Below are 144,179 nucleotides of genomic sequence, written 5' to 3' on the forward strand. Positions count from 1 at the left end.
GCATTTAAATCGTGCTCTGTTCACTTCTCAACTCGCTCATTTTCTGCACATATATTCCTCGACTGTAAATTGCCAAAGGTGAATTTCTGATCGTGGTTGAATTTGCATTTTAGACAAATTAGACATTAGCACAACCCAAATTCTCTGTGTTTCAGTTTTATTTTGCTAAAGAAATGCTTGTTAAGATGCTACTATTTCTTTGTCTTCCCGAAAAAAAAACAATATTTTTACAAATAAAAGAATGAGGTTATTTATTGGTAAATTTACTGCAAAAAAAGCTATTAAGTGTTTTTTCTTAAATAGTAAAACTTAGCTGGTTTGATCTGATTTATTTTATTTATTATTCTATGATTTTTCCTCAATGCAAAAAGTTCTTCGGCAAAAAGTCACGTGTTGCATTGACGGTTACAATTCAAAAATTGCGCTTAAAACTTATCGAATACCACATCTTCCACATTCATCGATTGCAATGAATAAAACTCACGAATGCATGGAACACATATGAAAATTTCATGAAATGTTTCAAAACAGATTTTTGTGATTCTTCCCCATAGCAAAATTCCGCAAAAATTCCAATGGAAAACTTGCGTCCAAATGGCTAAATTCGCTGGAATTTGACGCTAAAATTCCACTAAGTTTTCCTATGGAATTTAAAGCCGGAAATTCCATGGAAATCATAGTGCTCCATGGAATTTACTAGTACGACATGCTGGAATTCCAGCGTTAAATTCCGCGGTATTCCGCGGAAGATTTATATGGAAACTCACACGTGAAACGTCCGCGGGATAAGCTGGAAAAAACATATGGAAATTTCCACTATCTTTCCATAGTGTTTTATATGGATTTTTCCACTAGTTTTCTGAAATGTCAAACAAATAAAATGGTGTTGCGACAACTTTTAGAATTTGTTTCCAAACCTTCCGCAAACATTTCTAGTGATTCATGTGGCAATTATAATATAATTAATTATGCGATGCTGCGTTTCGTGTAGATAATAATGAAGTGATTACATTAAATAGGTCGCCAACCTAAAATAATGCTGTTTTTATGTTAATTAATATATATTTTAGGAAAAAAAATTTTTTTTAATAAAATATTTTTTTATTGCTCAAAGTGTCAATTCGTTATTGCTGGTTTATAAAAACATATTATAATCCTCGTAATCTTTGCCGTTTCTATAAAATTCGGAAGTAAAATCATGAGGTGCATGTGACAGCTTCATTTTTTCTCCATTTTATTTTGGTGGAAAAATCCACATAAATTCCACGAGCATTTCCATGGATGTATTCTATAGAAAAAATCCAGCATAAATCCATTAAATTTTCCTTGGAACCTATTATGGAAAATTCCTATGGAATTTTTTAAGGAAAAATAGTGGAAAATTCCAAGGAATTTTTCGCTTGTTATTCCTATTCCGCTTTCTTTTGCAATGGGGTTCTTCTTCACAGTCAAGCTACTCAAATATGAACAATATTTTCAAAAACGTAACAAAATACAGAATTCTTTCCCCACTTTCCCTAAATTAAGAAAAATGACTTTAAAGATTTTATCATCATATTTTAATGATAAATAAAAAAGACTTGTTGAGGAAGTTAATATAATACGATAATATTGAGGAAACACCAGAGAAAATGGTATAATTGCAGATCCCACAAGGATTTTCTTCACCTCAAATTTTACATTTAGAATTCAACCGTCAGTCGTTTATATTTAAAAAAAAACTTAACTATATTTAATTACAAAATAGAATAACTAAATAACAAAAATACAACTTCTGTTTTCATTACTCCCTTTTTATATACTATATTTATTTTATATTTTATATATTATATATTTTTTTCATATAATATTCTAGCTAGAACTTCATAAAACTTTTTAATTAGCTGTGGTGCTGTGGTATCGGATTGAAATTTTAGTATTGTAGCCATGCTCTTGCCCTGAAAGATTCCTTAGGGAGACCAAGGCTTATCGCGTCCAATTACCCGGCAGCGACCCAGTTTTGTGCCCCCATTCGTACTCTTCCAGGCCATGTTACCGACTGACTGACAGTGTCGCCTGATAGCCAATCCCCCACACAGCGGGCAACAGAGCTATACCGCCAGTAAAAGGCCTTGCTTGGAGCGAGAGGCGGGAAATATGAATTTCCCGCGAATAGAGAAAGGAATCCACCAGCCGGGCTCTATTTCTCTATCAAGTGGAAAATCTCGACTACAGTATGTTAGGTATCTGTACTTTATACCTATTAAAAAAGAAACCTTAAGTCTTTCAGCAGATACCCTTGTCTTGAGCTGTAAAAGGTTAAAGTTCGGAAGTAGACCGGCCTATATCTCTGGTCCTAATTAAAATTTGAGCTATTTTGTTTAATAGTCCATCCCCCGTGGATGCTAACCAAATGCTAAACGATTTCAATTCGGCTGAAAATATTTGTATTTTCAGCTTAATTCTGCTAACCCTAAACGAAAATTCGCGAGGCGCAGTGCTATTTCCATATATTTGGTTAGCACTTTTCATTCAGCGACTGCTGACCAGTCAATAATACATTTTTACTGATGGATTCAGGAAAAATATGCTGAACGGGCACCTTTTATCAGCTAACTTGCTCGCTGTGTCTAGATAAGCACTTTCAGATGGAAGTTCAAAAATTCACGGTGTGCTACGATAGCGTAAAAATATCTCTAAATTGCCATATTTCTGCAAGTTGATCCAATGTTAGAGTATTGTAGTCTTGGCTACGAAGTTTCCAAGAGGGTTCTCTGTGTTTTCATTAGAACCGGAGATATTGGAGGTACAGTAGACTCTCGCAAATTCGGCTCTTTTAAGATCGGGCTACTTTTTAATTCGAGCAGCGGTTACATTTGAAAAAAGTTTGTTGTCATTTTTCAAGTTTGATTATGATTATCAAATGAATCAAATATGCTCAAATTTGGCATGGTAGTTTTGATGTGATTTTGCATTATTGAGGGATTTTCATGCAATTTGCGTTATATATGAGTGTGTAAACTCAATATCTATATGCACATGAATAAAAAATTGTTGCATTTCAAAAAGTTTGTCGCCCGAATTTCTGTCTAATTCGGCTGACATTTCGGTCCCATATGCCCGAATTTGAGAGAGTCTACTGTACAATAAAAGTTCACGAAATTCAAACCGCCATTTGTCTGGCTTTATTCGTCCAGAGTTGACATCAGACAGATAGATAGATAAATTGGTTTATTTAGTGAATCGACACTGAGGCCATTTCCACCACAACAGTAGCACACATTTCAGTTACAATAAAGATTAGATCAGGTGCATTTTTCCAGAACTTAATATTAAACTAAAATGATTTTGTCTTTAAAGGAAAATATACTATATAAAAAAAAGGTGAAGGGAATGTTACAATCGTTACAACATTAAGACCTAAGAGAGTTGACAACAACAATTACAACAATAGCCGATAAAGAAATGAAATTTTTCAATGAAATATTGAGACTTTCATATGCTTAACCTGTGTTTTCTCCGCAAGAGGTCACTGCAGTGTTGTTCGTCTCGACAATCTTGTCTACTTCGGTGGTTGTTCTTTTGTGCAAAAAAGCGTAAAATTCCATTAAAATAATCACCAATTTTTCTACCACATCATCTAATATCAACTGGTAAGATATTGGTAAATCAAAGTGTGACTGAAAATGTGGGTTTTAACTGAAAAATAGCTAAAATGTGAACTAGTTCTTTGTGATTGACAGAGAAAATGGCGATGTTTTGTGTGTCATTTATTTGCGTATTACGATTTTCCAAACACCATCCGATTATGTCGCGATTTCCCCCAAATAAAAAACACGCCTCAAGGCAATATCCAGCTGAGTGACTCGTGCTCCACAATTACTCATTGTTTACGGGATTTTTCGCTGAGGGAAATGATAAAGATTTTTTTGGCATAAGAGTGTGAGCATAGAAAATGATTATTTCCATTGTGCTCATTTAATTCAATTAATGATTCATGGTTTTGAGTGCAGCAAACTCTTCGAAAGTCTCAATTGCATTTCAAATATTCTAATGAGCTTCAATAAGAATATTTCCATTCAATCCTGCTATCACAAAATTGAAATGTGACGGAATATTGTGGGAGCAAGTGTGTCAGTGGTGCTGAAAAATATCGTCATCTTGTTACGTCACTCCCATGGTCAGATTTTTTCAGGAAGGAAAAACAAAGAATCCATTCCTCGAGTCAAAAGTTTTCTGAGATTGTCTGCCAACATGGAGAGTTTAACAAAAGGAAATACTCAGAGAGATAATATGAGAGTTTCAGTGATAAGCACTTGAAGGCTTATGGGAAATGAGAATCTATTGTAGACCATGCCCATAAATCTTAATATTTCATCATCATCAAGGTGAATTTTTGAATTTGATTGATAGAATTACAATCAAGAATTACAATTTTCATGGTTTTTTTCTCTAAAACTTGGTTAAAAAGTTGCCTCTTTTATGAATAAAAATAACTTTAGGTCACACGTCACATCCCTTTTATAAACAACGTATTCTTTTTTAATAATACTTCAAACAAATTATTTCAATGATATCTTGTCCAGCAAAATAGACTGTATGCCCCTCCAAGATTTTCTGGCAAAAAATTCTAAACTTTGCGAAAAAGGATTTTATAAAAAAAAGAAAGACACGTCATAACGGTCACTTATTTTTTATTACAAAATTATATCAAACACCATTTATTTATAAAATGTACCTAAGAGAAAAAAAGAAAATTATTTTATTAAAGTGAAAACAACAACTAAACTTCTGCTTCTATCAAGTTATTTATTTTAATGGCATCTACATACACACTAACGAAATTTATGTCCATATTGAAGAATTTTTCCTACACAAGCGTATGGAAATTGCTTCAATATGGACTTAAATTACCTTATGTCCTCTACACACTAGAGAAATTTCTGTCCATATTGTAACAAATTGCTTACGTTTGTGTTTGAAAAACTGTCCAACATGGACATGAATTTCTCTAGTGTGTAGAGGCCATTAATGTTTAGAGGACATTACACAAGTGTAGGAAATTTGCTTCAATATGGAGATTTCAACATTTTTCTAGTGAGTAGAGGCCACAAAGCAGTCTTCAGACTAGAGTTTTAACCCAGTTCCCGTATGTCTCGAAATCCTAATAGCGTGCAATTTAATTGCTTTTTGAGAGCATAATAGGTTATTTATTTTTAATAATCCAATCCTAAGTTAAATTTTCCCAAAAAAAAAACATAATTGATAAGAAATTAGAGCAGTTAAGCCATTTGGATAAGGCTTAGGTCTGAAGACCGTATAAGTCATTGACAAATTAAAGTAACTAATCCTTCCTTTCCCGGCGATTATACAAAATCGTCTAGCTGCATACTGGATCATAGTTAGAATTAATTTACAAAGCCCGAGAATATTTAACCCGACATTTTGCGAAAAAGGATTAGCTCTAACTATAATACACTCAGAGTTTAGGATCAGAGATTAGAAGTTCTTTGCGTAATTTTCCTTTACAGGGTAAATATTCTCGACAATACGTATGAACATATTTAGATCTTTACATTCTTTTACAATTACCCACAGAATTATTTGACTTGTAACAACAATAGAGACATTAAGATAAGATTTTGAAAATTAATGCCCTAAACCTTCCATTAAAATATTGTTTTTTCAATAGCTTAAAATTACTAGATATAATTTGAGATAGAATCATAGGACAATTTTTTGTTACTTCATAAGTGCGAATACTTAATAAATTTGAATAAACAAAAACTAATTTCTCAATGCTCAGATCAAAGGGTTCAGTATTAATGGGTTATAGGGTAATGATGCAAATGTATCGGGTTTCAATCTCCTTTAGATCACTAGGAATATTTCTAGCGCATAAGATATTTTGATTGCATTCAATAAGTTTCACTGCACTTGATTCCACGGGGCATGGAACTGACAATCCGATCCCAGTGAATGAAAAAATGGATATCCCGAAAATCTCGCTTACACGGGAAGGCCTAGTTCCTCTATGGAACATTGTGCCACCATTGTTATTATCATTTTAATTATCGTAAGATAAATTCTGTTCCGGACAAACTTATTTGAAAAGTTTGAACTTTATTTATCTTTATTGTGGTGGTGTTTGAAGTAAGTAAGTAAGTAGTAAGTTGTTTGAATAGGAAGAGGGCACAGTAGTACAAGGGGCGTTTGCTCAAAAATATTACTCTTGTAAGAGATGTACTGTAGAATATAGGTCAGGATCATGTGATTGTCCGAATATAGTTTATGCCATCGGGCCTTTTTGTGTTAAAGATGCTACAACCTTTACCTCCCACTTAGAGGGCTGACCCATAGGGACAAGGCCGCATTCTATACCCAATTTAGGAATCCATAATGGCATGGATTTAGCCGCAAAACCAATTCATTGTACAATTTAATTGTTTCCGATCTTTTAAATTGGTTTGTCCAGAATTCCGCTTTATAAGGAAATTTTACTCTAACCAAAGATTTGAGCTCGAGAGACGTAAATGATACTTTTGTTGTTATGTTACGCTAACACCATTATTTGAAATTAATTTATATTTGTCTAAAAAGAGACATTTTTGTACCTACATTGTGTTTTTCAAGTTTTGGTGATAATTATAGCATTGTTATGACAAAACTGTAACTATTCATCATTATAACTAGGGTAAGAACTCATGATTTTGACCAGTCTGCTTATAAGCATCGATGTTCCAAGTTTGAAGTGCGATATTTTCGATACTAATTGACTTTTTTCTTATACTCTTTTTTCCGAAGGGTTGTTTAGGAACTTGGCTAGCTATTTGTCGTCTTTTGTTTTACTAAAATAAGTTTTAATACGTTTAAAAATGAATTGATATGTAGTGGTGAATTTGACTCTTATTTTGGACAACTTGGCTGTAAATTTAGACAGCTAATCCGCCTCAACAGGATGCCCATTGTTCTTCATTTCATGAACCAATCTTATCAAGTCCTCTTTCTGTTCATCTAAGGGAAACATAGAATGTCACAAGAAGCCCGGAAACTTTCTATATGATTCATTAAAGTGAGTTGACTTCGGTACTCCAATTACGTGCGGATTTGCTCATTCCCTGGCCTTTCTGGGAGCATTTCAAGGCATTACTCGCTACATCTCTTTCGTAGAGATGATGCTCCTCTGTTTCTCCAGGCATTTGTCCAACCTAGTCATCACAAAAGCTAAAACTTCACGAAATTTCGTGAGAAAAACACTTGTCCAAAATAAGGAATATCACCTCACTGGTGAATGTCTTAGAAAACTTCCCATGTTTCACACGAAAAATCTAATTCCCAAGGCAAATCTCACTTCAGATCAAATGTACAAATCACCACTAACGTGAATCAACACAATATTCAATGAATATTCAATAATATTACTCAGAAAAAGCAAAGAAACATTGTTAGTTACTTCATCACAGCTAAATAAGACTGAAGTAAACACGAAGTTTTGTCATATTTCTCGTAAGAAAGCTCACACTGAATTTTCAACAAAGCAATTTTAACTCAAATCATATTCAAAATTTAACGTATATAGTGTTAAAGTCTTCCAAAAAGAACAAATATTTAGATAGAATTCATTATCCATCAAATATTGGTATAAAAATCCATCATTTTAATCAATTCATTTTTAATATACAATTTTATCCTCAAAGTGTCCAAAATAAGAAACTGGACAAAATTATGAGCCTTTCCCCTATTAAATTACAATATTGAAAATTTACTGTATTTTCAATTTCATGTTAAAAAAAAATATCAGACTTGCATCGCACTACTTTAAGAATTTGAAAAAGCCTTCGAATCCGGGTTTAATCTAATCTTAAAAAATGTTTCTTTCGTTTTTTCATATTAAATAACGATTTAGAAAAAAATCTGACTATAAAATAAAAAAAAAATATATGGCAGAATATTAATTTATAAGTCTGCTCTTAAAGCTCGATTTATGCCTTGATTTATCTGAGAATTTATGGTTGTATTTAACTAAAATTATACTGCCTTACAAAGTTAGCCTGTTTAGAAGAAATAGAGTTTACATTTGTTAATGAAAGATTTATAAATCCAGTTAAAAAAATGTATTAAGAAGTTTGACAAAAATTAATCTTTCATCGTCAAATAGTAAATTGTGTTATAATCATGCCTTGGATCAAATGCATTAGCTGTGATTTTTCTTTTAATTGTAAAAGAAAAGGAGAAAACAAAACAAATTAGTTCAATATTTCTTCCGAAATTGAACGCCAAGGAATGGGCAAAGCGCAGTGTGAAGAAAATCAGTGCCCATATAATGTAATTAGTTGGTAGTTATGCAGTGTTAAAAGGAAATTGTGTGATTGTGTGAGTGTGGCGTGATAGCACGATTCCAAAGAATCCCTCTGATAAAAGCTGTATGACACAGAAATGTGTGCTGACGTTTGAGATTATAGATCATGAGCAAGAATGTAATTCAATAGACGCCCCTTTGTACTATAGAATTCTTTGTTTTTTTTTGTCTGCAGATTGTGATCTCGCAAGAAGATGGCCACGAGGAAGAAAGTGCTCCTGAAAGTCATCATTTTGGGTGACACGAGCGTGGGAAAGACATCCCTCATGAATCAATATGTGAATAAACGCTTCTCGAATCAGTATAAAGCCACAATTGGGGCGGATTTTCTCACAAAGGAGGTAGTTGTGGATGATCGCATGGTGACTATGCAGATCTGGGATACAGCTGGTCAGGAAAGATTTCAGTCTCTTGGTGTTGCCTTCTATCGTGGCGCCGATTGCTGTGTGCTCGTTTTTGATGTCACAGCACCCAACACCTTCAAGAACCTCGACTCCTGGCGAGACGAGTTCCTCATTCAGGCTAGCCCCAGGGATCCCGAACACTTCCCATTCGTTGTGCTGGCCAATAAAATCGACTTAGAAAATCGAGCTGTAAGTTGATTACCAATTTATTCCATTCGCATGGATACTTAATATTATTCTCTTTTGCCTCTGCCCGTTGATATAACATATTAGCAAACAATTACCAAAGATGAGACACAACATGAGAATTTGCTGGCAAAACAAATATTGCAATACACTTACTCAGAATTTTTCATCGTAAAATTATGAATCATTGCCTCGGTCACTTTAAAATATTATTTTTATTTAAAAATTACAGTTTTCCAAATAATTTCTTTATTTAACAAATAACTATAACAGTAAAAATTGCTTAGCTTTTATAAGAAGTAAGCCTATATTGATTGTTTAAGGCTCACAAAGAACCTAATGAAATGAACACATTAGCAGAAAAACGTTTTTAATTCTATTATAAAAAGGATTATTTTTTCATTGAATTTAACCCTTTAACGACGAGATACTTTCGACGGACCGAAAATCGGCAATAAAAATTAAATCGATAAACAAAATCAATGAAACGTCTTACATCTGACATTGGAAAATCCAAAAGATTCTGATTCGATGCATTTTTACCTCTACGAGCAATAGGGACAAAAATAACCCAAAAATTTAAATAATTTTTCTGACAATACCAATGAATAATAATTTTCAGGTCAATGAAAAATATTACGTATAAGTATTGTAGTTTCTAATCCCAAAACAGTTTGGCTTGAAAAAAATTAGAAGTACAAAAATAATTAAAATCATTTTTCAATATGGGGATTTAAAAATTCGTCATTTTTAAGGTTAAATGTTTACTATATTAGCAAATAGTTGGAAACTTGCAAAACATATCCCAGATTCCTTCAACCTTCTACTTCGCAATTACGTACAAACATAAGAAAAAAATAAGTTCAGGTAGTCAGGAAAAAATATTTTCTTTATGGGACACCGGTGTTCCAATCGTCCTTAAAGAGTTAAGGACGATTGGAACACCGGTGTCCCATAAAGAAAATAATTTTTCCTGACTATCTAGAGTTATTTTTTCCTTATGTTTGTAGGGTAACAAACATAGTTGCGGCATAGTTGCGTGCAAGCGCCAAAGTCTCAAGTTTGAAATGCAATATTATTAATACAAATTCATTTTTTTATTCCTTCTTCTTAAGGCGTGAATCTTATAGGCAGTTTATCGTCTTCATTTCACTCAAATCATTCTTATTCCTTTTTACCATAAATAAAAAATGTAGACACAGCTTTGGTGGCCTATATCGGCCACCTTCATTCTTATAGTTTCTTGCCTTCCCAGAATTTTTCCTGTGTCTTTTTCACATTATCTCATTTGTCGAAGCGACATTTTTTGTTATTCTTTTGCATTGTATGATCTCTAGAGTATGCAAAAACTAAAAATTCATCGAAATTCGAGGAAGAAAAAAAAAGTGGCCGGAATTTGGCACACTTACCCTACGTAATTGCGAAATAGAAGGTTGAAGGAATCTAGAATATTTTTGTAAGTCTCCAGCTATTTGCTATATAGTAAATATTTAAGCTCAAAAATGGCGAACTTTTAAAATCTCAAATTCATAATAGATTTCATTTATTTTTTATACTTCCAATTTTTTTAAACAAAACCTTTTTGGCAATATATTGTAGTTTTTATTGCCAAAAGGGTTTTGCTTAAAAAAAATTGGAAGTATAAAAAATAAATAAAACCATACGTAATACTTTTTCATTAAAGTGAAAAATATTATTCATTGGTATTGTCAGAAAAATTACTTAAATTTTTAGGCTATTTTTGTCCCTATCGTATCCCTATAGAAACACAAAATACACCGAATCAGACTCTGTTGAATTTTCCAATGTTAGATGTAAGACTTATCATTGATTATGTTTCCCAGTTTAATTTTTATTGTTGATTTTCAGTCCGTAAAAAGTGTCTCGTCGTTAAAGGGTTAATGAAACTATTTAATATACTTTTATAAATCAAAATGTTGTTGTAAATTATTTCTTAAAGATTTTCCTACTAAAAGTGTTTACGGTTCTCAGATTTGAAGCAAGTATGGCAATTTTCAGAACTGGCCAATGGCTAAATATTCATTTTTAAGGAAAGTTCATTACATGGGCTTGAGTTGTGAGGTTTGGCCCAGTTTCTCGAAAGTTTCAAAATTCTAGATAAAAAGCAATTTTATTTGCTCTGAATTTAACCAATCCTAAGCCGCGATTTTCTTAAAAATTTTGGCTTCAAAAAAATTAGAGAAGTTTATAGTTAAAACAGCCTTCAGACTTCAAACTGAAGGTTTAGCCCAGTTTCTTATGGTCTTGTAAACTTTAGCAACCAATGTTATTGCCTTTTTTAAAATCTAATGAATTATTTACTATCAATATTCAATCTTAGTTCCAAATTTTCCTAATTCTTTTTTGTGGTAAAGGAATTAAAGAGGTAAATTCATTTGGCAAAAGAAACTCAAGGCAGTAAAGCTCAAAGACCAAATAGACTCAAGCTAATCATTGAGAATATTTATCCTGTAAAATTTGGTATACTGAGAGAAATCCGAAAAACTTAAAATAACATTCCGGAAATGTTAATTTTACCCTGCAGTATTTATCCGAAAACGGTGTAAATATTACCCTTTTTAGGTGTATTAGGGGTTAAAGTTACCCTTCTTTCATGTTGATTTTACCTTTAAAAGGTGTAAAATTAACATTGAAAAATGTTGATATATTTTTACAACCAAAAAGTGTTGAAGTAATGACGAAAAAAAGTTAATCGCAGCCTCTTTTTATTTTCAGTGTAGTAAAAGACCAATCCAAATTATCATGCATTCAGAATTCAAAACGAGGGAATAAAATATTCTTTGCATAAATTTACATCCTAATCCTAATACTTTACTGCCAAATTTTACGGTCTAAACAATTCTCGAGGATCCGCCTAAGTTTTAGATCTGTATGGCTAAACCTTAGGTCTGAAAACAATATTACACTCGAGTAAAAGTTACTCGAATCGATTTAACAACTCATTTTCTTTGCTAAATCCTATTAGGAGAGACCGGGGCAGAATTAGCCACGTATAGTATTAGATAGTGGTATCTTATAGATTGCCCACGAAGGAATATTGAGAAAATCACTCTTTATACTAAATATATACTTGCCTACCTTTTCATTGAAATATTTATCAGCCTCATATAAACATTTTTTGTACAAGTTTAACGTAATGAAAAATTTCATTTGGTGGCTAATCTACCCCGGTCTCCCCTTATTGTTTTTCAAAGTTAATGAACGAAAATGAGAATTATCAATCTTTTTCTTCACAACTAATATTTTTTAATCTTTTAAATGAACTACTAATAATAATTATAATAATGTATCAAAAATTGATAAAATTGTTAAAAACAAAGTTTAAGTGGTCACAAAAGGAAATGAATTGAATCAAGATCGTTTTTTAACAAGTTGTAACTTAAACTTTTTTCAATGACTAAAGTAATAAATAGGTAAGAGAAGCATATATCGACATTATTGCTCAGATCGTCAGGTTTTGCAGAAATATGCCTCATTCACATGATGAAAATGTGCATAAGAAAAATACATAAACCAAAATAGAGCAATCTGATTGGCTGAGGCTTACGCACTTTTGCATGGAAATTTTTCATAAAGGATTTAATTTCTCAATTTAATTCCCAACTGTTCCCAATTTCAAATGAAATGCGCGCGCGACAAAAATCAGCTGTCAAATTTTCACAGTTAACAAACAGTAATCGTAATTTCTTACTTGTTACAACTGGTGAGAGATCCTCCCTAAGGTTCTACGGCTCAGGTGCAACTTCTCTCCGGATGCGATGCTGGCACCACACAAGCTTCCTTCAAAATCAATTCCGGACACTTCAATTTTTGAGTTCTCGTGGAAAAACAGCACTTCTATTATTGGAATTATTCTTCCATGTTTTGCTGATGGTCCTGCCCTGATTCCTCCGTGTTGCTGGGTGATCTGTCGGGATAACATTGTGCTCCACATGACACATCTCAAACCTGAGTCTTTCTGCACAATGCACACACATTCCACCAAGATATCACACACGAGGGCAATGCTTGGAATCCTTGGAATACTCTCTGCCCAAATATTCTGTATTTTTTTTCTCCTCCGTGAATTTTTACTCACGAAAAGAAACAATTTGCTTCACGCGCACCGCACAATTGATTTGACAGCTGATTTTTGTCGTGCGCGCATTTGATTTGAAATTGGGAAAAGTTGGGAATTAAATTGAGAAATACAAAGTAAAATTTCTCATGCAACTTTTCATCATGAGAATCCAGCTTTAAAATAGATTTTTAAAAATTACTATTGGAAAACTCTTCAATTTTGTCATAGACTTTTTATGAAAATTATAACTAGTCATCTCATTTACTGAACTCCCATTCTTTATTATTTATTTAATTCGCTTCTAGGCGGTAGATCTGTTGCTTTTATTAACTTCTCTAAAAAAAAAGTCTTACAGGTTTAGATAAATGGAATACTAGGGTTCTAATAGGCATTGTCAGAAATTGGTTTAAAAATCCTGCACTTTATGCAAATTATGGAGTATTTTTCATAACCTGATGATCCTTTCAATGACCTTATAATGTAGGGGAGGGTGGGGCAGTTTAACGACGGGGCAGTTTCAATTTTTACATATTCTTCTTATCCCTTTGAAAGGAATGGGATAAAACCTTTATATTATTGAAGAGATAACTGAGACCCATGTTCATAAAAATAATTAATTTTGTGACCCTTCTCGTTTAAATTCTGTAATTGATTTTATAAAACTGCATCAAAATGAAACTTTTTGTAATGTTTTGTTTTCAACAATTTCTGAAATATTGCACTTATCTATCGAAGTAACATAATTGTATTAAATTACCAGTGGTTTTATGATTATTAGAAGGCAGCGTTGAATGAAATCTAAGACGGTTCTGAAAATTTTCATTTGAGTTCCGAAATTTCGTGAGGGGCAGTTCCATGCAAGCACACGGAGAAGTTTCCAGTGTCTAACAATTTACTTTTTTAATCAAAATCAACTTAAAATGATCATTGAAAAAGTTTTATAGCTGTTTTTGTCGATAAAGTTCGAAATTATGGAAAATAGTATTTCCCAAAAGTTCACAAAAAAATGATCTTTCAGTGTTTTTTAAGTGCTTATAAATTATGAATTTAATTCATTCATTCATTTTCAACCGCTTATCCCTATTGGGGTCGCGGGCCCATGACATCCAATCTAGCAGCCCACGATTGTCGATCCTCCGCCACTTCAGGGAGATGTTCGGGTTCGATCCCAAGGCGTTCCAAGGCAAGATTCTGAATTTGATTCAGCCACCTCGTCCTAGGTCTGCCTCGAGGTCGACGCCTTCTCACAATGGCTTGCATAGCTTTTCTGGGGAATCTTTTTCTATCCATGCGCTGAACATGTCCATACCATCGAAGTTGTGATCTCTCAACCCGAAGAAGCAGCTCCTCGACTCTTAGTTCCTCACGAACGGCTACATTCCTCACTCGATCTCGACGAGTGATTCCCTTAACCGCCCGAAGGTACCTCATCTCGGCAGCTTGTACTCGCGATCTTACCCTTTCGGTCATTACCCAAATCTCATGACCATAGGTGAGAATAGGAATGAACACAGCTTTGAAAACCGATAATTTAGCCGATCGACTAAGCTCGACCTTCCTCAACACGCTTCTGCCAAGCTCCCTCATTACTGCAGAAGCCTGACCGATTCGCGACGAGAGTTCTGCCTCCATCCTACCATCACTCGTGAATAACACCCCGAGATACTTGAACTTCTCCACCTGTGTCAATGAGTCTCCACTAACATGTAGAGTGCATTTCACAGATTGTCGGGAAATCACCATTACCTCCGACTTTTTGTCGTTCACCTTCATACCTGTTTCGGCACAAACATTTACAAATCGGTCAAGTGTGCGCTGAAGCTCTTCTTCGGAAGATCCAAAAAGAACCAAATCATCTGCATAGAGGAGATGGCTCACCCTGAAATCCCCAATACGAATCGCATTCCGCCCCCGACTGCGTTCCATAATCTTGTCCATGTATATTATGAACAACAATGGTGATAGAACACACCCTTGACGTTGACGCAGTCCAACACTCACTTGAAAACCTTCCGATTTGGATCCGTTTACACGAACACAGCTACTACAGTCTCTGTACAATGACTGAATGGCTCCTACCAATTCTTCATCCAGTCCGTACTCGTGCAGTACATCCCAAAGTTGTTCTCTCGGTATTATGAATTTAATTGTTATAATATATTTTAAAAATGTTTTCAGCAAGATATTGTAAAATTTTTTTAGTATTATGAAAATTGAAGATTTTAAAATACTATTATAAAATTGTTATACTAAAAAGGACATGTTCTAAGGCGTTATAATGATCCAATAATGTACAGAATTAGCTTAGCACTACAAAAGACATTTCTTTCGTATAAAAATTCAAAGAAAATTGCTCAATTAATGAGGAATAGTCTTGGGGAAATCTTTGGCGATATTTTATTTTCTCTGTATGATCAATTAGTGTTAAAATTCTGTTATAAAGTTCTTGTTCGATTATATTTTTAGGTTTTAGAGTCTTAGAAGACTTCAAAATAGTAATTTTAATCAATTCTGGTAACGCAAATTTCCTATAAACACGTTTTATCTTTCTCAAAAATTGCCTCATATTTATCTTGAAATTGCCTAGCAATGGGGTACTTTCACACATTCACCTTTCAAGTCTAATGAATTTCTCCACAACAGACTAATGAAATTAAAGGATTATTGTTTATTATTTTTATTAACCCTAAACCCAACTGTAATTCACAGAATATACAAAGTTTTATTTCTGATTATCATCTTTTTGCAAAATGGTCCCAAAATAAATTTTGCAATTTAGGGGTGAAACTGCCCCACCCTCCCCTAATTACTTTTTTAAAATAATCTTCAATTATTCAATTTAAGTTTAGAAAAAATACCTTTTGTTAAATATCCAAGTATTTTTAGTGACTATACAGAGGTTTTTGACTTCAGATTATGACGATAATTTTTTTCTCAATAGGTTTCAATAAAAGCAAATTAGCACTACTATCTTAATAAATTTAATATAATCAAGTTGAAGAGAGGATTACATAATACAGAATTTATTTTTTTAGATTCTTGACAATATATGAAGTTTTAGAACACAGTAGTATTGCAATTACAAAAAGATTTTCCTTCTAGTGATGTTTTTCCCTGTTTCCCACAAAGATAAGCAATCCTCAAGAAATCACAAAAACTAGTCTTAGTCGAGTGAGTAACTTTGAAATTGTCCAAAAAACCACCTTGTATAAAATAATTGTTAATAAAATGAAAGAATCCTTGTAGCCACTGAAGAAGGTCCATATCCGAACCGAAAGCTCTGGGCAAAAAATAAAATAGTATTTTTAGTCTTGAGGTGAAGCAATATCTCACTGGTGATCACCGGAATCTTTCAAATCAACTCATCACACCAGTTCCTTACCTATTCGTCTATTTTTTTTTTTTTTTGAAAAATATAAAAAGGCTTAAAACACCTCTTGTTAAATTTTATGTCCTTTAAAAAAAAAGTCAAAAATCATTCAATTTAGATTAAAAATGTACTGGTGATTTTCATTTCCTTTAAGGAAATGTTGTACAAAATCTATTGTTAAAAGCAAATCAAAATAGTTTTTTTTTGGAATACTTTGGAGAAGCTTTTGGTCATCTTTCTTTAAATAAATCTTCCAATGTCGTCTTTGAAGAGCTTTTATGCAATCTTTCAAGTTGTCAACATCTGCTCCCCGCAAAATAACCAAAATCAATTTAGCATTGAATTTTCATCCAATTTTTGATCAATTTTACGTTATTAAGAAAAAGTATTCTTGTTTTTGATAAACTTTCAGCTTATGAAATCTATCAGTTTAATCAAAATTAGGTTTAAATTTGGATTGAAATATACTAATAAAGGGAATCGATGAACGTCGGGGAAAGAAAAAAAGGGTAAATTTTTCCCAAAGCTTTCGGCTCAAATTCCAAGCCTTCCTTAGTGGCTATATGGCAGGAAAGGGCACTTTTTTATTTTTCAATTCATTTTACAATTTGTAAGCATCAACTCACTCAAATCTTGTCTTTATTTTAGTATTTTCTCAATTTTAATTTATATTTTTAATACAATTGCCACCCAAAGCTCAGTTGGATATGTTTTAGACTTAGAATCCAATAATTTCAGGTCATAAAAACTAATGTGGAAATGATTTAAAGGGGAATTTGAAATAAAAAGCTTTTAAAGAGTTCAGATTTTATATGACTAAATGGCCTTTCATAAATTTTTATTCCATTCCGAATTTCTCTCAAAAAAAATCAGTTTTTTTTTAATTAGAATGAAAAGAGTTATCATTTGGTATGAGGGCTACCAGAAGGAGGAATGAGAACAGAAACTTATATGCATACTTAACTCTTTCGCGTCACACTTTTATTCAGCAGATGAATTCATGTAAAATTGAGTTTTTTCTAATGCTTTATGATCAAATATAATAGTTCAGAGAGGAAAAAAATTTCCATTGCGTGAAAACTCGGAAAAATCCCGGGTCATATATGACCCTATTGTCCTCAAGGAAAGTGTACATACCATTTTCAAAATCTATATCACTGCACTGGCTTTTTAAGAGTTTTTTTTTTACTTGAAGTTATTAATTAGACCAAAACCATGGCAAACTGGATTGTCTTGACGAACACTGTACTCCTGGTGTTCAAGGAATCTTCCTGGTAATCCCTTGAACAGTCACTGTCACAATATTTTGAGTGGTATTTGGCAAAAATAAACTTATCCACATATTCATTCACACACAATACAACTGCACAATATGAGACGCTTGCAGAATACTCTAAAATATTGCAAAATGTGTTATAATTCATCAGATATAAGATGAAATGTCCAGGAGCAAGATGTCCCACCTGCATTTCACAAAGAAAAACAATGTCCCAACTACATTTCGCTATAGGTTTGGGACGAAAACACTGTTACCCTTGCCGACAATAGGGTCATATACGACCCGGAAAATTCTACACGCTTTTCTGGAAAATTGCGAGTAGTTTATTTTATCAAAATATGCAATATACAATCTGTGGATATTCTATTTTGTGTTTCTAAAGAACTTTTTGCTGTAAAAAATAAATGAATATAAAAAATTTTGAAAAATGAAAAGTCATTTCACAAAGTTTGAAATTAGTGATTTTTGATTTCAAATATTTTCTTTTCCTGAATATCTGGAGTCTTGAGAAAATTATCCAAGAATCTTACATCCTTCTATTATGATGTCGTGCACAAACCGATAGATTTCAATTAATGTAAATAGTCAAAAAAAATTGTTTTTTTCCCCGGGTCATATATGACCCTAATGACGCGAAAGAGTTACAGAAACTTTCTTAAGTTTTGTTCCCATGCAGACATCAGAAATTGTTTCGCTTTTTAGTTACTCTTTGCTCTTTTGTTACTTTTTACCCCAAGTGGCCATTTTTAATAATCTAAATTCCTTGTTCGAATTCTAAGAAACTTACGACATTGAAGAAGGTCTCTGGAGGCTATCTATATAAAAAAAATTGAGCCGCTAATCTTTTTTACCTTGGAAGATATTGAATTTTGAATTTTTCGATTTGTGACTTTTTGCCCCAGTCTCCCCTACTTAAAACCTTTTTTTACTCTGCTTGCTTTTTAGGTGTCGAGTAAGAGGGCGGATCAGTGGTGCAAGTCGAAAAATGACATCCCATATTTTGAAACGTCGGCCAAGGAGGGTATTAATGTGGATTTGGCGTTCCAAACTTGAACTTTGATATTTCCAGCAAAATTTTTTTCCCAAATAACATTTTTTTTCTCAAAAAAATTCAGGTGGAGCTTTACAATGAATTCCCCGATCCGATCAGCTTAACTAGTTCAAATAATCGTCCAAGGAATTCGGACAACTGTCCATGCTAATAAAGTGAACAGACTTTCGATAATGAAATCAAATAACATAATGTTAAAGCATTGTAAAAGAAGTAACATTACATTTTTTGATCAGTGTTACGAAATGGAAAGTCTGCTAAATTAATCGGTTCACTTCTCTCTGTGTTTCTTTTTTCTTCTTTTTTTTTTGTTTTGCAAATCATCAAGAAGTGGAAGTTATTTTCTTTTTTATAATGATTGCTTTTTTTTTTGGTAAATAGATAACCAAAATGTAACGTATAAAAAAATGTAACGCTGATCTTAAAAGAAACATTTCACAGTGAAAAGTATATTTTATAAAATTACAGTGAAAAAAAAATACCATTTTCAGAATGAAACAACGGTAGTTAAAGAATAAAAAAAATTATCCACTCAAAGTTGAATCAAAAAAAAACAAATCATGAGCGGAATTGCACGACTTTCCCCTTATAAAAGAAATAAATAAAAAAAAAAAATAAATTGATAGTGTTCTTTTAACGGTAGTTAAAGAATAAAAAAAATTATCCACTCAAAGTTGAATCAAAAAAAAACAAATCATGAGCGGAATTGCACGACTTTCCCCTTATAAAAGAAATAAATAAAAAAAAAAAATAAATTGATAGTGTTCTGGAGATGAGAGATCGAAGAGAGAGAGAGAGAGAGAGATTGGGACAAATATTGTGTGAAATCCGTAATTTTTGGGCAATTTCTTGAGCGACAGATAAATATTGCGATATTAAAATATTTATATTTTTTATGTTTGTTTATGCATTAACTGTGTACGAAAGCATGTTTTCTTTTTTTTTCATTTCAAAATGATCGAGTCTCCACTCGACCATTTTTAATTACTGTAAATGAGGAAGTAATGAAAAAAAATCAATTTATCAAAACTTTTGTCAAGGAGAAAAATTATCACAGAAAAAAAATGTTCGCTTGTCGGTTATCTTTGAAGAAAAAAGAAAAAGAAAAACAAATCATGATAATAGTTGCATCATGTTTTTCCTTGGAAATACAACAAGAATAAATAAAAAAGTTCTGTAAATAATAAAAAAGAAAAAAAAATAGGTAAAATGTTAGATAATTTTCTTGATTTTTTTTTAAATGCATAATTTTTATGTTTGTAATAACGTTTAAAATGCAAAAGTGGCTGGAGAACAAGGCAGTAAAAAATAAGAATGGTAAATTATGTTGCTAAATTGGGAGGAGTAAATTGGTTACAACAAAAAAAAAAATGAAATACACATTAATACATTCTACTTTATAAGAAATAAAATTAATTCCAATAAAATGGTTTGTTTTATCACAAAATAAGAGGATATTCAATAAGAAGACACTGGAAACCTCTTAATATGGTGGTTTGTGTCTAGAAGAATATTCCAGTGGTTTTTATGTTGAAATTATAGATGGCACAGTAGGCACTGGAAGTAATATATTTTTCTGGGTATACAAAAAGAATTATGATTTTGCATTTTTCTCAGTTTTTTGCATATATTATTGCTTAAAATTCCTTTCTAGTTTCAATCTTAGGGAATGCTTTATCACGATAATAAAGTAAATCTTTCAGTTTCTCATTTTCATACGACTCAATTAATAGGTTATGTTTAGAACCTGCCCAGCCTAGAGGACGAAATAAAATAATAAAAAATGTTTCTCCTGATCCTCATCACATGTATCAGCTTTATTCTAGCATTTGCCCACATATTGACCAAGCCAGTAAGTAAATTGCTACTGTTTATTTCTGCGAATTGTACAAGAGTGTCCTGTTCCAGGTGGTAAGCTGTATTAACACGGAGTCCAAAGAAGAACTCCAGCTCAAGGCCACAATAGCTAGTCACAGAAGAGAACTAAGGGGCATATCCATGAGGGATGACTACCCAAGCTATGTGAGAATTGAGCGAAAAATCGTGGTGGCCGAAAAGAGGCTCAATGAACTGGCTATTCTCAATAGCACCTCAAAAATGGCAATCAAATTTGGGATTCCGTATGGAACTCAGGCTCTCCTGTCCATTGTCCTTCTGGGCATCTCCATTTACTACCGCTACACCCCAGTGATAATCTTTGAGGAGAAATTCGATTTTATGCCATTTGGAGGAATTATGCGAGTACCAACTGGCATTCCTGGCGCAATCTCAGTTCCCTTCTGGATATTCGTGAGTAGCTTCATGGGCAGAACACTAGCGGGATACTTAAAGTCTTGATGTCAATAAAATTGTGTCTATTAAGAAAATGTTCTGTGTTTGAAGTCAACAGCATGTTCCACAAATTTAGCCACGGTCAGGAGAGAACTCTCAGACAGCCTCGGCCCGATGATTTGCAGAGATATTGGCAAATTATTCGATGAGAGGCAAATTGGAATTGAAATTGCTGGGATTCCAGCCATATTGACAGGCTGTGTACAGTAATCCTGCAGGGCACATTGATCCCTGTTTGAGTATCCGATGAATTCCTCATAGACTGGAGCTTCTGAGAGAGTTGTTGGCGTCAAGAGAACATGATATCCATCCTTGAAGACATTTTCGAAATCCTGAGCAATCAAGCGACGTACTTTCAAGGCCTGCTTGAAGTATTTTTCATAATTCCGTCGAAGCAGAAAGAAATTCCCGGACAAAATTCTCGTCTTTACTACACAATTGAATCCTTCGGCTCTTGATTCTGCATAGAGTTTTTCCGTGCTGGTGGCATCTGATGCTCTGTGACCAAATTCAATTCCATCGTAGCGAGCCATGTTACTGGCCACTTCGCAGGCATTGAGTACGGAATAGACAGCTATTGAGGAAGATGTGTGCGGCAGAGAAACTGTAGATACTGTAGCTCCAGCATTTTCCAGTAGACTTGCCACAATCTTCCACGTCTCCAAGACATTTGTTTCCAATTGGGGGTTGTGATATTCTCTCGGTATTCCCACTTTGATTCCACGCATGGAAATCTTTTCACCAGGAGGTAAAATCACAGGATTTGTGGCCTTCTTGAGGGTTGTTGAATCTCTAGGATCAGGTCCAGCAATTGCATTGAGTACTGCAGCACAATCATCGACTGTTTTAGACAGAATTCCAGGTACATCCAGAGAATTAACCAAAGGAATCAATCCGTGGCGCGATAGCAAGCCATATGTTGGTTTCAAACCGACAATTCCGCAGTAAGAAGCAGGATTTCTTGTAGATCCTCCGGTATCTGACCCCAAAGCAGCATAGCAACTTCCCGTAGCCACAGCGACGGCAGATCCCCCGGAACTTCCACCAGAAATGTGCCTGTCATTCCAGGGATTTCTGACAGGGCCAAAAATGGAATCTGTAGCTCCAGAACCCATTGCAAATTCATCCATATTGGTTTTTCCAATCAGTATTGCCCCTCTATTCAATAGCTTCTCATAAACTGTGGCATTGTACGTTGGTATAAAATCCCTCAGCATCCGGGAAGCGCATGTCGTACGGATATTTCTTGTGCAGAAATTATCTTTAACAGCTATTGGAACACCATCCAATTCTCCTAGGCCTTTGCCCACATTGTGCCTCTCCTGGGCATCAAGCCACTGCTTCTGGGATACTCCTTCTGTGAGTGTTATGAAAGCATTCAGGTGTTTGGTCTTTCGGACCGTGTTTGTGATCACTGAAGATATCTCATCACAACTCACTGATCTCTCACGGAGTTGCGATGCCAACTGCAAAAAAAAAATTCCACAGTTACTATTCTTTCAATTTCTGCACCATAAAAGTATTTTTATTACCAATTTTATGCTTTTTGGAAGGGTTTTCATCGCATAGATTTTTTCACATTGCCTTTTTTCGGCAGAATAAAATTATAAACATAACCTTACATTTTTTGGTCGAGTCCATTTTTCCCGTTTTTTTTTCTTCCGAATTTGACGGATCTGTGAAAATTTTTTCCAGTTTTGTGCAAAATCTCTCAAATTAGTGAATTAGTCGACACGGTGGCAGGATGGAGAGTCGAATAATAAAGCAAAATATCGAGGAACTTTCATCAGTGGCGGATAATAGGGCAATTTATAGGATTCTCACGAAAATCCGAACTGACGTGAAGACGCGTGAAAATATTGAGATTTTCCTCACAGAAGGGGGACTCAGCCCCCTCATTGAGCTCATAAAGAAGCCAAATGAGAAAATCATCGATGTCTCTCTCAGTATCCTTGGGAATTGTTGCACAGTGGAGAAATGTGCCAAAAAGGTATTTTTCATATGAACACAGGGTGATTCAAAAGTAGCCGTGGGAAAATGTTCTCTGGGCTCGTTGAGATTAATTCCAGATTTCTTTTTTTTTTTGTTAAATCTTGTTCAGGCGGGTGAATTGGGTGTTGTTGCTCCTCTGATCTTACTCCTGAGCACCATGACCAGTGACAGTATTCAATGCCGGGTTTGTCGCATTCTGGGCAATATTGCAGCTCTTGATGGTATCGCTGAGGCAATTTCTTCCCGTGGCGTCTCGAGTATTCTCTTGACAATTCTCGATGATACAAAGCCTATTGCTACCCTGGTTATGGCTGTGCGTCTTGTCAGTAAACTGTGGAAAATACAATCATTCCGAATGGAAACTTGTAAGAATGGAATGGCTAAAAGGATGATGATGATTCTCATCAAGCATTCACGCAATGTTGGAGTTCCAACTGCTGTGGTTGCCAAAGAGCCAGATGCTCTGGCTAAAATGCATCCCAAGAAGGAATTTCGTGAAAGTACCCGAAAAATGTTCAATTCGATGGTGAAGAATCTTGAGAATGCCCGGAGTGATGTATTTGACTATAGTGTCTTGGGGAAGGATCAGCCACAAGATATGAAGACTGAGGAATTTCTTGCACCAACGGAACCTGATAAATGTGATCTTTTCAATGGGATCCTGCGATGCCTGCAAATGATGGTGAAGGATGAGAAAGTGTTTATGGATCATCAGATAAATGCCGATGGGAATGGCTTCAAGTGTCTAATGGCACTGTGCAAGGGTCAATTCAGAGTTCTAGTCCTATCAATTCTGTCTGCATTGGCCTTTGAACAATTTACGCGATACGATATGGGATGTGCCCATGCTGTATCCATGGCCAGTGAATTGCTCCAGTGCTACAGTTCGGGTGATCCTGACAGTTTTCTAACGGACCTAGAAGTGAGATGCTGTGTCAATATCATATGCTTACTGGCCAGTGAAGCATGCAATAGAGCAAAAATTCGTCATAGCGATGCCCTTAAGATTCTTCTGCAGCGTTTCCGGGAGACTCAGTGTCGGCAGGAATTGGATATGATCATGTACGGTTTTACATTCTTCAAGTATGACCAGATGAGTATATGTTTGTTGGTGCGGGAAGGTTTAATTGGGGCTCTGATTAAGAGATTGACGGAGGAGTTGGTGGAAGCTAAGGTGGATCATGTACCCATTAAAAAGCCCATTGAAATCAAATTGGCCAAGAGGAAGAGGTTCAAGGCTTCAGATATTGACATAATCATGAAGCGTTTGAGGAGCAATAGTCCCATGTGCTCGAATTTCGCCGAACCGGGTTCGCCGAACAGCAGCAGCGGCATGAATGCCAATCATGGCAGTCCGAGTAGTTTCTGCAGCATCTCACCCAAGAGTGCTTCACCGCGGAGCACAGATTTGGAGTCTGACGATGAATCAGCCACATACTCGCCCGTGTGCAGTGACAGTGACGAAGACATGCCACTGAGGAGAGCCAAGGAAAAACGAGATTTGCCAGCTGTAGAGATTGCCGTGGTGGATGTCGATGAGAATACCACAGAGAGTCTCGATGTAGGCTTAATTGATATTGAGCCATCGACACATGAGAATGCCCTCCTGGAAGCCATGGTGGAGAAGGACACAAAAGAAATTGAATCAGAGATATCGACTATTCAGCGAATTCTTCTGCTACTGCGAGATATGCCACGGATGCTGCCTCATGCTCCCGAACTGGCCAAAATGGAGAGTTTGACAGCTCTCATAAAAACATGTCGTTTCATCTCTAATCCCCAAGCCTACTGCAACAACATTCTCTACTTCGTGGTTCAGGACACAAAGAATTTCGTTCCATTGCTGCAAAATGACTTTGTCATTGATGTTTACAAACTCAGGCATACAGGATACGATCATACAGACTGCCAATCGTGTCAGGAGATGATATCAATTAGCATCTCAGTTCTGAGTGCTCTGACGGGGATTGCAGAATCGGGATATGGACGTGGGGAATTGGCTCACTATCTGCTCACTGGGGAGCAAGAGATGAGAAAACATGTGGCAATCCTAACGACATTTATTATCCGGGAACCCAAATTCCTCTACACCTTCCTGGTGGATCACAGTGCTCTCTACACCATCATGGAGATTATCCTGACGGACGATAAGGAATTGGGCGAAAAGGCGTGCCTGGGCATTACTGCCCTGGCGAACAATCTTAATATCTGTGATAGCAATGACACGGATAATTCTGACCATCCCACGTACGACGAGGAAAACTACTCTACAGCTTGCGATGGGGATGCAATCTCATTTGTGGTGAAAGATAGTCAAAGGGTGGACTTTAGCGAAAACATCTTGAAGCACATTAGCGATGTTTTCTACTCAATGCTCACCAGTGACTTCAAGGAGTCCATCAACAGGGAAATTCACATTGCAGACATCAGTGTGGCTGGAATCAAGTACTTCCTCAATTTGATTATGCTCAGTCGATCAGATTCCTTGGAAAGTGTCCCTTTGGCATTTTCCATGACGCCCGCTCTCGAAGCCTACGAGCTCTCTATCCGGTACATGCTGTCGGACATTGAAACTGCCCTTTTGGGTGTCATCCGGAAAATTGTCAGTGAAATTAATGTTCTCAGTGTCTTTGAATGGGCAATGATGAACAACAATCGTCAATTGTTAGAAATTTCTGTTTATTACTACCTCAGTTCGGACATTTGTGGCAAGAAAAAGCTCTTGATGTACCGTGAAGCGGATCTATCAGAGTATGGGACTCAGTGGAATCAGCTCATTCTGGATACCATTGTGGACAAATGTGTGGCATCGATGGAAGTATCATAGGGATCTCAATGGAAGGGTTGTCCATTCTTCATGCGACCCACCTCAAATTCAATCATCATCTCACCATAACCACTCGTTGGTAGAGTATCGGCGATCCACTTGATGGTGAGATAGTGACTGGAGCCCTCATGATGGCCCACCTTGATGAATGTCTTGTACTCTGTCGGCTTCACAGGGCACCACTTTCCATTTCCACTGGCAGTCAATGCACGATGCTCGCACAGATCCTGCTGATTCATGGGCACGTATTTACCGGACTTCAACTTGAAGAACCGTTCGATCTCGAGACTTACCTATAAGTTACGGAATAAATAAATATTGATTGTATTGGATGAAATAAAATTTAATTGACTTTTGTAGTAAAACAATCATAATCTTTAATTTACTACAAATTCATCACATCCTTTTTCAAAAGAATTACCGTAATTACCTACCTGGTAGTCTCTTTCGGATCTGAAGGATTAATTTTAAAAAATTTAAAATAGCAAAGATTCTTGAACCAGCCAAGGGGGAGATATTAGGGTCGGAAGTGGTGTACTACAGGTAAAAATGAAGTGCTTGGAAGTCTTTGGAAGTGCGAGTGCTTAGATATAAAGTTTTTTTTTGTCTAATTACGTTTTATTCAGACTACGTTACTCTTAGTTCAGATTCTTAATTCGGGCGGCAAACTAAAAAGGCTTGTTGATATATTTAAGTTCGATTATGACAATTAAATGGAGCAAATATACACTCAAATTTATTAGAGCTTATTTGTACTGTAATTTTTCCGAGGTTTTTAAATAATAATTTTCCTTAATTTTACTGCTCGAACTCAAAGACTATAATCGACTTTTCTTCAACTTCTCACTGTTCTGGAGCATAAACGGTAAGAGATATCAACTTCCGGTGTTCGATGACCCCTCCTCAAATGACATTATCTCGTACCCATAACCTCTTTACTTTTCCCCCTTCCCTTTCGTACGTTCCCTATCCCTCAAAAATAGGTCAAAAATGAGGTTTTTCCATTTTTGCAAAAAATTGGCGCAAGATTTTTCAATGATTTTTGAATATGTTTTAGAGCTGGTCCTGGCGAACATTTCGCCCAAAAATACCTATGACCGGAAAATTCGCCATTTTGAATTATTGAAGGTCAAATTCAACCACTTTGGAAGGTTCATTTTTTTTTGGTTAAATTTGGATTTTTTTAGAAAAGTATTGCAAATTAGAACCCGGCTGCATCGGTCTTCATCGGTAATGAATCGGCTAAGTACCGATTTGTTGATTTTCAAATGCTTTTGTGATTTATGAATTAATTTGATCTCTAGTAGATCAGTGATTCCAAATGATTATACAAAAAGCTAATTCACGGTGAGCTCTATCTCGTGAGTTCGAGCATTCCGCAAAGCTGGGACGCTTTGCCATCTCTTTTTACAGGAATGTCAAATTCATGTAATGGCTCACAAATAATGACATAGCTATTGCAGTTGACTTTGAATAAATTTGATAAGTATAACTTTTTTTTTCTAATTAATCGTAAATATGTGTGAATAAGGATGATTGCTTAAATTCATGGGGCTTTTTCACGAATGTCGTTAGTTGTTGCACTCGTACTTTAAGACTCTTGCAGACTTTTCAGCACAGTTTCAATAATTACAAACGAAATTACGTTTTTTTTAGAAAATCTATTTTATTTTTTTTTGGAAACGTCCTAGACTGGACTACAACATACTAAAATTTGATTAACTTGCACAATGCCGTTTTAGAGAAAAATGATTTTGAATTTTGATGAATGACGCTATCGCAGCGCCACCTGTGGTGACTTTTTGAACTTCCATCTGAAACTGGCTCATCCCCGGCCGGAACAAAATCGGAGTTATAACATATTTACATGATACTAGTCTGACAAAAATCTGAGTCCGATTTGTATTATATTTTTCATTTAAAAATATATGATATTCGTACTCTGTAATTGTCCGAGATATGTTCCACTCATTCTACAGTGTCTCTGATATGTTCCACTGCCACAATAACATCGAAAATAAATGTGCAATTTTTTTACTATTTTGCAAAGATTTATACGAAAAGAGGCATAAAAGTAGCCAATGAAGCTTAAGAATTACGTTTCCTGTAAGAAAATTGCCTCATCAGATGATAAAATTAATAATTGTGATTCACACGTACACGACAGTCACACCAATACTAATGCTGGCAAAAAGTCTCTTCCACTAGTAAAACGACACAGTCTTTTATATGGAGGGTATGTCTACAATCGGCCTACTATCCCTACTATAGTAGGCCTACTCTACCTATTAGTATATAATATTTATCTAATATTGTATAACATTTGTTCCGGCCGGGTCGAGACGAAACCAAAAACCCAAAATTGAGCTCAAAATGTTAATTAGAACCGGAGATAGAGGCCGGTCAATATTCGAACTTTGACCCCTTATGGCTCGGGTCAGGGGTTATGGATCGACTTAAGTATTTTTTGTTTGTTTGATAGGTATAATCAGCGGCTACAACATACTAAAATTTGAGCCCGATCGATGCCATAGGGACGGAGCTATTGAGAAAACAAAAAAAGGGGTATTCAAAATGGCGGATTGGGGGGGTGGGGTGTGAGGGTGGGGGATCAATGCACCAAGTTGCAATTTTCATACGATATATAACCTTTGCCGAAAATCGTAAGTCGATATCTCTTTTAGTTTAGGAGCTATTAAGTTCCAAAGAGCGGCCGGCCGGCCGGCCGGGTACGTAATTTAGCCCCCCATATATTCGTGATCAGGAAGTGCTGAAACACATTTTGGCCAAGTTTGAGCTCGATCGGACGACATTAAATTTTGGTAGGATTATAGTAGGTGAGATTGTTAAGAATCTCATCTAATATACCAAATGAGATTAAAATCATTAAAATGATTCTTAGAAGACCCCTCCGTAATCGAAAATTACTCATTTTCAGCAGATTGTTCAAATTTCCCAAAAATTGTTGCTTATATTCGTAGAAATAGATCAAAAATTCGTTTTATAAAATAATGTTATTTTTGCTCACCGTCTCATTTTCGAAAATCCTCATGATTTCTGCTTTGCTGGAAAAGTGAAAGATATTGACTATAAAACCAGCATAGGGTCCAGCTTCAACCACTTGACACTTGTTGGGAAGCTTTCTCTTTGAAGCATCTCTGGAAAATCTCATGTGGAGGCAGTTGAAGAATTTACTGTGAATGCTGAAAGTTAATTCTACTGGCTTCGACACATCACTAAATTCTGGCGAGACATTAATCTTCTCCACGACGGACGCTAGCCATTGTCCAAATGCCACATGGTGATCCATCTCTTGAACATCATAATTGAGTTTGGCTCTCTGGAAAATTTTCTGCATTTTACGTTTTGCCTGGGATACTCTTGAGTAGGATTGATTCGGTTCCGGATGTTTCATTTTGAGCTCGATGGTTTGGAAATGGATTTGATCATTGGGTGGAACAATTGTGTCCAGAAGGCTGGTTGATGTGGGGGGATTGAGAGGATCTATGAGATCATCAGCACAGAGATCCAATTGATCAGTTAATTGGAAGTCATCCATGAGTTCAATCTGACAATCTTGGAGTTCCATGTTGTTAATCACAAAACTGTCCAGAGAATTCTGCCAATTTCCTCCATTCTCACTAATACAGTATTCATCTCTCGAAGGCTCCGAGATGAATTCAATCTCTGTGCCAAGATCTGCAATGTCTGTACCTTGGGAAGTACTGGGAACTTGGTAAGCTGTGGAGTAGATGTGCTTCATGAGATCCAGATGCGACTTATGGAGATTCTGTAGGCGAGAGTCGCTGTTCAAAGCAGCTGACAGAAGCATCATGTGCCTGCACACTTCCTTCTCCATCACGATTGTATTGTTGAGATCAAAGAGGATATTGATGACTTTGCAGCTGCAGGAGTAGAATGGCGAGCCCCCGTCATCTCTGGACAGTTCACAGTGAACATACCCAGTGGCTGTTCCTTCTGATCTGACCACAAAAATCTTCTTATTAATCCTCTGGACCACCGGACAGGCTGTAGACTTTGAAACTTCCTGCCACATTGTGTGCTTCTCAGCATCAGGAATCACAGTGATGGAGTACAGTGTCTCTCTCTTAATTGTTAGGCTAATCGCCTCCACTGCCGTTTCACTAGCTTCCTTTACGTGCTTACAGGTGACATCGTCATCCTTGGAGTCATACTTGCAAGTGTCTACAAAACAAATTGCATTCCGATGGATAATGGAGGCAGTCTCGTCAGATTCCACTACTTTATCCGTAATCTTTACAAAACTCCGAGTATCTACACTCTCTGGGCACCTTTCCTTGGTCTTGACACTGTACAACCGAGAATCCTCGGGCCCCAAAAGAGCAACTGCATCCAAAAAGAATGCATTTTGAGGTTTGTTTTTCAAATTCAGCGCACATTCGCGGTTTCGACATCCTTTCGCTCGAAGCCCATTATACTTGTTGCAAGACGGACACTTTTTCAGACCCCTCATATTACCACGCGCACATTTGAAGTCCATTTTTCACAAAATTCCTAATTTTTTGCTCGATTTACTTCCCAAAATAAAATTGTAAACATCACACACAAACGAAAGATTGATGTCTTTTGTACTAACAGCAACAGCTATTGCAATGAAGTAAAAGGTGATACGCGGAAAGGAACAGTAAAATAATTTTCCTTTTTTTAGAGAATAAATAAAAAAAATATATAATTGTTCTCTTAAATTATTATTTTCTGAATATCAAATAAATATATTATTTTCAATTCGTGTTGTTAACAAAACAAGGCATACTCGCATACTCATTGCAAATTGTTAACAAAGGAATCATAAAAGTCGCGATCGAAGAAGGCTTTACTTCAAATATGACCCAAATTGACGTTTGATTCTTGCTGTCACCTTTTTGGGTGCTTTTGGACTTCACCGTGACTCTAGAGGTGTTAGTAGTTTTTTGCATTCCAAGAAAATTTTCGTTGTTTCGGTGTAAAAAGTGTGATTCAAGGAAAAAATCTAGTGCAATTAATTGTCTAAAGTACAACCCCATATCAGTATTGTGAAATTAGAGTGCTTTTTGCCACAGAAAACAGTGAAAAGAGGAAAGATAAAGTGGGCAACATTGCCGCCTCTTGTAGCTCCCGGCTGGACATTACAACGATATATTCTTAAGAGTTTCTTAATTTTTGCTTCTCTGTAATATTTGTTTTTGCATCTTTTCTTTTTTACTATATTTTAATGCATTTTGTTTTTATGATCAAGTAATCCCTTGTGCGCATCTTTAGATCCAATTTGATTGTGCGTGACACTGTTAAACCCTTCAAATGTGCATTTAAAAGGTGTTTCTGGTGCATAATTTAAAAATCCAGTGTACTGCTGCCTCTCTCAAAATTCTTATAAGGGACACTAAATAAAAAGAAATGGAGCAGCACTGGGAAGAACACCGTGAATTTTTGAAGACTTTTGCAGCATCAATTAATCCAAACGATCCATTGCCAGTTCGTGTATCCAGCTATAATTTGACGGAGGATGAAATTGATGGTGAAATAATTCACTGGGCTCTGCAATACTTATCCAGCAGGTGAGAATTTTTTTTAGTAGCCATGTCTCTGTTAAAAAATGTTTAAATTCCTGAAGGTTTTTGCTCAAAATTTAAAGATAAAATAGATCCAACAACGGTATACCGCTTTTTTGCGATCAACCGAAATAAAAATAATAATAATCTTAAAATTAATTATCGAAATGACCTTCCAAGTGACAATTTGTTGTATTTATCATGAATAGAACAAACACAAGAGAGGGTCACACAATCATAAACACGGAGTGACTAATCAGTCACTCGTAGTTAAGCTAATTACGCTATCCCGCGATAACTGAAATTTCAAAACAAGCAGAGATATGTTTGCCAAAGTCTTTTATTGCCTCCTTTTTTATCATTTTTTTATCAGTCACAACATTATTTGCGAAGAGCCTATTAGACAGAAACCTTTCAACAGCAGTCCGGCTTTATCAGAGGTTTGCGCGCAAATAATTCAAATCTTGCAATTTTTAGCAAAAAAATTCAATAAAATATTTCTCCACCATCAATTTCACTGCTAATTATTCACAGTTTTTTTCACTAGCAGTACAATATCTCCGAACACTCTCTCTCCATTGACTGATTCTCTCTATATTAATTAATTATGTTAATAATTGCAGCTGGTTTTACGCTGCCCATTGCCCCGCTAAGTCAATTATTATTCAGAACACAGAATAATCTTGCTATCTTCTCGTCTCTCCAAACGATAAATTCCATTCTTCAGAGTAGACAGAAAAATTGTTTCTGGCTAATTGTAGGAAACTGGCTACAAGAGATATTCTAAACAAGAACTATATATTCTTCAACTTTAGAGAGTTGAACAGCAAAGATAAAAAAAAATCCAAAAGGGCGAAGTCAAAAAGAAGTTCATTTATGATTTGTTTAAAGGAAAGCATTTAAGATAATATTTTCTAGTATACAGACTCAAAAAAATATACACACCTCTGAAGCTATTTTTCTATACTAAAGCAGGAATTGAGATCTATATTTAAATATTTTTACTCCCAGGGGGAGTTTTACAACTGGAAAAAGTGTAATGTCTTGAAGGGGAAAAGATATTCAACACTGAAGTATTCATAAAACAGAAGGATGACACAGCGACCGCACCTTAAGCTTTTCTTATTCTTTTCTTTCAGATTTCTTGAATCATCAAAATACATTTCTCGAGAATCGCTAATTTTGAGTGAATGATTCTCTACATCAGAGTTAAATAAAATAATTGACGATAGATTAGAGATCTTTAAAAGTATCATAGAAAATCTAAAATCATGAAGAAATTGGACAATCCACATAAATACAAGATTTTTGTTTACTTTTATGGCCTCTCCACACTATAGAGAAATTTATGCCCATATGTGACAGTTTTTCTTAGTCGTAAGCAATTTGCTTCAATACGGTCCCTTACTGTGTTATCACACTTGCACATTAAAATTTTAATATGATTCACATTAATTGTCGCTGGTGAGAGTCCAAATGTGTAATTTGTGTGTTTGAATCATTTTATATTCAAAATTTGATCTATTTGTTGATAAAAAGGTAGACTTGGCCCGCAAAATTTGATATAAATTGATTTATAGTATTAATGCGAAAAATTAATGCGATTTTCTCTTTAATTTTTTAATGTGAAAAATATTTATGCTTTAGGTAAATTTAAACTTATTTTTGCAGGCCAAGTCCACTTCTTTATCAATAAATAGAAAAACCCCAAATATTAAGTGACTCAAACACACAAATAACATATTTGGACGCTCACAAGCGACAATTAATGTGAATCACATTAAAATTTTAATGTGCAAGTGTGATAACGCCGTTATGGCCTCTACATACTCGGGAAATTTATGTCCATATTGAATAGATGGTGTAGGAAAAACTCTTCGATATGGACATAAATTTATCTTTAAATTTATCTATATAAATTTATCCATTAGAGACAATTTATGTTGTTGTACTTAGCGATATGAGACTTATTCTTATCAAGACAAGGTAGGAGGGGAGACTGGGGCAAAGTCACAAATCGAAAAATTCAAAATTTAATATCTTCCAGGGTAAAAAAGATAGCGGCTCAATTTTTTTTCTATAGACAGCCTCCATAGACCTTCTTCAATGTCGTAAGTTTCTTAGAATTCGAACAAGGAATTTAGAAAATAAAAAATATCGAAATTTTTAGCCCTTCTTTTGAAATATTTTCCTTGCAGAAAATAATAATTATTACCTACTTATTTTCCAAAATTAATGAACTGGTGAATATTTTCCAAATAATTTGGATTCTTTGAATACGAATCCGCTATCTATTTTAGAATTTCACAAAAGTTCCTTTTTCCAGAAATCCTTTTATTAAAAATGGCCACTTGGGGTAAAAAGTAACAAAATGTATAGAGCAAAAAGTAACAAAAAAGCGAAGCAATTTCTGATGTCTCACGGCGAAGAGAAACATCATTATCATGTCTCGCCGCTTGTTGTTGGCATTGGTCAAAAGATTTGAAGTCTTTTGTGTGCCTTTTTCTAAAATAGCTTGAAAAGCACTTTTCTCTTTTTCTCACTTTTCTTGCAGAGAAAACCGTGTTTTACAAAGGTATAGATGAATAAATTTTCTATGAAAATATGTCCTCTAGGTATTTTTTCAAATTTACGGAAGCCCGTATTGAAGTGAATCAAAATATGATAATACCCCATGTCTGGTACTATTTGCCTTATTATTTTTGAGAATAGTCACAAAATTTCCTTTTAGAAATTGGCTCGATAAACGTATTTCCTTACAAAATAGAGGAAAATTACTTTCACAAAGTTGTAGAGCGGTAAATTTCCTATAAAACTGCGCTAATTAGAAATTTTTGAAGCGCTCAAGTAGCTTGTAAAAAAATAAAATATCCGTTTTGTGACTTTTTGTCCCAGTCTCCCCTAATCATTTTTAACATGTTATATATCTTAGTGAAAGTATCTGCTAAGTCCGTATTATAGCCAGTACAGCTTCCCCCTGTAGTGTTGATGCTTTTATCATGTCCCCAGACAGAGTCGGTCAATGGCGATGCATTATATGACGTTTTTGCTATTATATTACATGACGCGTGAAAATTGTCTAAATCAGACAGTCAGATCTTTGCACCTGCAACTCGAACTCACAACTGTAACACGGTTTTCAAATTAGAGGTTTAGCCCAGTTGCCGAAGATCTGAAAATCCTAAATAACAACCAATGTTACTGGCTTTTCAGAATCTAATAAGTCATATTTACCTATAATAATCTAATTCTAATCAAAACTTTTCAAAAAACAAAATTGACTGATAAAAAATTAAAGAAGTTAAGCCGTGTGGCTAAGCCTTAGGTGTGAAGACTGTATAAGTTTAGCCAAGGATATAATCGACTAACTAAACCTTAAAAGCCATACTCTTACCAAATATGCTACTCATACGAGACCCCCATAAAAATGTATTTAAATGCAAAAAAAATTTCTGAATAGAAAGAAAAAGGAAATGAATTGTGAATGGAGTAAAATCGGTTAGATGGACAAAATCGATGTAAGATTTAAGAAACTGAGAAAGAGTTTTCCACCGTTTTCACTCTGGAGGTTGGTCACCAATGCTAAGACGGCGGTGGCAGTTATTACTCAAATATGAAATTCTTTAAACTTTGTACTTCTGAAATAGGCTTTCAAGAGCACTATGGCTCAAAAGTAGTTATACCGTTAAATCATACAACTTTGTGCCAGGGGGTACAACTTTGTGCCACCCTATTTTTAGACATGAGAACTTCTCTAGCGGAATTGGTAGTTGCGGGAAAGCTCTCCAAAAAATCTGTAAGATAGCTTTAATATACGCAAAGTGATCGAGGGTATTCCCTTTTATATGCTTGTTACCAAAGGTTGATAAAAATTCCATCATTATCTATGCTGTTTCTTCATTTTTCCGAATCTGCAGAAAAGTGTCCTCTTTAACACACCTTTCACAACGTTTCTAATTTATTCCGTGTATCTTGTTCGATTTCTTGACTATTGAGGATAAAATAGCTGAATCGACGATTTCATAGATTGTTCCCTCTTCTTGTAGTGACATGTTAATCTCAAAATGGAGAAAACGCAGTACAACTTTGTACCATTAGTTTTCTCGATAATTTGACCCCTATATAATCTATATCGTTCAAATTTCAGTGTTAAGTAATGTCTGGGACTCAGATTTTTCGAACAAGAAAAATTTGACCCTCTCCAACCCCCTGACCAGAGATATTGGTCATAAAAGAATAAATTTTGCTACTTCTTATAATAATTTAAAGACTTTATTTATTTTGAGCCGTTCTAGTTGTCAGAATTTGATCATTGATGATGGTGTAAAAAAATTAAAGATCTTATGAAAATACACAATTCCTGGGAGCATTACAACTTCTGGCGACCACCGCCAGGGGCGCTATAATCGAAAGATTGATTTTCTTAATTTCGACATCGAAAATTTCGAAATCCACATTTCCACTTTCGACGAAAATTTAGTATGTTAGCCGAGCCTGAGACATTTCTAACAATGGGTTGCACTAGCCTCTCGATGCTACTTAAATCGACTTAGAAAAAATAATTTATAAACAATATTTAATTGAATTAAATTCAAGGAAAAGGAAAATAAAACTTGTTTTTTGTATTGTTTAATTGTGAATATATTTATATATAATAGTGATGATCTGAAGCCAAAATTGTGAATAAAATCTAGCAACTAACGACGCAGATTCATTCCGGCAGTATATCTGGACGATTTCATATCCTTTAACTTCTTTTAACTTGCCATTTTAAACTAAATTATGAATTATCGAAAAACAACTCTTATATACATGTATTTTCAATAGACAACTTTAGAAATGTCCAAACCCACCATTGGCCTCTCAAATGACATAAACTCAAAGTATAGCCGGTTAATTTTAAGTTAGTTGCATGTGTTTGACCATTTTGAATAACTTTTCAAATGAGGCAACAAACTTTTGAAGCTTGAAAAATGAACAACTTTTGGAAAACAATAATTTTTTATATGAAATAAAATTAAATAATTTTTCCGAAATACATAAATAAGTTCTACGGCTAACAGGCTACTAATTTGCAAAAAGAAACATTTTAAAAAGTAATTTTTTCTCTCAACTACTTTCGAGTGTTCATTTTTTATCAACCGATTTAATTTAAATTTGGATTTTTTGGAAAGGTGTGTGAAAATTTCGAATCCGTTAGCATCCATGTCGATCGATAATGAATTGGTTAAGTATTGATAATTGAATATTTTTTTCAGAAATAAGTTTTTTACTTGGCCTTATGTTTGTTCTTGAGCTAGAGATCAAACGATAAAAGATATCGACTTCCAGCCTTCGGTGACCCCACCCCTTATAAATGGACATTATCTCGGTCGGTCTTCTGTCCTTTTTCTCTTCAGCCCCCCCCCCCTTCATTCCCTTCCAAAACATGTTTTGTGGTTTTTCTGCCCCAAGATTTTTCAATGATTTTTGAATATGTTTTGAAGGTACCCTAGGTTAACATTTCGTCCATACATACCTTATGACTGGAAAATTCGTCATTTTGAATTATTGAGGGTCAAAGTTCATATAGGGCTAATTTTTCAACCGACTTACTTAAATTGAAATTTCCAACTCGATTAGGGTAAGTGTGCCAAATTTCGGCCAGCTTGCAATTTCGGCCACCTTTTTTGCTCCTCAAATTTCCATGAACTTTTAGATTTTACGTACTCTAGAGATTAATACAATGCAAAAGAATGACAAAAAATGTAGCTTCGACAAACGAGATGTCGTGAAAAAGACGTTGGAAGAATTCCCGGAGGGCAAGGAACTATGAGAATGAGGGTGGCCGAAATAGGGCACCAAAGCTATGTCTATATTTTTATTCATTTTGAAATGTATTAAGAATAATTTTAGAGTAAATAAAGACGGTAAACTCTTTACAACGTTCCAAGCAACAGTCTTTCAGAAGAAAGAATAAAAAAAATCAATTTGTATTTAAAAGGGATAATCCTAACCGGCTTATTGTAGGTGAGATTCTTAATGTGAGCTAACTCGGAATGCTTGCAAATTCGATTTAGAGTTGAAGTTGGGGGACGCCATTCAGTTATCTTGAATCAAATTCGTGAAATTATACAAATTTTGTATTTAAACCAAAATATGAAGGATTTGGATGGACTGGCAGAAAAGTGATATATGGGTGAAATGTAGACCAGAAAGTTCTCTATAATTTTGCCATAGAACATGATCTCATCGATTACTCAGAAGCCGAGATAAGCGCGGTTTTTTGTTTCTCAACTCGTTTTTTCGATCAGATCGCCCCAAGTGTTCATTTGGTGAATTTCAACTATATGAAAGAATTGTTGTATTTTGTGAGACTTTCCATTTAAAACCCTATTTTAAGTGTCTTGGTGGAGTAGAGGCAGTCATATTGGCATCTGAGTGGTTTCAAAGCGTTATTATGGGAAAAATCAATTTTTTCACACTTAAACGGCAAAATCGGACAGATCGCATTATCTGATCGAAAAATGATGTATTGACGAAATATAGAGACAAATGTCCTCTACAATTATGTTGAAGTAATCATCAAAATCGGTTCAGCGACAGTCGAGATAATTGAGGTTATGTGATTTTGAAATTGGTTTTTTGACTGTGGCGCCCCTGGTGTTGGTCCCACGAAGTTCAAATGTTCTAGAAAGTTGTAGCATTTGGTGAGATCTTTGAATTAAGATCTCACGCGAAGATCTTTCGTTTAAGCCCTCACCCATCAAAATCGGTCACATAGAACCGCAGGTATGAATTTTTTAATTTTGTGAACTTTGACCCCTCATATCTCCGGTTCTATTGAAACCACAGCACATTTACGCCCTAGGATGATTAACTAACGGATGGAGCATTTTAATTCAGAAATTGTACATTTTTCTTAAATTCTTTATAATTTTTAAGTTTTAGATCCCACAAAAATTAATATAACACGAAATGGTAGGCACATGTACAGAGAATATATTTTTATTGAATTTAAGATTTTACTGGTGTTACAGATAGAAAATTTGTCAGAAAAATTCAAAAAATTGCGAATTTTACGTCTTTTTCATAAAGGTTTTAGGAACTGTTATCCTCGTGCAATCATTATAAATTTTGTGCTAATAACAAAACATTAGATACTCTTTCATTTGGTAAAAGTTTTAAAATGATTGCATTTGGTTTTATACCAAAACTAAAAAACCGCTTAAGAAAAAATATACCACATTTTTGTACGGAAAATGTATGAGAATGCTCCGCCCTGTTTACGCCCCAGTTTGGAAACGTCCTAGGCTGGACTACAACACTCTAAAATTTCATTAACTTGCACAAAGGAATTTTTGAGAAAAATGAGTTTGAATTTCGATAAATTTTGACGCTATCGCAGCGCCACCTGTGGTGACTTTTTCAACTTCCATCTGAAAGTGCTCATCGAGACGAAACCAGAAAGCCAAAATTTAGGTCGCTATGTTGATTAGAACCGGAGATAAAGGCCGGTCAATATTCGAAGTTTAACCCCTTATAGCTCGGGTCAGGGGTTATGGATCGACTTATGTATTTTTTTTTTGTTTGGTAGGTATAATCAAGGGCTACAACATACTAAAATTTCAGCCCGATGTATAAAGGAATTTCTGAGTTATTTAACTTAGAAAATTGAAAAATTTTCTTTTTAAAAATAGCGCCCCTAGCGGTGGTTTTATCAACTTGTGATGTTAGAAGGGGAAGTGGCATTTCATGAGAGCTTTCCAAAACGCCCTCACTTTTTAAATTCTGATAATTAGAACCGGAGTTATGGGCATTTTAAGAATTCGTCAGTTAAATCAGCATTTGTCGTAACTTCCTTTTGACAACTTTTCAGGAGACCAAATTTTCAGTTCAATATTATTTTTCTTAAAAATGAGCCCCGAATGCGATACTTTTGAGTAAAAATAATAAAATTGGGACTAATAAACTGTAAGTTAACTCGAGAAAATCTTTATAAAATTATTTAAAAGCTGCAATATTGAGAAATATGTAAGAAGAAACACAGTAATATTTTATCGTAACTTACATCATTTATAAAGCCGTAACTTCTAATGTATGGAGATTCTGGAAGTTACGACAATTTTCAAAAACACATTATATCAATTTTAATTACTCTAGTGATAATGAGTGCCTTTATTTCACTAAATTAGTCAATTAAGCTGTGGTCCTTGTCACTAAAAGCTTTTATTTTATAAATTTTATTGAATAAATTTTGTGCGGCGCATCGCTTGTTTTGTTTTGAAATAATGACAGATGGGGAGGGATTTTTCCTCACTTTTTTTCTCACAAATATCGAATTAAAATGATTTAATGTTGTATTATTCGCACTGTCTTTGGATACTTGGAAGAGTTTGTGAACGTTTTAATGAGAAATATTAAATTTTTGCTGCAAATTACAAGTCACGCAAGCGAGCTAAAAAAGTTACGGCAAATGCTGATTAGAGTAAATTTTGTATGAAAATTTGTCGTAACTTCCCCAAAAATGGAAGTTACGACAAATTCTGACAAATTTTTATTATTTAAGGGCACTTACGATAATTTTTGTTTAAAATAAATTTTAATGGGCCTATAAATGTTTCTTTTTCTCAAGTGAGTTTAATAAACAAAATTACGCCCATTCTAAATATGTTTTCTAAATTCTAAAATCCCAAAATCGCAAAAATGAAGTTACGACAAATGCTGATTTAATTGACGAATTGTTTTTTGGACTCTTATTGCTCGGGTCAGGGTGGTCGAGGGACCTTAAGTTTGGTATTGATCGAAAGCCCTAAGGCCCAGCTATAACGTACTAAAATTTGAGCCCGATCGATGCCATAGGAGCGGAGCCATTGAGAAAACAAAAAAATGGGGGTATTCAAAATGGCGGAAGGAGGGGTGGGAGGTGGGGGGTCAATGCACCAAGTTGTAATTTTCATACGATGTATAACCTTTGCCGAAAACCACAAATCGATCTCTCTTTTAGTTTAGGAGCTATTAAGCTCCAAAGAGCGGCCGGCCGGCAGGGAACGTAACTTAGCCCCCCATATATTCGTGATCAGGAAGTGACGAAACACATTTTGGCCAAGTTTGAGCGCGATCGGAGAACATGAAATTTTGTTAGGATTATAGTAGGTGAGATTGTTAAGAATCTCACCTAATATTACATTTCAAACTTGAGACTTTGACGCTTGCATGCAACTATGCCGAAATTTGGCACACTTACCCTATATATAGGTCCCAATCTTTAATGAATTAGTCAAGTAACCGTAAGTGATTTATTTTTTTCGAATTATACCTTTTTATTTGTGCGTAACGATGTTATTGATATCAAGAATATTGCAATATGAAATCTTTGTAACCAATTTTCAAAATGAACTATTTTTAACTAAAATCATGCGAAAATATATTTCACGGAGAGCTGTATCTCGTGAGCTTTCCACAAAGCTGAAACATTTTACCATCCCTTTTTTTTAACGAAATTGAAGATCTTGGTTTTTTTTGTCTACTAGAAAGTGTTCAAAGCAAGTTTGCAGCTCTGATCTTTTGGAATACAGAAAGTACCATTAAGTGGGTAAATAAAATTTAAATGCATGTCTGTGTTCATTTGCAGAAATTGTCCATCGACTCTGCTCAATCCAATAGTCCGAGCCGTTATTGAGAGAATTAAGCAGCAATGCCAGAAATCGCCAGATGTCTGTGGCTATAATCCCGAAAAGAAATGTATGTGTTCATTGGCCCAATTATAGTCCTCATAGTGGGCATTTTTTTTTTTAATTTTGCCCAATTTCAGTTTATCAACCAATTAAGTTGATGAGATCAGTCACTGCGATGGTGGATGAGGTGTGTCTGAAGGCGCTGGATAACGCAGCATTGGATTTGATGATGCCACGGATAAATCCATCGAAACTACCACCAAAATATGAGGCTTATGCTGTGAAGAATGGTCGGAGGATTATGGAGGATCGTCATGTGGTGATAGATGATTTCAATGGGTTGTTTGATGTTAAAGTCAATGAATCACAGAGAACGGGCTTTTATGCTATTTTTGATGGACATGGTGGGCTCGATGCAGCAGCCTACAGTGTTTCCCATCTTCACTACCATCTCTCTGACAGTGTTTACTATCCCAATTCACCGGCTGAGGCAATTAAGGATGCTTTTGTTCGCACAGATAAAACTTTCATCCAAAAGAATGAGTATAGAGTGAGTAATACATATAATTTTTTTTTTTTGCAGCAAAAGCAGTATTTCATTTGGTAAATTGAATATGTGCATATTTAATTTTCACTGACTAATTGCAGACACTAAAAGGTGGTACAACAGCCCTATGTGTTCTCCATCGGCCGGAGGAGAGGTGTCTATATGTGGGCTGGGTTGGAGATACTCAGGCACTTTTAGTTAAAAATCGAAAAGTTTTCCAAACTGTTAAACCCCATAAGGCCGATGATGAGGTACATTTAGCAATTTCACTTCAATTTCCCATTCATATTTTAACTATTTCATATTTATGATTGAATTAGTCTGAGCAGAGGAGAATCGCTAGACAAGGTGGTGCTTGTATAATGTTTAATGGCGTTTGGCGTGTTAATGGACAGTTAGCAATCACACGAGCCATCGGTGACGTCGACTATAAACCCTATGTGACGAGTGAACCGGAAATAATGTCCATTCCATTGGATGGCGATGAGGACTTTCTAATAATGGCTAGTGATGGCCTGTGGGATCATGTGAAGGAGGATGATGCTGCTATAACTGTATACAACATGGCAGCGCAAAAAGCTACAGGTAAGTGAGATCAATATGACAAATTTCATACACTAATTATTTTAGAGTGGCTTTGGGGAGAGCATAATCGGTAATCTCTTGAATATATGTGTGGACACCAAACAATTAGTACTGTTGTATGCTCTATTTATCATTTAAATTGTTGCACCGTCAATTTATAATTTTTCTCACTGAGAAATTTTATCTTCTTTTTTCCCCATAATATTACTCGCCCTAAATGGATTAAGATTGAGTGAAAAACGAAAAAAAGCTTCAATTAAATTTATACGGCTTATTCCTTCAACAATATACCATTAATGGTGAATTACAATTTAGACTGTAAGTTCCTAAGTGCAGATCAAATTAGTGTATGGGGAAGGTTTTGAAGATTCGTACTAAAAAAGGAGTCCAAGATTTAAGATTTTTTTACTGAATGCCACACACACCGAATTAATTATATCACTATATCAAAAAAATTTCTTACTTATTGGGTTCGTAATTCTGCCTCACAAAATTCCTGGAAGTCCTTGGATTTTCCTCTACAGGAAAATGAAAATGTAGCGGCATTTTTTACGAAGGTGCCCTGGTAAACTCAGCTTCGTACCACTTTTTCCCACCTCTGTAGGCCTCAGTTTTCCCGAAAACATTACACCGGACAGAAAAATTTTGGGCATCACTACTTAGATGGAAGTTTCATCTACTTGCTTTCACCATTTGTAGGAGGTATCACGCATTAAAAATCAATTTTAAGCTATTTTTCTAACACATGTTTTTTGACACTCGGAAAACCATTTTTTCCCTGCATTCTGACAGTTAAGAGCTTGATTAGGTGTGATTCTCTCATAATCACACCTAATGTAATCCTCGGATTTTCTCTAACACTTCCAATTGGTCTTACACAACATATTTCGCACGTAACTGATTTCAAAAATGACCAGCCACCAATTTAATGTGAAATGTGGGAAGTTCTACTTTAAAACAAGAAAAATTGAATGAGAAATACTCAAAATACATCGAAGTGACAAATTAAAGAATCACATCTACCATAAGCAGTCTAGTTACATCACTGAACAAATCAGAAAGTAGTAATCACACCTATTGTAATCCTCGAATTTTCTCTAACGTCTCGAATTTGTCTTACAGAACATTTTTTGAACATCAGTAATTCTTAGAATTACCAGTGAGACTTTTGCGCTTGCATGCAACTATGCCGAAATTTGGCACACTTACCCTACTGTTTAATTTCACAATTGTAGTGTCAGAAATTAGTAGTTAGTAGTTGCGACATAAAACATAAAACATAAAACATAAAATAAAACATAAAACATAAAACATAAAATAAAACATAAAATAAAACATAAAACATAAAACATAAAACATAAAACATAAAACATTAAAACATAAAACATAAAATTAAAACATTAAAACATAAAACATAAAACATTAAAACATAAAATTAAAACATAAAACATTAAAACATAAAAACATAAAAACATAAAAACATAAAAACATAAAAACATAAAAACATAAAACATAAAAACATAAAAACATAAAACATAAAACATAAAACATAAAACATAAAACATAAAACATAAAACATAAAACATAAAACATAAAACATAAAACATAAAACATAAAACATAAAACATAAAACATAAAACATAAAACATAAAACATAAAACATAAAACATAAAACATAAAACATAAAACATAAAACATAAAACATAAAACATAAAACATAAAACATAAAACATAAAACATAAAACATAAAACATAAAACATAAAACATAAAACATAAAACAGATTTAATTTGATTCGACCGTATTTGATTTTTTATTTACTGGCCAAATTTGACTTTTTACCGACCAAATTTAATTTTTTACTGATTTTTTTAAAAGTTTTTTACTGACCATATTTAATTTTTTACTGACCGAATTTGATTTTTTTACTGATCAAAAAGATTTTGCTCTTAACATCTAGTCTGAAGACGACTTCACACTAGAACTTTAATCTTTTATCAACTCAATATATTTTTTTTTATTTTTAAGTTTTGAAATAAATGGTAAAAAGTGATCTACTTTGTTGACAAGTGTTTTAGTTCATGCAAATTGTAATGTATGATTAATTGGTGAATCATTCCAAAACGTGATCATAATTAATCTCATCATAACCCTTTGGCTTTTAATACGTTTTCTCAATGAAATTGTCTTTTTGTCATCGAAAGCTTTTTTATCACCACACTACAAGATCTTTAATAATCTATAAAGCAAAACATTTTGTGATATAATAAAAAAAAAATTAAAAGACACTTAAGGTCAATCCATCGTGTTTATGAAAATCACGAACACATGCGATGAAAATAATAATGATATTCTGTGTTATTTTGATAGAAAACTTAATTAGTGAAATTGAAGTATTGTAAGCTATTTCGACGAAAAAAAAAGAAGAAATATTTCTTTTATTTGTTTACGGTATTATGCCTTGATGCATAAATTAATGCGAATTTTTATTGCAGTGAGATTGCAAGTGAAATTAGAAATCCAAAGACTTCCCTTGTTCCCTTTTTGAGGGGACATTTCGTTTGGTTTTAATAGTAATTGTTATACTGTAAAAGTTGCTTTTTTAATAGTTTTATTGTCATTTGCTTGTTGTCACTTTATGTGTGATAGTTTGAAGAATGGGATTGGGAAAAATTATGACAATGTTAAACTGTTTTATGTGAGAAAATCAGAGTTGGTATTGCGAGATATTAATGAAAAAAAAATGTAGAAAAAAATATATAAGATTCTCCGTGCATAAGCTTTTGAAAAAAAAGACATCACTAGAGAATATTTTCTAATCTTTATTCTTTTGCGACCTTTAGAAAATGTCTCGGAGAATCACATAAAAATTACCAGTGCTAAGCCCATTTAAGCTTATGGTAGCTGAGATTCTTTACAGATGGCCTCGAAATGCGTGAAAATTCGATTGTGAGTTGAATTTTGGGGGTACAGAATCGCGTCGAGCAAACTGTTCTCGGTGGTCGAAATGGAAAAATTAGTTCGACGCGATTCTTTACCCCCAAAATTCAATTCACTATTGTAAGCCTTGATGAGGGCTCATTTAGTATTATAAAACGGGAAATTGGAGAACTGAAGGTGTCACCCATTTTTCAACTTCTTCGGAGTGAGCTGTCCACGGTGATAAAAGGCATTATTATTTGAAAATCAAAAAAATTTTTTTTTCAAAAACGGGAGATCGAAAATTTTTGATTTTTTAACTGTATATAAGAATTGTGGAGTACTGTATTCCCTGAAAAAATGAACTCAAAATTTTGAGTTTAACTGATATTTTTCCTTTTTTGAAAATGTTGTTAAAATTTAAATATTTTTTTAAAAAAATAAGCGCAAAAGTGGACGCTCGCCTTTTCAAGGAATGTAGTACTTAATGTTACTGATCAACGGTAAAAAAATGAAAATTTTTGAGAATGGGGTTTTTGAGAAAAATTAATTTTTAAATTTTTTCAAAAAAAAAAATTAAAAGACGGTTACAAAAAAACTTGAACAGATAATACGAAAACTAGTATATCGTTTTAAAGAGTATAAAATTATCTTTCAAATAAAAAAAGAGTAAGAAAAAATCTCAACCCGTTCGCGAGATAGAGCATTTTGAAATATTTGCCAAAAATCTCAATTGACGAATGAAGCGCGAGACGCCATTTTTGACGCCATGTGTCTCCGGCCAGGAATTTTTTTGAGCGAAAAAAAAATAGGGGTATATTATTTTATCGTGTACTTTAACATATGTAAAATTCAGAAACATATAAGACCATGAACCCGCGATTTGCGATTTTCTCGGTCGTCTTGAGATGGATCGGCCCATATATATATATATATATTCCAACAATTTATTCAATTTATTCACATTTTAATAATGTTTTTAAATGAATATTCATGAATATTAAAAGTTTAAAATATGAAGCAATCGTAGTGTTAAAGATTAGTTCTAGATATTGTTCAAATTAGCTCTTCTGCTATAGGGTAGAGAAAAAAAACATTAGTATGGAAGACCGGGGTAGATTAGCTAGCAAATGAAAGTTTTCATTGCGTAGAATTTGTATAAAAAATGTTAGTATCATCAGGCTGATAAATATTTCAATTAATGGAAAAGGAGGTATTTATTTCAAATTAATGATGATTTTCTCAAATTCCATCTAAAGAAAAATATAAGATGCCACTAACTAATTATATCCGTGGTACTTCTGCCCCGCTCTTCCCTAAATTTAAAACAATTGGAATATAAGACATTTACTGTAAAAAAAAGATATTACATAGAGGTAGATATTTATAGATATTCTAACAACTGCTGTTAAAGTATTTAATATAGTGCCGTGAGCACCGTGGTATTATTAAAATAAAGAAATAATTGTTTAGGAAGAATTCAAAATCGACGAAAATGAGTTTTTCTGGTTATCGTTTCAAGATAATATTTTCAGCTAATAGATAGATATTTTTTTAGTCTATGCCAAGAACTGTAAGGGCTTTGACAGACTTGAGCATTAGCCGAGAGACGACTTAGCGTAATTATATTAGAAACAATGGTTAAACCACATTTCTATCACTTTTCACTAAGTCGCCGCTCGGCTTAAGTCGTAAGTATGTTTAGGGCATAAGTGACTTAATTTTTTTCTTTCGAAATCCATATTTTATTGTTCTTTGTTCTAACTGACGATAAAATTTGACCCTGATCAAGAATATTAAATTTCTTTGACCTTATCGATGTTTGCGTTCTATACTACACTAAGCTGTATTATAAATAGTTTTTAGAAGAGCTATTTTGATTTTAATTTTTTTTTCTCGAAAAAATGAATATCTTGTCATCCGGATTTCGGATAGCTGTTAAATTTTCACCATTCTAGAACTCAAGCCCAGAAATAATATTATCTTGGAGTAAATAACAAATTTTGACTTATGTCAAAATTTGTTTAGTATAGTATACACAAAATAAAAATTTAAAATTGTTCGTAATGTTTTTTGAATTTCCACTGAGGACTTACAAAATGTTTTGCAAATCGTATAAACCCATTAAAAAGTTCGTAGAAGTTTGTACTTAATTCATAAACATTGTTTGTAACTTGATCACTTACACAAATACTTACACACTTACTCATAAATACACATATATAAATACGCAAATAATGTTCGTAGAATTTTGTCATTTGTTCATAAAGTTTTGCCAGACAAAAAATTACAAACAAATATTTGAATAGAACAAATAATACATGAGAAGTGTTCATGTTTATGAACAATGTTTGTGAAAAAAGTACGAACTTTCTAAGGTTAGCATTTTGTAAGTTCCTAGTGGGAATTCACAAACATTTATAGAGCAAATTTACGAAATATACTTATATATATTTTTTTAAAATAAATTAAATATCTTAAATTCTGACTTTATAATGTTGTTAAATTCTGTTGCAATGTAATTCTTCACTGAATTCTGCCTCAAACATTTAAGAAAGATTTACCTTATAATAACCATCTCAAGGTACTTAACAATGTATATAGTATTGTACTATATTATTTCACTCTATACAGTATTGCAGGAATCCACTTTAAAATATCGGCTAATAATAATAAAGATTTATCGCTCGGTGTGAGAGGGTTATTAAATAAATTACAATTAATGGAAAAAAATGACAAAGCGTCCTAGCTTTGCGGAATGCTCAAACTCACGAAATAGAGCTCTTCGTGAATTATATTTTCGCATTGCCTTTTGGTGCTTCCTGGTTTTATGGCGATTAAATTTATTCGTAAATCATTAAAGCATTTCAAAATCGTAAATTTGTAAAGAAATACGTATTTTAGAATGTTCTGGCATGAGTTACAAGTATACGTATAAAAAAATGTAAATACGAGAAAGATAAGTCATTTACGGATATTTTATCGATTCATTACTGATTTCTAGACCTTTCCGAAAAATAAAATTTGATCGAATCGGTTGAAAAATATGCCCTGTAAAGTAGTTAAACTTTGAAATTGAAAAATTCAAGATGGAGATTTTCTTAGGTCATAGGTATGTTTGGACGAAATGTTTGCCTAGACCACCCCCAATACATATCCAAAAATAAAAGAAATCGTAGCAACCGTTTTCGAAATAAACATAAAAAACATGGTTTTCGGAGGGGTATAGGGGGAAAGAGAAAAAAACTTCTGGAGATATTGTTTTTGGTTATTGGGGCTTACCGAAAACTGCAAGTTGATATCTTTATTTTTATACCGTTTAAGCTTCAGGACTGCGACAAGTTAAAAGAAAAATGGATTATAATAGTGCTTTCTCTTTAAGTTCGAACAATAAAAAGAGTTACAGCCATATTGTGTTGACCAAATATTGCTAAAATTATTTCAAGTTATGATGTGGTCATATTGCATTAAATGTTTGTAAATAAAAGGAATTATCATGTTGAATTCTCTTCAAATTAAATATTAAGTGAGATTAACTATGATAAAGTGGCAATAAAATAACGAATATTTTTTTATCGCTTTCTATCGTAGTATTAAGAGGACAATTGATTGATATCTTAATAATAATTTAGCTTTATGAAGCTCAATATAGATAGAAGTGGTATTTAAACAAATTAATAAATTGTGAAAGTAAAAAAAAAATACTCGAGGTAAAAAAAAGAGTTTTATAAATTGAAAAAGAGAAAAATTTGTAATAAGTGACCATGCACAATTGAGAGCTATTTTTACTTTATAACTATATATATTAACAAGACGTTTTGTCTTATGGGCGAATATTCGCCAATTGGAACGTAAAATCAGGTAACTTCACTGATACATAACGAGGAATAAATGAGAGCTGTGTGAGAGAAACCATACCGGTCAGAATATCTGCAAAAGAGGTAAAAGAAAGAGTCTTATATATAGAGGAGAAGAGAGCAATCATTATAAGAATCACAATTAAGATTAGAAATTTTTTTCTCTTTCTCGCTTCTCACCTTTGATTGACTCCGCGTAGTTTTGATTTCCTGCCACATTTCATACATTTTGTGCTGTATGATGGATTTTGTGTATAGTGTCCATGGTGATGGCAATTTGTATCCCTCAAATGTACCGCGAATAGAAGGTAGCATAAAAAGTACAGTTGCAAAATTCGCGAATAGAGAAATTTGCTGTGTTGGTCACATCATCATCATCAGCTAGTGACTCTCAAGGGAAATATCACGGAGTGTGGTTTTCAACACAAATTATTGTATTGTTCTACACAGTTTTCCTCTTTAAAAAAAAAAACTCTCTTTCTCTTTTTATTTTACTTTTGGCAGTGAAAAAAATGACGCGCTTCTATAGTTCAATGATCGATGCGCAACATTGTATCATTTCTTGTATGCCACTCTTGTGCTACTGTTAGCAACAATATGGTTTACTCTTTTTTTTTTTGCTAAGACATTGGAGCACTGGCGCTAGAGATAGTTAAGAGTTAAGTTAAATATTCGCATTAATCGTATATGAGATGGTCATGTAAAATTGCTGTAAATTGCATCGAACACATGTTCTGAAAAAGGCGGAAAGCGCGCCTTAAATTCACTCTCTCATTTATGCGTTATTAGTTTTAATGTAACATTGTTATGCAAACCATGATGTTACGATCGAGATGAAAGCAATTTCAATTTAAGAATAGAATAGTATACTTAAAAAAATATAATCTTAGATTGGTGTCAAAATCATTGTATCACCGGATTAAATGAAGTTGCTGTGTGCAAAAGAGGAACAAGAAAAAAGTTAGGATCAATATATGATTGTTTATTCCATTTTCATTCTCGAGTGCAAGAATATTTTGCTACCTTTTTTGGCCTGCACTCCCCTTTTGTCGTCCTTAGCACATATCACAATTCCCAAGATGACTATTTTACCAAGGCATTACATTGGAAAATTATGGTGGGGTTCTTGGTAAAACGATGCTATTCTTTTATTTATTTATCTTCTATTACTATTTGCTTGCACTCCAACACGATCCAATCCTCTCATACAGGGGTGGATGTTTGTTAAAGGTATGCCATACCCAATGATAGGGCTTTGCCTTCTTGTTCATGTAGGTATATACATATACATATATCTTTGGTTGAAAATGCGGGGGAATTCATTGAGACATGGCTTTGCAGGAGACTTGTATAACATTTGAAAGAAAAGGAAAAATATGATGACGACAGAATAATCCCAATTACTCCCATTATAGTGCGACAATATTATTGTTTGAGGATTAAATTAAGACATGGTAAAATATCAGAGGAAATTTTCTTGACAAATACAGAAGAGCATTTTTTCTTTCTTTTAGTAACGTTTGATATTTCAGGATTTAGCATGATGAAACAATATATTAGAAAACACAAATGTATTGGATTTAAATATTACACAAGATAATAATAAGTTTGAGTGAATGACTTTAAATGAAAAGCAGAAAGTCATAACTTATGGCGTGGGTGGATATCCCTTCCCTTGTGTCAATCATAGATGAATTTCGACGCGCTCACTGAAAAATAAAAGATTAAATCTAATCTAAGAGATAGGATGCATATAGGCAAATGAAGTATATATAATTTCGCCCTTTTTCTTGCATTGCTCTATACTGTGAAAGGATCGTGGAGATAAGCTTTCATGCATTGGTCACTGAATTCTTTATACTGGCATAAATACTTCCAAGATTAACTACATAACGAAAAGCTGTAATCTTTTAAGAACAAATGGGTTATTATATTATTTACAATTTCTTTTAATTCATTGCCATGTGAAGTAGACATTGGAATTAAAAAATTTCTGACATATTTTTTTTAGTAATGTTTCTGACGATACCAATGAATGATACATTTCTAATGAAAAATTTTATGCATGAGTATTGTATTTTCTATTCCCAAAAAAGGATTTTAAAAAAAATTGGAAATATGAAAAAATAATAAAATCATTGATAAATGCAGTAATTTGAAAATTCATAAATTTTAAGCGTATCTACTAGCAAATAGTAGGAAATTTGTAAAAAAAAATCTCTGTCACCGGTGACTCAATCATTTTTAAAGGGTTAATTTTCTATTACACGTGGTTTCCAACAAATAAACTTTATTGAAAAAAGTTTTGCGAAAAAATAAGACTCTAATTTCCCTAAAATAAACCACTCTTACTATGTTGAAGGTTTATTGTATGCTGTGAAAAGTAAATGATTATGGTTTTTTTCTATTCCTGAACGAAAATATCCTCTGACAATCTTTGCGTCTACTTTGGCTGTCTATAATAAAATAAATTTGTTTTGGCACTTACCTTTTTTTTACATAATTAATTAATTGACAATGTTAACGACTAAGAGCTCATTCACATTATTAAAATAAATACATAAATATTTTTAATTATAATTAATTAATGCTTATTTTTTTTGATTTTTTTCAAAAACATTTTTCTAAAATGACTAATTGAGTGATTATCTATTATTTGATATTAAATTGCTCTCTTCCTATTTTCCCTACTAATATTTTTTGAAAACCTAATTGTCAGAAAATTTGATAAACCAAGATTATAATGCACAAAGAATTCGAAAATATTGCATAAATTGATTGAAAGGGTGGTAAAATATCTGGGTAGATAGAAATCGCTGACTTCAGAAAAAGATTCAAAAAATTAATAGACGAAAGCGAAATAAAAATATAAATTATTTATAAATCTAAGTAGAGGAAACAGGGGCACTACCAAACACTAATTTTTATTTCTAAACGTCTTGGACTATCTCGACCATTTCTTCAGTGGAAAAGCATTCCTATAATGCCTATAAATTTCTATAAGTCTTGGGATCTGAAGTCGAATATCTGATTAAAAAATCGCAGTGTTTGGTGCTACCCCGTGGTTGGTGCTGTCCCAGTTTCCCCCTATACGAATTCTAACTATTTTTTATTGAATGCTCTTCTTAGATAGTAGGTAGAAGTTCCGTATCCCATAGTAGTACAAATAAAGCGAATGAAAGTTCATTTTGGACTCAAAAATATCGAAAAGGAAGACGTATTTACTTACTTTTAAATCAATTATCAGTAAAACTGCAAAACATTACATAAATTACAATTTACACGGCAAGATATTTATCAATAACATTTTTTATATTTGATTTGACGATATATATAAGTGTAGTAAGTTCTTCTTGAGGAGTATGTTCATAAATCAAAAAAAATCATAAGCTAATAAAATATCAAATTCGGTGCATGGAAACAATAATTAATTTAAAAATAAGCTTTTAACAGCTTTTTAATTAGGGTAACTTATTTATAAATAATTAAATGTGTGCTGGTTTCTGGGCATTGGTTTTCTTATTTATTAGCGAATTAATAAAATGTCTTGTTTCTGTGCATAGTACCTTTATTTGTACTGTTCAAACTCCACGGAAAGAGCAGTAGATAAATTTTATAGATTATTTAATAATGGTTAGATTTTTTAATTAAGGAGAAGAAAGCTGGCGAATTAAGTTGCTTAAATCTCTTCGTACTGAAAAGGTCATATTGCGCCATTAACCCTTTAACGACGAGACTTTTTACGGACTGAAAATCAACAATAAAAATTAAACTGAAAAACATAATCAATGAGAAGTCTTACATCTAACCTTGGAAAGTCCAACAGAGTCTGATTCGGTGTATTTTGTGTTTCTATGAATGATAGGGACAAAAATAGCTCAAAAATTTAAGTAATTTTTCTGACAATACCAATGAATAATATTTTTTGCTTTTGTGAAAAATATTATGTATGAGTATTGTAGTTTTTATTGCCAAAGGGGTTTTGCTTAAAAAAAATTGGAAGTATAAAAATAAATAAAACCAATTACAGTAGAGTCTCGCTATAGTCCATATTTGGTTTCAAATTTAACACTTGGGTCGCACTATAGTCCATGTAATTTTTTAAAATTATCAACGATTTTTAGTATTGAAATTGCTCGACGGCTTCCACTTTCTTTGCGATTGTGGTAGGGGAAAGTGGTCTGCCTCTGAATGCGGCAGCCTTTGAACATTTATTTTTTCTCTTATTTCCCAAAGCAAAAATTCTATTTTGTTAATCGAAGGTAATAGAAAATGATTAGTTGTATTGACTATAATTTAGAGAACAGGATTTTTGCTATGGAAAATAAGAAAAAAATTGAAATATCCAAAGGTTCCCGCATTCAAAGGCAGGCCACTTTCCCCTACTTGTCCTTGCTTGATAATTGTGGATCACAATTATCACAACTACTTAATAAAGTTTGCCAAAAATATTAAAATAATTATGTATGTCGCATACTAAAAAGCATAATCTAACTTAAAATCAGTGTTTTGAAATCAACGGTCGATAAATTGTGGACTATAGAGCGATGGCCTATAGCGAGACTCTACTGTATGAATTTGAGAATTTAAAAATTCGCCATTTTTGAGCTTAAATATTTACTACATAGCAAATAGCTAGACTTGCAAAAAAATATTCTAGATTCGTTTAACCACATTACAATTATGTAACCGACATAAGAAAAAAATTACTTTAAGTAGTCAGGAAAAATTATATTCTTTATGGGACACCGGACCGGTGTTCCAATCGTCATTAAAGGGTTAAAGAAAACAATTTTTAATTTTTTTTAGTGATAAATGTGATTTAGCACTGCAAATGACTTTTTTATGAAGGATCGTGATGATGTGAGTCTTTGGGAATTATTTTTCGTACATTACAGAGGAGTTAAAACTATTTAAACACTAAGTTATTACTACGTTGTCTCGAGAGTAGAGATCAATATAAAAATTTGTTCATTTCAAACAAAATCTTTGGTTGATTTTGAGTGATATAAAAAGTATAAAGAATATTGCTTAAAACATGTTTTTAGAAGGCAAGCAGAGTAAGGAAACAATAAATATATTTCAAATCGGTTGTGAACCAATAATGAACCGGTTATGAACCGATCAGTAATTTTTGCCCGAAAATCAATTTTATTACTCTTAAAATTATTTTGTGAGATCTTTAGAGTGATTTACAAATTGATTGAGAACCGGTAAACGGCAAATGATTCGAGAGCACTTCGCAAAGCCTGGGATGCTTTGCCACCCTTTTTTTACATTATTGTATGTAAAATAGAAAACATTTCTCAATCTTTCAATTTTTTTAAATGTCAATCTTAAAGCCTCTATACATTTAGGAGATTAAAAAATGCCTTTTTAAAGAAAATTTTCCGTATCCTGCAGAAACGTCAAAATTTAAAAAAAAGCAATTTTTGATGAAAATTGCTTCTAGTATATACCATTATGACCTACACAATGGAAGAAATTTCAGTCATCGAATGATTCAAATAATCTTTATCCCTCTTCTCAACGATTCGAGTATTCAACGATTTGGTATCTATCGATTTGTGTTCTTGACCGAACGTGCTCGTTTATAAAAATTTCATATTTTGGAGTATTTTATACATGAAGCAGATGGAGGCGGGATATTCAACAGGATGAAATAATAATCCATGAAGTATGATGTATGTAATAGTGCGGAAGTTAATTTAAGTAATTGTTACTCACAACATTAGCATAATGTTGTGTAAAAAATTACCATATTTTGATTGTGATAAAAATTATGGGTGACGTTAAATATTGTGCCGAAAAAGAGATTTTTTTGTTACTCTTTAGGATCAAGCAGCAAACATCCAGAATTTCACACTAGAAGTGAAGCGTTAAATGTACAACCACTAAGAACGACACAAAATGCTTTAGCCCATTGTTGATGATTCATGAAACTTTTGCTAAAAACATCATTCACCGGCATATGATTCTCTTTCCCGTTCATGTTCATGCCTTTCTAAGAGGAAAAAAAATGTGTCTATATATAGAATTATAGTGTTAATAATTGTATATATATTTTATACCACATTTGAAGATTTGAGAAATTGAGTGGGTCCCATATTCTCTGTAAAGCATTCTTGGTGGGTATATGTGTGTTGTGAAATCATGTACTTTTCGGTTATATGTACCCCAAGTATGTATAGTATACCATGATCCATGTCTGGAGGGGTCCCCTTGGTGCAGAAAGATATCTTGCAAGATTTGTATGGCAAAGTGGAAGAGAATCCAACATTGGCACCATGAATAATCTTATATGTATTGTTCACTGTTGGTTTGTACTGAAAACTTTGTGGTGCCTTGGTGGTGTACTTGGGGAAAAAGTAAGAGGTGCAAAAAAAAAAAGAAGTATCTTGCTGACTGATTGCAATATATGTAGTTATATTTGAGAGCTGAGTTGCGCGATATTTGCTCCGATGGAGAAGTAGGGAGTACACGAGTGGTTGGGGAGGCTAAAGGCGAAGTAAGAGCCGGCATTCATCAGCCACCAGAGTTTTCACTGGTACGGAGTGGAGTCAGTCTGTTAAGAAGCCGAAAGGCGTTCACAAGAACCTCACCTTGTTATATCGATACTTTTTTTTGAAGTGGTGGTTGGGTGTTCAAGTAATTGTGAAAATTTACCAGTTCACTATTCGTTAGTTCACTTTGAATCACTGAACGGTGAGCATTGTCCCTCGAAAAATTGTGGAATATTTTTTTTTGCAAAAACAAAATTATTTATACAGATTTCCGCGATAATCGTTCTTACACGATCCAATTTAAAGTCAAATAGAATCTTCTTATTGGTGAAGTTTTCTGTGACGAAAAAAAATAATAATAATCCATCTATAAATAATAAATACTTAACATATTTTATTATATTTAACTTTTTAAATCACTGTGTGTTAATCTTGAAAAAAAAAATCAAAACATATTCCTTGTATTAGTCATCGTATAATTTAATTTTTCTAAAAGCACTTTTTGTTATATTATTTTTGTGCAAAAGAGTTACAAAGTTCCAGAGAAATCATTAAGAGAGTATTTGAGGCAACATAAAAAAAGAAATATAGAAATTACTCTCATATTCTCATCATTTATAATAGTTTTTTGTGAATTGTATACTTTTTGGACAATTGAAAGCAGTATTTTAGAGTGATTTTTTTTTCAACATTAAATATTTGTGTGAACAAAGCTGTGGTACTGTTTTTTTTGTCGTTTTCATCAAAGAGGGACATTCACAGGCAATTTACCTTATAACACCTGGAAGGTTAGCAAGAGAATAATTATATTCCTTCCCTCACATTCGCTTTTGTTATTTCATGAGTTTAAATCCATAGGAAATTTTTATAATAAAAGCCAAATGTAATTGAGTTTTTTTTCTGAAATTATACGCCACAGAATGATCTTGTGTCTTCTTTTTCTCACTCTCTGGGTGAAATGAATGAGAAAAATAATTTTATTCATTGTGATGTTGGTCGCTCTTGAGATGCAGAATTACGTTTTTTTCTTATTTCGGATGCCGGCAGAAAAACAATTTATTTCTTTATCAAACGAATTGTAGGAAGAATAAGCATAAAAAATATGAACTGAGAGAAGTGAGATTAAAATGCCGGTCAAATATTTGCTTCTTGCTTTTATATTTATATAAATTAACATGTCTTTTAAGGAGGAGAGGAATTGGAAATTTCGCGAAATGGAAATAGATAAAATAAAAGTGAAATATTCCTTTTTTTTTGCACAGAAGTAACACATAAACATTTTCTCAGTTTTATACCCCTTCGTTTTTGCTGCTATATGTGTGGCAATAAGTGCTGTCTATATAGAGTTGAGGGGGACTTAGTCATGCTTTAGGGGATTCTATAATTATAAAATTCAGTCAGTGTGAGATGATTTTGTGTGTACATTGCTTTTATAAAATTCGATTTAATGAGGAAATGATGTCAGTACTCTATAAACGCTATAAACGATACAGACATCTCTGAATTTCCTTCTTTTTGGTATTTTAGGTGAGATTCTTAACAATCTCACCTACTATAATCCTAACAAAATTTCATGTCCTCCGATCGCGCTCAAACTTGGCCAAAATGTGTTTCGCCACTTCCTGATCACGAATATATGGGGGGCTAAGTTACGTTCCCGGCCGGCCGGCCGGCCGTCCGGCCGCTCTTTGGAGCTTAATAGCTCCTAAACTAAAAAAGATATCGACTTGCGGTTTTCGGCAAAGGTTATATATCGGGTGAAAATTGCAACATGGTGCATTGACCCCCCACCCCCCACCCCTCCTTCCGCCATTTTGAAGACCCCCCTTTTTTTGTTTTCTCAATAGCTCCGCCCCTATGGCATCGAGCGGGCTCAAATTTTAGTATGTTATAGCTGGGCCTTAGAGCTTTCCATCAATACCAAACTTAAGGTCCCCCGACCCCCCTGACCCGAGCTATAAGGGTCCAAAAAAAATTTCTTAAAATGGCCATAACTCCGGTTCTAATTGTCAGAATTTAAAAAGTGAGGGCTTTTTGGAAAGCTCTCGTGAAATGCCACTTCCCCTTCTAACATCGCAAGTTCATAAAACCACCGCTAGGGGCGCTATTATTAAAAAGAAAATTTTTAAATCTTAAAAGTTAAATAACTCAAAAATTCCTTATGCAATCGGGCTGAAATTTTAGTATGTTATAGCCGTTGATTATACCTATCAAACAAAAAAAACCTTAAGTCGATCCATAACCCCTGACCCGAGCTATAAGGGGTCAAAGTTCGAACATTGACCGGCCTCTATCTCCGGTTCTAATTAACATAGCGACCTAAATTTTACCTTTTTGGTTTCGTCTCGATGAGCACTTTCAGATGGAAGTTCAAAAAGTCACCACAGGTGGCGCTGTGATAGCGTCAAAATTCATCGAAATTCAAAGTCACTTTTCTCAAAAACGGCATTGTGCAAGTTAATGAAATTTTAGTATGTTGTAGTCCAGTCTAGGACGTTTCCAAAATGGTGCGTATGTGCGCTGTAGTTTCAATAGAACCGGAGATATGAAGGGTCAAAGTTCACGAAATTCAAAAAATCATATCTCCGGTTCTATGTGACCGATTTTGATGAATAAGGGCTTAAACGAAAGATCTCACCAAATGCTACAACTTTCTAGAATATTTGAACTTCGTGGGACCAACACCAGGGGCGCCACAGTCGAAAAACCAATTTCAATATCACATAACCTCAATTATCTCGACTGTGTCTAAACCGATTTTGATGATTACTTCGACACAATTGTAGAACACATTTGTCTCTACATTTCGTCCATACATCATTTTCCGCTCAGACTACGCTATCACTCCGATTTTTCCGTTTAAGTGTGAAAAAAATGATTTTTCCCATAATAACGCTTTGAAATCACTCAGATGCCAATTTGACTGCCTCTACTCCACCAAGACACTTAAAATAGGGTTTTAAATGGAAAGTCCCACAGAATACAACAATTCTTTGATATAGTTGAAGTTCAACAAATGACTACTTGGGGCACTCTGGATGAAAAAAACAAGTTAAGAAACAAAAAACCTCGATTATCTTGGCTTCTGAGTAATCGATGAGATCATGTTCTATGGAAAAATTATAGAGAACATTCTGGTCTACATTTCACCCATATAACACTTTTCTGTCAGTTCATCCAAATCCTTGATATTTTGGTTTAAATACAAAATTTGTATAATTTCACGAATTTTATTCAAGATAACTGAATGGCGACTCACAATTTCAGCTCTAAATCGAATTTGCATGCACTCCGAGTTAGCTCACGTTAAGAATCTCACCTACATAAGCCGGTTAGGATTATCTGTCCTTTTTTTCTTCTGATGGAAAATCTGTCCTTGAAAGATACTCACTATTATACTCAATATATTGTATTGTACATTTATATTAAACTCTTCAATAATGCATTAATGCATTATGTTGCGTCTTCCAATTTTAACACATAATAGTAAAAAAAATGACAGTTTTAGATCCACAACTATGAATAATGCCAAAAAAAAATGAAAATAAATGTTTATTGAGAAGAATTTCAATACAATGGATTAAAAAAGTGGTAAAGAAGTAAAATTCCACCTCCAACACATTCACAAAACACCTCATGCTATATAGCGGTCATTGTACGTGACTTCCTATGCAAAATGATGATATTATTCCGTTTATAATATTGCGAGTGGTGCTCTTCCACTCCATTTTACACACTACATATATGTATAAATTGAAATAAAAAGAAAATGTACAAATAATATTATTTCTTATGCCTCAATTCTATTTACGATGTATAGTGTGTGCTATTATAAATTTCTAACAGTCTTTTTTTTTCCTTTTATATAGTTTTTATTCTGTACAATAATGACTCCCATTAAAAATTGTTATATATTTATACATATTATTTTAGTGAGGTAGAATAGAAAGAGAATTTAGTAGTGATTTTAAAGAAGGATGTCTTTTATGTTTCCCAGTCTTTTTTAAGTGATTTCGTGCAGTCTTCCACGAGATAGACGACAACTGTTCTACAAGATATTGTTAACACATTTCAGCTGAGAGTCTTTACAATCTTTTCGAAGACGATCACGATATAATGTTTGCTAATATTCAGGAAAATTGATTAAATTTACTTAAGCGGTTAGGTTTGCTGTTCCATGATACAAGAGAAAAATGTTTTCTTCACATGATTTCAATTGGATTAACTTAACTCTTTTATATAATTTAATTTCATAGAAATGACTGTGTCACGCTAACCAATAGGGTGAAGTAAGCCTTTTTGGCCACCTTAAATAATTTTTTTCAACACATTTTTGACTTAGTGTAACTTCAACTTTTAAATCTGAATTCATGTTAGAACAAATGGCCAAAAGTATTGGAACAAGCATAAGTAAGGAAAATCTATACTTTTCAATAAAATTTACAAAAAATTCTGGAAAAGTATCTTATATAAAATATACAGTGGCGGCCAAAGTAATAGAATCACTTTACAAAGCTTATATTTCTTTAACTTTTGTATTTTTTCCAATTTGTTGATATAATTCTGAAGTAAAAATCTTTAAATTATTAGAATCGTAGAATAAGGGTTGTTTTGGCCGCTATAGGTCTCTATTTTACCCAGAATACCTCAATTGTGAAATTCAGTTTGGCCAAAAAAATTGGAAAACTGTCATTTATGGTTTCTAAATATGGCTTTATTTAAACTTTTTCCATTTATAGACCACATTCTTTAATTTAAATGAAAGTGGTCCTATCGTGTTGTTCAAACCAAATTTCACTATTGATCTATTCTGTGAAAAAGAGACCTCTAGCGGCCAAAACAATATTTATTTGACGTAAGGTAATTATTTGAACATTTCTATATCAAAATTATTTCAACGAATTGGAATGAACAAAAATGCTAAAGGAAAAATTGTGGTATTTGCGGAGCTGATTCTATTATTTTGGCCGCCACTGTATGAGTATATATTGCTTCAAAGCATCTCTGTACACCAGTTCATTTTAATCAGAAACGAATTTCAGAACTTAATGGCTTACACATTGAAGAAATTTATGTCCATATTGAAGCAAATTTTCTACACCTGTGTAAGAAAAACTGTCAAATATGAGCATCAAATTTTTCTGCTATGTAAAGGCCATGAAAAGTCATTATAACTTAAATTTGCGAAAAGTACTTATTTTACCCTATTTTTCTCATTCTTACATTAAGTAATTTTTCATATAATTTTTCATATTGGAATTTAAAAGATAATCCCGGTAATACAAATTTATAAACTAGTTACTTTCGTCTAATTAACATAAATTGTTTCTATTCTAAAATATAAACATTGTGCAAAGGGGGTGACAAAGCATCCCAGCTTTTTAAAACACTCGAACTTGTTATTTTCATGCCTATAGCTTTGAATTATTTTCGCAATATGTGTCTAGAATAATTTTGTTCTGAGACCCAGTCTTAATCATGTGTTTGATCTACAAAGTCCTTACCATTCCGTTTGTTATGTTTACCGATAATAAATTCAAATTGATTTAAGTAAACTGATGCATATTTTCAAAATTTATTCAAAATTATATAAAATTTCATTTTGTTCAATTCATTGAATTACGTATTTCAGTTGAAAGTCGATCATGTATTTCAGTTGGTTCACAATCTATTCACAATTGGTTCTTAACTAAATGGTACAAATTTGACTTATCAGGAATTTCAAAATTTGTTTAACGAATCCAAATTTTCTTCAAAGAGGAAACCATTTTCGTTATTTTCGTTTATGAACAAAATGACTGCTTAGACAAGTCTTGGAAGAATTGAACGATACTTTTTCGAAATATTTTTTTATCTTTATTTATTTCGAATTTGGGACTACATAGTTAACTTTTATTCATGTGATTTTCATTTCATAGCTTTTATTCAAAAACTTTTTTTAATTCTTACTATATAACTATTATGATTATTTAAATTAATAAATAAATTGTGTGTTACATTGATTTTTTACCTTAGAAGTCTCAATTTTTCTTTTGTGAATCTACAATTTACTGTTATACGTATAAAAGGACTTGTAATTTTACTTTAGAGACATTACTTTTTTCGCCATGTAAATTGTAAATTGGGTTTTTGTTAATCAAAAAAAGCTCATTCGTTTTTTATTGTATGTTTTTAAAAAAAAAAGAACTCAAACTTTCTGAACTGTAAGTTGTGTAATTTTCTTATATTTTTCTGAGTGTAACTGTCGAAAAATATAAATGAAGAAGTTTGTTCGCAAGATTGAATTAAAAGAATGAAGAAATTTGAATTGTGTGTTGGATGTGTTGCTCTTTAACTTTTGTTTCATTTGCATTTTTGTCTGAACATATTTGGCCATATTTGACGACTTCAAAAAAAAAAAAAAACTTAAATATGGCACACAATACCAGTGAAAACAATCATCCATATTCGCGTAACGCACAATAGCAACAATGTAAGAAATTATGTGTACAATTTTCTCCATTTTGGGGCTTATGAACACAATCAATAAGATAATGCTAGTGTGTATTGCTGAATAAAATATTTATCATTATATGGTATAATGTGTCATACTTTAAAAATAGATGTGAAATTATATGGGTGAGGCGAGAGGGTGAACATTTGGAAAATGCTATCCGCACCAAGGTTAATTGTTAAGCCAAACGCAAAAGATCTCGACGTTGATGTATCGCACATGCAAAATTTTTGCGACATTTTTTCTTACTCATATTCTTTCTATCCATCTCCAGGAGCAATTTAATTATTTGCCACTCTCAGCTAAAGCACTTAATTAAGGGCAGATTTTCATCAGGGAGACATATAAGAGAGAATTTTTAACTCGGTCATAGTTTCATTATTCTCTTCATTTCTTAATTAAGTAAAGTAATATGTTCCTACATACATACTTACTGAAATTTAATATATATAAAATCATCTGACACTTAATGGGATCACCTTGTTGAAAATGGGCGTGAAGCAATATAATTACTCAACAAATATATTAGTGTATGACATTAAACTTTATATTGCGTATATATAAAAGACAAAATAATCAATGGATTTCTTTAGTGAGATAATAATTTCCGGTGCTATCGTTCTATACAAATGCATACATTTGTCCAAGAGATGGAAGATTGTGAGGGTATTGTGTTTCCGAAATGAATATCATTAAAATTGGAAAGACGAGTCACTCGTAAGTGGGTAAATATCCGGTGACACCCCAGGGTTGAGGACAAGATTAAATTGGCAGTGAAAAGGTGTATTGGGATCTTTAATGTGACATGTAAAAGAACGGAGAATATTCTTGATCCCTATGGAAAATCAAACAAACTTAGTTATCCCTGTAGATAAGGGTATGGCATGAGTATTATCACTGTAGTTGTAACTATACAATTTTGTAGGAAAGTAATTAAGTAACTGAGCAGTGATATCAAGGAGAGAAATTGTAATTACTGATTTTCTTTTTTTTTCGTATACTTGATTAAGTATTTTTCATTCCTGTTAATCTGTTCTTAATTAAAACATTGCAATTCTTAAACTTGTGGAATTTCAGATAAGAGCCGCATTTGCCCGTTTCACTTTTGAATGTCAAGATCAGTCTTATTGATACGATAATTACTGAACAACATGAATACTCAGAATTTTATGTTTAAAACTTATTGTTTCGTCACCTTAACAATTTCTGTAGTCAATTTGTATTGAAAACATTGCAACTATTACAAGACAAAAAAAAGGTTATTTGTAATGGGTTGACAAAGCTTCCAATGTTTCGACTTAAGGCATCTACACATTAGAGCAATTTTCGTCAAAAATTTGTTTTTTTTTTAAAGGAAATCGTCTGCACAGGTATAGGTACAAACGTCAAAATTCTTTCAAAGATGCAATTTTTGATGAAAAGTGCTCATAATGTGTCGAGACACTTAGATGCTGTACCTCAAAAGTATTTTCGCGTCATTTACTGTTTACCGGTTCACAATTGATTGCACCGATTTATAATTACTACTCCCTCTGTGGGGTCAGAGCAATAAAATGAAGAAAAAAATATATTGTTTCTTTAATGACCTGTTGTATAGAATTAGGACAAGCTCTTATAGAATATTTTCTCGATGACAAACTGTCTTTCTAGCGTTGAATTACTGCCCATTATATGACACGGATTTATTATGATTATTTCCTCATAATTAAATAGAGTATATGGCAATTAGTATATTAGTTGTATTTTGCCCTGAACTGTTATATCCATCTCTGGTAAAATCTTGCAATATATGCATAGTAAAAATCGTAAAAGTAATAACTTGTCGGAAAATTGTGGATTACAATGGATTTAATATGTTTGTGAAATATCTTAATATTTTTCTGTGTCAGTATATAGAAAGTTTTCTTTTCGGTAATCCATTGAAAAGTTGGAAGAAAAATAACACTTTTTTATTAAATCATGAAAATAATGTTTTTATTTTACCTGCCCTTAACATTAATTCAGTGATGGGTAGGATTAATACGTGTGTCACATGAAATTGTGAACATAAAAAAAACTTGTGTAATAAAAAAAACATTTTTTTTTTAATTCCTATGTTTATTAGAGTGCCGTTTTGCATTCGTATGAGACTATGATAATCTGTATAAGTAATTACTATATCCAACTTTATGACTCATGTAAAAAATATTTTAATTATGAATATTTTATTTAGAAAGAATGAAAAATTATCAAATAAAAGCATAAAAAATTTTAAAAATAAAAAGGAAATAGAGAATACTTTACAACTTGTTAAAAATATCGCTTGCGAGAAGGCATAATATAATGGTGCTTTTTCAATGAAAAATTAGGAAGGGATTTTTTTTCATTAACATTTTTTAGAACTTTACTGTTCTCAAGTGCTTCTGCATTATTATCTTCTCTTTATGTTGGTTCCAGTCTCTACTGTTTTCCTCAGTCCTCATCATTTTGGACAACCACCAAACAGTCGTGACATGAACCAACAAAAAGTAAAGTCGATTATGTAAAAGCACTTATAAACAGTAAAGTAAAGTGTTCAAAAAATGTTCGTTTTTCAGTTGATTAGTACCAGAATTTCTTAATTAAGGAATATTTTGTCGAGTTATGTTATAAGTTGTAAAAAATTGGTTTGCATTAAAATAGATACATCTGCAGGGGCTGTTGGTTCTTAATCCTCTAAAAAGGATGATAGAAATGATAATGTAATTCTGTGTTTGGACATAATTGGTCAAACGATTGCAAACCCTCTTGACACTATTTATCTTGCAACCCTCTAATATTGTTGTAATAAAAGAGGGTGAATGTAATTGCATGATCTCTGTAATCTTATCACGTTTATGTAGCCCTCATGAATGAACTTCACAATTAATTCGAATTATTCATTCATAAAGATATATCAAAAATACAATATTACACACCATCGCCTTCCTTTGCATTTCATTTTGGATGCGATGAAAGCGAAACAAATTAAAGAAGAAAATATATATGAATGCAAATTAGGGAAAGAAAAAATGGCAATGATGAGTCATAGTGTGAATAATTTTCGCTCAGTGTATATATGTATGTATATGATATATAAATATATACTATATAGGTTTTTTATGTGCCAAAGTTGAGTCTATTGACTCATGCAACTTGAAAAATTAGATGTAGAGAGAACCCTAACGAGATGGTAATCGACATTTTTGCTTTAGCAAAAAAGGGGTTAAAACAATGTACTTTGGGTGATATTGAAAAAGGGAGAGTGACATACAAGCCAAAAAGTGAAAATGACCATAGAACTTATTATTTTTATTTTTTTTTAAAGCCAATGCACTCAGGAAATGAGGAAAAATTCTGTGTTTTTTTTTCTTTTACATTCATACCAATTAAAGTTTCTCTCACAAAAATATTCACAAGGTCTTGGAAACCACATGCGCGGGAATATTTTAGTTAGTTATATGGAAAAAATATTCCTCACAATATAAAATTTTATATACATTATTTTGTTTATGAAAAAATGTAATAAATGATTCTATTTCTTCCTTTCTGTTGCAATATTTATAAGTACTTATACTAAAGTTTATATTTTTTAAAACGATAATTTTAAATTAGAAATCCAACAATCGTGTTTTTTTTTTTAATAAATAATTAAACAATCTGTGAAAGGTTTTAAACTTTGTAAAACATAATGTTATTTAGTTTGCGGATCCATGGAAATTTCTAATAAAGTTCTTTATAATATTAAGTATATCCACTATAAAGCAAATAATTTTCTCGCAAAATAGAGAAAAAAAAATTTAAACAATAAAAAAATCACTAATATACCAAAGAGAAGAGAAAAAACGAATTAAATTAAAATTTTATAGTATAGCCGCGCGACATGATTTCATGATTTGCTTGAGTGCGTCCTTTAGTCTGTCTTTTCTCTTTTTCTCTCTTAAATTCAATTGAAGGTAGTATTAATGCTTTGTTGCTAAATTCTATTTCTTCTGTGACTTGTCAGTGTGGTCTTTTCGTTATTATTTTATTTTAACTAATCACACGAATGGTGATGAAGACCATTATATACAAAGTAAAAGAAGAAAAAAAATGACTAATTTTTGCGCGATGCAATCATGTGAATAAAAATTCAAGTTTAAAAATGTCTTAATGAAGCGAAACGAGTGAACCTTCATTTCTTTCATTTTGCATGTAATTGCATGAAAAACATTAATGTGGTTTTTGTATATTTGTCTTTCCAAAAAAAATGTCGATGATCCTCTTTGAAATTATATGCCCCCAGAAATATTTACTTTTCATATTACCTTCTTGATAAATCCGGAAGTGCGTCATGTGTTGTTTATCTTATTTTTTATTGTATAGTTTTATATCTCTTGTACATACGGAAGACCTCCTTGGGTAAGGTGATCCCTTAGGGGTGAAGCTAAATAAGTGACTTCAGTGAAAACACCTGACATTGCAATGTTATAGGTCATTTTTATCTTGTGGCACAGATTGTCGGTATTTTGCTGGAATTTCCATTAAAATTTATTTATTCAGCTTCATCTCGATGTCTGACTGGCATGTGTACATATATAACATGAGTGTGAGAAGATAATATATATATGTGGAGGGAAAGAATGATGTGTATTATTTTATGCATAAAATCTTATATTGAAACTTATCACTGACTTTCATCGGACCCATTTATATAGTTTCCCGTAGTAACTAAAACAACATAAGCAACTGTTGTTAAGACAAGTCAATGGATACATTAAAATCGTTGATCTGCTTCAAAATAAAATTAAGGAGAAAAGCACGAAAAAAGAAGATGACTGGAAGCGTTAATAAACACAGATGCACATCTTGAAGATTTGTATGAGTCGACGTTTCTTTTTTTTCCTTTTCTAATGAAAATACACAATTTGTGCTTATAGCAAAAATTCACCATTAAATGCTTTCAATTAATTAAAATAATTATTAATTAGTGATTTGTACGTTTGGCGTTTAATATTAAACTACGCGATGGAATTTGTAGACAGTGAAAGATTTCAGAAAACGTTATTCTCTTGATTCACCGTGGAATACACATATTGTGGGTAGTAAAATGCAGACGCCTCCTCGAATTTAATACTCTACATAAATGTTTTCCATTCCGGGATCATAAATTTATTGCTTGGACTTTTTGCCGTCTTAGCATTAATGCTATATGTTACTTGAATGTATTTTCAAGTAACACCAACAAAAATAAAGTAAAAGAAATGAAATGGGTATATATATTGCCATAACTCTTACAATAATTCTAATTCATGATCATGACTGGTCTAGATTAGTAGCATAAAATGAACAGTTGTTTTATCATAAAAAACATAAATAAAAAACACCACCTACCTTTCAAATCCCAGAAAATCACAATTAATACTTTGTGTGGTGTGGTCATTTATTAATTGTTTTTTTTATTGAAACTTCTTGTATTTGTTACTCATTAATAAGATATTTCCAGATAAATTCAATTTTATCTACATACTAAAAGCTGCTAAAACACAACCTAATGTGGTGTACCATCGTCCCTCTACAATTTATTTATTTATTTATTTTTTTGCAAATCCAATATTGTACAATAAAGTGTAAATATATATTATATGAGTGCGATATGAAATTTATTTTAATTAGATGCAATATATAAATGCTTTTTGCTTTACCTCAAACTAAATACAATATTAAATCAAAGATCTTACGTTTCAAACGCAAAATTTTCGCCATCAACTCATATCCGGGAAAGTAATAAATTCCTTCTAGGAAATTACATATTTTTCGTGCTACAGGAATATCAGCGTGTCTTCTCTTTTTTGCATTTCTAATATTTTTTTTCAATAGAGTAGACCATCCTTAAAAACGTGATATAACTATTGATTAGAGAACTTATTGCTGAAATTGAAATTTTTCAATCATGACTGTTTTTCTTGCACGTACTTTCCAGAAGTGCAATATTTTAAGTAATAAGAAGAGAGAAAGAGAGAAGAAATAAAATGAAAAATGTACTTTTCAGTTCTCGCGAAGAAAGTAATAAATTTTAGAGACTACATCATTTTCTCACTATAAACTGTTAAATTGTATACGAAGGATTGTCTGCTGTCTTACATGGGTGGCGTTTTTCTCTTTTCTTTTTTTTTTTAGGTATTTTTAAATGATATATTGAAAAATCGTTTTTACTGTCGCAAACCCTCCTCGATGTAAAATTAAAAACAAAAAGAATGAAAGAACTGAGCGAATAAGTTGTTGGATTGGAAAACTATGTGGCGGACAAAATGAGTCATCCATCGTAATAATATGTATACTCTGGTGTAGTTTCTATTTCTCCAACATATATTACATAGATGCATGTATATAATTTAGCATTGTAGGTTCTATGTGAATTTTTTGGCGTACTTGCTTCAATGGACGATTAGTCTGTAAAGAGCAAAAAAACATTGTATCTTGGAGAATTGCAAAAGAAATTTCTTCCTGATTGATAGACTATGATTTCATTCAATCTCGTACAAGTGTATGGGGTTATCACAGTGTAAAGCTCCAGATACTTTGGCATTACATAATCAGATTCATAGAGAGAGAGACTACAATAGCCTCCAGCTATTTGTCTTTCATGTAGCTACTAATATAAATTGGAATTTTCTCTTTGCCATATTCTACTGTTTTTCTTCCATACTATAGATGTTTAATGACCTTAGAGAGTGATTTGATGAGTCATAACCACGTGGGGCTTAGTTGATTTGCGCCTTTGGTGTTTCTTGTATGCAATAATTAATCATTATAAGTTTGAAGAGTAATGTAATGAGATTTAATAATTCCTCCTCTCTCAGTTCTTATTTTTCAACTTTGTTCCTTTTTCACCGATTTATTATTGTAATTTTCATTGCAATATAGGAAGCATCAACGAATCTCCCTTAAAACATTCACTGTGCTTTTAATAAACCATGAACAAGTGGATGTTATAGATGTGCTGATGCTAAGAGGAATAGAAAATGTGCATGTAATAACAAGGAAAGAACGTATAGAATATGTAAAATGTAAAGTAAAATGTTTTTTTTTTTGTAATTTTTATATAAGAACATATTTCAAGGGAAAAATTACTGCTTTTATGACTCTTATTCTCGTAAATTTGCAAAATTATATAGGTTCTAAAGCAAATTTGATGGTTCTGTGCCATAATCTTAGTTATCATACCTGGTCATTAAAGTTTTAATGTGATTTACATTAATTGTCTCTAATGAGCGTTCAAATATATGATTCGTGTCTTTTGAATAATTTAGTATTTCAAATTTGTCTTATCTATTGATATTATAAAATAGTAATTTCGCCCTATTGATTTTTTAAATTGATTTAGAGCGTTAATATCAAATGTGAATTCTCATTTTTAATATGAAATCATTATATATGTTAGGTCAATTTAAACCAAGGCTACCTTTTCCCAATAAATAGATCAAATACTAAATAATTACGTGATCCAAAGACATAAATCACACATTTTAACGTTCATTAGGGACAATGAATCGAATTAAAATTTAAATAATCATTGTAATACGAGAGTAATACATATATTTGTTAAAATGAAAGGCCTAAAACCATAATTTGTCAAGGAAAATTAATGAATAGTGGTTTCCCCAACCGAAATTATTCCAAATCCCAAATATACACTAATTGCAGTCTATTGTTGTGGCTTATTGAGATGCAAGTTTCAGTATTGTTCAATTTAGCATGCAAATTCATCGAAAATCTATTTAAATCCATATTGAAAGAGAGGATTTTCAACTAAAATGCACAATACGCATTTCGCTAAACCTAAAGGATTAATATTTTCTTAATTTTTCATTAAACTTTTGTGGATATTGCGCGTAATTGCATTTTGTTAGTCCTGGAAATACAATAGAAATTTTTTCTTGTATTTTTGGCATTTATGTTTAAAAAAAGATAATAACCGCTCAGTTTGGCTAAAGTCGAATTCGTTAATTCGTTAGATATTTGAAAAACCTTATCTTGTACAGAATTGGTGTAGAAATACGCAGCTCTTTTATGTCTTATGTTTATTACGCACTTGATATTTTTTAATGTTTGACCCAAGGGGCAGATATTATTGTGCATCATTTCTGATATTTCTTTTTAAATTTTCTTTGAGGTATATTATAGAAGTATTATTTCTTTGAGGTGTATGAAAAATTCTCAAAATCTGTACACAACTTCTAATCTAATATTCGTTCCTTGATCCAAATTCCGCACAGAGATTCAGAAAAGTAGGAGACGTACAAATTGTTGGGATGGGTTTTTCAGCAATTGTCGTCAATTTCCTAAGAGTATTTGAAATCTAAAATTAAATTATTCCAGAGAGAAGTTCAAGACTTGACAGCTAATATTAATTTTTATTAATTTCACTGCAATTAATATACTCTCAACCAACTTTTGAATATATTTTATCCATTTTATCACACTTAGGCATTAAATATCTTCTGGTGAACGCAATTTTTTTTATTTATAAGAATATTAGTAAAATTGTGGGCAAAAGGTTCGATATTTCGGTCGAATAATGCCCAACGCACAATACTTTTGTTATGTATAAGCTTGTTTTTGACATTTCAATGAGAGCGAATGAAACAGATCTAGTCATCTTGCTCTCTCACATAGAAAATTTTGAAAATATATTTACAAACAAAAGTTATTGTGCGTTGTGCATAACTTTCAATTTTTGTCTCATAACATTTACGGGAATAATAATAATAATCAGGGACGTAGGAACGAAATTTGCACACAGGGGGGCAAAATTTTTTTTTTACTTTTCAAATTTTTGAAAATATTCTCATCCTTAATGGCCTCTACACACTAGAGATATTTAATGTCTATATTAAAGAGTTTTTCCTACACAAGCGTAGGGAATTTGCTCCAATATGAACATAAATTTCTTCAGTGTGTAGAGGCCATAAGGGGGAGTGTAAATTAGAAGATCAAAAGTGGTCTATATTTTTTATTGTTTAAATCGATAGATAAACTATCTTAGAATATAAGATAAATATTTCAGAAGCTTATTCGAAGTACATTCGAAGTAACAGAGCTGAAAGCAAATGAGCGCCGATCAGAATAACACGAGCCTCAGCGCACATCTAAAAAATTGAGGCGTGTTTTCTCCATTTCTCATTTTTAAATTTTTGTCGAATTTACGGAAAAGATTAAGAAAAAACTTATAGACAAAATGAAATGAATAAAGGCTTATTCTCTTCAGCATTAGGGGAAGTGCTTATAATTTTGGACAGTCTGCATATAAGCATCGATATCCTAAGTTTGAAGTGCCATATTTTCAATACTAATTGACTTTTCTTGTTACTCTCTTTTCAGAAGGATTGTTTAGAAACTTGGCAAGCTATTTATCATCTTATTTTTACTAAAATTAGTTTTAATACGTTTAAAAATGAATTGATATGTAGAGGTGAATTTGACTCTTATTTTGGACAACTTGGTTATTAATTTTTACAACTTGTCTGTAAATTTGAACAGATAATCCGCCTCAACAGGATGCCCATTGTTCTTCATTTCATGAACCAATCTTACCAAGTCCTCTTCCTGGTCATGTAAGGGAAACGTGGAATGTCACAAGAAGCCCAGAAACTTTCCATATCATTCATTAAAGTGAGTTGACTTCGGTACTCCAAGTACGTGCGGATTCGCTCATTCCCTGACCTTTCTGGGAGCCTTTCAAGGCATTTTTCGCTACATCTCTTTCGTAGAGATGATGCTGCTTTGTTTCTCCAGGCATTTGTCCAACCTAGTCATCACAAAAGCTAAAACTTCACGAAATTTCGTGAGAAAAACACCTGTCCAAAATAAGAATCATCACCTCACTGGTGAATGTCTTAAAAAATTTCCCATTTTTCACACGAAAAATATAATTCACAAGGCAAATCTCACTTCAGGTCAAATGTACAAATCATCAGTAACGTGAATCAACACAATATTCAATGAATATTCAATAATATCACTCAAAAACAGCGAACAAACTTTGTTAGTACTTCACCAAAACTAAATAAGACTGAAGTAAGCCACGAAGTTCTGTCATATTTCTCGTAAGCAATTGCTCACACTGAATTTTCAACAAAGCAATTTCAACTCAAATCATATTCAAATTTTAACGTATTTAGTGTTAAAATATTCCAAAAAGAACAAATATTTAGATAGAATTCATTATTCATCAAATATTGGAATAAAAATCCATCATTTTAATCAATTTATTTTTAGTGTCCAATGTTATCCTCAAAGTGTCCAAAATAAGAAACTGGACAAAATTAGAAGCATTTCCCCTAAATGCTCTTCTAGGTTGAACTAAAAGAATTGATGAAAACTTATTCTTCATTTTTTTTAGAGCATGTGAAAGTCAAAATTTTGTGCCAAAATCGTATCTTTTTTTCAAAAACTTTGAAAAAAAGTTCCGATTTAATTATTTTCTTCGGGTTTTCTTAGTTTAACTATGAAATTAATTTTTTTCTCAGATAAAAATTACGAACTACAGATTTTCCTGAAATAAGGGAGTAGTGCGACGAGGCATTCAAGAAAAATTCAAGAATCTTGGCCGTTTCCTTTTCCCCCAAAGAAAAAATCCGAAAAACAGCAAAGTTTTGGCCTTCTAATTGACACTCCCCCCTTAACTCACAATGAATTAGGGGGAGTCTAAATTAAGAGACCAAAAATTAACAGTTTTCTTTTTCTGGTTTTACGCGATTTTTCATACGAGAAGGACACGATCAAGTCTTTATTTTTTTCGAAAAAAAAAATACAAAATGGCTGTCTAAAGTACTTCATTAGAGCGTTTTGTCGCAGCACTCCCTAATTAACATGAAATGTGTATCTGATAATTCTTATATGAAGAAAAATTAAAATAATTTTCGATTTTCATAAGTTTGTTTCATATTTAAACCAAGAAAATCTAGAAAAAAAATCTTGAAATCACGTGCTTCAACATTTTTGGTGTTTGCTCAAGTGCATGCAAATTTACTCGACAGTTTTTGGTTTTCATCTCTGTATTTTCCAAAATACAATCATTTTTATTAGACATAAGTTTTCAAAAATCGTTTTTAATAAAAAGAACGAAACCAAAGGCTTCATAAATGTTTAAGGGTTGATCCTGGTTTCAAATTTCAAAAATGTGTTTTTCTTGATTTGTTATTGTACTACTCAAAGCTAAAATCTATTGATGAATATTGTATAGAGTTTTGATTTACATTTAAAAAATATATATCAAATTTTTTAAGAGTAAATAGATGCAGAAATTATGATATTTGATTGTTGCGATGATGAAGAAAAATACTTGACAGATTATTAAAAATTAAATATTAAATATTAAAAAAATTAAATATTATCAAAATTTTTACTAGATTTGAACTAAAATATTAAATAAAAATTACCGTTTGTATAACTTTATATTTAATTAAAAAGAAATCAATTTAAATAAGTAAAACAATAGTGAAATAGTAAAACAATACGCTTTTTATTTTACCGTTTAATAAATATTTCTTTGATTACACTGCCAGTAATTTATGTCAAAAATTGTTTTATTTTAAGAAATTGACGGTATTTTTTCCAGGAAGAAATGTACAAAAAATCTGTTAAGAGAACACTTTCAACGAAAATTGTTCCTTATGAACTCTTAAACATTTCTTTCCTTAAAAAATGCGTTTTTGAAGGAAAGTCAAAAATGCGATTTTTGACGAAAATTGCTCCCAATAATGTGTAGAAACCTTTACATTAAATTAAGTCTTTAACCACAGAGGCAAATTTGAAAATGTTTTGTTTTGGATATATTTTATAAAGGCGCTCTCGAATTCATAAAACTTATAATTTTTATTGATATATTGCTTTGAAACTTGAAATATAGTATATTTTTAAAGATCATTACTTGAATACGAAATAACTAGTACGTTTTTCTTAATTTGTCACAAAAATGTGGTAATATTTTACCGCGTTTTGATTTTGGAGAAGAACAATGGACAATTTTAGCAAATTTTGAAACAGAGTTTAGCCTTCTCAGGGGGGCAGAGGAAGGTTAGTGGGGGGCAATGTACCCCTGCCCCACCCCGTTGTTACGCCTCTGATAATAGTAATAATTTATTGATTGATGCCCAGATTACATAATATAACAAACAGGACTATACAATATGTATTTTTTAACATATGATTATGTTTGAAAATAATAAAAAAAGCGAACGTATATAATCTTTTCGATATAATCTTTTTTTTGGGGATATAGATTTAGAGATTCTGCATCCAATGTTTATAATGATTGTGAGAAAATGTTTGTCAACGAGTTAAATTAAATTGTATTAATTATTGTAAAGCAATAATGATAGTGCTGCCAAACTAATTTGAAATAATTAAACTAAATTATTGGCAACTAAATTTAGTCGAGTGTGGAAACTATATTTTTTCATATAAATATATCCCCAATTGGTTATACGGAATAAATTTTATAATAATTTTCTATATAATTGCATAGGGAAGAAAAGTTTGGTAAAAATGTTGTTTTATTTTTTATTTTAATTTAAAGATCACGAATACCTCAACACATTTTGCTTAATACATCTATAAATATAATATAAGTTTATTACAGCAATCAACACTGCAAATTCGATCAAACTTTCATTAACATTTTTTGGCAATGGTAGAGATTAGAATATTATTTTGGCAAGTTTAATGTTTTATTATATTTTTTAGATGTAATTAATCGGTTTTTCTTGTGAATTGATAACTCTCAGTTAACCATATTAAATTTTGACTACCATTATCTGGTCTTTTGATGTTTACTTACGAAGATTTATATTCAAAATTAATTTTTCATTGAATTCACAAACAATATTTTTTTGCACGAGTTCAAATTTCACAAGAGTTCAGGGTCCGTTTGTTCGACCTTCGCGATATTTTTGTTATTGTTAAATTTGTGTGTATTATTTGATGTTACAAAATAATTATAGAAGTTATAATTTATATTTCATTAGGAAAATTGCAGGAAAACAGTTGTGCAATGCAATCTTTGGCATCAACTGTGAAAGTCACAGTTTTTTAGTAAAGGAATCATACATGAAGTGTGACCTTTTTCTTAGCTGGAGCAAAATGTGGTTAATTTTAGAAAAAAGATATCCCCCCGAAAGAAGATGTTATATATGGTATATTTTTAAAAGAAATCTCTCAACTCATGATGAGTTGTGGGGTCTCTGGGAGGAAAGGAATTCTATGTATGTAACGGCATAAATCTATTCTCTTGTATGTACCCCGTCGAATCATTTTGATGTTGTAAAACATTGTGTGTTGAGAGCGACTATTTGTGGTGATTTGTGAGTATAAGTAATGTAACATGGACTGGAGGAAATTGAAGAAAAAGTGAAATAATTAAAACAAGTAACTGTCAATTGCCATAGTTACTCACTTTGGTGAAACTGGCTTGTGTGAATTTTTCTGGGATATTTTTTTTCTTCTTCTTCAAAGCACCAAAGAAATCTCATTAGATAGATTTTTATATATTTTTGGGGGAAGTGAAAGAGTATAAAAAAAAGGAGAAAAAAAGACGTGAAAGATGAAATTTTTCTGATAGAAGCACATGAAATAAGACACATGTGGTATAAAAATTTTTATTTGAAAAAAAAATGACCATATTTCTTTCTCAGTGTTTTAACTATATGTTGTTGGTGCATTCTGCCGAAGAAAAAAGAGTAATATTGTAGTAAAAGTCGCTACAATGGCTTTTCTATAAAACTTTGTATTACTTTTCACTTGGTGTAGCAGAAAAAAAAGAGCACTGAAAAAAATCCCATCGGTCAATGCCATTCAATTATGAATGGCCATGTGTGTGATCTTAGGGCAAGAAAAAGAAGAGTAGAGAGTGGAAGTATAAGAGTCTATTTATTCGGACTATTAATTCTCGACACCTCTAATTAGACCAATGTGAAAACTATGTGAAGATTTTTTTCCCTAAGTTTATACCACACAGAAAAAAAAATATTTTGTAAAAATGTTCGCAAATGTTTGTGAATTCCTATGGGGGAGTTACGAAATGCTCGTGAATCGTATAACCCACAAACATGTTCGTAAAAGTTTGTACTTTTTTTACAAACATTGTTCGTAACATGGTCATTTGACGAACATTTTTTGTACTTTTACAAACATTTGTTTGTAAATTTTCATAAACACACATAAAATGTTCGTAAAATTTTACCATTTGTTCGTAAAAGTTTGTTTTCCTGTCGAACATTTTACGAACATTTACGAACAAATGACAAAATTTTACGAACATTTTTTCTGTGTTTACGGACATTTACGACAAATGTTTGTAAAAGTACAAAAAATGTTCGTCAAAAATGATCATGTTACGAACAATGTTTGTGAAAAAAAGTACAAACTTTTACGAACTTGTTTGTGGGTTATACGATTCACGAGCATTTCGTAACTCTTCCATAGGAATTCACAAACATTTACGAACATTTTTACAAAATATTTTTTTCTGTGCAGATTTAACTTTATTCATAATTATTTAAACTATTGATTGCAGATAATTCACCGTGCATCTCAAAGTATTTGGTGGAGAAGGCCAAGGCGGACGGTTCAACTGATAATATTACCATCATCATCGTCTTCCTCAAGGATCCGGCGATTATAGGGAAGTCTGTGGCTGATTGGGCACAGCAGCAAGTGGCCATGGAAACTGAGTATGCAACCAACAATGAACCAATGTATGCAACTGATCAGATTATCTCAGCTACGGGCGGTGGGACTCTGGGATCGGCGGAGGAGGAGGAAGATAGTTTGAATAATTTGGTGAAAACTGCATCAGCACCAATTGGAAGTGATGGTGTGACGACGGGTGACTTGCTCGGGGATGAAAATAATTTCTATTGTGATACAAATCTGAATGGATCTGGTGTCAATATCGTGCCGGAAATTCATCAGTCGGCAACGGGAAAACGTTCAGCTGTGGATAGTAATGATGAAGAATGTGATTTGGGACCAGAAACAGATGTTGATGCTGGTGATGAGATTATGTTGAGTCCAGAGGAGGAGTCCAGTGTAGCGGCGGCTAAGGAGGAGAAGCAATTTGAGCCAAAAGAAATTGATGCCAGTGAAGAAACATCCGAAGATTACAATCCATTCATCACACACTCCAATGAGGAGCAATTTGAGTTGCGTCAGGAGAATTTATTGAAATATCCATCAGATGAATTCAGTGTACCAACCTCAGGAGAAGACTTACCGCCAATGCAGCACAATCCCTTTGACATTCCAGTGCATGAGAAAGAACAGAATCCCTTCCATTTGGATGGATCAAATTCTGAAATTCCTCAAGAAATTGCTCAGGTTGATACGGAAAATCCCATAGAAAGTACAGTAGAATCCACAGAAAGTGACTATCTCAACCAAAATGTTGACGTAACGGATGATTGTGAGACAATTAGAAATGTTCCAGAATTGGGCGAACAATTGCCGGAAGTGACCAATGATGAGATTTCTCTCTTTGGCAAGAACCTCGAAAGTCTTCAGGCATTTAGTGAGTCAATACCAATTCAAGGTGAGCAACATCATGATGCCACTCCGGAAATTCTGGATGATAACATTGAAGCAGAGGCAGTTGAGATGAAGCAGGAAATTCAGCAGGATACCGTACAAGATTTACCTGCGGAACAGCCACAAAATGTTTCTGATCACCCTCCACAGGACCACCTGGAAGATGTCAATTTTGAGATCACCTCGGAACAGAGTAAGTGTTAATGTCTTTAACCTGTTTTAAAATAAATTGCGTGGGGATTGAGGATAAACAGACATACGGGACGAAAGAGCATGAGTGGGTTAAAAATACAGAAAATGCGTGCTCTCAATTTTTCTCTGGAAAAAAAAATTCGATCAAGAAATTTATTTTAGAGATTTTTGTGATTATTCATTTAACATTTTTAGAAAATTGCAAATGATTTATTTTACAAATTTTTGTAAATCAAAATCAAACATAAAAATTTATACAGTCGTGAAAATAAATGTAGTTCCACCCCATAATCCTTAAAAAAAACTCAATAAAAAAGGAGTTTCGAAAAATTTGTACTCATAGGCGTACCGTGGCGGGGGCGAAAGGAACGATCGCCCCGGGCGCCGTAAAAATAAGGGGCGCCGTAAGGCAACAAAAACTTAGAGACACTAAAAAAAAGTATTATAAAGTGTAGGGGCGCTTTAAAAATGAGCCCTTATAAAATTAGAGCTCTTAGACGCTAAACAATTAGAAAGAAAAAATAATGGCGTAAGAAATTGGGAATAGGGGAGACTGGGGCAAAAAGTAAAAAAAAACGGATATTTTATTTTTTTACAAGCTACTCGAACGCTTCAAAAATATATAATTAGTGCAGTTTTATAGGAAATTTACCGCTCTACAACTTTGTGAAAGTAATTTTCCTCTATTTTGTAAGGAAATACGTTTATCGAGCCAATTTCTAAAAGGTAATTTTGGGACTATTCTCAAAAATGCTGGGGCAAGTAGTATCAGACATTGGGTATTATCATATTTTGATTCGCTTCATTACAGGCTTCCGTAAATTTGAAAAAATACCTAGAGGACATATTTTCATCGAAAATTTATTCATCTATACCTTTCTAAAACACCGTTTTCTCTGCGAGTAAACGAGAAAAGCGCTTTTCAAGCTATTTTAGAAAAAAAAAACACACAAAAGACTTCAAATCATTTGACCAATGCAAACAACAAGTGGCGAGACATGATAATGACGTTTCTTTTCTCCGTGAGACATCAGAAATTGCTTGGCTTTTAGTTACTTTTTGCTCTATACCTTTTGTTACTTTTTACCCCAAGTTGCCATTTTTAATAAAAGGATTTCTGGAGAAAAGAACTTTTGTGAAATTCTAAAATAGATAGCGGATTCGTATTCAAAAAATCCAAATTATTTAGAAAATATTCACCAGTGCATCAATTTTGGAAAATAAGTAGGTAATAATTGCTGCAAGGAAAATATTTCAAAAATAGGGCTAAAAATTTCGATATTTTTATTTTCTAAATTCCTTGTTCGAATTCTAAGAAACTTACGACATTGAAGAAGATCTATGGAGACTATCTATAGAAACAAATTTGAGCCGCTATCTTTTTTACCTTGGAAGATATTGAATTTTGAATTTTTCGATTTGTGACTTTTTGCCCCAGTCTCCTCTATTAAAAAATTAGGACATTTAAATTAGAACGCCAAAAAAATAGGGACGCCGAAAATTGAGAATGTTAAATCTTAAAGCGTTCAAATATGAAAGCGCTCTAATTGGAACATATTAAAAGTATTGCGCCCACAAAATAGGGGCCGAAAAATTTATAGAGTGGAAAAACCAATAGTGAACCTAGATCACCTTATAAAGGTGTAATTCTGTCATTAAAAATTCGGCTTGTGAGCAAACTTGAGGGGTTCTTATTTCTAAACTAACGCTAATTTGCTTTCATAATTTACTAGACATAGTATTTGTAGCAGGTCAATTAAGGGAAATGTACCAGCAATTGTCAGTCTACCTCAGATGAGGTGTATGATCTCCAGAGATCTTAGATCTTTTTTCAAGGAGAGTATTCCTGCGCAAGAAACGTGTCCTTTGATATAAAAGATATTTAAAGATTAAAGAGAAAAGTAAGAAGAAAAGAAAAAGGTAATCGCAGGAACAATTAAGAGATAGGCGATAGTTTGTTCTGAGAATATTTTCCTTATGTCATTCTCTATAAATTTTCCTTAGATATCAACATGTTAAAAATTTACGAACTGCGATGAAACAAATTAAATTAAAATATTTCTATCCATTTCTTAAAGATTTTCATCTTAAATCGATACTATTGATTTCGAGAAAATCTTAAAAAACCGTATTTTTATACATTTTCCAAAATATATATATCTAAAAAAAAAACATAGAAAGAGAAAATTTTCCGAAAATTTGGCTGTCAATTTTTAGCATGAGGCTTTGCTCAAAAATATATCCTGTGAACATATCCTATCAACAGACGAATATTCAATACGTAGGTAAATGATAAGTTGTAAAAATTTCAGTAGATATTTTAAATAGGAGGGTCAAGAGACGCTGGACAAGATACACGCCCCGGGCGCCAAAATCTCTTGGTACGCCACTGTTTGTACTACACACTAGGAGCATTTTTTTTTAAAGATGCCTTTTTAACGAAAATTTCGCCTATCCTTGTAGGCAGAAACGTCAGAATCTTTTTAAAAGACAATTTTTGACGAAAATTGCTTCTAGTGTGTTGACACCCTAAAACATAATGAGCTTTCATACCAATATAAAAAATCGGCATTTTCATTTTAGTATTCTTATGTTTAGCCATAGTATTCTTATGTCTTATGGCCTCTACATACTAGAGAAATTTATGTTCATATTGAAGCAAATTCCCTATGCTTGTGTAGGAAATACTCTTCAATATGAACATATATATCTCTGTAAAGGCTATTAGACAGACTTAGGACTTAAACCAAAAGACGGCTTTAGGTAATTATAATCAAAATAATGATCAAATTACAATTTCCATCAGTTCCTGACTAATCTGTCTCTCGGATTAAAGTCAATGTACTAGAAATACTTGAGGTAGAATGTTCATATTTTGGAATTAGTTTCTTACAGATTAGAAAGGATTTTTTTGAATTTTTTTTTTAAAACTATTATGGAGGCGCTGCCAAAAAACAAACGTCTTAACGGTGACTGAATTTAAATTCTTTACGTTAATTAATTACAAACTCTAATGATTTTGATAGAGTAACTATGCAAGAACCCAATTTGGTAATCAGAATTTAAATCAGGAAAGAGGATGAAGGACAATTTTAACAAGTTCGACGGGATGTCGAATTTTCCATCCGCCATTTTGAGCAAAAATCTTGTATGACTTTCCGCGAAGCTAGAAAATAACAACAAAATGTATTTCCATCTCTGTCGGGTTATTTTTTTCCAAGTAATTGATGGACTAAATTTACTAAAAATACATTCCCGACAGCAATTCGGATAACAATTGCCCAGGAATAAATAATCTAAAATCACTCAATTTGCGTATGATGTGTAATACTATGGTAAAGAATGGGTTAACTAGAAAAACGGCTTAGTTAGTGGGAAATTGATGGGAATTTAGTCAAATTAATATTTTGATTATAAATTACGTTAAGCCGTCTCTGATTAATACGGGGTTCAGTCCTGAGATTTAGCCATATGGCATATCTGCTCTAATTTCTCAACAATCAAGATTGAGAAAAGCAATAAAATTGGTTGCTAGGGGGAAGTGGGGCTACTTTGAGCTGTGGGTCTAGATTGTTGTACGACTTTTTCACATACTTCTGAATTAAGCTGGTTCTAACAATAATTTTATTTAGATCCGCAAATATTTTATCTATATAAACTACATCATGATAAAATCCAGTTTCTATTAGAAATATGCGAAAAATCGTATAACAATGTAGCCCTACTTCCCCCTATTTAGGACTTTGAGATCTTCGGGAACTGGACTAAACCTCTAGTCTCTAGTCTTAAGAAGACCGCTTAAGTCGTAAGTGTGTCTAGTCTAGGACATTAGAATTGTAAAGGGATGATGTCTTTTATGGTGTCTACGTCTACACACTAGAAGCAATTTTCGTCAAAAAATAGCCTTTAAAAAAAATCTGACGTTTCCGCCCTCAAGTATAGGGGAAATTTTTTTTAAAAGGGCATTTTTTAAAGAAATTTCTAATAGTGTGTAGACGCCATTTAGATTGGAAATAAGTATAATTACACTCAATAAATTTAGTGCTCTTGTATTTCTTTTTCACTAATTCAAGGTCAATATTTTTTAGTAATTTTGTTTTTTAAATTAAATAAAAATAATAAATTTAATGAGTTTAACAAAAAATAAAATCATTTTCGAGACTTCTTTTTTATTAGGGGTTCATCTCATCTATTAGATGATTGCCCCATGGACTTTTTTTTGTTGATTTTTTTTAAAGGAATATCTAGTGGAATTATACTTTTTTCCACCACTGTATTAATTGGTTTACTTGGTTTACTTACATTCAAGATTGAATTCAATTGAAGCACTCCTTTGCCCTAACTAAAAAAAGATCCAAAAGTCAAGCTAAATTATTACACTGATAGCTCCAGTAAATATTGAGTTAGATTATAGTGTAGACATTTTTTTAATTTTATTTCTTTATAATAATTTATTTTAATGACTGCTAGTTTTAATTATTTGAAATTCCCAAAAACTTGTTATCGGGAAGCATTTGTAGGGTTTCTCCAGTGACTGTCGCGCCGCCACATTACTGAACTCAAAGTTAAAATTGACAATGAAGATTGCAGCGCCGCACCGTCAGTCTCTCTAAAAGAAGTGAATTTTGCGAATTTTACTCCAATTTGTAATAGTTTTTAGTTCGTTTTAACGTGAAAAATCAAACGATTGGTGTGTATTTACGTGTTTTGTGGTGTTATTAGTGCACGCTGATATAGAAATTGGTACGGAATGAGGTATACTTCATGAATTATAAGCAAAAGAAATGGTGCCTAGCGGCAGACATTTATGCGACGAAGAAGTTCACAATGAAACTTTAAATACTTTTACTGGCTGTGATTCTCTTGGTTACCATATAGTGCTATTTTAAGGTGTTCTGATAAAATTTGTACTTGATTAGAAAAATTCCTATTTTTAAAATTGTGTTTTTTGGTGAAATATTTTAAAGAGATTGATCATTCAATTATCTAATAATTGCAATTTTTTTTTAAATGTCTGAGTATTGTAACTTTCGTTAATACTTTTATTCTTTAATTTCTAAATAAAATATTAATTGCAATAATTAAATATTATCAATCACAATTTTTGATAATGTAATAAATTTTAATAGTCAATAGTTTAATCGCAAAAGCCGGGATTTTGAAAAGCATTCCAAGTTACATTGAAGAGGAACGGTATGTGTCTATTTGTGCAAAAATCTCTTTATTTATAATCTCCCTTTTCGTTTGTTTTATTTATAAACCCCCACCAAAGCGATTAGGTGAGATGTATTGACAATTTTTAAAGGGCGCACAAATATGGGAGATAGAAAAAGTGAAATAATTTTTTAAGGTCGCCGAATGTGGGGTTATGTAAAAGTGATAAAAATATGGGACCATTTTATGTTGAAATTACAAGAATTTACCCTCAGAAATGGTGCTGTTTTTCCCTCAATTACATCAATATCAAAATATTTATTTAGTTGCATTTAGTCATTTGTTGTGTCGCCATGGAGTTTGTTAACTCGGACTATTTATATGGGTGTGAAACACCGCCCAAGAAGTCTCACACTTTGAAGGTGGAGAACTTACATCCATTCTAGCTTGTTGCTTTGCATTTTTGTGGGAGAGATCTCTCTGATCAGACGTTCTTTAGGAAAGTATATAGATAGGCTTTTTTTTGCCCTCCCAAACTATACATAAATGAAAGTAAATTTGGATATTTCTAGCTTGAGGGAGAGGAGATAAGTGTGAGAAGAGCAATTTCCGGATGATAATATTAATGAGAAAGATTAAACAGATTTTTGGCTCTTTTTGCTGACGATTTAGGATGGTTATCTCAGTCAGAAATGGCAAATAAGCAAATAAGATTCATGGTCGATATTTCGTAATTTAACACCCGATCTTATTTCTTTCTCCAACTAGCAATCGGTTTGTGGTGGTCGTGTGGTGGTGTAAATAAATAAAATTTCATAATAATCTACAGTACTCGAAAAAAATATAATGCCATAATTTTGTTTATGCTTTTGAGTGTGGTGTCGTTTAAGAAATTTTATTATGCCAAAGGCATAATACTTTTTATTTGGTTAATATGCTTTTGAAACCACTTATGAGAGTAAGCAAGATGACTAGGTCTGTAGAGATTCTGTTTCAGTATGACAATGTCATATGACAAATTTAAAAACAGTGCCCGCTCTCTAATCCAGATCGGTGTAATCAGGACGCTCTGGGCGATATATCGATGGTTACATTTAAAATAATTTTGCAGTTATTACAATTTTGCAGGAATGAAAACGAATTATCTTATGATGTGTTTTTGTTTAACCCTTTAAGGACGATGGGAACACCGGTTTCCCATAAAGAAATTTTTTTTTCTGACTACCTAAAGTTATTTTTCCTTATGTTTTTACGTAAATGCAAAGTAGAAGGTTGAAGAAATCTAGGATATTTTTTTCAAGTCTCCAGCTATTTGCTACATAGTAAATTTTTAATCTCAAAAATGACTATAATTTTCAAATTCTCATAATGAAAATTAATTTTAATTATTTATTAAGAAATTATTAATTTATTTATTTATATTTATTAATTATTAAGAAACTACAATACACAAACATAATATTTTTCATTAGAGTGAAAATTATCATTCACTCGTATTGTCAGAAAAATTACTTAAATTGTTGGTCTATTTTTGTCCCTATTGGTCAGAGAGCCAAAAAATATACCAAATCAGACTTTGTAGGATTTTATAAGGATAGATGTAAGACTTTGTACTGATCTTGCTTATCGGTTTCATTTTTATTGCTGATTTTCGCAATTTTTGCAATTTTTTATGCTATTATACTTTATTTATCAAATTTATTATGGTGTCTACACACTAGAAGCAATTTTTGTCAAAAATTGCCTTTTTAAAAAAAAATCTGACGTTTCTGCCTACAAGGATAGAGTATATTTTCTTCAAAAAGGCATTTTTTAAAGAAATTCAAAAACGGTTTTTTAAAAAAGGGAATTTTTGACGAAAATTGCTTCTAGTGTGTAGACACCATAATAAATTAGATAAATAAAGTATAATAGCATAGAATTCTGTAATTATGTCTTTTTAATCTTATTTATAACTTTTATTCTAATTCTACAAAAAAAAGTGTATTATATTTTCGAGACGTTGAACAAATTCAAAAAATCCATCCGGATAACGAAGCGGACATCTGTCATATTGTCTCCCAATCATCAATTATCTGAATAACGAAGCGGACGTTGTATTTCTATTGGGTAAATTCGGAAAATCTATTGAGAAATGCGATTCATATCAATCACTGAAAACTTTATAGACTCTTTTGAATATCCATTCAATGTTTACAGGATTTTAATATTGTTCTGTTTCTGCAACTGATTTTTACCACGATATTTGTCATTACATTGTCAGACTATTACAGAATTCCCCTATTGGATTTTAGTCTCTCATTTTAACCAGCGCACAATAACTTTTCTTTGTAAAGGTGATTTTTATATTGCCTGAAAGTGAAAGAGATGACTAGATCTAGATCTCATTCGCTCTAATTGAAATATCAAAAATATGTTTACAAAATAAAATTTATTGTGCGTTGGGCGCTATTTTGCTCTATTCTTTCGTGTCTAGACTCTTGATCGTTTAAAAGGTTTACAATTATTCTCGTATTGGAGAAATATGCTAGTGTTTTATTAGGGAGATTTCTTTCCATGCTCCTTTAACTAATGGCCTCTATACACCAGAGAAATTTATGTTTATATTGAAGGAAATCCCCGATGCTTGTACAGGAGAAACTCTTCAATATGGAGATAAATTTCTCTAGTGTGTAGGGGACATAAGTTTTGTTGCAATTCTTTACATAATTAGCTTAGAGTTTTATTTCCAGTCGATAAATTGTTTTTTTTTTTGTTTTCAAGTAGGGGGTAGTGGGGCAGTTTTGAAAAGTTGATTTTCACCTATTTTTAAATAAAATTGAGCCTTATGCCCAACGCACAATGACTTTTAGTGACATTTAGTTTAGTGGCATTTCAATGATAGTGAGTGATATCTAGATCTAGCCATCTCGCTCATTCTCATGAGTAATTATGAACACATGTTTACAAACAAAAGTTATTGTGCGTTGGTCATTATTGTGATATAATTTAGCTACACAAACAGATTGAGGAGCTAAATTACATTATGATATGGATAAGTTCCATTTAAACATAGGAGAAAAATCCTAATTTCAAAGCTGCCCTACATTCACAGCTACCCCCTAGGGTACCACTTCCCCCTATGGATGCTGTTTAACTCTTTCCGGACCACAACATATCCAGCGAACGAATTTCAGTAAAACTCACTTTTTTGTAACTCTCAGTGGTCAAATATGATACTTTTGTAGAGAAAGAATTTTCTCCGCCTCTGGGAAATTGGAAAACTCATGGGAACTCTCGTCCCCAAAAGAACGCAAAGGATACAAACTTCAATTTTTCCAAAGCCAATATTATCGATTTTGTAAACTATTTGTGCGTGTCAAAGGACTCCTGTACGATGTTGATAACTAAAACAAGGTGAATTATTGACCAGTATCTTGTGGGATGTCCAGGAAGTGCTAAAAAAGACACCCAGCTCCTGCTTGTAAACAGATTCCTCATAATATTTTACACATAACACTTTAAAGCACATTTGTTTCAACACGATGTTATTGTAGACACATTAAACTTTCTCAAAAGCATAAAAGACACTTCCTGGACAATCAGAATTCACCAAAATCAGGAAGAATAGGAAAAACTTCCTTGAAAGCAATCTCTCTCGCTGCCAAATGTCAAAATTATCGGCCATATTGGCAAAAATTTCGCTCCCGCTTGGAATTTTCTTACAAGGTTGGTGTCAAAAAGTAAATGGCCTCTAGATTTTTGCGGTTGAGAGTACCCATTAAGTTTGAACAAGTTTTTTGAAAATTTAAGAAAAAATTGTTTTTCGAATTTATGTAATCTGTAATTGTTAGTTATCATAAATATTTATCTAGAAATATCGAAAAAGTCACAATATCTCCAAGGAAGCAGAAAATCGAAAATTCACGATTTTTGACCAAAAATATCTAATCTCAAGAGTTAATTAGGATCCTGCAAAAAATATCCTAGATTTGGACATCCTTATAGTTTGTAATTATCCACAAGAATCGGATTTTTATCGATTCTAGATAGTCTAAAAAAATTGTTGTTTCCATGGGTACCCAGTGTCCCAAAGGAGACAAAAGAGTTAACCAACGACCAGGATTCTTTGCGAAATAGATTTGCGTTTAATACTTCACTGAGAGAAATCCGAAAAAAATTAAAATAACACTCTGGAAATGTTTATTTTATCCTGCAGTATTGATGTGAAATCTGTGTAAATATTATGCTTTTTAGGTGTATTAGCGGTTAAAGTTATCCTTTTTCATGTTAATTTTACCCTTAAAAAGGTGTAAAATTAACATTAAAAAATTTTGATATATTTTTACACCTAAAAATTGTTAAAGTTATGAGCAAAAAAAGTTAATCTCACCCCCGTTTTTTTTCTCAGTGGATGATGATATGCCTCTTCCCTACCGTTCTCAAATTCGTAAAAATCATTCGTGGTATTTTAATTGATGTAAGCAAGAGTGTTTCATGGTCTTTATGCCCAGCGCACAATGACTCTTATTGTAAACATGTTTTTAAAATTTCCTATAAGAGTGAGGAGAGGATGACTATATACACTGAGAAAAAAAAGAGGGTGCGATTAACATTTTTTCCTCATAACATTAACACTTTTTAGGTGTAAAAATATATCAACATTTTTTAATGTTAATTTTACACCTTTTTAAGGGTAAAATGGGTAAAATTAACATGAAAAAAGGATAACTTTAACCCCTAATACACCTAAAAGGGGTATTATTTACACCGATTTCGGATCAATACTGCAGGGTATAATTAACATTTCCGGAATGTTATTTTAACTTTTTCGGATTTCTCTCAGTGTAGGTTTCATTCACTATGACAGAAAAGTCAAAAATGTGTTTACAAAACAAAAGTTATTGAGCGCCTGGGCATTACACACAGAGAAATTGGAGAAATTTATGTTTATATTGATGCAAATTCCCTACGCTTTTGTAGGAAAAATTCTTCAATATGGACATAAATTTCTTTAATGTGTAGAGGCCTTTAGTCATGATAATTTCAGTAGTTTATTAAATTTTCATTTATTGAATTGTACAAAGAAATCCAACACAATTTTATTTACTTATCCTTACAATATTTTTCTTTATTTGCGAATAATATTATTTCTTTTTTGCGAATCTGAACTTGAAAAAAGGATCACTAGAACTTCTATTTAATCGTTTATCCTTTTTTAAAATATATATTTTGAGTTATCTGAGCGTTATCTCACGAAGTTCAGCATTCCTTATAAAGGGTTTTCAAGATCAAATGATTCTAAACTTTGTGGAGAGCATACGTTTTAAGTAATTGGAACCAATTTAAATTTATACAAAAAGTTCTTGAATCAATTTTTTAATCGATCAATAATTTGAACCTTTACTGTTTTAACCCTTTAAGGACGATTTGAACACCGGTGTCCCATAAAGAATATATTTTTTTCTGACTACCTGAACTTATTTTTTTCTTATGTCTGTACATAATTGTAAAGTAGAAGGTTGAAGGAATCTACAATATTTTTTGCAAGACTCTAGCTATTTGCTATGTAGTAAATATTTAAGCTTAAAAATGACAAATTTTTAAATTCTCATATTGAAAAATGATTTTAATTATTTTTTATACTTCCAGTTTTTTTTTAAGCAAAACCCTTTTTGGCAATAAAAACTACAATACTCATACGTAATATTTTTCATTAAAGCGAAAAATATTATTCATTGGTATTGTCAGAAAAATTACTTAAATTTTTTGGGCTATTTTTGTCCCTATTGTTCATAGAAACACAAAATACACCGAATTAGACTCTGTTGAACTTTCCAAGGTTAGATGTAAGACTTATCATTGATTATATTTCTCAGTTTAATTTTTATTGTTGATTTTCAGTCTGTAAAAAGTGTCTCGGTCGTTAAAGGGTTAATTCATATTAAAATGAGATTGTTGCGAAATTTCGTGACATAATATTTCTTTTCTTTCTCCAAATCCAATTTAATCCAGAATCTGAATGTGCGGTGGCGGAATTACCAAGTGACACAGCAGCAGTGACCGAAAGTGCAGGAATAGTTGAAAGTGAAGAAGAATCTGACGAAGAGTGGAATTATATTAAGGGAGAGCAGCAGAAGGAGCTGAAAGTGAAGGAATCTCACGCAATTTCACAAGCAATTGCTGAGTCTCAAGAGGCTTGTTCAGATGTAAGTCCATTCAACCCACAAAATCTCATTTGCAATTTACTCTTATTTTCATTTTTTTCCTACACAAATTTCCGATTTTTTTTTCATCCCACATGAACTAGTTTCTTTTTTTTTTTGAATTTTATTTGTGCTCTCTTGCTTTAAAATTTACGTTGATCTTTGCGATTTCTCACCTCAATATTGCTAAATGCAAATTTTTCTCACTCTCTCAGTTTGTTGTGGACATTTATTACTCCTTCTCATTTATAATTTCACAATGTTTACTTGTTTATATGGCATTTTTTTTTCTTACATCTGGTGATTGTGAAGCAAGTTTAATATATTTTTTTATGTTGGTACATACATTAATGTATTTTATCGTAAAAAAAAATTGTATTTTAGCTTGTTAACGAGGACGCTTTGTCCGAGAGGGAGCCAGAACTTGTGGATTTGGAGAAGAAGGAAGAGAGTGAAGATACAATGGCATCAAAATTGAATCCTGATGCACAGGAATTTATTCCATCATCTCCAGTTAATTCAATTGGTGGCTTTAAGGAGAACAATCACCATTTGAATCTTTTGGAGAAGGATGAGATTTTAGCACAGAGTCCGCGGAAGGTTGGAAGTAGTTCTGATAATCCACTCTTTGATCTTCCGGATATGGATCAATTTAATAAAGAAATCTCAAAGTGTCCCCATGAATTTGATGGTGTTTATTTACCTCAGTCACCAACAAATTACCAGGAGATCAATCTCAAGGAAGCAATGCATGGGGATGAGAAGAAGGATGAGAGTGTTGAGGATACATCGGAAAAAATGCCACAAAGTACGACAGATGACCAAATTAATGATATTATCAAAAATATTCCTGGTTCAATGCAATTGGGTGATGCAACTGTTCCAGGTGAAAATGATCCTATGAATATGTCATATCATCAGGATATAAATGATGGTTCCTTCTCCACGGATGCGCATGATCTGAATTCGGTGCATTTGTTGCCGTCAAAGGAGGAGTTGGATGATACGACTGAGGAGGATACAAAAGAGAATGGTGATGTGGGTGATGAGGTAGCATTGAAGCCCGAAGAGGATATGTTCCAGAGTGAACCAGAACGGAGCTTTGAGTTGGAGTCTGAGAAGCCAGAATCAGAATTGGAGGCGGCAACGGTGCTGTTGGATTTTGCTCAGCAGAAACCAGAAATGGAGGACTTTGTTGTGGTTGAAACAGTGCCTGAGAATCAAATTAATGTAACTGATTTAGATTCGGACCTTACAGGGATTGCCGATCAGGCCAAATTGTCAGCTGAAGCGGATGTATTTGTGCCCAATAACAGGGTTGAGACACAGGGGATTGATTTGAACTCACTGCCAGAGTCTGAGTCAACGGTTAAGAGTCTCCAAGATAATGATGTTGAAGATTCTCCAGAATCTGATCAAAATTGTTTTGTGCAGGAGGAAGTTGTAGCAACGCATGATGATTTAATAGGGACACAGGAAAGTGTTGAGGAGAAGAGTAAAGTGGAAACTCCACCACCAACTCCAGCTGCTACCAATAATGGCATTATTGATCTATCTGAACGTTTGACTAGTCCTGAGCCTCAAAAACTCATGGAGGCTGTGGAGAAATTGGCAGAACCTGAGGCTGAGGAGATGACAAAGACTGAGAAAGAAGTGGATTCTGTTCTTCCGGCTGTTACAGCTGGAGTAGCAGTTGCTGGAGCTGCAGTAACTGTTGCTGCTGCTACTGCTGCTGCTCCTGCTGCTGCTAATGATACACCCAAGGAGGAGCCTGAAGTCAAGAAGAAGGCAGCTACCAAACCTGTGGAGAGTTCGAAAAAAGAAGAACCAAAAGCTAAACCACGCACAACAAAACCTCCATTGGGAGCTAAAGCATCACCAACTTCAGCAACTCCCAGGACGACTTTGGCGACAAAAACAACAACAACAGCAGCAGCAGGCAAAGTTTCACCAGTGAAACCACCATCAACACTCAGCACTCGTCCAAAATCCAGCCCAGCCGCTTCAGCCACCACAAAGTCACCAGTAACGTCTAAATCCTCCCCCCTGGCATCAACCCGTAAACCATTGACATCACCTTCAACAGCCACAAAATCGCCATTGGCCACATCTGCTGCTGCCCCCAAGACGACTTTGGCCTCTCGTACTACACCAGCCAAGTCACCCCTGACCAAACCAAATTCAGCCACAAACACAAGAACATCCAGTGGTGTGGCCACCTCCAAGACAACCACCACCACTGCTGCCCCTGGAGTGAAGAAGACGACATCGACAGTGACAACCACAAAGTAAGTTTCTTCTTCTTAATTTTTGTCCCTTTTCCATTACCTTCGTAAACTTTTGTGTATACTTGGTCTTTTTCTTTGAACTTTTTTCATCGAATTTCTGAGAAGGATTTTTTTTGCTCTTTGACTCAATTTAGAAATTTTTCCCACAATTTTTTTTCGTATTAGGGGAAAGGCTCATAATTTTGTCCAGTTTTTTTATTTTGGATACTTTGAGGATAACATTGGACACTAAAAATAAATTGATTAAAATGATGGATTTTTATTCCAATATTTGATGAATAATGAATTTTATGGAAATATTTGTTCTTTTTGGAAGATTTTAACACTAAATACGTTAAATTTTGAATATGATTTGAGTTGAAATTGCTATTGTTGAAAATTCAGTGTGAGCAACTGCTTACGAGAAATATGACAGAACTTCGTGTTTACTTCAGTCTTAATTAGCTATGGCGAAGGACTAACAATGTTTCTTCGGTCTTTTTAAGTGATATTATTGAATATTCATTGAATATTGTGTTGATTCACGTTAATGGTGATTTGTACATTTGACCTGAAGTGAGATTTGCCTTGTGAATTAGATTTTTCGTGTGAAAAATGGGAAATTTTTTAAGACATTCACCAGTGAGGTGATGGTTCTTATTTTGGACAGGTGTTTTTCTCACGAAATTTTGTGAAGTTTTAGCTTTTGTGATGACTAGGTTGGACAAATGCCTGGAGAAACAAAGCAGCATCATCTCTACGAAAGAGATATAGCGAGAAATGCCTTGAAAGGCTCCCGGAAATGGCAGGGAATGAGCGAATCCGCGCGTACTTGGAGTACCGAAGTCAACTCACTTTAATGAATGATATGGAAAGTTTCTGGGCTTCTTGTGACATTCTATGTTTCCCTTACATGACCAGGAAGAGGACTTGGTAAGATTGGTTCATGAAATGAAGAACAATGGGCATCCTGTTGAGGCGGATTATCTGTCCAAATTTACAGCTAAGTTGTAAAAATTAATCACCAAGTTGTCCAAAATAAGAATCAAATTCACCTCTACATATCAATTCATTTTTAAACGTATTAAAACTAATTTTAGAAAAAAATAAGATGATAAATAGCTTGCCAAGTTTCTAAACAACCCTTCTGAAAAGAGAGTAACAAGAAATGTCAATTATAGTGTTGAAAATATCGTACTTCAAACTTGGAACATCGATGCTTATAAGCAGACTGGTCAAAATTATGAGCCTTTACCCTAGGTGCACAGTAAAAAATAAGTACCACTATAATAGTAGGTAATTTTTGACATCTCTATTATAGTGGTAATTTTGGGAAAAATGTAATTTTTAAAACGTGTAATCTTCAGCGTGTAATTTCTTTTACTTGTAATCATCAGAATGTAATCTTAAATATTGTGTAAAATGGAGCATGTAAAAGTGAAAAACTTGTAATTTCGAATGTGTAATTTTATTTTCTTGTAAAATTTACAATAATTTTTACAATTTAATATATTTTTGCACAAAAAGTTTTCGCTGTCAGATGCTTCCCTATAGAATAGCTGCTGATCTTGTGGTCTCGCGTGAGTTCTTTATTGTTTTAAAGATGATACTTTGGTGACGAATCTGTAAATAAACGACGATACATTGTGAAATAGAAGTTTTCCTGTTTCAAAAATGGAAATAAGAAAAAAATCTCTGACCTTTTGAGGCTAATACATTCCTTCACAACTCCACCAGGTATTCCTCCTTTATGTTCTCCCTAATTGTTGAATTCCAGCTTCATGTTGTTCCGTCAGGATCGAAACAGATTTTCGTTTCTTCGTCTGTATGCCCATCTCAGTGATCAACTTCCCTCTGTAAAGATAAAATTAACCAAATTGTACAAAAGAACCTTAATATGGAAGTCACTCATCGCATTTAGTGCCTCAAAAAGCGATGTATTTGAAACTCACTAAGAAGACAGAAGGACCCCATAGTGCAAAAACATTGAGGGAAATAGTGTATTCCGGGAATGATATGCGATGTTTTAGGAAGTTCAAAATCTTCCAAATATGCTCAAGTTTTCTCCACGGTATTCACATTAAAATCCTTCGAGGTGCCATTGGAGGGTTGATGATCACAAGGGCAGTTGATTTGGAGGCTTCCTAATGCCACAAAAGCACCCTGTGAAGTTGAAAACTGGACAGAAAACTGACAAACGTGCAAAAATCGCAAGTAATGACGCCGATGCAATTTTTTATCACTTTTTTCATAATCATTCGTATAAAATCCTGAAAATCCACACCGAGCAGAAGTATTTCACCATTTTCTTGAGGGATTTGGTCTTATTTCTCAGTATTAGAATCTATAAAACTCAAAAAACTAAAGAAAATACTCACCGGGGTGGATGCTTCCAGCAGCTGTCAAACTATAATGGCGATTTTACACGTTTCTGATTACATGCACCAAATTTTATACGCTGCGGAATATTTACCACTTTTTAAGTGACACTATTCCACTTGAATAGTGGTGAAATTACATGTTTGAATTACACGCTGAAAATTTTTGCACAAATTATTTTTTACACAAAATTTACCATTTTAATAGTGGTAAAAATCAAAATTTACAATTTTTTTTTAGTGGTAATTTGGAAATTACACGTTATTTTTTTTACACGATTTTTTACTGTGTGAGATTCTTAATAATCTCACCCACTATAATCCTAACAAAATTTCATGTCGTCCGATCGGCCCCAAACTTTGCCAAAATGTGTTACATCACTTCCTGATCACGAATATATGGGGTGCTAAGTTACGTTCCCGGCCGGCCGGCCAGCCGCTCTTTGGAGCTTAACCCTCTAACGGGTAAGACTGCCTCCAGGCGGTCTTCACAAAAATCACATTTACAGCAACAATAAAGGTTTTATTTATTTAAAAGTGCTATAGTGTCCTCGGTAATAGTCTTATAAACATCTCTTGAAAGTTTGAACTCATTTTGACTCTTCGTTTTGTTGCTATTCCCAGTTTTGTGTGACAGGTCAGAGAAAGAGCAACAAAAAATATTTGTGCAAAAAAACTCATTTCCAATTTCCATAAAAATACCGATTTAAAGTTATCTGACTAAAATAAATTTATTTTTTGCTGAAAGATATGTCATTCTACTTTGTATATTTTATTTAAAAAAATTGAAAAAACTAAAAATGTGAATTTTAGAAGCAAAAAGAGTTTGAAAAATTTTTTATATTTTCTCACCTAGCGTCTAAACTAAAATAGATAATGAAGAATGGATGGATTTTTCGACTTTATTGGATCATAAATTATCCTAGAAAACATTGTTTTGGAACTTTTTTTCACATATTAAAGAAAACACCGTTAGAGGGTTAATAGCTCCTAAACTGAAAGAGATATCGACTTGCGGTTTTCGGCAAAGGATTATATCGGGTGAAAATTGCAACTTGGTGCATTGACCCCCACCCCTCGTTCCGCCATTTTGAATACCCCCCTCTTTTGTTTTCTCAATAGCTCCGCCCCTATGGCATCGATCGGGCTCAAATTTTAGTCCAAAAAAAAATTCTTAAAATGGCCATAACTCCGGTTCTAATTGTCAGAATTTAAAAAGTGAGGGCTTTTTGGAAAGCTCTCGTGAAATGACATTTCCCCTTCCATGGGCATTATTTTTAAAAAGACGATTTTTCAATTTTCTTAGTTAAATAACTCGAAAATTCCTTTGTGCGTCGGACTGAAATTTTAGTATGTTGTAGCTCTTGATTATACCTATCAAACAAAAAAAAATGCTTAAGTCGATTTATAACCCCTGACCCGAGCTATAAGGGGCCAAAGTTTGAATATTGACCGGCCTCTATCTCCGGTTCTAATTAACATATCGACCTAAATTTTGGCTTTTTGGTTTCGTCTCGATGAGCACTTTTAGATGGAAGTTCAAAAAGTCACCACAGGTGGCGCTGTGATAGCGTCAAAATTCAAACTCATTTTTCTCAAAAATTCCTTTGTGCAAGTTAATGAAATTTTAGTGTTGTAGTCCAGTCTAGGACGTTTCCAAAATGGTGCGTAAGTGCGCTGTGGTTATAATAGAACCGGAGATATGAGGGGTCAAAGTTCACGAAATTAAAAAAATCATATCTCCGGTTCTATGTGACCGATTTTGATGGGTGAGGGCTTAAACGAAAGATTTCACCAAATGCTACAACTTTCCAGAACATTTGAACTTTGTGGGACCAACACCAGGGGCGCTACAGTCGAAAAACCAATTTCAATATCACATAACCTCAATTATCTCGACTGTCGCTGAACCGATTTTGATGATTACTTCGACATAATTGTAGAGGACATTTGTCTCTATATTTCGTCCATAGGGGAAAGTACTCTAGGTTGGACCAGAAATATGAAGTTCAAACTTTATGATTTTTTTTTCTGGGAAAATCGAAAATGAATCCCAATTTTCATTACACCGAAAAAATCTTTAGTTAATTGAGATCCCATGCTTATATAATTTACCATTCAAAATCCCTTAGTTTCTTTTTATGAAGTAAATAAAAATACTACGTCGATTTGGTCCGAGCCATGGTACAATTTTTGCCTTCGAATGTGACGGTACATGCCTTTGAATCTAGAATTTTCTCGGAAAATATTTCTATCGAAACACTAAACAATTTATTATTGATTAGTCTGAGGTCTAATACACTCACTGATCCTATTACTACAGAGAAAAACGCTAACAAAAGGAATCTTTTCCAATTTTTCTGAAATACTGCTATTCCAATAGGAATAAATTGTTGGAAAAGCCATATCGATATGACAACCCTAAAATACGACTGTAAAAAGAGAAGGGTGATACTCCAGGCCATTTTGAAGTCAATAAACTGAGGTTATTTTGTTTCTGGAAACAAATAAAAACAAAATTTTGGAAATTGTTTCTTAAATGATATCAATCAAATGTCTTGCCTTTTTGTGATTTGAAGACTTTTAAACATCTTCATCGGACCATCATTTCCAGACTCTCAAAAAGACAACACATTACATTATCACCATTCCGATTGGGGTGAAATGAAAATAAAGCTACAAAATTTGCTATTTTCCTCACGATATAAGAATAATCCTACTTTTAAGTAAGTACATATATACGATGCACTTAGTCAGCAGCGACGGTGAATTTATTTGATTTACTACGAAAAATCCTTGAGGATTTTTCGAGCGCAATGTGAAGCAAAACATACAAAAACGTGAGGTTGTGGAATAACATATGACATATTAAATGGCGGTAGTGTTACTAGATAAGCATTCGAAGGCATGAAATTCTTAAATTCGAAGGCAAAGTATGGGTGGTTTTGCAAGTTATCCACCACCCACAAAAATGGTATCCTTCTCGAGAAAAACTATGTTGACGATAATCAACCTTAATTAACCCTTTATCATTCACACTAGTCACGTTTTTCCAAAAATTATTTTAAATAGGAAAACACACATGTAAAATTTTATATTAAAATGAAGCTTTGAGTCCATTTTCAATTTTTTCTTATAAAAGCATAAAAATGAATCACTAGGCCCTCTATTTTTTGAGGAGACTCGTAATTGATAAAGCTAAATAATATTTGATAGAAATGTGTAAGTCTTTTAGAAAAACCAAAAGAAATTCACAATATTCGAAGGCATGAACGTTCGAAAGGAGAGTACTTTCCCCTACATCATTTTCCGCTCAGACTACGCTATCACTCCTATTTTGCCGTTAAAGTGTGGTAAAATTGATTTTTCCCATAATAATGCTTTGAAATCACTCAGATGCCAATTTGACTGCCTCTACTCCAATAAGACACTTAAAATAGGGTTTTAATGGAAAGTCTCACAAAATACAACACTTCTTTTATATAGTTGAAGTTCACCAAATGAACACTTGGGGCGATCTGATCGAAAAAACGAGTTGAGGAACAAAAAACCGCGCTTATCTCGGCTTCTGAGTAATCAATGAGATCTAGTTCTACGGAAAAATTAGAGAACATTCTGGTCTACATTTCACCCATTTTCACTTTTTTTTGTCAGTCCATGTAAATCCTTGATATTTTGTTTTGAATACAAAATTTGTATAATTTCACGAATTTGATTCAAGATAACTGAATGGCGTCCCCCAACTTCAGCTTTAAATCGAATTTGCATGCATTCCGAGTTAGCTCACATTAAGAATCTCACCTACAATAAGCTGATCTAGGCTTATCACTAGTTTTCATTAAGAGATGTAAATGAACTTGAGAAAAATGACAAAAGATCAAAAGGAATTTTATAAAATACAGAGGAATGTTTTGTTGTTGAAGTTTATGTAGGTGTGTAGATGGCAAGGTGCAATTTCACTGGTGATATAGCATGAGAAATAATTATTTTTCACGGAATGAAAATGAGTTATAGAGCATAAAATTACTTAATATTAGTTTACAAATTAATTTTGCAATAAAATTACATGACTCATTTTGCTCTTATATCAATTTTAAACTCATAAAACTAATTTAGTTTTATTATTCGTTTATTGTTTAATATTTTCCCGAGGATATCATGCACTGCATTAACCTTGTATGGGCAACAAGGAAATTTGAAAAAAAAATGCAAATCATAAGCCCAATTAAGCTTATGGTAACTGAGATTATTTACGACTGACCTCGACGTGCAACTCGAAATATAAGTATTTTGAGGCTTATATTTTCAACTAAATATCGAGCATGTCTCTTAACATTCCGATCCGGGGTGCTCTTCCCTTACCCAATGAAAAATATGGACACTTCGGGAAAACGATTTTTTGGATTATTTAGAATTAAGGAAAATTCAATTAATATGATAGATAGAAAAAAATAGATGTGATCATGAAGGAATTATGCCTAAAATCATCAAATTGGCTGACTAGACATGAATGATACAGTCCGGAAAGAATTAAAGGGATAACAAAAAAAAATGCATTGAACTTTTAGGAATCTGTCAACAAAACCAACTGTTCTGTCGGCACGACCAAAGCAGCCGACAGGTGCTACTTCTGGATCAAGCTCCAGCACGACCACCACATTAACGAAAACAACACGCACGACCCTCTCGTCAGCTAAACCGAGAGTACCAAGTGCAACGACCACAACAACCACGACTCGAACGGCAGCCACTGCGGCTAAGGATAAGGATGTTGCCAGCAAAACCACCACTAAGACAACTACATCACGACCAATGTCGGCTACCACGAAACCACTTGTGCCGAAGCCCACGATTACATCGACATTGCGGAAGACTGCTGAAGCCACTTCTAAGGTGAGGAATTAAATTTATTACAAATTGATAGAGAATCAGATGAATAAATCAGTTATTTTGCTATTTTACTATAATTCTTTTAAAATTTGACTAATTTGCTCTACGAATGGAAATTAAATTGCCAAAGTCCTGAATTTAGATATTGTTAACGAATATTTTTACTTGGATCTTTGATAAAATTAACCCTTTAAGGTCCAATGGGTATCCAGTTCGGTGACTCAGAAAAAAAAACGTTTTTTTTTAAATTTTTTATTGTTATCTAAATAGGTAAATACATAAATGGTTAAAGAAAGAAATGAAACGGTCCTTTACTCATAGATTAAATTGATAGAAGAAAAACCTAATTTCTTTTTATATTTTGTCAGTTATTAAGAATTTTTTTTTAAAATTATTCACTCCACATTATTCTACTACAAAATTGTAATTGTAATTTATTTGCCAACATGTGTCTTTACAATAATTCCCTATACCATGCGTCTGCCGCCTACTCAGCGTTGGAGACCAGCCTCCAAAGCCAAACGGCGGAAATGCTTCTTCTCAAAATTTAATAAAGAATTTCGATGGTATTTTAAAACGAAAAATGTCTTATTTCTTATTCTTAAATATTATACTACTAAATTTTAGGAATTTTTCATTCATTAACACTGTGCAACGATGATTTTGTCCCTGGGTTTTCATGCTACTTTTTCTATTGCTAAGGTCAAATGATTTACGAAAATACTTATCATTTTGATTTCATTTGGATTTTGCGCCTGGAATCTAGGCAAAACCGTTTTTTCTGTTTTTTGATACTTGGGTGCTTATATCTCAGATTCTGCTGAACCGATTTATTTCTCACTATGGAATAATTTGGTCTCCTTTACATGCCCGATAAATCCTCTGAACAGATGAAGTTCGTACAACTGACACCAGGGGCGCTGTAGTCTCAAATATGTCAGAAAACATGGAAAAATCGAACTTTTTAGCAACTTTGATCAAAAATATCTCGAAAACTAGGACTGTCCCTAACAATCTGTTTTGTGGGTTTGATAGAGAATTTAATCAGCTACATTTTCGACCATGTACAACTTTTCTCTCAGATTATTTTTTAACCTCGATATTGAGGTTCAAACGAAAAATGAGCATTCAGCCAACTAAATAAAACCTTCACAATTTCGAGTGTTATTATTTTTTTTCCTCGCAATTAGGCAGTACAAGCTTTTATTATATTATTTAATACTTAAATATCGATTTTATGGTGATTTTTATATGACATTTTAAATTTTTAAATATTATTTTATTACTTGGAAACTTGTATAAAACTTTAACGTATGTGATATACATAAAGTAACAATTACAAGTTCAAAAACTAGTTTTAGATTTATTTCGACGAAAATCACGTAATTATGAGGTTAAAATTGTAGGATTGTAGATAAATGTAGGAAAAAATTTTAAGGAATTATAAAAAGAAATAAATTTAGAAAAGGATTTTTTGCAAAGTTTTCCATATGTATACCTGGTATGTAGAAGGTAAAATAGATACTTATTGATTCTAAAACGTAAAATTAACAAGAAATATTCTTTGAAATATTTAAAATTTTGCAATATGCAGTTAATATGCCTTTTTTGTAATAGTCTTTTGAGATTGAAATAACACTGAAATCTTACTGAAGATATTGTTTGAGTTATTACCTTGTATTATATCTAAACACATTTTATAATGTAATAAGTATTAATAAAGTCCTACAATTGTAAGAAAAGTGAAAATAATACTCTGGGTTATTTTAACTTGAAAAAAAGTCAAAATGTGCGAAATACTTAAGTCTTTCTTTAGTTGGCTGAGTGCTCGTTTTTCGTTTGAACCTCAATATCGAGGTTAAAAAATAATCTGAGAGAAAAGTTGTACATGGTCGAAAATGTAGCTGATTAAATTTTCTATCAAACCCACAAAACAGATTGTTAGGGGCAGTCCCAGTTTTCAAGATATTTTTGATCAAATTTGCTAAAAAGTTCGATTTTTCCATGTTTTCTGACATATTTGAGACTACAGCGCCCCTGGTGTCAGTTGTACGAACTTCATCTGTTCAGAGGGTTTTATCGGGCACGTAAAGGGGACCAAATTATTCCATAGTGAGAAATAAATCAGTATCAAAAAACGGAAAAAACGGTTTTTCCTAAATACCAGGCGCAAAATCCAAATGAAATCAAAATGATAAGTATTTTCGTAAATCATTTGACCCTAGCAATAGAAAAAATACATGAGAACCCAGGGATATAAAAAAAAAGTTCAAAATTGTTGCACAGTGTAATCGATGATTAATTAAATTACAATCATTTCCAATTTGAAAATTTGAGATTTTACCATTAATGTTACAATGCACAAAGAGAAAAAGAAGACCACCGAATAGAAGCTAGAAGAAATAGTAAGGAAGTAATAAAATTATGATTTAGAAACAATTCTAAATTACCCCATTATATCCTAGGGGAAGCCTGCGCAGAATTAGCCACGGATAGAATTAGACAGTGGGATGTTGTAGCTTGGCTTTAGAAAGAAGATAGAGGAAGCCACTTTTGCTGCCTAATTTTACCCTATATAATTTTATTATCTTATACAATTGTCTTTTAAAACTCTGCAAGCTCCTCACTTCTATTTTTTTTAAGTTAGGGTGGAGTAACCACTTATCGCCACTTTTAGAAAAATTGAAATTAATTTGATTATAACTTTTGACCCCTTATCTTAAGATATCTCAAATTTGACACAAAGCTACTGAGATGTATTGACTCCAGATTCGTAAGAAAGTAGTACTCGAATTTAATACTGGACCACTTAAAAAACTGATTTTTATTAACAATGCAAAAATGACCACTTCGTCGCCACTTTTTACCACTTTTCGCCAGTTTTGTAACCACTTCTCGCCACCCTCTTGTAAACGTCCAAACTCGATTATTTTGGGCAATATTATGAAAAGAATACATTCAGCATTTCTTTTTCCTCATGACCACCTTATTATTACTCACTTCAAATGAATTTTCCTGGGTTTTATTTGGGAAATTAAATTATTAGACTGTTGCAAAAAGTAAACAAACAGACTTGACAACTGATAATCTACGAAGTAAAATTAGCGTCGCCTATTAAAAAGCAATGGCGACAGGTGGTAAAATCAATTTAAAACATTACCACTTTCCGCCATGCCTCATTTTTACATAAAACTAATATTTAATGAAATATTAATAACCTAAATACAAATTTTATGTATTCTAGGAATGTAATTAAATATTCAACAGACAGATTATTTATACAAAAACGTTAATTTTATTCGATGAAAATTTGATGGCACTTGTTATATTTGGTAAGAAATATTGGATTCGATGCACTTGCTTAAAATATTGCTCTAAAAATGTTCAAAATTTTAAATCCAAAACGAATAATTATTATTTTTCGACTCTATACGAAGCAGCAATAAAAATACAAATAACTTTGCGGCTCATTTATTTCATAAATTGTGAAAAATAGAGATTTCAATATAAGTGGCGAGAAGTGGGACACTGGCGAGAAGTGGTGATTCCACCCTATAGCTTAGTTTTTCTCGAAAATAGGTTTTAATGTGATTTTGACAGCCTTTCCATATTCGTTTTTTTTTGTCACCTAAACTATTCTGTACTACGGGTTTCAGACTGAAGTTTAACTCAGTTCCTTAATATCCAGAAATCTTAAATATCAAGCAATATTATTGATTTTCAAAGTCTATATAGGTTCATTCGCCCTTAATATAATTCTGCTGACTCGCGAGACAGTGCCAATTCCATATCTTTGGTTAGCACTTTTTGTTCGAGAACTGCTGATCGTTGCTTTTTCATACACTACCGTTCAAAACATTAAATGCAACCTTCGTAAGTTCAAATACACCTGGTTTGGACCGGGAAAACGCTGTAATATCCATTTCTAGTGACTGAAATAGTTTCATATATAAATCTAAGGACAGTTTTAAACAAGATTTGAGAAAATACATGGGCTAAAAAATTTATAATTTGAGGATCAGTCAAAAATGAGCTTTTTGGACAAAAATGCAAAAGTAGCCCCACATTCTAAAACCGATCTAATCTTTTAATAATCATTTAATATAAGCTAAATACTATTAGTAAATATTATTAAGATTCAGAAAAACTGAAAATTATGCCGAGGAAATATTTTTGGTACGGATTGTGGTCGGTTTCCGGTGTGATCTGTTCTGAAAGGGGTTTCTTCTTTGAATATTGAAATTTTCAGCCCGAATTCTACTTTTTCATATATTTTTTATTATTTTTCAAATTGCTTCTCATTATTTTATTTAAAAAGAAAAAAAACATGAATAAAATCATCAAATTCAGTTCTCCTCGAAGAATCCTCCTTTAACTTTGATAAGTGCCTCACAGATTCGGGGCATCCTGTTGATCAATTTCTCCAAAATGTCTGAAGGATCTCTGCCCACATATCCTGAAGTGTTTCCACCTAAATTGGAACTGATGTCGGCGCCTTCTCTCGAACCGACTGGTCGAGAAAATTCCAGAAAATTTCAATGGGGTTACAATAGGGTGATTGCAATGGTTAATGCATGTAGTTTAGGACCCTGCGTTTCTCTTTCTTAAGAAGGAAACCTCTACAAAGCTTTGAGGAATGCTTGGGATCGTTATCGTCTTGAAAAACAAACCCACGCCCAATAAGCCTTTTTTTCCATGTATAGAAAAAGCGATAGAGAGTGAGTCAAAAGAGAAAAATTTTTTAAAGAATAATATACAAAAAAATCTCAAGACGTTTGAAAAGTAGTGGTGATGTATGATAAGCAGATGTTAGACGTTTCCCAATTATTTAAAAATTCTAAATTGACCCCACTGAGGAAGACCCATACTAAGGGTTGAAAGCTTTGGAGTAGAAATTTTGAGTTTTTGATTGAGGAAAAAGCTGCCTCTGACGAACACCGGAAGATTTGAATCCAAGGAAATTTTGATATTCAAAGAAGAAACTCCTTTCAAAACAGATCACACCGGAAACCGACCACAATCCGTACCAAAAATATTTTCCCGGCATTATTTTCAGTTTTTCTGGGGCTACTTTTGCATTTTTGTCCAAAAAGCTAATTTTTGACTGATCCTCAAATTATAAATGTTTTAGCCCATGTATTTTCTCATATTTTGTTTAAAACTGTTCTTATTTATATATATGAAACTATTTCAGTCAATAGAACTGGATATTACAGCGTTTTCCCGGTTATCAGACCATTCCTCTTCTTGATTTTCTGGACCAAGGTCCAATACAAGCACGGAACGATTGAGTTACTTCTCGAAAAGCTGTAGGATTTTATTTTTTATCTTCTTGTCGCGAATCCCAGGCTTTCGGCCACTTTATCTTCTCTTCTGAGCAAGTCTTGGGTTACTTGAACAGAATTGGTGGCGTGGCATACAGTGGCGACAAGATAAATAGCACTTTTTAGGACACTGTAATATATGCTTTGTTTTTCGAAAAATTATGCTTTTAAATGATGAAATTAATAATAATAAATGAACTTGTTTATGAAGAAGAAACATGAAAGTTAGTTCTATCAAGAAATTTAGTACGGTAAAAAGATGGCACATATTAAGGGGACAATATAAATAGCACACTCTATAAGTGATAGTTTTCGGTTTCTACTGCAATTAACAACTTATGAATTCTATTTTAAAAAAAATCGATTAATTAGTATTTAGTTAAGTAACTTTTGGAAAAAGTAAGCGCATGACAACAAAAGATCATTAAGGAAATCAGGATTTGACACCATTCTAATGTAATTGTATTTCATGTAGTTTGGATATCTGCTTTTCCAATTCCAAGTCACATTCGAGAGATTTATCTTGTGATCAATCTTTTCCTTTAAATTCAACAGAATTGAGGTCCTTAGACCGTCCTGGCTATTCCAGAAGGTCAATTTTATTCTGATTGAACCACTTTTAAAACCTCTTGGCAGTGTGTTTGGGATTATTAGTTTGGCTAAAACTTAAAAACCTAAAGCATACTCTTTTCGATCTTGAAGTACATGTCTTGTCCAAAGATATTCTTGCAATCAAATTCGTTTATATTGCTTAATATTCCATATACAGTCCATACGCCACTTCGCATAAAGTAAACCCTGTACTATAAAATTACCATCGCTAAGTTTTACGTTCCTAGTTATGTATCAGGTTATGTATTCCTAGTCATGTATCATAAAAAATTAGTCAATTATTAATCGTTCTCTTCCTTGAACAAGACAATTTATTAAAAAAAATTAGTTATCCTAAACTCTTTTGCGTAAAGCCGGCACATCTGCACTAAAGGCTTTATTTACATGATTTTTCAGTTCTCATAACTTTATTTTACGAAAATTTATACAAATGTTAAAAAATACAGGAATAAAATGAATTTTAAAATAAAACTAACATAACACTCTAAGGGTGTTTTCTTTAATATGCGAGAAAAAGTTCTAAACCAATGTTTTCTAGGATAATTATGTTCCAATAAAGTCGAAAAAACCATCCATTCTTCATTATCTCTTTTTTAGTTTAGGCTATAGGTGAGAAAATATAAATTTTTTTTGAAACTCCTTTTGCTTCTAAAATTCACATTTTTCGTTTTTTCAAATTTTTTAAATAAAATATACAAAGTAGAATGACATATCTTTCAGCAAAAAATAAATTTATTTTAGTCAGATAACTTTAAATTGGTATTTTTATGGAAATTAGAAATGAGTTTTTTTGCACTAATATTTTTTTGTTGCTTTTTCTCTGACCTGTCACACAAAACTGGGAATAGCAACAAAAGGAAGAGTCAAAATGAGTTCAAACTTTCAAGAAATGTTTATAAGACTATTACCGAGGACACTATAGCACTTTTAAATAAATAAAACCTTTATTGTCGCTGTAAATGTGATTTTTGTGAAGATCGCCTGGAGGCGGTCTTACCCGTTAGATGGTTAAATTGTCCGTACGAATTATACCTAAACTCATAAAATGACAAAAACACATGGTTTTAGCAGATACAAATATTCAATAATTATCATTTTTCTTCACAATGGGCATTATGTTTTCTAAAAAATAAAGCATAATCAGGTATAAAGATTGAAATTGTATCATAAAACATCAAAATAGGAAAATCACTGAAGGTGTGCTATTTATCTTGTCGCCACAGTACTTCCCGGTTAATTTGGATTTTTGAGACGAAAGGCAGCTATTAATCTTCGAATGCTCTCCATATTTTCCTAATTACTCTCAGTCAATAATCAATTTTTTTAACAAGATTTTAACCAAAGAAGGAAAAAAAGCAAAATTTAAAGTCCACTATGCGACTAACTTCATGTCAAGCGATTTGAAATCTGTTCATGCATATGCTTTAGTTACAACGTTCAATGATTTTCAAAATTCGTCTAGGGGGAAGTTGAGCATCCTTGAATTGAGGTACCTTTGAAATTGATTTTTTTCTCCTATTTTTAAAGGAATTGAGGCTTAATGTAATTTAATTTAGCTTCACAATATTGACTTTTGGAGCTAAATCATATTACAGTAATGTCCCCAGTTCCATTTAAAAATAGGAGAAAAATGCTCAATTTTAAAGTTGCCTCAATTCAAAGGTGCCCCAGTTGCCCCTACATTTAATAATTTAAATAAAAATCTTTCACGAATTTATCCAATGACCTCTTATTGCAGAAGATATTCGAGAAGTAAAAGATTCATTAATAAAACATGCTTTGTTTATTAAAAAGCCTTTTGTATTTATGCCCTGGCATTTAATTTGAAACAGATGTTGAGGGTTGTATTGAGTATTTTAAAGACTTTTTTTATTGCATAATTTCTTTGTTTTAAATTAGGTCACGACGACCACAGTGAAGAACGGTGTAAAGACGACTACAACGACCACCTCGACTGTTGGTGCAAAAAGGCCGGGATCTCTTACGTCGCGCACAACAACAGCAACAACAACCAAAAAAACAGCCACAAAGGTGGGTGCTTCGCCGACAGAGAAGAAGCCCGTGTCGGCAGTGACTGAGATTAAGGCAATTGAGGTGACGGAGAAATTGTCAAATGGTGATTTGTTGCATACTGAAAAAATTGATGGAATTGATGTGGTGAAGAAGGAAGTGGAATCTCAGAAAATTCTGGACAATGCTGCCCAATTGATAATTGACCTCAAGAATGACTAAGTGCATTGTTTATCCTAATCAAAAAAAAAAAACTTTTCTTGGTCACACATCTCGCATAAGAGAGACTTTTGACACTTAAAAAAAATTTCATCATCACTACTTTATCATAAAATAATAACACATGAAAAAGAATGGGCAGATTGTGTTGAGGATGAAGAGAAGAAGACGATAGCTATGAAGACAATTGATTGATTGTGGATAATGTTGAAGGTAAATAATTAGATATTTTTTTGTCCCTTTTATGTGAAATAATCAAATTTAGTGCAGAAAACAAAAACTGAAATAATTTTGAAAAGAAAAAGAGAGATATTTTGGGTAACAACGACGGTTTTTTTTTTATCCTAAAAAAAAATATTTTGATCATTATTTGTGTTTATATTACATCGTCGTGAAAGACGATTTATTGTTTTTCTTTTTAATTATTTCTTTTTCTATAGGATCCATTTTGAAATTTTTTTTTGCTTTGCACATTTTATTCAAATGTTTTATATTTTTTTATTTGTGCCCTTGCGAAAAAGAAAATTAAATAGGGTGAAATAATAATATGTTTTATCCAAACAACTAGTAATCTGATAATGAATACATGAAAATATTAATCTGATTAATCTATTGCAATACTAATAATTCAATATTGATAATTAACATAATGGCGAGACATGGTAAATTAAATAAAGGATATGATGATTATTGGGAATGAAGAAATGTCTTAAAGTGTAATTAAATTGATTTAAAAAAGAATTCAAAAGGAATGGAAATAACTGATATGAAAGTAGTGATTAAATGTGCTTATCGTAAAAAGAAAATCGGAAATATAAGATGATGGAATTAACGAAAGATTTCGTGTGAAAGAGAGTTTAAATGGATCACAGATTATGCACTTAAAAAAAAAACAGCGTAATTTCTCAAAAAAAAAGTAAACTTATAATAACTATTTAAATTAAACATAAACTATAGAGACGAAAATCAATGATAAAGATAAATAACTGTTGTCTTGGTAGAAGCTTGATAGAAGAAGAAAAAAAAAAGAAATTTCATTTTTAAAATGAAGAAAATTAGCTTCATTGGATTTGGGAAGAAAAAGCGCCAACTGAACAAAACAGTTCAGTGCAAAATAATTGAGTCAGATCAAATTTAATGTTTCGAGTTGCCTGTTAAATGTTGCTTTGCCTTATTACAGTTTTTACTATGTATTTTTAAAATAACAGTAAATAACAATTTTAAAGGATAACTGAAATATTAACAAGAGTATCATAATGAAAATTAGAATTCGTGCAAAAAGAAAAATATAAATTTAAAAAAAAAATAGTGCGAATCAACTAAAAAAAAATCGATAATTTTTTTCCTTCTTCGATATTTGACTTACGAAATTTATGAGTATTATAGGAATCTTCATTTCTTTATTTTATTTTTTTTTTTGTAATATTCTGAATACAAAGACTTATGTTAATTTGTTTAATTTTTCCTTCAATCTTTGTCGTAGTGTTGAAAAATTGCAAGAAAAAAATTTGTGAAAATTTATCCTGTTTCTTTTGTGTGAAGAGAACAAAAATCACAAGAAATTTACTATAATAGTGAGATTGCACTATAAAAAAAAAGCTATGGCTTTTGTTTTCTATTTACGTTCGGTTTTATTTATAAATTGATAATTTTCTGTTACTGAATGATTTTTTTTCCCTAAATTGTCATTCAACAAGAAAAAAAAGAAAATTGATGATTTTATTAGACTTATATAAAATAACAACAACAAAAAATCAACCGCTAAGAAATCAGCACGTTTTTTGAATAAATGCGAATCAGCCAGAAAATTTTTATATTTCAAGATGAAAAAAAAAAGAATTGCAAGAACAAAACGTATGACATAAGATTTTTCTAGATTGTAAAGCATTTCTTACATATATTATTTTGATATAAAATATATTTATAAATTTTATGGAGGACACAACATCCCCATCTCTATTACACCACAAAGCGATTTCCGTATTCCAGAAGGCAGTCCCGAATGTTCTGCTGACAGAGTACGTAGTCACGGAAGGGTGGCACGAGATTGTCACTCATCAACTTGAGAATCTCAATGTACTTGCGTACGGCTTCGTCCACATTTCCAGCACGATGAAGTCGCTCTGCGGTGCGATTCATCACGTCAATGTCTTGCATCGCTTTCAGGCCCTTTAGCAAATTCGTAAACTCCCCGCAGTCCACACAGCGGATCATAAAGTCGTTCGTGTCTACTGGAACATTGATTACTTTTCCGCAATCGCCTTTTCCTTCACAGCGGAAGCGCAGGAAGTCGTTACGCATATCCTATATCAAGAGAAAATTTCATACTTTTGATTGACTATCACAGCTTCTACTTTGAAAAAGACTTTTATTAAAGGACAAATGTGTCTTATGGAAATTTTGTTAAAAGGATGTTGTTTAACAATTTGACAAAGTTTTCCATATTGTTTATTGGAGAACATCCTTGTACTAAACTTTTCTTGTCAATTTGGATTATATTTACAGTTAGTATGATCAAATCAATTATCTTAGCCAGTCAAAATTCCGAAAGTCAAAATCCCGAGCGCCAAAATCCGGAGTGTTCAAAATCCTGAAAGAGATGAAATTATATAGAAGATAATGTGTCGAATAATTTCCCAAGATACAGAAAATTTCCTTTTTCCTTCAGCAAACGCGGGTGCAATTGTGTGAGTACAACTCAGTCCCGACATTAAGTCCTTCGGGATTATGCACCTGACGGAATTATGCACACACAATTATGCAAGTTTGCCTACCCTTGGGAGTCAATTTATGAACTCATTTTTGAGATACGCCTGAATGTATACTATGGTGCAACGCGGGACATTTGAAAACATTTTGCTACTTCTTCAGAATAAACCTTTAATTTCTTTTATTAAGGTAATTTTTTTTAATATTCTAACCATTTATTGAAGAACTGGCCAAAAAGTACTGTTTGTTAATCCATTTCTGTTAAACAATTGAATCTTTGTTTGAGTTTGAACTACTTATACTCCGTGCGAAATTCTCTCTACGCCCGATTTATTCAAAAGAATGCCCCTGCGGTTATGCAAAATTTCTCGATGTATAATGCCATTTCGCGCATTTTTTTCGGTCCCGAAATTGTGCATAATCCCGGGACTGAGTGTAGACACTCTCTCTCTCAATTCGGTCATCAAAGTTATTGTTAATTCCACAAAAAGCATTCAATTATGACGAAAATTGTCAACAAAATTGAAAAAGAGCCGATTGAGGGAGTCTACTGTAGCTATGACACTTAAGAATTCGGGATTTTGACCGGGACCCACAGTATCAAGGGCATAGACAAAATTTTAGTAAGAGATGGGCAAATTTTATATGTCAGTTGGTATTTGAGTTTTCGGTGAATGTATGTAATTTTTATCTAATTTTAGTGAATGCGGCTCAAAGAAAAATAAATAAAATTATTTATTATGTCCTTAACCCTTTAACGACCGAGACACTTTTTACGGACTGAAAATCAACAATAAAAATAAATCTGAGAAACATAATCAATGATAAGTCTTACATCTAACCTTGGAAAGTCAAACAGAGTCTGATTCGGTGTATTTTGACCCTCTATGAACGATAGGGACAAAAATAGCCCAAACATTTAAGTAGTTTTTCTGACAATAGGTACTAATGAATAATATTTTTCGCTTTAATGAAAAATATTACGTATGAGTATTGTAGTTTTTATTGCCAAAAAGGTTTTGCTTAAAAAAAATGGGAAGTATAAAAAATAAATAAAATCAATTACGAATTTCAGAATTCAAAAATTCGCCATTTTTTAGCTTAAATATTTACTACGTACCAAATAGCTAGAGATTTGCAAAAAATATTGTAGATTCCTTCAACCTTCTACTTTACAATTATGTACAAACATAAGAAAAACTAACTTTAGGTATAGTCAGGAAAAATTATTTTCTTTGAGCCAATTTTGCGATATTTTGAACGAAAATAGGAAAATATCTTAGCTCAGGAATTATTCTGTAGTTCCATGCAAAATTAACGCGTTTTTTTTAGATCTTTACTGTTCTCAAGTGTTTCTAAATAATCGACTTTACTATTGGTGTCTGTCATGACTGTTTTGGTGGTTTAGAACATTGCAAATATTACACACAAAGAAAAATCGATAAATTCATAAGCACTTGAGAACAATAAAGTGATAAAAAAAACATTAATTTTTCATTATAATAGCACCATTAATTAATCTTAGATTGGATATTTAGAATCTCAAAAAAATCGGAAAGTAAAAATTAAAAAGGCTTTAGGGTTCTTTTAAAAATATATGCATGAATCCTATTTTAATACAATTTTGACGATTTTAATTAAGTGGTTCGTATTAGCTATTATTTTTATTATTGGTTTTTCAAAGAGTGAATATTAGAGGTTATTTTTTTATTTAAAGGAAAAAGGGATCAAAAGTAGCTCGAATTTTCCATTTAAACTACATTTGAAACTTTTCTAACAGGTTTTCTGTTAAAATTCACCATAAATTCATTTCCAAATCGATTTTAACCCTCTAACGGGTAAGACCGCCTCCAGGCGGTCTTCACAAAATCACATTTACAGCGACAATAAAGGTTTTATTTATTTAAAAGTGCTATAGTGTCCTCGGTAATAGTCTTATAAACATCTCTTGAAAGTTTGAACTCATTTTGACTCTTCGTTTTGTTGCTATTCCCAGTTTTGTGTGACAGGTCAGAGAAAAAGCAACAAAAAATATTTGTGCAAAAAAACTCATTTCCAATTTCCATAAAAATACCGATTTAAAGTTATCTGACTAAAATAAATTTATCTTTTACTGAAAGATATGTCATTCTACTTTGTATATTTTATTTAAAAAAAATTGAAAAAACTAAAAATGTGAATTTTAAAAGCAAAAGGAGTTTCAAAAAATTTTTATATTTTCTCACCTAGCGTCTAAACTAAAATAGATAATGAAGAATGGATGGTTTTTTCGACTTTATTGGATCATAATTATCCTAGAAAACATTGGTTTAGAGCTTTTTTTTTGCATATTAAAGAAAACACCGTTAGAGGGTTAATAATTTCAAATTTTTAAGGGGTTAGGTCAGTTAAGTGGATCATAAGTGATAAGAAAAAAAATCATATTTTTCTCTATTTTTCTTCAACATAATAAAATATTTAATTAATTCAAGCTGTTATGTCCAAGGCACAATAACTTTTGTTTTGTAAACATGTTTTTGATATTTCAATGAGAGTGAATTAAACAGAGACCTAGTTATCTCGTTTTCTCTCATAGGAAATTTTGAAAACATATTTATAAACAAAAGTTATTGTGCGTTGAGCATAATGCATATAAAAGTACAACATATAAACAATATTTCTATTTAAAAATTTTAAAAATTAAGGCTCTGGGACTCTATTTTTGGACACCTTTTTGAAGAAAACATACTTTTCGGTGAAACTAATCCTTAAACAAAGGATTCTTGAAAAAAAGTGAAATTTGAATTTTTGGGAGAAAAATATCATTTTTGACATATTTTACAGCACATTTCGTCTTATAGAATAAGTTGTAATGACGTAAACATAAAATCCTTTTTTTTCAAGGACTAGTTTAATTCATCAGCTAAAAGGAAATATTTGTTTGTTGAATCTCAGATGAATCAATTGCGAGAAGTTCTGACCATTGAAAAGGTTTTCTTATAAAAAAAATCCAAAAATCAATGGTTGATGTTTTAAAATTTTTAAGTGACAATTTTAGAAAGCATTGTACTTTTTTATATGCCTAATGCCCAACGCACAATAAATTTTGTTTTGTAAACGTGTTTTTGACATTTTAGTGAGAGTGAATGAAACCGAGATCTAGTTATCTCGCTCTTTCTCGTAGGAAACTTTGAAAACATATTTACAAACAAAAGTTATTGTGTGTTGGACATAAGAATTTGAATTAAAAAAAATATTATGCTGAAAAAAATTAGAAAAAATATTACATAATTTATTAGTTTTCTTGACCCACGTAACCCCTTAATGGGGTATCTTGAATTGCAAAGTCAAAAGAGGTCTATATTTTTTTTGTTTTACTTAGATAAAGTATCTATGGATATTGTGAGAATTTGCTAACCTTTTCTTCAAGAGAATGTTCAATCAGAGCATGTGACACTCAAATCATCCAGTTTTCTCCGGAGTAGAGATAATAGAATTTCTGCCTCCACCCAGGATCGAACTGGACGTGCTCGACTCAAGTACAAAAGTGCAATTGGTTTAGTTTAGGTCGTCTAGTTATCTAAGAATACAACATAAAAATTTCAGAAGTCATTTTGAAATATTTCCAAAAACACAGGAACGAAAGCAAAGGGCACCAAACAAATTTGTAAGAGCTCGAGCGGAAATACAAAAATGAAACTTATTGGTCGAATGATATGAATGAATAATTGGTCTTTAGAATTAAATCTTTTGAGTCTTTAAAAAATACTTTTTTTTTTAATATTCAAAGGCAATCGTAAAAAATAGCCAAATTTGGTTTCCTAATTCAGGTTTCCTCATTAAGCAAATACGACAAAATTTCCACTAAAAAAATTTCCAAAAAAGATTTCTGAATGTTTTTTTTTTAATACATAAAAGAAAAAATCTTATTGAAACTTAGGCTGCTATTCTGCCATCTTTATAATTTTGTAACTGAGCAAGATCCAAGAAATTTGGTATTCTCACAGAAAAAATATTAGTACTCTCCAAGTATTTTAGACCTTGTTATAAAGTCTCCAACAAAGTTTTCAAATTACCATATGTTACATCCAAGAATTTTTCAATTCATCCAAAAATTCTTTGACAGTTCCATACATTTTCTTGTACGATCCAAGAAAAATTTAGAGGTCCTTTTAAATTTTGTAAAGTGAAAGCTTTGTCAAGGTTGAATTGAATATAATTACCGTTAAACATATTTTAATGCTTTTTCGTGAAAAATAACAAACCACTGTAAACACACAGTGTCAAATAATTCCGCAGATGATGCTGCACGACAAGTCTCCAAATTTTTTTATCTTGTTCGATTTTTGCTATAAAATTTCTTGGCGGCAGAATTGCTCAACCTTGGATTAACTCTAACAAGAATTCCAAATTCCGCAAAATCTTACAAAATTATAAAGATGGCAGATTAGCAGCCTTAATTTTGATAACCTTGCGGATTTCACAAACTGAAAACTTGCGAAAAACAACTAACAAGACTTTTTCTTGAATAAAAACTGGGAAATTCATCAGATTTTAGGTATTTATGAGTCTCAAAAACTTTTTCGCAAAGTTAGTTGTAAAAGATCACCAAAAAGCTCAATGTTAAACTGATTTTGATTATTTTCTGGTAGAATAAAGCGGAAAGCTTGTGAATTCCCTGGAAGCTCTTCTAATAAGAAAACATTCTAACTTTCTGTAATAAAAGTTTCTCAAAAGCTTTCCAAAAGTCCTCCCTCCGAAAAATATTTTGAAGTTTTTAATGTCAGATTTTGATTAATGGTTCTTTAAAGAATTCGCCATAAATCCATTATTAATTCAAATTAATTTAATGATTTTGGGCTTTTTGGAAAGTGATAAGATATACAACAAAAGACCTTTTAAAACCCAATTAAAGTTCTTCTTTAACCCTTTAAGGACGATTGGGTCACCGGTGACCCAAAAATGAAATTTTTCTTACGGCCTTCTAAAGTTGTATTTTGCTTTAAAAAGTCGGAATGATTTTTTTCTGACCCCCAATTTTTGACCTTCTCTTCCTTAAAGGGTTAAGTGACAAACTATGACCTTAAAGTGAGATAAATGTTAATGTCTATTTTTAATTTTATGCATTTTTAATCTATTGAAAATTGTGGAGGAGGGGTGGGCAACGGCCCTACGTTTCCAGTATTTTAAAAGTGAAGTAAACACTGAGAAAAAAGAGGGTGCGATTAACTTTTTTTCCTCATAACTTTAACACTTTTTAGGTGTAAAAATATATCAACATTTTTCAATGTTAATTGTACACCTTTTTAAGGGTAAAATTGACATGAAAAGGGTAACTTTAACCCACAATACACCTAAAAAGGGTAATATTTACACCGATTTCGGATCAATACTGCAGGATAAAATTAACATTTCCGGAATGTTATTTTAACTTTTCGGATTTCTCTCAGTGAAGACATGTTTTTTTCAAAAATAAAAATTCATGGTAAAGAGAAAGAACTTAACACCGTACTCTGGCTACTAGAAAGGTTTTTTTTAAGTAAATAATTCTTTTTCAATTAATTCTTTCGTTTTCCTTGGGACTCTGGAATAACCATAAAGAAAATAATTTTTAAAGCTATTTAGAATTTAAAAAAAAAATCTTTCAGATAATTGTGAAGTAGAAGTAGCATCTAAATTTAAGATCAGTTACAAGTAATTAGTTAAGCCTTGGAACAATTTTTAAAAACATATCAGAAAAAAATCAGTCTCAAGTGTCTGTCGTGTTCTCAACAACATTTTCAAGTGCTTTTAATCTATAAAATAACATAATTTTTATAGATCTTTGAAACACTATACTTTAAAGTTTATACTATTTACTAAATTTACTTCTTACCGCGAAAAGAGGCCAATTTTCCTGACAAGGAATACACATGCAGTCAAAGAAGTAGATTTGCTTCAGAGTAGTTCGTCTTTGTTCACGATCTTCCTGTGTATACAATGGACCATAATTCTCTGCAACGATGTCCCCTGCTTTAATGTTCTTGATGGCATGTACAAATACACGATTTCCACGGAAGTAGCGTACGACTCCAGGGTCACAGGAGTGATTGAAAAGAGCCACAGTGGGATATAGAGCTCCTCCGATGAATATAGTTTTGCGATCTGGGCTCAAAGGAGTTTTTCCCGCCTGAAGCTCAAACACTTCGTGAGTGTTAAATTGTAGAACTTGCAGAGTTCTTAGGACAAATCCTCCCATCTCATGGTAAGTATCTTGATCTTGGTGATCACCAAAGTAATCTCCAGCCTTTAGGCAACTGGTGAGAAAAGATGCCATTACAGTGTGCTGAAAGAGATCGTTGACTGATCTATTTTTCACATCAACCTTAAAGAGATTGCAGATTTTGCGATAATCACTGTTGGAGAATTTTAATCGATGTTCAAAAGGATAATCTCCTCCATTTTCTCTGAGTTCATCTCGAATTTGCAGGAAATATTCCACATCTCTCTGTGCCAATGCTCTCAGACTCAGATGGCAGATGATAGAAGTTCCTGAGCGCCAGAGAATCGGCAAGATTCCACATTCATATTTATGATAGGACTTCATGGCGATCGAGCGACAATCGTTTGAACAGAAAAGAGCATCAGAGCATGTTGTACAGCAAATTGGTGCTAAAAATCTCGAAAAGCAATTATGACAGTGTTTCTGGGCACTTCTTTCCAGGAGGGCTGAGCAATGTGGAAGTTCAGCTACGATCGTTTCGCCAACATTGATATCTCCGGATGCCTTTGCAAATCTACCTTCTGATTCATTATAATCAAAAGTAAGGGAGGTGTGCATTTGTGAAACATCTCCTTTTTTGGGTTTCTGTTTGGTTTTTTGATTTCCACACTTTTCGACTGTTTTCGTAAGCATCTTTATCATGATTTGAGCATCTCGCTCCATTTTCGCAAATTTCTCTTCGGGAAGATTAGCATCATCCAAAGCTGTAATTGTGTTTCTGTAAAATTTCGGATCAAAAAGCAATATTAAAATTAAATTCAATAAAAATGATAAATTTTAAAAATGAAACAATAAATTATTATAAATCAAGTGAAAGCGAGCGATCCGTCAGTCCTGGTTAAGTGTGAGGATATATTAGAAAGTGTAGCATTGATAAGTACTAGAATGTCTCAAAAAATAGCTTTGAATGGCTAGTCTCTTGGATGAAGTTGATAGAAAGCTTCTTATTTCTTTTTGTTTTTTTCTCAAAATTGGCCAAGCTTTTTCAATAATTTTTTGATATGTTTTACAGCGATGGCAGCCAAAATCCCGAATGTTCGAAATCCTGAAAGGGATGAAATTATATGGAAACTGAAAATGTTTAGAATAATTTCCCAAGACATAGAAGAGTTCCCTTTGCTTCCACAGCAAGCGCGGGTGCAATCGTGGCTATGACACTTTTAAGAATTCGGGATTTTAGCTTTCGGGATTTTGGCGTTCGGGATTTTGGCTTTCGGGATTTTGACCGGGACCCTTTTTAGAGGTAGTCCAAGCGAACATTTTGCTCAAACATACATATAACCGGAAAATTCGCCATTTTGAATTATTGAAGGTCAAAGATCATTGACCTTTTTTCAATTAAGGCCCATTTTGCAATAGATTTGGTTAAGTTTGGATTTTTTGGAAAGTTATTGTAATTTCGAACCAAGCTGCATCAGTCTTCATCGGTAATGAACCGGATAAGTACCGATTTTTCAATAATTTTACATCCCCTATTCCCTAAAAACCATGTTTTTTCGGTTTTTCTCAAAATAAGCATAAGCTTTTTCAACAATTTTCGGATATTAGAGCTAGTCTAAGCGAACATTTCGCTCAAACATACTTATGACCGAAAAATTCGCCATTTTGAATTATTAAAGGTCAAAGGTCGACCACTTTGGAGGGCTTATTTTTCAACCGATTTGGTTAAATTTGGATTTTTTGGAAAAGTATTATAATTTCGAACCCGGCTGCATCAGTCTTCATCGGTAACCCGATTTTTTTACATTGCATTTTTTTTTTAAATGCTTTTTACATTATACAATAATTTTTCGTTCGATGAACATTATTCTAATTTATTTTATAAGGAAAGAAATATTTAATAATAATAATAGAAAAATTGTAAGACCCGCGGGCTTTCTCTCTAGCACAGGTTTCCAAATGATTTTTCCAAAAAAATTGGTTTGGGTCTTCGACCTTTCTAATCTTTTATAAAATTTCAATAAAAACTTTAAATAATATTTACAACGATCCTCAGATAGCTGATTGTAAGTACATACAGTTTTTTTTTTATTTTTCAACTAGTAAACTGATTATTTGATAAATTATGCGATGCACTTTCATCGCTTTTAAAAATTTGTTGAGGATTTTAATTAAGCACTCTAGATAAGCAATTTACACTACAGTAATACTACTTAATAAAGAATAGAATTTTTAATTGAAAAAAAAAAAAAGATATCAAAAGGAAAAAAACAGACAGAGCCAGGGGATCGAACCCGCGTAAGGCCGTGTGTAAGGCTTATTTTTGCCACTTTCGGGATTTAAAAAAAAAAATTAACCCAATTTCGCACTTTTTGAATATACCACGTCTAATTTGATGCCTTTCTGCGTAGGTGAGCAAAGCCCAAAACGAATCTGAGATTGACGACTCGAGTACTTCCCTTGTAAGAACCTATTTCAGGAACCATAAACCTAGAGAACTCCAAATATTGACAATTTATACATTTTTTTTTTTAATTTTTTAATAGTAGTAAAATTATACCTACAAGCGTTTTTTTTGTATTACTTGCAATGTGCTATTTCTAAATTTGTTCATGGTTTCGAATTTATTTTTAAAGATTTGAGAATTTTTGATTGCAGATTGCAGGGCATTAGAACACGTAAAAAGCAAGCTTACTTGAAAATCCTTAAAATTTTATAATCAAATGCTTTGCATCAAATGATGCAAATGATTTATTAAGTTTTGAAATTATTTCAGAAAAATATACTATATAATTAATAGACCTTACAATGTTAAATCGGTAAGACCACATTATAACAAATCTAAGTAAATTAAATACATAGTCCCACTGGCCGAGTTGAGAAACCGGCCGATACAGGGTACTTTACCTTACATAGATACTTTTTATCTCATTTTATTTTTTTATAGTTTTTTTTTTTCAAAATAAAAATTATGTACCCCCCCCCGCCGCCAACAAAATTTGAGACTTTGCCCCCCCCCCCGCCTAACTGGAATCCTGGGTAGGGGAAACTGGGGCACTACCAAACACGGGGTAGCACCAAACACTGCGATTTTTTAATCAGATATTCGACTTCTAAGGACAAGATCTATAAGAATTTGTAGGCACTATAGGGATGCTTGCCTACTGAAGAAATGGTTGAGATAGTCCAAGTAGTTAAGAAATAAAAATTAGCGTTTGGTGCTACCCCGTGTTTGGTGGTGCCCCAGTTTCCCCTACGCCCTTGCAATCTTTTACTCTGTGAAAGTTTGTATTTTCTTTTGGATGAGTTCCCTTACCAACTTGAGAAAGCATTAAAAGGATAATCAAAATCAACTCACTTGAATGCTTGAAGTGCTTCTGCATGCTTTTCTTGAGCCAAGAAGCACTTTGCTTCTCTTTCCTTTAATTTGTACCGCATTTCTTTGGGATAGTTGGCCTCGATGGCTCTTGCAATGTCCTTAAGAGCTAAATCATGTTTTTCCATGTGATACAGGGCAGCAGATCTATTGGCAAAGATCACTGCCAAATCCCCTTCTTGATCATTCGGCGTGATAAAATAGCTCTGATTGTAGAGATCAAGTGCTTTTCTCCACTCTTTATTCTGAAAGGCAGTGTTGCCCTCCTTCTTGAGAGCCAGTGCTTTATCCAAGTTCTTCACTGATTTTTCACGTGTTACATTGAGACTCTTTACTGTCGTGAGGTTCGACACAAACTCACACCGATCACGATCATTTGATAATTTAGCAAATTTATCAAAGTCCTCGGTGGACATTGAGTTAAGGACATTGTTGCAGAATGTCTTGAAGAAATCTTGTGTCTTCACAATATTTTCCATTTTAATTGGGATTTTATGTAAAATTTTCCGGCACTCGTTCTTATGGTGATCAAAATGTGAGAGATCTATTTTTAACTGACACGATCACGTGTACATACGAAGATCTCATCGACTTTTGCCGTGCTTTTTCATCGAAGCCGCCACAGTGACCAGAAAATCTTGTCGTACTAGACTTTTTGCTGATCGTGCGCTTCAATGATCGTTTCGCAGGTATCGTCAGCATCGACATTCAGTCGTTTGTTTTGCTTCCATGCGGTTTGACGTGCAAGATTATTCTCTGATCTTCCAGTGTTTATTATCAAATTGCATTTTGATTCGGAGATTGCTCGCCGCTCACCGTTTCTTTCTATATACAGTGATCTTTGACACTAAATAATATTTTTCTTTAATGTTAATGGAATCTTGAAGTAATATTCTATCTAGTTTGAAGTGAAATAGCCATGAGAAATATAACATTTAAGAGCTGGGCAGTATATTATGTCTTTCTGGTGTTCTTAATTTTTGCCTTACAAATAGAAGGTCAATTTGGTAAGTTTTTAGAAAAAATTTTCAACAAAAAAAATCTATATAGCTTTAAACAAAAAGTTTTTAGGAAATGTTGAGATTTTTTTTGTTGAACTTCCGTAATCATACATCCAACTGGGAGATTGATCCCCAACGTCACAGTGTAATAGATTTGCAAATAAAATGCGGGAATTTCCCATCGTCTTGGAATTTACATTAGTAGCGTGACAAAATAAACATATATAAATATTGCATGTTTGGAGTGTCACAAATATCTCTCTAACATTTTCAATCACAAGCCACTCAAGAAGTCATCTAAAACAAATTCAGCATTACCAAAAATTTCATACCTCTATTCCTGAGGGAATTTTCAAGAATGCCCATCACATTAATTGTAATCTTCTTTCCAGAGGGTGAGTCATGTCGCTTGCGAAGTGATGGTTCCCAAGGAGTGTGCACCTCAATCAAAAGGTGCCCAGAAGTGCTCACCGCACCAGGTTCTACTCCTCAGCTCTGCATGTTTGTCCGCAGTGATCCCATTGTGTGTTGCCCACAATCGAATAACTTTCCACAAGACGACCAGAATGACTTCAACATACCTTCAAGTCAGTCATCCTTTAACGATCAGTCCGGCTTTGTCAACATCCGAGATGGAGATGGAACAATAAGAGTCAGCCAGAGAAGTAAGAAAACAATGTAGATTTTACTTCACATATTCTCACTAATTGAATAACTTTTATGCCTACATTTTTTTTTGTAAAGTATATAAAATACAAGAATATCAAATTAAAAAAAAATGTGTACGTGGCCATAAAAAATCATTAAAAATAAGTTTAATTTTTTTTAAAAAGTTTTTAGGGTGATTAGAAATAGATAGCATTACCCATATGCCCTAGACAAATTTAAGGCTTTAGCAGATTTAGCCGAGAGACAACTTAGTAGGAAACTCTGGGAATGTAGTCTAATCATTATTTTGATTATTATAATTACGTTAAGCTGTCTCTAGAGTCTAGACTTAGACCGTAGTCCAACACAATACGTAATTAAATATTTAGTCGACTATGTACGGTCTGGTGGAGTGCAATATTTAGTGAAAACAGAGTAAGACCCTATTTCGCCTCTTTCAATTTTTATTCGCTACAACGTTTCGGGAATACGATGTCCCCTTCATCAGGTATAGAATAATTAAGGAAGAAACACGTTGCCAAATGCTACAACTTTCTAGAATATTTGAACTTCGTGAGACCAACACCAGGGGCGCCACAGTCGAAAAACCAATTTCGATATCACATAACCTCAATTATCTCGACTGTCGCTGAACCGATTTTGATGATTACTTCAAAATAATTGTAGAGCACATTTGTCTCTACATTTCGTCCATACATCTTTTTCCACTCAGACTACGCTATCACTCCGATTTTGCCGTTTAAGTGTGAAAAAATTGATTTTTCCCATAATAACGCTTTGAAATCACTCAGATGCCAATTTGACTGCCTCTACTCCACCAAGACACTTAAAATAGGGGTTTAAATGGAAAGTCCCGCAAAATACAACAATTCTTTGATATAGTTGAAGTTCAACAAATGACTACTTGGGGCACTCTGGATGAAAAAAACGAGTTAAGAAACAAAAAACCTCGCTTATCTTGGCTTCTGAGTAATCGATGAGTTCAAGTTCTACGGCAAAATTATAGAGAACATTCTGGTCTACATTTCACCCATATAACACTTTTCTGTCAGTTCATCCAAATCCTTGATATTTTGGTTTAAATACAAAATTTGTATAATTTCACGAATTTGATTCAAGATAACTGAATGGCGTCTCCCAACTTCAGCTCTAAATCGAATTTGCATGCATTCCGAGTTAGCTCACGTCAAGAATCTCACCTACATAAGCCGGTTAGGATTATCTGTCCCTTTTTCTCGGGTGGATAACGGTTAAATATGAAATGTATTACAGGAAAGAAAAACGACAAGAATTGAATATAAAAACAACGAATTTTGAAAATTTTATCAGTTTCAATGATTTTAACTTTCGACATTGTCGATCCTCATACGGAGCGACATAAAGACGATCTTTTCCTCCAGCGGACGCCAGCCCACTGACACTTCGTTTGCCGAAGCAATTCACTTTAATTTGCATTCGGAAATATCGTTTAAGGGAAAGGGAAAAAAAAATGTGACTGCAGAAAAAGCGATCGCAGCGCCATAAAGGATACAATAAAGAAAACTGAGTCTTTACGGGACTATTTAGATCCAAAGACAATGCTTTCGAGTAGAAATTCCTTCTGAGCTATTATAAAAATTTATTAAAAGAAATTGGATTTCATTATGGCTTTGGAACCAGAATGGAACTCAATGGGTCAAGTGGTAGAGCACTCGCTCTGTGATGCAAGTGTTCCAGGTTCGAATCCCCTTTAGGTCACCAGGAATTTTTCTGGCGTTAAAGGTGTTCGGATTGCATCCAGTGAGCTTCACTGCACTTGATTCCACGGGCATGGGACTGACAACCTCATCCCGTATAAGAAAAAAATAATAATGCATGTCTAGAAATCCCCTTGTGGGAAGGCCTAGTTCCTTCATGGAATGTTGTGCCAGCATTATTATTATTATTATTATTTGGAACCAGAAATCCAAATAATATTTAATATAATTAAAATTACAAGGGCTAGCAAAGCGTCCTAGGCTTTGCGAAATCCTCGAACTCGTGCCTTGCTATACCTCAAAAGCACTTTCGCATCATTTATCATTCACCGCTTCTCCACCGATTTGAAACGATTCATAAGTCATTCAAAAGATCCTGCAAAATTGTTTTAAAAGTAAATAGAATTGATTTTCGGATAAAAATAAGTTATCGGCTATGAACTGGTTATACTGGTTATAACGGCTATGAACTGGACTTGGAATTTATAGGAAATTCCAAGACCGTTCCAATAACCCCAAACATGACCCCATTCGCTTGATAAATGCACCCTCTAATGTCTTTTTAACCTTTGACCTTGAAGAATCGTTATTAGGAATGATTCAATGATATTTTCGCACATGGTCAAATATCTGTCTGGGTAATCTCTAAAACATATCCAAAAATGAAAAAAATCGCACGACGCGTTTTCGAGCAATCACTAAGAAAAAATGGTTTTGGTGGGGAAGGAGACGGGGGGAATGAGGGGTATGTTAACGATCCTTGGGTCGACTTATGGGGGGTCCCCCGAAGGTCCCATGTCGCTATATCTAACCGTTTGGCTTCTAGAGCTAGCGATAGCCGGACGGACAGACGGACAAACAGCGTGACGACATTTTTCAGAAATTGTCTGAAACGTGAAGATTGGATGACAAAAGTGGTCTTCGAGGGATGAAAGGTGGAATTTGGGGGGGGGGGGGGGGGGGGTGAAAAAATCGAGGAATTATATATACTGCTCTCTCCGTGGTATTCGAGCCAGTAAAAGAGAATAAACTTTAAAATTTAATTAGCAGTATTAATAGGTAATCCGATACGCTGACTCATTGTTGACTCTTAACATTCTTGTTTATAAACTTTAAATTATCTGTATAAAAAAAATTTTTTAAAGCAGTAGTGGGAGGTAGGGCTACTTTGAGCTATGGGGCAACATTGATATATAATTTTAACGTATTATTTCTAAAGGAAACTGAGCCTTACCAGGGGCCCATCAAGCCTAATAAAAAGTGAAGATATTTTTCACTTTTCCTTGTAAACATTTTGCAGATATTGCACCGCGACTTAAACAAATTTGCTCGTAGTACTTGTATTATTTCGGCGAGCACTATGAAATATGTATTTGTAGATAGCTCTTAATGCACAATTTTGAAATATATCAGACTGATAAATGAATTCTCATTAGGAAAAAACTTGCCAATAGTCGTCAGTGCCTCTATGCAAAAACGTATGGAAAAATGAAATGTCGAGAGGCCCCTGGCCTTACCATAAAATAATTTAAATACATAATTCTTTTGTGTATCTAAATAACATTAGGGGAGACTGGGGTAAAAAGTCACAAATCGAAAAATTCAAAATTCAATATCTTCCAAGGTAAGAAAGATAGCAGCTCAATTTTTTTTCTATAGATAGCCTCCATAGACCTTCTTCAATGTCGTAAGTTTGTTAGAATTCGAACAAGGAATTTAGAAAATAAAAAATATCGAAATTTTTAGCCCTATTTTTGTAATATTTTCCTTGCAGAAGATAACAATTATTACCTACTTATTTTCCAAAATTGATGCACTGGTGACTATTTTCTAAATAATTTGGATTTTTTGAATACGAATCCGCTATCTATTTTAGAATTTCACAAAAGTTCTTTTCTCCAGAAATCCTTTTATTAAAAATGGCCACTTGGGGTAAAAAGTAACAAAAGGTATAGAGCAAAAAGTAACAAAAAAGCGAAGCAATTTCTGATGTCTCACGGCGAAAAGAAACGTCATTATCATGTCTCGCCGCTTGTTGTTGGCATTGGTCAAACGATTTGAAGTCTTTTGTGTGTTTTTTTTCTCTAAAATAGCTTGAAAAGCGCTTTTCTCGTTTTCTCACTTTTCTCGCAGAGAAAACGGTGTTTTACAAAGGTGTAAATGAATAAATTTTCTATGAAAATATCTCCTCTAGGTATTTTTTCAAATTTACGAATGCCCGAAATGAAGCGAATCAAAGTATGATAATACCCAATGTCTGATACTATTTGCCCCAGCATTTTTGAGAATAGTCATAAAATTACCTTTTAGAAATTGGCTCGATAAACGTATTTCCTTACAAAATATAGGAAAATTACTTTCACAAAGTTGTAGAGCGGTAAATTTCCTATAAAACTGCGCTAATTAGAAATTTTTGAAGCGCTCGAGTAGCTTGTAAAAAAATAAAATATCCGTTTTGTGACTTTTTGCCCCAGTCTCCCCTACCTAGTTTCTTTTGGAAATAAATGAAAAAAATCATATATCAATGTTGCCACATAGCTCAAAGTAGCTCCAACTCCCCCTATTAGGTGAGATTCTTAACAATCTCACCTACTATAATCCTAACAAAATTTCATGTCGTCCGATCGACCTCAAACTTGGCCAAAATGTGTTTCGCCACTTCCTGATAAAGAATATATGGGGGGCTAAGTTACGTTCCCGGCCGGCCGCTCTTTGGAGCTTAATAGCTCCTAAACTAAAAGAGATATCGACTTGCGGTTTTCGGCAAAGGTTATATATCGTATGAAAATTGCAACTTGGTGCATTGACCCCTCACCCCCCACCCCTCCTTCCGCCATTTTGAATACCCACTTTTTTTTGTTTTCTTAATGGCTCCGCCTCTATGGCATCGATCGGGCTCAAATTTTAGTATGTTATAGCTGGGCCTTAGTGCTTTCGATCAATACTAAACTTAAGGTCCCCCGACCCCCCTGACCCTTGCAATAAGGGTCCAAAAAACAATTCTTAAAATGGCCATAACTCCGGTTCTATTTATCACAATTTAAAAAGTGAGGGCTTTTTGGAAAGCTCTCATGAAATGCCATTTCCCGTTCTAACATCACATCTTCATAAAACCACCGCTAGGGGCGCTATTTTTAAAAAGACGATTTTTCAAATTTCTAAGTTAAATAACTCAGAAATTCCTTTATGCATCGGACTGAAATTTTAGTATGTTGTAGCCCTTGATTATACCTATCAAACAAAAAAATATTTAAAAATTAAAAAAAAAAACCCCTGACCCGAGCTACAAGGGGTCAAAGTTCGAATATTGACCGGCCTCTATCTCCGGTTCTAATTAACATAGCGACCTAAATTTTACCTTTTTGGTTTCGTCTCGATGAGCACTTTCAGATGGAAGAAGTTCAAAAAGTCATCACAGGTGGCGCTGCGATAGCGTCAAAATTCATCGAAATTCAAACTAATTTTTCTCAAAAACGGCATTGTGCAAGTTAATCAATTTTAGTATGTTGTAGTCCACTCTAGGACGTTTCCAAAATGGTGCATAAGTGCGCTGTGGTTTCAATAGAACTGGAGATATGAGGGGTCAAAGTTCACGAAATTCAAAAAATCATATCTCCGGTTCTATGTGACCGATTTTGATGAGTGAGGGCTTAAACGAAAGATCTCACCAAATGCTACAACTTTCTAAAATATTTGAACTTCGTGGGACCAACACCAGGGGCGCCACAGTCGAAAAACCAATTTCAATATCACATAACCTCAATTATCTCGACTGTCGCTGAACCGATTTTGATGATTACTTCGACATAATTATAGAGGACATTTGTCTCTACATTTCGTCCGTACATCATTTTCTGCTCAGACTACACTATCACTCCGATTTTGCCGTTTAAGTGTGAAAAAAATGATTTTTCCCATAATAACGCTTTGAAATCACTCAGATGCCAATTTGACTGCCTCTACTCCATAAAGACACTTAAAATATGGTTTTAAATGGAAAGTCCCACAAAATACAACAATTCTTTGATATAGTTGAAGTTCAACAAATGACTACTTGGGGAACTCTGGATGAAAAAAAGAAGTTAAGAAACAAAAAACCTCACTTATCTTGGCTTCTGAGTAATCGATGAGATCATGTTCTATAGGACAATTATAGAGAACATTCTGGTCTACATTTCACCCATATATCACTTTTGTGCCAGTTCATCCAAATCCTTGATATTTTGGTTTAAATACAAAATTTGTATAATTTCACGAATTTGATTCAAGATAACTGAATGGCGACTCACAATTTCAGCTCTAAATCGAATTTGCATGCACTCCGAGTTAGCTCACGTTAAGAATCTCACCTACATAAGCCGGTTAGGATTATCTGTCCCTTTTCCAAGATATTCATCTTTAAATTTTTTCGGATATTTTTGTGCATTTAGCAACTTGTATTTTGCACAAGTTGTTTTATTTTGCCCCATATTAGATCTTTAGACATATTTTGAATTATGTACAGTATTATATACCTATGAGTTATGAATTACTTTTTTAGAAAATTAAAATTATGACCTCAGTTGCATTTGTGGTCTATATACAGTGGCGACAAGATAAATAGCACACCTTCAGTGGTTTTCCAATTTTGATGTTTTATGATACAATTTCAATCTTCATACCTGATTATATTTTATTTTTTAGAAAACATAAGGCCCATTGTGAAGAAAAATGATAATTATTTAATATTCGTATCTGTTAAAACCATGTGTTTTTGTCATTTTATGAGTTTAGGTATAATTCGTGCGGCCAATTTAAATAGCACACTTTCATTTTCTCTGAGAATATTACCTGAAATTTAGTTTTATTTTAAAATTCATTGTATTCCTGTATTTTTGAACATTTGTATTCATTAATGCTATAAATTTTCGTAAAATAAAGTTATGAGAACTGAAAAATCATGTAAATAAAGCCTTTAGTGCAGATGTGCAGGCTTTACGCAAAAAAGTTTAGGATAACTAAGTTTTTTTGTTTGTAAATTGTATTGTTCAAGGAAGAGGACGATTAATAATTCGCTAATTTTTTATGATAAAACTTAAAAATCATGCAAAAATCTCGAAAATTTTGAGAAGAGTGGCCATTCCTAGAAAAGACTCTGCCATTGTTCTTATACTAAATTGAATTTTGTTGCAGCCGTACCGAAAATAAAGGAACAAATTGAACAAAATTTGAAGAAGTAACTCAAGTGAGCATTACTAAAAGTCAACTATGTAAAAATATCCGGTTTAGAAGCGTTGTCAGATGTGCAGAGTTAGTATTCAAACGATACCGTACCTGTTGTATGATTTTTGTTAAAGATCATATGCAGAAAAACCTGTAATTCTGGAATAATATTGTTTGAACAGATGTATTCCTGTTTAAAATCATTGTCAAAAATTTTCTCCTCGATACATAACTAAGACCGTAAAACTTAGCGGTTGTAATTTTATAGTACAGGGTTATTTTTTGCGAAGTGGCGTTTGGCCTGTATATGGCATATTAAGCAATATAACCGAATTTGTATAAAATGATATATATATTTGGACAAGACAAGTCCTTCAAGATCGAAAAGAATATGTTTTAGGTTTTAAAGTTTTAACCAAGCTAATAATCCCAAACACACTGCCAAGCTGTTTTAAAAGTGGTTCAATCAGAATAAAATTGACCTTCTGGAATGACCAGGACGATATAGGGACCTCAATCCTGTTGAATTTAAAGGAAAAGATTAACCAGAAGATAAATCTCTCAAATATGACTAATTTGGAATAGTTTTAAGCAGATATCCACACTACATGAAATACAATCACATTAGAATAGTTCCAAATCCTGATTTCCTTAATGATCCTTTGTTGTAAAGAGCTTACTTTTTCCAAAAGATACTTAATTAAATACTAATTAATCCAAATTTAATTTTTAAATAGAATTCGTGAGTTGTTAATTACAGTAGAAGCCGAAAACTGTCACTTCTTATAGAGTGTGCTATTTATGTTGTCCCCTTAATATGTGCCATTTCAAGAATTTTTTTACCGTACTAAATTTCTTGATAGAACTTTCAGATTTCTTCTTCATACTCAAAATGTAATTATATACAAGTTCATTTATTATTATTAGTTTCATCATTTAAAAGCATAATTTTTCGATAAATAAGGCATACATTACAGTGTCCGAAACTGTGCTATTTATCTTGTCGTCACTGTAGATTCTATAGATTCCAATTAAAAATTTGAATAACAAAAACATTTTGGCCGAAATTCGAAATATTTGCCAATTCAAAAAAAATCAATTATTTCTTGTTTCATCTAAATTTTAAGTTATTGATATTTTTTTTTTCAAATCACGATGTTTTTCTTAATTTTCTACTGAAATTTTTCTTGTTTCATTTAATTAATTAATTTATTTATTCTGAAAAAGATTAGATACGATTGGTACTTGCGGATTAGGCTTATGTTGAATTATGAATGTTTAGTTTACGTATAAAATTTGCATACGTTTTTACATTATAATAGTTATATATTGCACAGTTAATCATTGGTTGGTTGAATATTCAATTTCATTAAACTGACATAAACAATTTTAATTATCAGCCATATAAAAAGAATTAAAGCAAACAATTCTTAGAATAGCGATTATTCAAATCTTTAGAACGATCTCTCACATTTGATTGATTTGCATTTTTTTCAAATCTTTCTTGTCTATTTGTATTACGAAATAACGTTTTTTTTTAAAGTTAGGCTTGTCTTGAACAGAAATAGAAAAAAAGTTCTTCAAAATCGGTTAATAATCTTTGATATTATTTCTTTGAAAAATCATCACAACATTTCGCTGGAAATGTTGAAGCTACAATTCAACGCAAAACCATATTTGGTATAAACTTCTTTTTCTTGTATTAATGGTGTTTTGCGTACCTTCAACAAAAAAATCAGTGGATCCTGATCTTAATTTCAGAGATTAATAAAGTTGATGAATATTTGAGTAGATTACAGAGCGTGATGAAAGGACTTCACATTTTACACACGAATATGATATTTCCTTTTAAATTATTCAGAATAAATCTATTCACATCGTTTTTAAATAACAACGCAAAAAATCAAGCAATTTTCTAATACTTGAAATTTCAAAAAAAAATCCCAAAATATGACGGTTCGAAATTGATAGGTATCTGGATGTAGATGCTTGTTAAAGACGAAGGACTACATATTTCTTTCTTCAAATCTGGCTTCTAAACCAGAACATCAAATTGTTTATTATTAGATCCATTAGTACAGTGATACGATTTTTGGGTCCTACTTTTATTAATTGTTAACGAATAAATTTATTTATTCGTTTAACGTTTTAACGTTTTTATTTTTTTATTCGTTAATGTTTATTTGATTGTTATAATTTGAATAAATCATCTATTTAATAACACATTTTGCTATCTAGTTTTTCTATATTTATTTAGAAATTGAAGAAATTATATATTCAATTGAATTTTATTAAATAAACAAATAGGACAAACTGTCCTCTGTACAGTAAATTGTCTTTATACAATTAATTGTTTGGGATTTAAGGAGTGCGTGGCAGTCACAAATCTAATATTCTCTTCTTTGCATTCACAAGAAGAAAAAATGTTTAGTGTTCATTATACGACAAATTAAGATTGCTCAAGTTTATCTCACGAAGATCAAGTGTGAGAAATGTGGAACCGGTTTTGTGTCTTTTACACTGAAGTAGTAGCAAATTAAGATAAAACAAGTAATAAATTCAATGAAATTTTTGATAAAAATAACATTAATATTATTGACTCATTTGCATAATGAACCACTAACAGTTAAAACTCGTGTCAAAAATTGCCCAATTTATATTAAGTTAAATACTATGCATTTATTTAATTTATATACTTAATTGACTCTCTTGCAGAATGTGAAGAATTCTCAAAATTGACTACAAGTACATTTGCTTTTGTACCTCTTGTGATTGATCCTCCTGTTTATGAAGTGGAAGTTCCACAATGTGATTATAGCGTTCCACTGATTGTGGGTGGAGAAGAAGCCAAACCGGCTGAATTTCCTCATATGGCAGCAATTGGATGGGATCGGGAAAGAGACAATGGAATTGACTGGAATTGCGGTGGTGTTCTAATTTCTAATGATATGATCCTGACAGCTGCTCATTGTACTCAAACACGAGGGTAGGTTCAAGTTTTCTCTTATTGCTTAAAATGTTATCTCTAAATGGCTTAGTGAACATTTGATGCAATTTTTGATGAAAATTGTCCTTAACATATATTTAAGAGGTCTTAACTCCTTCGGGACAGGAGCTGCGAACGAGTGAGTTCAGGAATTAACACTAAACCTACCGACCGTTTTTGGTTGTTTTTCGGTCAAATGACAAACCGTGCGTGGTAGGGTAGGATACTCAACAAATTTGTCTTGGAAAAGACCCAAAAATTAAAATTTAAAGACTGAAAAATATATTACATGAAAATTTTAAGAAATTCATAAAGTTTGATAGTGACACTGTACTGTTTAAATATGTGCTAATTTTAAACCGGTCAATTTGACCGGGTCTTGGTAGGTTTAGTGTTAATCAAGATCCTACAAAAATTATCCAAGATTTGGACATCCTTTATAGTCTGTACTATATGTCCTATCCTTGAACTATATCCTTATATTTTGTAATCATAGGCACGAAACAGATTTTATTGATACTAAAACTAAATAGTCAAAAAAAAAGAAACTGTTTTTCCCAGAATATCCACATTTTCTTTTGGGTACTCAGAGTCTCAAAAGAAACCAAAGAACTAGGTGGAAGTGTAGGGGAGACCGGGGAGTTTTGGGACACTTCATGTTTTGACTGTGAGAGAGTATTCCAAAAAATCACGATAATTGTATTGTATTGTATTGTATTTATTTTTCAATACCATTAATAACTTATAATAACTCATGTTAACCCCACCATACCTTGCGGCCATCGCCGTCTTAGCGTTGGTGACCAACCTCCAGGGTAAAACGATGGAAAACCCCTTCATAGGTTGTATGGTCAGGTTTACACTTTTACAATATTATAAATGGAGAGTCTGTCCATGAGTGCCTTAATGGTAAGAAAAAAATATCAAAATATTATGTAAAATTCGATAAATGGCAGCGGCTGCCACTTGGTCCTTCCGTGACACTTTTAGTTAGGGTTCTACGAAGTGTTAAAAAATGGAATTGATAAGCTTATACATTAGGGTGTTTCAATAAAAAAAAGTCTTTTTGGCCCGGCCGGAAAATTAATCTATATGATGAAACAATTAAATGCTTCTTAAACATGAAAAATATCGGACGTCGTTTAGAGGTGCTCCAAGGCCAGTTTATATAAAGTGAAAAATCTCGAAAATTCATAAATTCGCCCGGAATAAATTTCTCTACGGAAAACTACTGAGAATTTTATCTCAATATTTTAGTGGAATATTGATAATTTAGTAGACAATGTTTTTGCAAAATTTTATTGAGATCGGATAAGAAATAGATTAAAAAAAAATAATTGGCAAGTTTAAAATGTTTAGAAACAAAAATGTGCGAACTCATTTATTCGCTAATAATTCATCTTCTAGTGATCAGAATTTAATTACTGAGAGCTCATTGGAAAGATAATGAGTTATACTCCTAAGACCTGTCCTTGAAAAACCTTTTTTAGCCCCCAATTTCACGAAGCTTTTTTCATTTACCCAATTAGCAAAATCTTTTTTTTTTAAATTTTTTTTGACCATTTTTTTTACATCGACCTAAAACACAAAATCCTTTCTTTGCGAGAATTAAATGTTGACAGATATCTTAAGAATCGAAATGCTGGTAATGCTGATATCGGTAAATTGACCGGGAGGTGTGTCATTCCACCATCTGGAAGATTATAATTCGGTTCAAGAATTTTATGACTGTTGCTCAGAAGCCAAGACCAAGTGGCCGAAAGCCTTGGATTCAGTACAAGAGGAAGTAACAGAAAGTGCTAGAGCTTTTTGAGAAGCAATTCGATCTTTCCGTGTAAAATGTTGAAAAAATGATGGGAATACATTGGAGCTTCGTTCATAAAATCAAGAGGAGAAATGGTTTGATAACCTACAAAGTTCAGGCTGCCCCCATTTGACCGACAAACAGTGTCAAAGTGCTAAAACAAGGTTGCGTAAACTTAACGTTCATCGTATCAAAGGGATTGAAATTTACATTTGGGAGTCCTACGAACTTATGAAATCATCCAATTACTATTTAAAAAATTATTATATATTCTCTTTCTAAGTGTATTACAATCCCAAAATCGGAAAAATCGAGTTAGTTGATTATAATTTCCAGAAAACATTTCGTTTGGTTTAGAATAGATTAGTTTAGATAGAATTTATGTTTTTGATTACCTTCCCTCTAATGCAAAAATTTATAAAAATTAAATTTATATTACTTTCAAATTAGTCATTATTGTTTTTATTTCCAATTATAACTGCAGAGTCGCTCCAAAATATATTCGTCTTGGAGACCACAATTTGGCCAGAACAGATGACGATTCAGATCCACAGCAATTTACAATCAAAGAAATTATCAGGCATCCCGAATACCGATCAGTTTCCAAATACAATGACATCGCACTGATGAAGATTGATGGACGCCCGAGGCTGGGTAAATTTGTGAGACCAGCGTGTCTGTGGCAATCCCAAAACATCAATTATACCAAAACTGTGGCCACAGGATGGGGGCAAATTGATTTTTCTGGCCCAAAGTCTGACTCTCTGCAGAAAGTAACACTTGATATTATTTCCAACCATCAATGTGCTCCGCTGTTTGAAATCAATCGACGACTCCAGCAAGGTATTGTTGATACCCAAATGTGTGCTGGATATTTGGACGGCGGCAAAGATACCTGCCAGGGTGACTCAGGTGGACCAATTCAGGTGGTGACTCCTGGTAACATTTGCATTTTCCACATAGTTGGTCTTACGTCCTTTGGCAAGTCTTGCGGTGGAGCAAATGCTCCAGGTGTCTACACTAGAGTATCAGCATATCTGGACTGGATAGAATCCCATACGTGGCCAGGACAATAGTTTCGGCATAATTTTTAAGATAAATTTGCAAGTTTTGTATACATTGTATTTTATACTGATATTATACTTTTTGACCTTGATGTCTTTGCGTTTTTAGTCGATCGCAAAATAAGCCATGTATATTAGTGCTTTTTTACATTCGCGTTTTCAACTTGATTTCGCTTTTAGCACGAAAAACTCGCTTGGAAAGACGCTGGTTAGTAAGAGAAGAGCAGTGTTTGAGACAGGACTGTGGTGTACACAATGACGACAAAACTTTTAGTGATCGTAACTTTCTTGGTCAGTTCAGTGCGTTCGCAGCGAGTATGTGATCCCATCATCTTCCCAAATCACAAACACACCAGTTCTATTCTTCGTCATTCAAATGGGGAACTCCAATTTTGCCCTGAGAAACAATCTCAAGGCGCCACTGCTGGATACTCTTTGCTAGAGACTTCGGGAAAACCGCAAGATAGAGCGGCAAATGTTTTAATCGGCGAACTAACAGCTAGGGGGCGAGTAATTACGATCAAATGGAGATGTGGAGGATCTCTCATTGCTCCACAATTTGTACTGACATCTGCTCATTGCATGAATAGCGCAGATATAGCCACGTTTATTCGTATCACAAGCAAAGATGTAGAAGGACAGGCACCACTAGAGACAGATTCTACAATAAATCACATATATATCCATCCTGAATATGAAAAATCGCAGCTATACTTTGATATTGCCATAATTCGAATGAACGAACCAGTGTGGGGCTTTCTAACAGCAATCCTACCCACTAATAATACTTTTCTCCAAAATACTGATATCCGTTTGTCAGGATGGACAAAATCTTCGCAAAATTTTGGAGATCTCAACTTAATCACAGATACTGTTAGCATAGTCTTACATAGAAGATGTTCAACTTTCTACAATCTTCCTCAATTGCCAAAAGAAATAAAAATGGATCAAGTTTGTGGAAGAATACCTACCAATAGTTCCATAAAACCATGTTCTGGGACCATTTTAGGAATCTTAGAGTCAGAGTCGACAAGTGTCGTCGTTGGAATTCCTTCCTTTACATTTGGATGCAACAATGAACGCCCACTCGTTTTCACAAACATCGTATTTTTCTCACCATGGGTCAGGACGATAATTGAGTATACACTGGAACACTGTGGATATCCCCAGAGAAGATAAATCTTTGTCAAGTGACTCACTTGATGATGTTTTTATATATTCCCCAACGAGTAAAATAACCAATTCGCACATATTAAAGTGTAAGGGCTTAACTTGAATATTAGAGATTATGAGACTTTTATAACTGAATAAAATTTTTCATAATGATTTTTTAATGGATATAATTTATTTTAATGGATTTTAACTCAAAAATTAAAAAAAATACTGATACGTCTCACAATAACGGTAATAGAATAAAATTAGGAAGGTGGACTTTAACAAAAAACATCTCAACTTCAAATAATGTTTAACTCTTTCGCGTCATTATAGGGGGGGTATATGACCCGGGGAAAAAACAATTTTTTTTGACTATTTACATTAATTGAAATCTATCGGTTTGTGGACGACATCATAATAAAAGGATGTAAGATTCTTGGCTAATTTTCTCAAGACTCCAGATATTCAGGAAAAGAAAATATTTGAGATCAAAAATCACTAATTTCAAACTTTGTGAAATGACTTTTCATTTTTCAAAATTTTTTATATTAATTTATTTTTTACAGCAAAAAGTTCTTTAGAAACACAAAATAGAATATCCAAAGATTGTATATTGCATATTTTGATATAATAAACTACTCTCAATTTTCCAGAAAAGCGTGTAGAATTTTCCGGGTCATATATGACCCTATTGTACCCAAGGGTAACAGTGTTTTCGTTCCAAACCTATAGCGAAATGTAGTTGGGACATTGTTTTTCTTTGTGAATTGCAGGTGGGACATCTTGCTCCTGTACATTTCATCTTATATCTGAAGAATTATAACATATTTTGCAATATTTTAGAGTATTCTGCAAGCGTCTCATATTGTGCAATTGTATTGTGTGTGAATAAATATGCACTTATGGTTTTTCGACCGTATGGATATTTAAGGCAAGTAAAGGTGGGAGTTCGGTCTATTTTTTTGTTCTTCAATTTATTTCTTCAGCCAACGTTTCGATCCTAGATGGGATCTTCTTCAGGGCATCAAAATTCTGGGAGAACACTTATCAGATAATTATCACTACTTTTCACCAATTCTTCTTTCCACACTTCTTCATCCATCACCAGTGGAAGACTCCACTGGTATTGCCATTCGGATGAACAATTTGTGAATAGATTTTTTCAGGATGTTTTCATCATTTTTTCCGCAATTACGAAAATGCCATAAAAAAGTCAGCTAAAGCCTTTTTCTTTAGGTTTAAATGACATATTTAGCATCAGTGGGCTTCAATGTATCAAGCGAAACAATATTTGGTATCTCCAGTTTAAAATTTCGTCTGGAATTCTGGTGGCAATTAGTACCCCAAAAGTGGCTATGTCTACCCAGGCCGAGGCAAGTGTGGCCAATGTGTCATACTTTTTTATTATCCTCTCTCGAAAAACTCAAGGATTTTAGAGCTTTGGACTACACTATTTCATACAGCCAATATCCTAATGCTACACTGAGTGAGAGAAATCCGAAAAAGTTAAAATAACATTTCGGAAATGTTAATTTTACCCTGCAGTATTGATCCAAAATCAGTGTAAATATTATCCTTTTTAGGTGTATTGTGGATTAAATTTACACTTTATCATGTTAATTTTACCCTTAAAAAGGTGTAAAATTAACATTAAAAAATGTTGATATATTTTTACACCTAAAAGTGTTAAAGTTATGACGAAAAAAAGTTAATCGAACCCTCTTTTTTTTCTCAGTGTACTTATGAAATATAAAAACATTAGACAAAACTTAAAAAAGCTTCATTTGCTGGCTAATTTTACCCCTATCTTCCCTACTATTCGTGACAATATTTTGTACTTTTAGTTAAAAGAATGAAAAAAAGGAACCTTTTTTTAATCCCGTACTTAAGCAAAAATTGCTAATGAATGCATAGAGAATAAACCGAGTTCAATTTAAAAAAAAAAACAGTTTTTTGTTCTCATTAATATTTGCAATGAAATATTATATTTAAGAGTTTTCTTCTTACAAGAGAACATTGTCGGATATGGCCTGATCTACAACCATATGCCATTTCATCCACTGAGAAAAAAAAGAGGGTGCGATTAACATTTTTTCCTCAGAAATTTATCACTTTTTAGTTGTAAAAATAATATCAACATTTCTTAATGTTAATTTTACATCTTATTAAGGGTAAAATTAACATGAAGAAGGGTACTTTTAACCCCTAATACATCTAAAAAGCACAATATTTACACCGATTTCGGATCAATAATGCATGGTAAAATAAACATTTCTGGAATGTTATTTTAACTTTTTCGGATTTCTCTCAGTGTCAGTACACTATTAGGTCTGAAGAGAAAGTGTGAAATAGTTGCAATTCTTTAATAAAATTAATAAATAAATGGAAAAAAAAACTTTATAGATCCTGCACTACCTCTCCTTTAGTATTATTCCAAAATGAAATAGGCCATTACACTTTAAAATGTGCGGACTATGAAATTAATCTGCATACACTTTTTGTACAAGCGTGTGAGTGAAATGTTAAATATTGAAAATATTGTGGTGGTGGACATTCCTTAATTACCTGTTCAAATGATGGGAATGACCACAAAATAAAAATTAAATACGCATAAAACAGGTTTTACTGTTCATTTCCGCGGTATCTAAACAGTCTATACGAACATCATCTCTTATTCGCTGTTGAGCTTTCAAGAATCTTGCAATATAATAGATCATGAACCTGGTGTTTGTAAAATTTCTTTTCTTACTGCAAATCTCACGTTGTGTCACGGAAGGTAAGTGATATAGTACATGATATACAGTGTGATAAATTATACATATACATATATATATTTTTAAATTAAATTGTATATAGAGATTTCTGCTTGTTTATTTTTGAATCCTTCAATAAAGATAGCATATTATTCCGGGACGAAAGCTTCGAGGAAAATAGTTCATGCCGCACATCTTCTGGAGATGGTATTTGTGTATTTGCGGAAAGATGTCGCATTTCCAGTGGAGTGATATCCAATACATCACCGACAATTTGCTATTTTCATGAGCATCACATCCCTGTGATATGTTGTCCAAAACAAAATGTGGTCAGTGATATAAATACAGAAGGAATACTGAATTTGAATAAGTTACCAACATCACCTAATGCTTCATCAGAAAGTAATAAAGTTACCTCACTACCAAATATACTCGATACGACAAAATCTCCTGTCTCCTCGACGGAAGCCTTACAGCATTTAGAGAGATTGAGTATTTTAAAGTGCAGAGAATATAGCCATAATTTTACTGAGGAGAAGAAGACATATTTTGGTATTGTATTAGGATCAAATGCAGTACATGGGGAATTTCCTCACATGGCAGCAATTGGAGAAGAATGGGAAAATCAAATTAGATTTTACTGTGGAGGAAGTTTAATAAGTGAGAAATATATCTTAACAGCGGCCCATTGTCTAACAAGGAATATCCCTAAGATTATTCGTTTGGGGGACATAGATCTCTCTACAGATGAAGACAACGAAAATAAGGTTCAGAATTATGGAATAGAAAAAATATTCATTCATCCTGAGTATCGAAGTTCATCTGTCTACAACGATATTGCACTGATTAAACTTAATGATTCAGTGAAATTTACATTTAATGTTCGACCAGCCTGTCTATATATTTCAGGAATTTTTGATAATATTGACATATTAACAGCTACAGGATGGGGTCATACATCATTTATTGGAGAGAGTTCGCCAATTTTGCAAAAAGTCTATTTGAACACATTTTTGTTTGAAGAGTGTTCCAAGCACTATCTCCCAACACGAAGACTTCAACAGGGTCTCCGGAAGAATACACAATTTTGTGCAGGATCATCGACAACTATGAAGGACACTTGTCAAGGTGATTCAGGTAATTTAATAAGGCGGTTTTCCATTTTTGAAAATTAAATAAAAATCACTTTCACAGGTGGACCCCTATCAAAACCCGATTATCAGTTTGATATTTTTGTTAATATACATTATATTGTGGGTTTGACATCTTTTGGACGATCATGTGGTGCACAGATACCAGCCGTTTACACCAATGTGACTTCATACATCGATTGGATTGAAGGAATAGCATGGAACTAAATATAACACAGATGCTAAATTCTTCTTTATAACATGATAAAGTGAATAATAAAAATTATTTTTTTATGAACCATGTAAAACGAGTTCCTAGTTCAATGCAACTTCTTGAAGTTTTTCTTTTATTTATAGGAGCCATATTTACACACCATGAATTCTCGAAGCGAGTGGATCGTTTAGTTTGAAGTGAATCCTTGGTGGGTGAACTTTGCTTATCTTATTGTTTAATAAATCCATAACTGGTATTATAAAAAAAAAGAAAAGTCAGTTGGTGTTATTGACAGATGTTTTTACACGTATTTACAACTCGATTCTATATTAATTTACCTTAAAATCATAAGTGTTTGAAGGAAAATTTTAAATCGAGAAAATTGTGAAAGACTTATTGTTTTTATTTATAAATTTGAACATATTAGGGGAGACTGGGGTACAATTAGCCAGGGGTAGAAGTAGACGGTGGATTTTTCTCATATCCCTTAAAATGTACGTTGAGCAAAATATTTTTTAATGAAAGAAGGAACACATCCTCATATTCCCAGAAATATTTATATAAGCCTGATCCTGTTATCTTACAATTTAGAAGCACTTTTATAAAATGGGTATAAAATTGTAATTTTGATGTTAAAGTTTTTGGCCTAGCATTTGGTTTTCTAAGTTGTTAGTCAAAATCTGATAGTTTTACTTTGTTTCTGGGTTAATAAAGTTAATTAAGAGATATTTTTCACTTAGACAATAATTATTCACTTTTTTTATATAAAATGATAAACACTGAAGCAGACCTCGGGGCAGATGTAGTCACTCTTCCGTGGCGGGATAAAACTATTGATGATTTTTCACTAATACATGGATAATTGTTAGATGAAAAAGTACTGTTGATATATTCCAAGCAATAATGCCATTCGGATGAAAAATTTGTGAAATAGATTTTTACAGGATATTTTCATCAATTTTGCCGCAATTACAAAAAATGTCATAAAAAAGTCGGCTAAAGCCTTTTCTTTAAGTTTAAATGACATATTTAGCATTAGTGGTCTTCAGTGTATCAAGCGAAACAATATTTGGTATCTCCAGTTTAAAATTTGAAAGAGTGAATTTGAAAGAGTGAAAGAATTTGAAGCAGTGTTGATATCAACATTTCTTCCATTGGAGTCTTTTGAGAATAAAAAAATAAATGATTTTTTGCATTGCGATTTTTTTAAAATATCTTTGATCGTGTTGAGTCTTATATGAACAGATAATTTTATTGAATATTAATTTCTAGTGAGTTTTAGTTTTTTGTTTATCTATTCCGGAAAATAATTATTTGTAAATATTCAATACAAAAAACTGATATTTATGGAATGAAATAGAATAAATTTTGTTTCCGTTTTTATCTAATTGCTTAATCGTATTCATTTAAATCTTGTCGGATTATGAATCTACTCAGATAATTTCAGAGAGAGAAGTTATGTTATAAAATAAAGGTAATTTGAAGGCTTTCGTATATTTCATGTTACGGTATGCGAATAACCATAATCTGTTAATTATATTATATATAATACATCACATACCTATTTTGGGTTTTTCACTGACCAAAATTCCAAATTTTCTAACCAAATTTATTTTTTTTATCTTTCTGTTTTTTTTTACTGCTCGAACTTCACGGAGAGATCAAATCTGAAGATTTGTGATTTGAGTTTCATCATTTGATCGTTTCTGTTTTATTGTTTTGCACTAGAAGCTAACCAAATAACGGTTAAAGATATCATTTTCTGGTTTTTAATGCATTTGGAAATTCATTTTAGCTGTTTATTAAAATAGTTTCTTCTATCTTTTTTCTAACAAAAACGGGGGATATCCAAAATGGTGGATCGAAGGAGGGGCGGAGGTCAATGCATCAAGTTGCAATTTTCATCCGATATATTACCTTTGCCGAAAGTCGCAACCGAGTTATTAAACTCCAAACAACGACAGATGGATGGACGGACGCGAACGTTTTTAGCCATCCATATTCGTAATTAGGAGGTGGCTAAACGCATTTTGGCAAAGTTTTAGAGCGATCGGTGGACATGAGATTTTGTGATGATTTAGGTGAGATTATTAAGAACCTCACCTAAATTATTAGGCAGTGTTAATATATTATAAACTTCCCCAAAGTCTTTCCAAAGTGGTGTTTTTCAAAAATAAAAAAAAAGTTAGAGGTAATTTTCGATACATAATTAACGCTTCGTAAAAAGTTGTCTCATGAATCGGATTTTATTAGCAATTCCTATAAACAAGCTTATAGTTAGCTAATTATGCGCTGTTTCACATGAAATATAATTACAATTGGCCACTAAAGTACCTTTACTTCTTACGAATTTAGATTTATAAAGTTAAAAAAGAATGAAATTATCTATTCTTAAAACAATAAATTACGTTATAAGATTGCAAAAGATAATCAAAATCGATGCAAAAGCACAAGGTAATATTTTTTTGGCAAAAATAATCATATGAAGAAAAAGTTTTTTAATGTAAATGTAATTTTGAATAACATTAAAATACTAGAGTTTTGTTATTCACACGAACAAAGAATTATAAAATAAGATGATCTACGTGATTTGTCTAAGTTAAAGAAAGTTTTTCATTAATGTTATTTTGACTTTTTCAAGAAATTTAAACTATGATAATTATTCTCTGGATGTCTATTAATCCTCTTATGTCCTTCGCGACAGATAATCAGAAAGGTAATATCTTCTGAATATCAACAATTTATTGCGCCCATTATATTTAATGCTGGTTTGTATTGTATTACAGATGAAAATACTGGAAATACCAAAAAGAGGATTAGCGAGGAGAGTAAGTTAAAATATGTAATTCAATCCAAATTGTACTGGATGCTATATATGACTGTTATATACATCTTGTATAAGAATGCGAAGAATATGCAAAGCTTGCGATAGTGGAGAGCTATTTCACCCCGCTTTTATTGGACGGACCCACATTTTCTGTTGGAATTGCAGAGTGTAAATTTGATACTCCATTGATTGTGGGTGGAGAAGAAGCGCAACTAGCGGAATTTCCTCACATGGCAGCAATTGGATGGAACAGCACAAGGAATTTTGGCATTGAGTGGGGATGTGGAGGTGTCTTAATATCTTATGACGTCGTTCTAACGGCGGCTCATTGTAATCTTAGGTGCATTAAAGTTCTCAGTAGATTTTGATGATTAAAAAATAGTTTGCATTTCTGTATTGCTTATTTTTAGACAAATACCCGAATATGTGAGACTTGGCGATCACGATCTACTAAAACCATCAGAAGGGTCTAGGCCACAAGATTTTAGAATTAAAGAAATTATCAGACATCCAGACTATCGCGTACCATTGAAATACCACGATATTGCTTTAATTCGACTCAATGGGCATGCTAAAATGGGAAAATTTGTGAGGCCAGCTTGTCTTTGGCAATCTTCAAGCATCAATTACACTCACGCAATTGCGACTGGATGGGGACAAATTGAATATTCCGGACCAAAATCCGATGTTCTCATGAAAGTGGTTCTCAACATAACATCCAATGAAAATTGCAATAAAGAGTATGATATTGCAAGAACACTTCCCCAAGGAATTATAGAATCTCAACTTTGTGCCGGATTTGACAGCAGTGGCAAGGATACCTGTCAAGGAGATTCTGGTGGACCTATTCAAATTGTATCTCCTGAAAATAGTTGCATTTTTCACATTATTGGAATAGTGTCAACGGGAAAATTTTGTGGCAATGCCAATACCTCAGGAATTTATGCAAGAGTCTCCTCCTATTTAGACTGGATAGAGTCCATCACCTGGCTGATAAATTAGAATTCTTTGTGATTTTTTTTAATAAATTGGAGAATTCAGTAATTAAAACAAAAAAAAATAGATATTGAATAATAAGAATATAGAGAATTTATGAAAAAAAAATTTAAGCACGATAAAATTAGTCATAGTATTATTTAAAATTTCCCTAAACAGTTTATAAACCCCAAATTTTATATGGGAAAGATATAATAAAAATTTAAACGAAACACTTTAGCAATCGACTGAGACTTCCCCAGCTTTTAGTGATGAACATACTTTCCAATGATGCTGAAGAAAATCCCCATTAAATATTTTTAAGCTTATTTTCGAATCTCCATGATATTCAGTACCTATGTTGCGTGATTGTGGGGGCGATAAAGGTATTTGATTTAAAAAGGGGTATCTTCAATGGATGAGGAACAGTTTCCAAGAAGCAGCTGACATTCAATCATCATGGCAAGAATTGTGCTTTTAGTGTTCGTGAGTTGCTTGATCAGCTCAGTGGAATTGCAATCATATCAATTTGATCCTGACTTGATCATTTTTCCGGGTGACAATAACGAATTAGGTAGCAGATGCATTCGTCAATCAGATGGCAAATTGGGTATTTGTTCCAACATTAATGACTGCCCAGACTTCCCAAGGAAATCCATTGAGGATTTCTGTGATTTATCTCGTCAAACTGTGTGTTGTCGCTTGGATAATGTCGTTATTACTATCCAGACACGTGTTAAGGATCACAAGAAGATGTAAGACAGAAATACGAAAATCATCAGTATCGGCCAATCGATGGGAATCAAACTAATTAATAATTTTGCTATCCCAAACATAATATTAATGTGCTTTATCAACGATCTTGAGATGATCGACTTATAAAACTTTTACATAAACCTACAAGGAAAATCCGACAATAGACAGTACTCCAAAGAAGTTCAATTTCGATCGCGACAGTAATCAGGATTTGAGATTAACCCTTTGGATTTCCCCAAATGCTTAAGATGACTAACTTGGAGATTCCCAATATGAATAAAATATTTATAACAGCATTGCATTTACCATGCGATTTTTTTTTTAATAATGTAAAAGTGTCAGATGAAGATGAGACACAATAGAGTGTGTGTTGATGAGGCTACTACCTGTGGTCAAGTGACAATCATGTGGAAGCCAAATGAAAAATAGCCAGATTCATTGCATTATACAAACAGGTTTAAACACAACGTGAATTTCAGTGCCAATGTTTTTTCCCGAGGTGTCTGAAACATCCAAAGTTGTTGCTTCTCTTATTCAGTCAAGAACATTCAACAGAGTTACACCAAAGTGATGTATCACGTCGTTGCGTGGCTCTTTTTCGTGCAAATATATCCCAATGTCTGCCAAGGTAAATGTACTGAGTGATTGAGGAAGTGACGTTGTTTTTACTGGAACCTATTTTTCCAGATGGCATTGTGTTCAGGGATGAAATGTTTGAAGTGGGAAGTATGTGTCTAAATCCAACAGGACCAGGAGTCTGTACCTTTGCTGAAAATTGTGGAATCACTCTGACTGAAATGTTTCATAGACAACCGACAATTTGTTACTTTCATTTGAACCGTATTCCAGTAATATGTT

The 144,179-nt window shown here is 32.9% G+C and overlaps 11 protein-coding genes across 14 annotated transcripts in view; 8 read left to right on the top strand and 3 right to left on the bottom strand.

Moving 5' to 3' along the window:
• Positions 1-3,509: 3,509 nt before the first annotated feature.
• Positions 3,510-19,267, top strand: LOC129799356 (ras-related protein rab7). Its single transcript, XM_055843173.1, has 3 exons — positions 3,510-3,632; positions 8,514-8,931; positions 18,604-19,267. Exons 2-3 carry the CDS (start codon positions 8,533-8,535, stop codon positions 18,709-18,711), a joined length of 507 nt encoding a protein of 168 aa, XP_055699148.1. The 5' UTR covers positions 3,510-3,632; positions 8,514-8,532; the 3' UTR covers positions 18,712-19,267.
• An 83-nt stretch (positions 19,268-19,350) lies between these two features.
• LOC129799367 (guided entry of tail-anchored proteins factor 1) lies at positions 19,351-21,075 on the top strand. The gene is made up of 2 exons (XM_055843188.1): positions 19,351-20,561; positions 20,618-21,075. Exons 1-2 carry the CDS (start codon positions 20,493-20,495, stop codon positions 21,044-21,046), a joined length of 498 nt encoding a protein of 165 aa, XP_055699163.1. The 5' UTR covers positions 19,351-20,492; the 3' UTR covers positions 21,047-21,075.
• On the bottom strand, positions 21,047-22,659 carry LOC129799362 (glutamyl-tRNA(Gln) amidotransferase subunit A, mitochondrial). Its single transcript, XM_055843182.1, has 2 exons — positions 22,573-22,659; positions 21,047-22,506 (listed from the first exon to the last, which is right to left on the bottom strand). The coding sequence occupies exons 1-2, from the start codon at positions 22,600-22,602 to the stop codon at positions 21,067-21,069; spliced, it is 1,470 nt and encodes a 489-aa protein (XP_055699157.1). The 5' UTR covers positions 22,603-22,659; the 3' UTR covers positions 21,047-21,066.
• An 18-nt stretch (positions 22,660-22,677) lies between these two features.
• Positions 22,678-26,227, top strand: LOC129799358 (uncharacterized). Its single transcript, XM_055843176.1, has 2 exons — positions 22,678-23,030; positions 23,142-26,227. Exons 1-2 carry the CDS (start codon positions 22,785-22,787, stop codon positions 25,857-25,859), a joined length of 2,964 nt encoding a protein of 987 aa, XP_055699151.1. The 5' UTR covers positions 22,678-22,784; the 3' UTR covers positions 25,860-26,227.
• LOC129799361 (uncharacterized) lies at positions 25,691-30,716 on the bottom strand. Its single transcript, XM_055843180.1, has 2 exons — positions 28,888-30,716; positions 25,691-26,152 (listed from the first exon to the last, which is right to left on the bottom strand). Exons 1-2 carry the CDS (start codon positions 30,379-30,381, stop codon positions 25,865-25,867), a joined length of 1,782 nt encoding a protein of 593 aa, XP_055699155.1. The 5' UTR covers positions 30,382-30,716; the 3' UTR covers positions 25,691-25,864.
• A 558-nt stretch (positions 30,717-31,274) lies between these two features.
• On the top strand, positions 31,275-108,728 carry LOC129799357 (serine-rich adhesin for platelets-like). Of its 2 annotated transcripts, XM_055843174.1 has the most exons (10): positions 31,275-31,435; positions 41,043-41,152; positions 41,223-41,635; positions 41,734-41,883; positions 41,953-42,217; positions 76,543-77,745; positions 88,893-89,086; positions 89,468-91,371; positions 98,297-98,621; positions 106,454-108,728. In XM_055843174.1, exons 1-10 carry the CDS (start codon positions 31,275-31,277, stop codon positions 106,784-106,786), a joined length of 5,058 nt encoding a protein of 1,685 aa, XP_055699149.1. In that variant the 3' UTR covers positions 106,787-108,728. The 2 variants fall into 2 exon arrangements, with proteins under 2 accessions (XP_055699149.1, XP_055699150.1); XM_055843175.1 differs by lacking the exon at positions 98,297-98,621.
• Positions 108,651-119,774, bottom strand: LOC129799360 (SET and MYND domain-containing protein 4). 2 transcript variants are annotated; one of them, XM_055843178.1, is made up of 3 exons: positions 119,032-119,774; positions 115,347-116,451; positions 108,651-109,087 (listed from the first exon to the last, which is right to left on the bottom strand). In XM_055843178.1, the coding sequence occupies exons 1-3, from the start codon at positions 119,526-119,528 to the stop codon at positions 108,743-108,745; spliced, it is 1,947 nt and encodes a 648-aa protein (XP_055699153.1). In that variant the 5' UTR covers positions 119,529-119,774; the 3' UTR covers positions 108,651-108,742. The 2 variants fall into 2 exon arrangements, with proteins under 2 accessions (XP_055699153.1, XP_055699154.1); XM_055843179.1 differs by having other exon boundaries at positions 109,086-109,373.
• Positions 119,775-133,715: 13,941 nt separating this feature from the next.
• On the top strand, positions 133,716-134,849 carry LOC129799366 (mite allergen Der f 3-like). Its single transcript, XM_055843187.1, has one exon. It carries the CDS (start codon positions 133,767-133,769, stop codon positions 134,688-134,690), a length of 924 nt encoding a protein of 307 aa, XP_055699162.1. The 5' UTR covers positions 133,716-133,766; the 3' UTR covers positions 134,691-134,849.
• A 2,322-nt stretch (positions 134,850-137,171) lies between these two features.
• Positions 137,172-138,862, top strand: LOC129799363 (serine protease snake-like). Of its 2 annotated transcripts, none has more exons than XM_055843183.1 (3): positions 137,172-137,442; positions 137,561-138,556; positions 138,614-138,862. In XM_055843183.1, the coding sequence occupies exons 1-3, from the start codon at positions 137,382-137,384 to the stop codon at positions 138,775-138,777; spliced, it is 1,221 nt and encodes a 406-aa protein (XP_055699158.1). In that variant the 5' UTR covers positions 137,172-137,381; the 3' UTR covers positions 138,778-138,862. The 2 variants fall into 2 exon arrangements, with proteins under 2 accessions (XP_055699158.1, XP_055699159.1); XM_055843184.1 differs by having other exon boundaries at positions 137,186-137,442; positions 137,561-138,547.
• An 88-nt stretch (positions 138,863-138,950) lies between these two features.
• Positions 138,951-142,751, top strand: LOC129799365 (serine protease snake-like). Its single transcript, XM_055843186.1, has 5 exons — positions 138,951-139,037; positions 141,405-141,479; positions 141,550-141,591; positions 141,666-141,930; positions 142,001-142,751. The coding sequence occupies exons 2-5, from the start codon at positions 141,416-141,418 to the stop codon at positions 142,590-142,592; spliced, it is 963 nt and encodes a 320-aa protein (XP_055699161.1). The 5' UTR covers positions 138,951-139,037; positions 141,405-141,415; the 3' UTR covers positions 142,593-142,751.
• Positions 142,752-143,650: 899 nt separating this feature from the next.
• The window catches only part of LOC129799359 (serine proteinase stubble-like), a 2,905-nt gene continuing 2,376 nt past the window's right edge, over positions 143,651-144,179 (top strand). Inside the window, exons 1-2 of the mRNA XM_055843177.1 lie at positions 143,651-143,949; positions 144,009-144,179. The exon at positions 144,009-144,179 is cut by the window's right edge and continues 1,836 nt beyond it. Of these exons, the coding sequence (XP_055699152.1) occupies positions 143,892-143,949; positions 144,009-144,179 (229 nt within the window). The 5' untranslated portion in view covers positions 143,651-143,891. The remainder of the gene's footprint in view (positions 143,950-144,008) is intronic.

This window comes from Phlebotomus papatasi, chromosome 1 (genome assembly GCF_024763615.1).
Source record: "Phlebotomus papatasi isolate M1 chromosome 1, Ppap_2.1, whole genome shotgun sequence".
Taxonomy (NCBI): Eukaryota; Metazoa; Arthropoda; class Insecta; order Diptera; family Psychodidae; genus Phlebotomus; species Phlebotomus papatasi.

What these genes read in the sequence shown, in the direction of transcription:
- LOC129799361 (XM_055843180.1), bottom strand. Translation starts at nt 30,381, where the DNA reads ATGGACTTCAAATGTGCGCGTGGTAATATGAGGGGTCTGAAAAAGTGT. An exon ending in GGATTTTCGAAAATGAGACG is followed by an intron (nt 26,153 to 28,887) that starts GTGAGCAAAAAT and finishes CGTAACTTATAG; the next exon opens with GTAAGTCTCGAGATCGAACG.
- LOC129799356 (XM_055843173.1), top strand. Translation starts at nt 8,533, where the DNA reads ATGGCCACGAGGAAGAAAGTGCTCCTGAAAGTCATCATTTTGGGTGAC. An exon ending in TCGACTTAGAAAATCGAGCT is followed by an intron (nt 8,932 to 18,603) that starts GTAAGTTGATTA and finishes CTTGCTTTTTAG; the next exon opens with GTGTCGAGTAAGAGGGCGGA.
- LOC129799360 (XM_055843178.1), bottom strand. Translation starts at nt 119,528, where the DNA reads ATGGAAAATATTGTGAAGACACAAGATTTCTTCAAGACATTCTGCAAC. An exon ending in GAAGCACTTCAAGCATTCAA is followed by an intron (nt 116,452 to 119,031) that starts GTGAGTTGATTT and finishes GAAATTTTACAG; the next exon opens with AAACACAATTACAGCTTTGG. An exon ending in AAAATTGGCCTCTTTTCGCG is followed by an intron (nt 109,088 to 115,346) that starts GTAAGAAGTAAA and finishes CTCTTGATATAG; the next exon opens with GATATGCGTAACGACTTCCT.
- LOC129799358 (XM_055843176.1), top strand. Translation starts at nt 22,785, where the DNA reads ATGGAGAGTCGAATAATAAAGCAAAATATCGAGGAACTTTCATCAGTG. An exon ending in TGGAGAAATGTGCCAAAAAG is followed by an intron (nt 23,031 to 23,141) that starts GTATTTTTCATA and finishes AATCTTGTTCAG; the next exon opens with GCGGGTGAATTGGGTGTTGT.
- LOC129799362 (XM_055843182.1), bottom strand. Translation starts at nt 22,602, where the DNA reads ATGAAAACCCTTCCAAAAAGCATAAAATTG. An exon ending in TTCCAAAAAGCATAAAATTG is followed by an intron (nt 22,507 to 22,572) that starts GTAATAAAAATA and finishes TTTTTTTTGCAG; the next exon opens with TTGGCATCGCAACTCCGTGA.
- LOC129799357 (XM_055843174.1), top strand. Translation starts at nt 31,275, where the DNA reads ATGGAGCAGCACTGGGAAGAACACCGTGAATTTTTGAAGACTTTTGCA. An exon ending in GGCAGCGCAAAAAGCTACAG is followed by an intron (nt 42,218 to 76,542) that starts GTAAGTGAGATC and finishes TATTGATTGCAG; the next exon opens with ATAATTCACCGTGCATCTCA. An exon ending in TCGACAGTGACAACCACAAA is followed by an intron (nt 91,372 to 98,296) that starts GTAAGTTTCTTC and finishes TTGAACTTTTAG; the next exon opens with GAATCTGTCAACAAAACCAA.
- LOC129799367 (XM_055843188.1), top strand. Translation starts at nt 20,493, where the DNA reads ATGTTTCTCCTGATCCTCATCACATGTATCAGCTTTATTCTAGCATTT. An exon ending in CCCACATATTGACCAAGCCA is followed by an intron (nt 20,562 to 20,617) that starts GTAAGTAAATTG and finishes GTCCTGTTCCAG; the next exon opens with GTGGTAAGCTGTATTAACAC.
- LOC129799366 (XM_055843187.1), top strand. Translation starts at nt 133,767, where the DNA reads ATGACGACAAAACTTTTAGTGATCGTAACTTTCTTGGTCAGTTCAGTG.
- LOC129799363 (XM_055843183.1), top strand. Translation starts at nt 137,382, where the DNA reads ATGAACCTGGTGTTTGTAAAATTTCTTTTCTTACTGCAAATCTCACGT. An exon ending in CTCACGTTGTGTCACGGAAG is followed by an intron (nt 137,443 to 137,560) that starts GTAAGTGATATA and finishes CCTTCAATAAAG; the next exon opens with ATAGCATATTATTCCGGGAC. An exon ending in CACTTGTCAAGGTGATTCAG is followed by an intron (nt 138,557 to 138,613) that starts GTAATTTAATAA and finishes TCACTTTCACAG; the next exon opens with GTGGACCCCTATCAAAACCC.
- LOC129799365 (XM_055843186.1), top strand. Translation starts at nt 141,416, where the DNA reads ATGATAATTATTCTCTGGATGTCTATTAATCCTCTTATGTCCTTCGCG. An exon ending in AAAGAGGATTAGCGAGGAGA is followed by an intron (nt 141,592 to 141,665) that starts GTAAGTTAAAAT and finishes ATCTTGTATAAG; the next exon opens with AATGCGAAGAATATGCAAAG. An exon ending in GCGGCTCATTGTAATCTTAG is followed by an intron (nt 141,931 to 142,000) that starts GTGCATTAAAGT and finishes GCTTATTTTTAG; the next exon opens with ACAAATACCCGAATATGTGA.